Source organism: Balaenoptera musculus, chromosome 15 (assembly GCF_009873245.2).
Source record: "Balaenoptera musculus isolate JJ_BM4_2016_0621 chromosome 15, mBalMus1.pri.v3, whole genome shotgun sequence".
Taxonomy (NCBI): domain Eukaryota; kingdom Metazoa; phylum Chordata; class Mammalia; order Artiodactyla; family Balaenopteridae; genus Balaenoptera; species Balaenoptera musculus.
In genome coordinates, this window is record NC_045799.1 from 50,134,450 (window position 1) to 50,272,961 (window position 138,512).

General features: G+C 60.6%; 3 protein-coding genes across 7 annotated transcripts in view; 1 reads left to right on the forward strand and 2 right to left on the reverse strand.

Moving 5' to 3' along the window:
- Positions 1–2,309, reverse strand: part of TEKT4 (tektin 4) — a 6,077-nt gene extending 3,768 nt beyond the window's left edge. Inside the window, exon 1 of the mRNA XM_036827147.1 lies at positions 1,683–2,309. Coding sequence (XP_036683042.1) covers positions 1,683–2,216 — 534 coding nt within the window. The 5' untranslated portion in view covers positions 2,217–2,309. The remainder of the gene's footprint in view (positions 1–1,682) is intronic.
- A 50,256-nt stretch (positions 2,310–52,565) lies between these two features.
- Positions 52,566–116,250, forward strand: CACNA1H (calcium voltage-gated channel subunit alpha1 H). Of its 5 annotated transcripts, XM_036826869.1 has the most exons (34): positions 52,566–52,988; positions 89,526–89,637; positions 89,743–89,876; positions 90,367–90,464; positions 92,651–92,810; positions 93,137–93,455; positions 93,582–93,674; positions 94,833–95,610; positions 96,821–97,263; positions 99,157–99,308; positions 100,073–100,258; positions 101,004–101,121; positions 101,418–101,573; positions 101,759–101,849; positions 102,007–102,215; positions 103,823–104,233; positions 104,742–104,842; positions 105,005–105,128; positions 105,207–105,275; positions 105,409–105,593; positions 105,871–105,997; positions 106,196–106,321; positions 106,623–106,712; positions 106,945–107,137; positions 107,760–107,777; positions 108,976–109,127; positions 109,950–110,059; positions 110,200–110,333; positions 110,551–110,621; positions 112,124–112,202; positions 113,006–113,127; positions 113,219–113,651; positions 113,766–113,923; positions 114,530–116,250. In XM_036826869.1, exons 1-34 carry the CDS (start codon positions 52,696–52,698, stop codon positions 115,523–115,525), a joined length of 7,041 nt encoding a protein of 2,346 aa, XP_036682764.1. In that variant the 5' UTR covers positions 52,566–52,695; the 3' UTR covers positions 115,526–116,250. The 5 variants fall into 5 exon arrangements, with proteins under 5 accessions (XP_036682764.1, XP_036682762.1, XP_036682765.1 ...); XM_036826867.1 differs by having other exon boundaries at positions 52,567–52,988; positions 113,219–113,923; XM_036826870.1 differs by lacking the exon at positions 107,760–107,777 and having other exon boundaries at positions 52,567–52,988.
- A 1,892-nt stretch (positions 116,251–118,142) lies between these two features.
- LOC118881280 (tryptase-like) lies at positions 118,143–119,652 on the reverse strand. Its single transcript, XM_036826010.1, has 5 exons — positions 119,592–119,652; positions 119,253–119,424; positions 118,876–119,141; positions 118,560–118,723; positions 118,143–118,486 (listed from the first exon to the last, which is right to left on the reverse strand). Exons 1-5 carry the CDS (start codon positions 119,650–119,652, stop codon positions 118,322–118,324), a joined length of 828 nt encoding a protein of 275 aa, XP_036681905.1. The 3' UTR covers positions 118,143–118,321.
- Positions 119,653–138,512: the final 18,860 nt, after the last annotated feature.

Consider the following 138,512-nt stretch of genomic DNA (forward strand, 5'->3'; position numbering starts at 1 on the left):
CACTGAGGGCACCAGCCTACCCACTGGCCCCTGGACAGCCTGGCGACAGCCTTTGAGGACCCCGGCCACTGGGGACCAGGAGCCCCCCTGGGGCTGCCCCTTGGGGCCTTGGGCTCAGAGAGGCCTTACCCAGACAAAGGACACAAGGGGAAACCTTGTGTTTCCTCCTGCTACCCTGACAGTTTCATTTTCCGGGCAGGAAAAACTCTTTCCCCCTGATTTGAATATTCTCCTCCGTTGGGCTCTAAACCCTTGTGTGCCCAGTTCTGACCCGTGGGTCCATCTCCCTGTCCTGGCCCCTTTGTTGTCCATGTACTACTGGGCGGGGGACCTGGCTCAGGGCAGAGGGTTCACCCCCAGAGCCTTGGGAGGTTCTTGAGTGAATGGGTGTGAGGGTGGGGTGTTGGGGGGACAGAGGAAGGGCCTGGGGCCAGGAGGAGGTACTCAAGGTTCTGGCCTGAGCTTGGGGTTTGCAGGGGGTCACCAGGCACCTGGGCTGGCTGGCTGTCTCCCCCATATCTCATGAGTGCCTGTGGCCTGCAGCCTGTTCGCAGGTGAGGCTCTTCCCTGACAGCATCAGGGGCCTGGCCTGGGTGACTCCCTGATCCTTTGGGGACTTCCCCAAGGACAGGTCCTGCCAGGTTCGGAGGGGAAAGGGCTCTTTGTGGGATGCATGTGGCCCCCACCCCACCTTTATCCCGTCCACGCCTGCACACTGGTCTGAGGCTGGATTTCCAACACGGGCATGGGGGGCGGGGCATGGGGTCTCTGCCTCTGGGAACTCAGGGTCAGTCTTAATTTGCATGACCCAGGGTGACCAAAGGGGCTGTTCAGCAGGTGCCAGGACCCAGGGGTGACTGAGGGACCACACAGTGGATGCAGGCACCACCATGCCCCAACCACATCCCAACCTCAGTTAGCCACTCCTGCGGTTCAGCTCAGGCCCTTCCTGGTTTTCGGGGGTGTGTGGAGGGGCATCAGGGCTTATGGGGAACTGGCCAGGCCCCGCCCTGCCTCAGTGGCCTCTGACTGTCTCAGCCTCAGGCAAACGTCCCAATACACGTTCCAGGTATGAATGCTGCCACGGCCAGGGCCCTGCCTCACCCCCACGTGGGAGCCATAATGGGGCAGGGGGCAGAGCAGGAACCCTGGACCCGGGGCTAGGGTGAGTGGATAAGCACCAAAGGCCAGCCCCTGCCCCCAACCATGCTCAACCCCCATGCTGGGACCTGCCCCCAGGCCACAGTGCCCCCAACCCAGCATGTCCTGTCTGGGCCCACCTTGCAGGGAGCAAGGCCTTGCCCAGCACCCACTATAAGGACCAGACTGTGGGAAGGCCAGACCCGGCACCCTCCTGGGGCCAGGGGCGGCACCTCCCCCCTGGGCAGTCTGAGCCCTGCCCCTGCCCCCAGCTGGGGCGGCCCCAGTCGGTTCTGGTCCCCCACCTACAAGCAGAGCCACCTTCTCTGCGCCTGGGCATGTGCTTGTGTGTCCCTGCCTGTGCTGAGGGGAGAAGGCTCCCTGTGCCTGTGTGCAGCCACGTGGTACATGGGCACCAAGGCCTCTGCCAGCCGTGTCGTGAGGGCACACGGGTGCCCACTGTCAGCCCAGGGAAGGTCATGCTCCCTGGGGAGAGGTGGGGCGGCCCCGTCTGCAGTTCTGGGGGCTGGGAGGGGCCGAACCTTCAGCAGCTCCATCTCCACGCAGTCACGCACAAGGTCGGGGTGCTGGCGGCGCTCCCGGCACTGCAGGTTGTCGGTGGCTATGGAGAAGGGCACGGCCGTGGCATCCAGGGTGCGCTCCAGCCTCTGCTTCTGGGCCAGCAGCAGGTCAGTCTCTGCGACCAGCTCTTCCACCTGGCGCTGCAGCTCCGACTTCCAGCAGTGCATGTCCTGCAGGCGCTCGCCCACCTTCTTCGTGGAGTCCTGCTGCGTGCGCTGCGCCAGCGCCTCAGTCTCGGCCGCCAGCTGCTGGCTCTCGTGGTGCTGCTGCTCCGACTGGTCGAGGTCGGCGAAGGCCTGGTGGTAGCGGGCATAGCAGTTCTGGAACCACTCATCCACCAGGTACTTGGCCGTGCGGAAGCCAGCGGTGGCCAGGCCCGAGGACGTGTGGGCGCCCGTGTTTCGGGCCACATCGTACAGCTTGCGGGGCAGCTGGCATGCTGGCACCGTTTGCGGGGCGGGCTCCTTGGTCAGAAGTATATCTGTCTGCGCCATGGTGCGCCCGGGCACGGGGTGGCGGGGGAGAGGGAGGAGGGCCTCTCAGTATGGTCAGCAGGGCAGCTCCGGCCACTCTGTCCCCAAGCAGGACATGGCTTCAGGTCTCGTAGACAGGTACACACCAAGCCCTCCTGTTGCTAGGCAACAGGGATTCCCCCACCCACCCACCGCGGCCCTCTTAAAGGGCCAGGCAGGCCCCAGCCCCACCTGTCCTGGCCACATCTGGCACCTGCCTGGAGGAACTGCACCTGGACCATACCCAAGGCCAGGCTTTTGTCTCCTGTGTCTTACTGTTTCCAGTGGGGCTGTCCCCCTGGGCACGCAGGTGTCTCTGATGGGGAGTTGAATTGAGCCTCCAGTGGGTACCTTGAGTCAGATGCCCAAATCTTCCCCACACTGTAGGTAGGTCCTGTCCTGGGAACAGTGTCCCCAAGGCCACCCAGAGCCTGGTGTGTGTCTCCTGGTCCGCGGGGAAGGGTGAACATCTCTAAGTTCCCCATCCTGGGCTGGGAGCCTAGGTGTCAGGGCGATACCCAACATGGCCAGCAGAGGGAGCCATTGGCCGTGAAATACTGTGCAGCTGGCAGGGCAGCGGCTCCTGGGGTTCTCCTGAGTCAACCCAGCCGGCAACGCTGTGGCCTGGATGACTTCTGGCACCTCGCACTCTGACCCATCCCATGGACCCACCAGTGCTCTAACAGGACATCCACACCCCACCCCCAGCACAGTCCCGTGGTCCCTGTCACTCCACCTCTCCCACTGCTGCCCCATCCCCCACTTGGGCCACACAAGCCCCCGGAGCACCTCAGATGCACCAGCCTGGGCTTGCCCTTGGCCTGGGCCCCCATGCCCTCCTCCCAGGGCCCTGACCCTTGGCACTGGCACCCCTCACTTGACGGATGACATTTGCACCACCTGGCACACAGTAGGTGTTTCAAAAATGGAGGCTTTGGAGACAGCAGCCCAAGACCTCCCCCAACCCAGAGCCCATCATCGGGGCTGATGGCCTGAGGAACCACCTTGAGCCTCTCTGTGCTTAGTTTCCCAGGTGGCAGTGGATACACAGGGCCTGCTGTTTGGGGGGGACCACGGGAGGGACCACTGTCCACCTTTGACTTAGAACCTGCTCTTCACACACCATCTGTGGCCAGAACAGGATGGACCTGCCCGGGGTCCAACCCAGGGAACCGGCCAGAACACGTGGGACTGGAACCGAGCTCCCTGACATTGCACGACCCTGGGGTGTGGCGGGTGGGCCGGCAGGGGGCCCTCTTCGCATGTGGGGGTCCCAGTCTAACTCTCCCTGTGACAGGACATGGTCCCCAAGGTGGGGCTCTGGGCCAAACTGGCCCTGACCCTGGACAGCAGTAGATCCCACAGCCTCCGGCCTTTAGTCCAGAGGCGAGTGGCGCTCATGGGATGAAGACTTCTGGGACAACTCAGGCCCTGTGCTTTACCACGTGGCTGGACAGGAGGCCCGCCCCCGCACCCCGAGCCTCAGTTTCCCCATTCGGGGAGTGAAGTTACACCAGCCTCTGCATGGAGCTGCTGTGGGCATGGCCTGAGTGGAGGCCAGGAAATGGCTGCCCCGGTGCCCGGTGCTGGGAGTGACAAGCGCCCCCCTTGGCCCCTTCCCACCCCCACACAGCACCACCCCCCGACCCAGCCTTGCAGGGTCTCTGGGGGTGAATCCCCCATTGCAGGGGCTGAGGTGAGCAAGGTCTGTGTAGGCAGGTGGGTACAGCCACGTGTCAGGATGCAGAGGCGGGTGCATTGATTTATTAAATTTATTTGTTTTCAAATTGCATTAGCGTCGGGAAAATTGAGTCTCGGGACATGCCAGGACTGCCCAGCACCCTTCTCCCCAGCAGCTTTCAGGCAGTGGTTCAGAGGCTGCGGTGGGGTCAACAAAGCCCTGAGGCCCCAACGCTCCCCTCCAGACTGCTTGCACGCCCCCAGGGATGGGACACTCCCCTCCTCCCAGGGCAGCTCTGGAGGGCGCCCCCCAGCGTGCTCCTCCCTTGGAGTCGGCCCCTTTAACAAACCCTTCCCAGGCCTAGGCCTGATCCTTCTGGATAAATTGAGACAGGAGGAGGCAGATGAGGAGGGAGAGGATGGCGGGGTAATGACACCCCTTCCTGAGAGCTCGCCAGCAGGCCTGCACCAGCATCCTCGGGGGCCTGGCAGCTACTCCCCTTTTGTGCAGAGGGGACACCGAGCCACAGCCCCAGCGGCACAGCTGGGAGGCAGCAGGCAGACTTGGCACACAGGCTGCCGGCATTTGCCCCAGGACCCAGCAGGGGGAGCAGCTCAGAGAGGATGCGGCTCAGCATCTTGGGGGAAGCCCCTCGCAGGGAGGGGGCATGCCCAGGGTCCCCGATTTGGGCCCTCTGCGCCCCGTGGCTGGACCTTCTGACCCCAGTGCCCCCTTTTATGGACTCAGAGTTGGATGGGTCAACTGAGGCCCTAGCAGCTGGGGGTGGGTTTTCAGTCAGCTGGGGGCCATGGAGGGCGCTCTGCCTCAACTGAACCCCCGGGTCGGGACCCGAACATGGGGAGGGCAGGGCCAAGTTCACCTGGGCCACAGATGGGCCTTCCGGCAGGGGATGGGGGGCAGAGCTACAGCTCCATCACGGGCTTCCCTGTGACAAGGACGATTAGGAGGGAGAGGGCCCACCTAGACGACGGTCCAGAGGCTGCCCTGGCCCGCACCCCGAGCTCCCAACAGGCATCCTGCAGCACAGCCCGGAGGTGGCTGCAGAGCACTGACCCCAGCTGTGCAGAAGGATGACCAGGACGCAGGGCAGCCCAGGAGACACACACTCCTGCCCCAGGCCTGGGGTCCCGTCCCCACACAGGGCCTACAGCAGGGTCACTCTGGAACGGCGCTGACCCATTCCATGTCACCGTCCCTGGGGACCCCTGTGGGCACCAGTAGTGGATGAACCTGGTGAGAAGGGCTCCTCCTGCTGGGTCCAGCCCAGCTTGCCTCTGGCCCAAGGCCCCTGCTCACTCGCAGTCCATCCTGGAAGTTGCCAGATGGGGAGACAGGAGCCTGTCACTTCTGCTCAGCTTCACAGCCTGCAGCTCACCCTGACAGGCCCAGGTAGCCGTGATGGGCCCAAGGTCACTCAGATACCAGGGGCAGAGACTCAGCCATCTGACCTCCTCAGACCACACCCCCCACCACGCCCTCCCCACTCTCCCACCTGGAATGACAGCTCAAGGAGCCTCTGGCCACCAGCAGACCACCTGCCAGGCACAGGCGAGAGGTGCCTCCTCACCTGTCTCTCCTGGGACCAGCGGAACATTTTAATAACGGGAGGATTTGGAGCAGTTCAGACAGCCCTGAGCCCGGCCTTGGCCACGGTCACAGTGGATGCTGGGGAAGCCATGGAGCAGGGAGGGGCCCCACATGCAGGAGGGGAGGATGAGCAGGCCCACTCCTCCAGGCGCAGCAGCCCAGAGTGCGGACAGGAGGCCGAGGGGGAGGGGGAGGGGGCTCAGGAGGGCTTCCTGGAGGAAGAGTCCCCTTGGCTGAGGCTTGAAGGGCACACAGTCCAGATGGGGGCAGGCACCCCCAAGGCTGTGGGGGGGCATGAGGGTGGTCTGACCCCCAAGGCGGCTGTGGAGCCCCTTCCCTGGGGGGTGTGAGGTCCGGCAGAGGCACTGGTGCTGCAGGATCGGACAAGCAGACAGGACTTGAGTGTGGGCAGGCAGGCAGGCGGGAGCGAGGCTGCAGCCAGAGGCCTGGCCTCCGGCCGAGGTGGGCTCCGTGCCACATCCCTCAACCAGGCAGCCGGGCGGACGAGAGGGAGTCTGACAAGCTGAGGACTCGCTTGGCTCGGCTCCCCGGCCTGGCCCTGGGTGGTGGGGGGATGGGGGGCTGAGGGCCACAAGCGCTGTCCTGCCCACGCCTCACCAGGGAGGACATCACACGCGGGACGCAGTTCATCCGCCCAGAGGTGGGCGCTGCATGTGGCAGCTGCAGGTGGCCGGGGCCTGGTCACCCAGAGGCTGCGTGGCTGGGAGCCATCATGGGATCATGCCTCTGTTTCCCCATCTGTGAAATGGGGATTCGGGCAGTCTCTCCCTTGTGGTATGTGAGGATGGAGGGAGGCGTGTGTGCAGCTCCTGGCACGGCTGTCCCCTCGTTTGGGTGGCCTCACCCCCTGGCCTTGTTCCCACCCTCAGGTCCTTCCTGGGTGAGGTCTGTGGCCGTCTGTGTGGAGAGGTGGCCACAGGTGGAAGAGAAGGCTGGGAGGGCCCAGAAACAGGTGGTCCTGGGTACCCACCCAGGGGGGGCCGGCAAGGAGCTGATGGTTGTCGAGCAGCACGGGGCTGGGAGGTGGACACCGTGCTCTCAACCTTCACCGCCACTCGGGAACCCTGCTCTCCGGAACTAACTGCACACATGTCTGAGCTAAACAGGTTTTATTTTTATGTATGTGGAAGGTTAGTTATGTCTCTCGACCTTGGAGAACTGGCCCTCCGTAGGGGACATCCTGTGTGCCCCCGCAGTTGCATGCCCCCTCTCATCACACAAGGGCCAGGGACCAGCTGGTCCCAGGGTAGGTCCTGGGCTGTGTTTGTGGATTTAGCTTTCTTGCTTCTGCATTCTGCCCCCAGGTGGGTGAGGCTGGTCTAAAGGCTTATGCCGGCCTCCTGGGGGGAGGGCCCAGTGCCTGCCCACTGGTGGGAGGAGCTGGTGGGTAGGGCAGGTCAAGGGGCGTGTCTAGAGGTGGCTCTGGGCTCAGGAAGTCTTAGGCAGCCAGTCTGCTGATGGGTGGGGTTGTGTTCTCGCCCTGTTGGTGTTTGGCCTGAGGTGTCCTAGCTCCGGGGCCTACAGGCTGTTGGGTGGGGCCAGGTCTTGGTGCTAATGACCCAAGCAAGAGATCTGCCTCCAGAGAGAGTTTAACACTCCCAGACATTTCCGTCACCAGTTTTTATGACCCCAGAGAGAGCCACAGCCTCCCCCCGCTCCCCAGGAGACCCTCCAAGACCAGCAGGTAGGTCCATCCCAGGCTCCTGTGGAGTCACTGCCTGGGTCCTGGTGCAGGAGACCTTGTGTGTGCCCTCCAAGAGTGTGTGCGCCCTCCAGTCCTGTGGAGCTCCTGCGATCAATCCCCGCTGGCCTTCAGAGTCAAATGCTCTGGGGGCTCCTTCTCCAGATGCCAGACCCCCAGGCTGGGGAGCCTGATGGGGAACTTAGAACTCTCACTCCTGTGGGAGAACTTCTGCTATATAATTATTCTCCAGTTTGTGGGTCACCCACCTGGCAGGTATGGCATTTGATTATATGGTGAGTGCCCCCTCCTACTGAAACCATACAACTCACATGGGATTTGAACACAGCCAAGACCCAGACTGGGACTTGAACCCACAAGCAGGGACTCAAACCACTGTCTTTTAATTGACACACACCTGGTCTCAGGACTTAATGAAGCTCAGGTTCTGTATGTCTCAGCACAGAAGGAATTCAGCGAGAGGCAAAGTGATAGGTAAGAAGTGGATTTATTTATAGAGATACACATTCCATAGACAGAATGTGGTCTATCTCAAAAGGCGAGAGCGGCCCCAGAGCATGGGGTCCTCTTGGAAACTGAGAGTGGCCCTGAGAGAAACACACTCCGCAGACAGTGTGGGCCATCTCATAAGGCGAGAGGCCCGGAATTATGGTGTGGTTAGCTTTTATGGGCTGGGTAGTTTCATAGACTAATGACTGGGAGGATTATTCCAACTGGGAAGGGGTGGGGATTTCCAGGAATTGGGCCACCGCCCACTTTTTGGCCTTTGATGGTCAGCCTCAGAATTGTCCTGGCACCTGTGGGCGTGTCATTTAGCTAATGTATTACAATGAGCATATAATGAGGCTCAAGGTCTACTGGAGGTCGAATCTTCCGCCAACTTGGGCCTAATCGGTTCTAACCAGTTTATGGTCATACCCACAATGGCTATGTCATTCATAAAGGGTTGTGCCATGCCCCTTTCCCTCGTGTCTCACTACCATCTCATCTCGTTATGGTTTCTTCTTTGTCTTTGGATGTATAATATCTTTTTTGGTAGGTTCCAGCCTTTTTGATCGATGGTTGTTCAGCAGTTAGTTGTGATTTTGGTGTGCTCATGAGAGGAGCTCAGGTCCTTCTACTCTGCCATCTCGTCTCCTGTTCTCCTAAACAGGTTTTAGAAGAAGCTTTAAAACTCCAGAATGGATGAGATAGCGTGTAGACCCCAACTGCAGGAGGCATGTGGATGTCTGGCTCTTGACGGAAGAGGAGGAATCACTGGGTGCAGGACAGACAGGCGTATACTTATCGAAGTGGCTTTACAGAGAAACTTCTGCCCAAGGAAGTGGAGTGGGACAGAGCTGCAGGGACATAAGGAACGAGGCGCGGATGGGTGCCCGCCAGTGAGGTGACCCAGGAGAGCCTGTCCCCATCTGTAAATTGCAGTAACGAGCCATCGCTGGAGGTAAGAACCGTGCCTGGCACAGAGCAAGCCCTGAAGGAGCGTTTGTTACTACTGTCACTGCTTCTTTATTGTGTATAACACACATAACAGAAAATTTACCATGTTTACCATTTTAAAGTGTACAAGTTGGCAGCATTTAGTACATTCACAAGGCTGTGCAAGCACCACCTTCATCCAGTTCCAGAACTTTTTTGTCACCCCAGATGGAAGCCCTGTCCCCATTAGCACTCACTCCCCGCCCCCTTCCCCCAGCCCCCAGCAACCCCCAGTCTTCGTCTGTCTCTGTGGATTTCCCTGTTCTGGATGTTTCCGGTAAATGGAATCATAGATATTTGTCCTTTGGCATCTGGCTCCTTTTGCTGCACAAGCTGTTTTCAAGGTGCATCCAGGTTTTAGCCTGTGTCAGTGCTTCACTTCTTTTCATGGCTGAGTAATACTCCACCACGTGGCTCTATCTCATTGTGTTTATCATCTTCAGCTGGTGGACCTTTGGGTTGTTTCCACCTTTCAGCTTTTGTTAACAGTGCTGCTGTGAACGTGGGCATCAGGTTTTTATTTGAACACTGCTTTCCATCCTTTGGAGTGTGTTATTGTTTTTATTACCCAGACACCACTTGAAAATAATAGAAACCTGAAGGACTTCCCACCACCAACACACCCCCATCGAACCAGGGGAAACAGCAGCAGTTTGAAACCCAGTGCAGGCTGGGCTGCGGAGAAACCCACACTTGTCTGTCCTGTGGGCCCGGCCAGCTGGGTCAGCTTTTCTGGGAGCAGTTTGGCAGGTGATGTCGAGAGCCACTCCCGCACCCGACACGGCAATTCCAGCCCTGGAAATCCAGTCCTAGGAAAGAATTGCAAATAAGGGGTAATCTTTAAAAAAACGAAAAAAGTCACTTGTACCAAGCTGCACAGCAGTGAAATTTATGATCAGAAACAAAGTGGAAAGAAGCAGTGTATCCAACAATTGGGCCGGTGGAGCCACAAGGAAGATTCAATTCCAAGGACACGAGTGTCTGGGATCTGGACACAGATGAGCAATGCCTGAGATGTGTCCATGAAACAGAGGGCCCTGAGACGTGGGGTGCTTTAATCATAGCATGGTGCTGCAAGGCTGTGCTTCCCACAGAGAGTGAGCTCCCCATCCGTGGAGGAGTTCAAGCAGCCATGTGTCAGGTTGCAAGGGAGAAGCCTGGAACCGGAATGGGTAGGCTGTCTGTGAGGCCTGGGAGAGTTCACACTGCCCACTGCAAGGATGCCAGCACAGAGCAGGCAAGGGAGCGGGACCTGGAGTCAGCCCACAGGAGCTGGACAGAGACCAGGCAGCTGGGAAAGGCCCTGGCCATCCCGAGGAGGAGGTGGCACAAAGGGAGGACTTGCCCTCGTCTCCATGGGCTCCCACGAGAGATGACCTCCTGGGGTCCTCCATCCACTGTCCAGTGGGCCTGGACTCCATCCGCCCACCCCACAGAATGGCAGAGGGATCGGGGACAGCTGGGGGACGCCAAGTGGCTCACAGAGTCACCATCCCCACCAGGTGTCTCCTTCCAACGCCCCCGACACGCGACACTTGGGCAGCTTGCATCCTGTCCTGTGCACGTGTGCCTTGCCCCTGGGGAGAAGGAGACCAGCCTCGGATGCAGCACCTCGCTCCATTGAGGGAGGCCTTGGGGCAGATGCTGCAGGAAGGAGCTGCGCCGGGCCCACTGGCTCCGTGTCTCTCCCGGGGGCTCTGGACAGCCGGTGTCCCCAGTCCTTGGGCTCTGTCCCTATCTGTCCACTCCACCTCGTCCTCTGCAGGAGCGCGCGGCCCACCGAGACCCGGGACTCCCACCCTCGGGCTCTGAGGAACATCCCTCGAGCATGCTGGCCGGTGGAATTTTGGGGGAGCCATGGGGTCCAGAGCCGCACACCCCACTCTCGCTTACGCCCGCCTGTTCCTGCTGACCCCCACTCCTGTGGCCTCCAGTGGCCCCGCCCCAGCATCTGCTGGACAGTCACCCTGAGTGCCACCGGGTCCCGTTTACAGACGAGGAGACCAAGGCCCAGAGAGGAGCAGTCGCTCTGGCAAGGCCGCGCAGCTGGCATCCATCTGGACTGGACAACTCTGGAACCTTCTCCCAGGGCAGGTGCTGGGGCCTCTCTGGACAGCCGGCCCCTGCCCTGCTATTAATTCCTCAGCCTTCTGGGAATGGGGGTCTGCAGCTGCTCAAGAGCAGAGGGTCCAGGGACAGCCCCTGGGCAGCAGACTTGCCGCTGTCCATGCTCGGCTGCCGTGGGTCACTTCACTTCTGTCTCCAGAGGCAGTGTTAGGAGAAAGTTCACGGCAGGAATTTCAAGGCAGATTTTAAATCATGTCTCTTTCCAGAAAGGTTTCTTCCTGGGGCCGCTAGGCTTCTCGCACTCTCTGACTTCAGGGCCAAAGGCTGGGTTCCACCCCAGATGTCTGTTCCTCCAGGGCATGCTCCCCCTGGCACTGCTTCTCAGTGGGGGAACCTGCAGGCTCTGAGGTTAGGGGTGGGCCCAGTGCACCCACCTGGACAGCAGGGGTTTTATTCTCCTGGCTGGAGACAGACCCCGAGTGCCCGGCATCCTCTGTTCAGCAGCAGCCTGTGGCCCCGCATCTGTGCACAGGGGGCCCCCAGCAGCCCCCTGAAGCTAGGTGAAGCCCTGGGCCCCACTGGGGTCAATGACAGGGGAGCAGAAGTGACCCGAGCCACTCATGGGCAGAGCATTAAAGAGCTGGCGCCGATTCTCCACCTGCCCTGCCCCTGCTAGGTGGCTGGTGATGTGTCCCTGAGTGAGGATGGCATGGGGCAGGCCCTGGATGGCCCACCAGGGACCTGAAATACCTTTGCTGTGGGAAGCCACCAAGATGACCAGACCTCTGTCACTACTGCAAAACCTGGCCCAGCCAGGACCTGGGTCATCCCAGGCTTCAGCACACCCACCCTCCCCACATCCACACCCGTCCTGGAATGCTCTCCAACCCCCTTCCTGCTAATTCACCCCTCCCCCAGGAAGTCTGCCCTGATTGCTTCCTGCAGTCTCAGAACTGGCTCGGGCCTCCTCCTTCCTCTGCCTTCAGTAGTCCAGAGACAGGGACACATCCCAGCATTCACAAACCTTTGTTGGAGTAAAAGGAACTCAGACCCAGCTAAGGAAATGCAAGAAACCAGCTTGAGGTGTACGCAAAGGAGAGGTGAGAGGCAAAGGAAGGACAAGGGGGCCAAGTGGGCAGCTCGCAACACAGAGCACTCTTGGGTTCGAGCCATCACCTGCCTGCTGGCTGAACACCACTCCCATTAAAAAGACAAATCCAATAATAATGAGCAAACCAGACAAGAACTGCCCTACCCACCAGGATTTCTGAGGCCGCTGGTGGACATCAGCCAATAGGTTTCAAGGCTGACAAACCAAATGTCATTCAGGGTCACATTAAAAGAGGTATATATCCCCAAATGAGGGAGGTTATCATCCTACTACTCCACTCTACATTGGCCACAACATGTGTGGGAGGTTGGAAGAGACTATTCACGGGGGGCAGTGTTGGCTAAGTGGGGCATGCCCAGGGCAGAGCAGGCAGCAAGGGCAGGGACTGACACCACACCCCCTGGGGGAAGGGTCTTCGGAAGCACAACATTTTTTTTTTTTTTGGCTTACACAATATAAATTTATTTCTCAAAGTTCTCCAAGATCAGATTGCCAGCACAGTGGGCTTCTGGTGGGGTCTCTCTCCCTGGTTGCAGAAAGCAGCCTTTTCACTGGGTATCTCACATGGCAAAGATGGAGAGAAAGCTCTAGTCTCTTCCTCTTCTTCTAAAAAACACTGATCCCATTACAGAGGCTCCATCCTCAAGACCTCATCGATACTTAATCACCTCCCAAAGCCTCCACCTCCAAACACATCACCTTGGAGGTTAGGGCTTCAACATGCAACTATGGAGGCTGACAAGTCCAAGATCTGCAGCTGGCAAGCTGGAGACCCAGGAGAACTAATGTGTAGTTTCAGTCTGAGTCTGGAGGCCTGAGAACCAGGAGAGCTGATGATCTAAGTTCAGCTCTGAAAGTCAGCAGCCTTTTCCCCAGAAGTGAATGCAAGGGCCTTGGGTAATGTTCACTGTTCTTGATATTCAACACTGCGTAAACACTGTCATATGTGTCATCCCATGATATATATTTTCATTCTTAAGGGCATTTTGCCATCATGAATAGCAGTTCTCTCCCAGATAAAGTTGTAAGGAGCTTTACTTGAAACTCTACCCAATAACTTCTTGCATTTCAATGTTGACTCCTGACTATAAGGAATACTGGCAAATGTAATCCTCTAGCTAGGAATTTTGTCACCTTGCAGATTTTGGACCTGCCGACCTCCACAATTACATGGGACATTTCCTCCAAACTGCGGAACTCCACACTCCAGAGGCCCTCCTTTCCAGGTGCTGCCACTCCCCTTCCACACAGGTCCTGGAAGCACAACTTTGAGAAGAGGGCTCAAGGGATGGCTGAATATCAGCAACCCCCCTCCCCCACGTAATTCAGCCCCTCAAGCTCTTGCAGTGCGTGGACCCACCTTCTAACAGCGCCTTGGGAGTGTTCCTTGGGGTCTGACCCCCATGTGTGTCATGCTCACCCTGGTGTCCTTCATGCCCATCACCCTGGGGAGACTGCTGACCCAGCTGTAGCGTCTCTTCAGTCCTAGTGAGGGGGGCCCTGTGGGTGCTCCGAGGAGGGGGACTCCTAAGCCAGGCCCACCTCCCAGTCCAAGAGTTTTTGCAAGAACGCCCAAATCCCTGATTTATCAGCTCAGCTTTATCTCCAAAACCTCCTACAATTTCCCAGAGAACAAAATTAAATACAGGATTTAGGAGAGATTTTGCAGGGCCAGGAATGGGCTGACGTCTCGAGGCCGCTTATGCCTGGGCTGAGGGTGGGAGGGTGGGCAGAGGGTGCCCAGCCCAGCCCCCACCGGCCCTGGAGCTCAGTGGCCACAAGGCACATGCAGGGGTCACAGGCCCCCTGCACCCGCATTCCCCTTCACCACCCCTGCCCCATCATTACTGGTGAGCCTTTCAGAATCCATAGAAGCTCTGTCACCTGGGCCCCAACGCCCAGCTAGAGTGGACACACGTGTGGTCCTGCCATGGGCAGGGCAGGATTTAACCTACCTCCCAACCAGCCCTTTTATGGGCGAGGAAACTGAGGCTTAGTCAGGTCAGGGCATCTCCTGACTCTCAGACCGCAGGCAGCATTGGGGTGCTGGGACGTGGCCTCAGATGCAGCACTCAAGCTGCACAGTTTTGGAGAGACTCCTGCAGGGTTCTCCTGCCTGCCCACCCACGGGGCTCCCCCACCTCGCCGCATCCCCAGTAAAATCCCTGGACACGGCTCGGGGAGCACCCCCGGCTGGCACTGCCTGTGTGCCCTCACGGTCCATGCCAGGGGGCAAGGTGTGCTGGCTCCGTCAGGGGGACAACCAGGGGTCTGGTGTCTGCTGCCTGGACCCTGCCCCACGCGGCCCGCACCCTGGCCCACATCCACCAGTGCTCTGTCCCCAAGGCAAACCGTGCCCGTGAGCATCACGGGGCTGTGCGCCCTTCTGGAGAATCACGGAACATCAGGGTGGTCTTGGGGACCTCTGGGCTTGCAGTGGGGTCAGAAGTGAGGGTCTTAGGATGGTCCCTAACTTCGTAGCTTCCTACAGGCTGAACAGGTGGAAGCCAGTGGGCCAGGCAGGGAGCCTGGGGGGCGGTGCCTGCCCGCCTACCGCCTGCACTGCCTGCCCTGTGTCCAGGCAACTCAGCCCCAGGCTGGTGTCCACCACCGGCGGGCTCTGCTGGCCTCAGAAGGACTGCAGGCTCTGACGCCTTCACCCGGTCACCCCTTAGCCAGGCTGGGCCCAGCAGACCCCCGTGGAAGTGACTGGACTGACCAGCGATGGTCACATCACCGTCCTGGAGGCCCTGGTCCTGGGATGGCAGATGCGGCGTCATGGTGGAGGTAGCGGGGATGTTGGACGTTGGGTCATGAGCAGGTTCAGGGTCTGCTGAGCCCCCCACCAACTGGGGGACTTTGCGGGAGCCTCTTGCTGCCTCCGTAACGGGAATAACGGGACTCGCAGGCCTTTTCCTGGGAGCGAGGATGGACGGGACGATGGGGAGTGGGGCTGGCCCAAGGAGGGGTCCAGGCAGCTTGGGGCTGGGCTGAGGCCTTTCGGGGTATTGGTGAGGTCAAGCCCCATCTGGGGGACAGAGGGGCCATTTTGACACTGTTAGTGTTTGGGCCCGAACCCCATCTGAGCCCTGTGTTTCGGGCCTCGGCGCTGGCTGTCCTGGACGCCCTGACGTTCTGCAGGTCTCAGGGGCTGCTCACACCCCCCTCCCCATCTTATGCCTCTGCAGCCCAGGAAGAAAGATGTACGGGGTCCTGGGGGAAGCCTGGGGCCACACAGCAGTAACACATCCTGGGCCGGCCCTAAGCTGCAAACCCTGAGATCCGGGGGACCGGGGCCTGGAAGGGGCGTCAGGGGGGTCCCCTTTCCCCCACTGCATGGGGGAGCCCGGGCTGCAGCAGGGATGCCTGCCCCCCGACTCTGACCTCGGCTGGCCTGCCCCTGGCCCCACCCCCAGTTCTCCGCACCCCCTCAAGTTGTGGCCCCAGCGACCTTGGGCCGTCCCAGTGGAGTGTCTGCGAGGGAACCGCTTCTGATGTTAAGAGTCTCTAGCAGCATCATCTGCAAATGCCTCTGTCGGCAATCGAGCCGATTAGGGGTGTGCAGGCTCCAGATAAGAGCCCAGGGGTCATTTGGAGGGCAGACACGGAGGACCTGTGCAGAATGCATACTCTCCACCCAACCCCTGCCTCCCGCCCACCCCTCCCTCTCCTCCGGCCCCTCTGGAGGCTCCGGTCAAGGGCACGGAGCTGCCCTGAAGTCAGGCCTCCCGGGTGAGCCCTCATCCCGCCTGAGTGCTGTGTGACTGCTGGCAAACTCCTAAGCTCTCTGTGCCCTGTCTGCAAAATGGAGCCATGGTCTGCTTCTCTGGGTGTGGGGTGACTACAATGAGGTGTCCAGCCCTCTGCCTGGTAGGCTGCACGCCACGGTGGCCAGGGCTTGGTGCTGGGGGATTCTGGTCACCATTAGGGAGGTGGGTGAAGTCTGACACTCCTCCCGTAACCCCCAGGCGCTAGCAGTGGGGTCTGGGTCCGATGCCTATTGGGCTGGGCTGTACTATGCCCCCCGTCAGACAAGAGGAGTCGGGGTCCTACATACAGTGTGACTGGGGGTCCCCAGGCCCCAAACATCCCCACACAGGGGACCCCAAGGGACCCTCACATCACCTTTCTGTGTTCAAGCCCCATGGGACCACCTCATGCTCCCCCTGAAGCAGCAGCTCTCAGCTGGGGGTGACTCTGCCGCGGGGGACCCTTGGCAACGTCTAGAAGCATTTTTGGTTGTCACACGCCAGGGGACGGGGTGCCGCTGGCATCCGGTGGGTAGAAGCCAGTCCTGGGCCCCACTGTGCAGAGGCGGGGAGACCCTACCCTGGAAGGGGCATTGCTTTTCCTGTGGGAGATCCTGAGAGAAAGGGTTCTCTTCTCTCCAAGACAACACCTTTACAGCAAGAAAGAGGAGCCGGCCCCCGCCCCCACCCCCCACCCCAGCCCAGCGTTCTTGGCCAAGGGCATCCCAAGTGCATCTGAAAGGATGTCAGGCCCGAGACGGCACCAGGAGCCCAGCGGCCCCAGAGAGGATGCAAACAGCCCCAGTGTAGCCCCTCCAGGGCCGCGGCAGGAGGCCCGGCTCCACCCAGCACTTAGCCCAAAGAGGCCCTGAAAATAGACAGAGGACGTCGGCTGGACGGCACACCAAGCTCCGAAGGCCCTCGCGGGAGCGGTGGACATGGTGTGGAGCCACTTAGCTGAGAACCAGGGCCACTCAGAGTCTCCAAGAGGGAGCAAGCAGCCGGTTAAGTGCTTGGAGGAGAAGGGCAAGGTCACCACAGGGCCTGGCCAAGGGGTCAGCTGCAACTCTTCCCATCCCGCCGACCTCTCCCTCCCTGGCCTCCCTGCACTGGCACCCCCATCCTTCCCACAAAGCCCCACAGCTGCACCCGCTGCCCTGCTCTGGGCTCATGTGCACCCTCCACTGACGGCCCCCAGCCCTGCCTGATTTTCCAAGCTCGGGGGCCAGGGTGGGAGGCACGGTCCCCAGGTAATTTGCGCCTCCCTGCTTCAGCTCCTCGATTCCTGATCTCTGTGGCTGTGGGAAGCGGCCTCAGGTGTAAATTTAGCTCCTGGGTGTTGTCCCTTCCCAGGCAGGCAGGCCGAGGCAAGCTGGGACACGGATCTCAGGCCTGGGCCGGCCAGCTGGAGCTCCAGAGGTCAGTGCAGACACAGTGTCCCAACAGTGACAGGGACCCCAGGAGGCAGGGGCTCAGTTGCTGCCCTCTGAACTCTAGGTGCTCCCAGAGATGGGGGGGACCGTTCAGGCCTCCATCCTGGAGACCATCCTGGAGGGCCACAGTGCAGGGGCCATGGGGATCACATGGAGGCCCCCGTCCCAGGCCCTGAGCCCGTCGGAGGCCAAGGGGAGGCCCTGAAGTGGGCCTGGCCAAGGCCGGAGCCCTCCGTCTCTGGTCTCCCCACAGGCCCAAGTCTGCTCAGCCTGGGCACCTCTGGGAGGTACGTGGGCAATGGAATCCAGGTAGGGCTCCCCCTGCACTTGGTGACGCTCACCCGCCAATGGCAGTGTGTCATGCTGGTTTTCTAAGACCCTGTGAGCACCCAGGTTGTGCCTAGAGCTCTGGGAGTTAGCGAGGGATTGGAAGGGCCTGACCCCACCAGCCCATCAGAGACCCAATCTCTGCCTGCCTTTCACCTTGGCGCCTGATGACCACGGACCCAGCTAACGTCCACCCTCTGGGTCCCCCAAGAAGGGTAAGGAGGTTCCTGGGACTTGGGGTCTTCTTTGTGGGTAAGGTAAGGTCAGATGTGGTCTCTGGGGAGGGGGGAAGACCTCCCCCCCAACCAGGCAGGCCCACGGAGGGAGGGCGCACTGGCACGGGGTGTGGGGGGCAGTCTCTGCCCGCTCCCAGCCCCCCATTAGCGCCGCCCCTCCCTCACAACCCTGGGCAGCTCTAAAGAGCCGTCAGCCAAGGCATCGACCGACCGCAGCCCCGCTGCCAGCACAAAGGCCAGTGAGGAAGCCCAGCCGCCAGCCGGTGGGACCAGACCCCCTCCCGCCCCCACCGCACTAATGCACTTTGCATTATTGTAAATCTTGCTTTCCTGAGAAGAGCGGGAAGGGTGCTCTGGGGACCCTGCCTCTGTAAGGGAGCTGGCGCCTCGTCCTCACAAACACCGTTTACTCCTGACTTACAGAAAGTTCCTTCCTGGTGGGTTTTGTGTCCCTGTCCCGCACCCCCGCCACAATGGCCCCTGCCAGCCCCAGCCCCAGCCCCTCTGCTAGTCAGGCCGACCTCGTGGGTCCTCAGAGCCCAGGTCATTCTGCCCCCAGGCCTCCCCCAGGCTGCTCTTCCTCCCATCTCTCTCCATCCTCAGGACCGGCCTTGGGACCCCTCCTCCAGGAAGCTCTCAGGCAGCCCCAGCTCCTCCTGGGCCTCCAGCTGGGCCTCCACGTCTGCCCACACCTCTGCCTCCAACAGCGAGTGGCCCCATGAGTATACGGGCTGACTAAGTGGAGGGACCCCACCAGGCTGAGCCGGTGTCCCTCCTCCAGGTGACATCGTGACCACTGCCAGAGGGGCCACCGCTGGCTGGACAGACACTGGCCAGCACGAGCTGCGCCCTGGAGTGGGTTGGACGAGCCACCAGCCCAGCCTGGCGCAGCTGGCCGAGCCCCGGCCACCCCGTGGCCAGCTGACAGGCCAGCACGGCGTCACAGATAGAGGGAGACCCTGGCTGGAGGCACCTGAGCATCACTGCTTCGCCGAGAGCTGTCATTGCAGTCCTGGGGGAACCGGGGTGGGGGGGCTGTCTTGAGTATACAAGGTTTCCTTTGTATATTACAAACCAAGAAGAACACCAAAAGATGTAAAGATGCATTGTTCATATTTTACATGAGACATTAACTGTCCATGTTGTAGAGTACCATGATAACCATTATTTAAGGTAGAATGTTAGCTTCCAAGGGCTCTCCTAACAAAGGACCACAGCCTGGGAGCTTAACCCAGAAATTCATTCTCTCGCAGTCTGGAGGCCAAAAGCTCTAAGTCAAGGTGTCTCGGAGCCGTACTCCCTCCGCAGGCTCCAGGGGAGGATCCTTCCCACCTCTCCCAGCTTCTGGGGCCTCCCGGTGTTCCTTGGCTTGTGGCTAATTCTGGTTCTGAGCCCAGGATGGGCTTGGGCTCAGCGTGTTGCTGGCCAGCTGGGGGCTGGCGCCAGCATGGCGCATCAAGGGGCAGGGGAGATGGGGTCAGGGGGAGGATTGATTCCTGCATAATGGGAAGCTGGCACAGCGGGGCGGTGCGAGCGGGGACCTGACCCTATTTGTCTCATTAACAGATCCAGTGGGGAGAGGCCGCCTGTCCCCACCCACTCCCAGCCCTGGCCAGAGAGGGACACAGATGGCGGTGGTTTACTCTGGGAATGTGGTCTGTTTCTATGGCGACGGGGCCTCCTGGTCTTGGTGGAGAATTGCTCACCAGGCCTTGGGAATGGGGTGAGGGGGTGGGGGCTGAGCCAGGCCTCCCACCTTTGGGCAAGGAGCACACTCTGCTTATTGGGCATCCCAGGCGCCCGGGGCCCATGAGGTGGGGGTTGGGATTGGCTAGAGCAAAGCTTCCTGGGCTCTGAGTGGACTTGAGCTCCCAAGCAGAAGGTCTGCCCCTCCCGACTACCCAGGGAGACAAGTGCCCCTCCCCAGCCGGGGGTGACCAGATTCACAACATCCCCGCCCCCACGTCCAGAGTGGCGCCTTCACCGTTAGGCGCACAGCATCCTGCCCTGAACTTTGCCCTGGGCATCAGTGATAAATTGTTATTTTTAAAGTCTTTAATGGTGCATGAGGACCTAATGGGGTTTGCCATCCGGAAATTGTCCTGGATCAATAAAATAGGGAGAGTCAGGGTTTAGCGGCCCCACCTCGGCCCCGAGCTCTCTGTCCCCCAAGCTCAGCCCGGAACACTCCAGAAGGTTCCAGAGACTCGGTGGCTGGGAAATCGTTTCTGGAAGGGCAGAGTTGTGAAGTTGGGAGCAGGGAGAGCTTGGCTGTGTCCCAAGACCGCCATGGCCCGCAGCCCCGCCCGCCTGTCTGCAAGCCACTCCCGTTCTCCTGGAGGCATCAAAGGCCTCAGAGCCCCTGCGAAAGGCGCCCTCCTCACGAGGTGCCAGTGACAGGCAGGGACTCCGGGGTCTGTGTGGAGCTGAGGAGAGGGGTTCCATGGCCTCTGCCTCGAGATTCCGCACTGCCAGGTCAATGAAACACTAAAACAAACTGCTTCAGAGGGTGGCGTGCAAACACACACAGGCAGGTGGGTACTAGGAAGGCACTGATGGGGCAGAGTGCCCATCTGAGAGAGGAAACAGGGTTCCCAGGCTTGTGGGCAGCTCTTGCTGGACCAACAGGTGTGTGAGGTGGCCTGATGCTAGGGCTGGTTTACCCCGAACGTGGAGGTGTGCATCGCCCCTCCTCCATCAGGTTACAGGCTTGGGCTGCCCTATGTTTTCCAGGGTGGGCTCAGCGGAGTGTCTCAGCCTGGACAGAAACCCTGAATCCTCCGCCCCAGGGGCAAGGGCTGGTCCAGCTCTCAGGAGCAGGGGGTTCTGCAGGGGCTTTCCAGAGGCCCGTGTGAGCAGAGCCACCAAATGGGGAGCAGACCTGGATGCAAGAGGGCTGGGGACATGCAGCTTGGCCCTGTCTCCCTCTGAATGCCCCTCAGAGAGGCCCGGCTATCGGGGTGTCAGTCCCAGGGTTCCCCCCACCAGCTTTTCCAGGGCCCCACAGTGTCTGGTCTCTGGTGTACCCAGTCTGCTCCCAGGGCCTTGGACAAGCCCAGCGTTTGTCCGAGGAATAATAAACCCATGGCAGCCGGGCCTTTCACAGAGGGACAGTAGGGGCTGTGAGCCTCCCCAATCCAGAGGCTGGAGGGAGGGCTGCACTTAGAAATCTCATGTATGCGTTTTTTGCTCAACAAACAGAAGGTCTCGAGTCTGTCTGACTCACGTGTGTAAATCTGCATGTTTATGGCGGCCCCACCTCCTGAGCCCACATCCATCTGCCGGTTTGGGCTGCGACTTCACGGGATGGGGAGGGACCTTCCTCCCAGGAGATGCGAGTCCCTGGGCCTTGGGAAACCCAGGACCCCTCAGAGAGGCTCAGGTGAGGCTGCCAGCCTGTAGACAGACCAAGGCCTGGGGTGTCCAGGTGCCCTAATACCTGGCCACCCTGAGCCAGTGTGAGGAGGGCTGTGCCTCCAGGACCCTTGGAGGGAGAGTTTGTCGACTCAGCTGTCTGACCCCCACTGAGCGACACCCCATAGGTGCCTGGACAATCCTGAAGACCTGAAGGTCCCCATGATGCAGAGACCCCCACATGGACCTCAGAGGCGGCCACCTGTTAATGAGGGCCGGCATGGGGGGGCACAGAGATCCCCTACCCCCCAGGGCCCTGACCTAGAAGCCCCAGGGCAAGGGGGTCATCACGTCACTTCCCCCTTCAAAGCCCCCCACATACACACACTGACATCTGCGCCCTCTGGCACTTCCTGATTCCTGCCTCTCCTTGAAGCTCCCAGACCTACAGGAGGGCCTCGGGCTTGTGTGGCCTGGACCAGACCAAACGTTGGGCGGGATGCTGAATGCAAGCAGGGGAGAGCCTGCAGCCAGGCCCCAATGGCCCTGCTTGCCTCGCTCCTTGGCTGGGGTGCCTGGGCGCTCAGCGCCTGCTGGGGGGACACCCTCAGATCAGGGATGCCCTGGTCTGTGTGAGGATGTGGACATAGAAGGAAGAGGTAATCCAGGTGTGCGACCAAGCACAGACAGCCCAGGACATGGGGAGCTTCCCGGGGGCACATATCAGGGCATCTCCAAACTGCTTAAAGGGGGTGGGGCCTGTATGATGGGTGGGGAGACCAAGGCTCTGTGTTGCCTGCAGGGTGGGGGGTGGTCCTCCTCGGTGGCGTCCACGGATGGATAGGGTCACAGCCAGTGGAACCCTCCTACAAGGCTAGCCTCCTCCCTCATCCGGCCCCCAACGCTTCCCATGTGCCAGCAGGGACCACCCCCACCCTCACTCCCACCCTGGGTTGGCAGGAGGCCCAGGTGCAGGATGGAACAGGACCACAGAAGGTGCTGGAAAACCCAGACACCCAGCAGGGTGGACTGTCCAGTCCACCTGGCCAGGTGCTGGGGTTTAGCCCACAAGGAGTGGACTGGGGTGGACCAGGCTGGAACCTTGGCAGGCAGTGTCCATGTCCTGCTGTCCCCAAGTCTGGATGGAGACCCCCACTGCCCTCAGCCCTCACCCCCCAGGAAGCCTGGCAAGTAGTCAGTGCCCCAGGGCAGTGCTGGGCCTCCAGGGAGGGGCTGTCTCTGGTCACCCCAAATCCTCAGGGAGCAACCAGGCCACAAGGACACCTGTTGCACTTATGGGAAAACCGGGGCTTCGGAAGCCTGGGGACCACTCCCTGGTCCCCCACCGGCTGTGGAGTCAAGCTCAGAGCACCACGCTGGGGAGGCTCTGCTGGTGTGACACTTGCCGCTGAGGACCACCAGGAGCGGCTGGGCCCCAGGTTGGGACTGTCCCTCACTTCGGCCAGGCAGAGGGGACTGTAGCAAGGCCTCAGGCCTGAGTTCCACTGTCACAGCTTCCCAGCTTGCAGCTCTAAGCTGCTTGGAGAACTTCTGGGACCCTCTCCTGAGAGCAGGACTGGGGGCGTGGGGCATTCTCTCCGGGGACCCAGGGCGTCTGGGACATGGTCCCGTCCTGCCACCTTAGCAAGTGGCTAAGCACGGCTACTGGAATCTGGGGCTCCTCCAGCCCACGGAGCCCAGTCACAACCAGATGCATGTGGCAGTTGCGTGGCAACCCCACTGCCAGCACCACGCCCCCACGCCCACACAGGCTGGTCCTGCCTCCTTCAGCACCTCCAGCTAGGCCAGTGTGAGGGAGGGGATGGTGCATGGAGGACATCCCGGTGTCTCAGCCGGGTTGGCCTCTCTGCAGATGAGCCAGACAGCCTCTCCCCTGTCACCTGGCAGGGCTCTGGGCTGCAGGCCCTGGGGGGAGGGGTCCTGGTCAATGGGGGCGTCTGCTGGTCCACCCTCCGTGCTCAACGTCTGATGCCCAATCCCCGGAAAAGGAAGAGAAAATGGGGCCCCAACCACCAGGAGCGCCTGGGACCCCCTTAAGCCTCCAAGTGATTGATCCCTGGCACTCAGGCGTCTGGGGTGGCCTCAGACCAGGAGACGGAGGCCAAGCGGCAGTGCTGGGCCAAGGTCTCAAGCTGCTTGGCCCCAATCAGAGGCCGGACTGGCTTTTTTGAGAAGTGGAAACCCGATTTTAGGCCAGCAGATGATGTGCCCCACCCCTCACATGTGAAGTGTGATCTGAGCTCACCTGGTCGGGTATGATACTCCCAGTTAGGGCCAGTGACATCTTCAGAGGGAGAGGGTGAGGGCCCCCCCACCCCCATCACACCTGGAGACGGAGCCCTCATGCCCTGCGTCACCCGAAGTCACACGCTGGGCCAGAGCGGGGACTGGGACCCAGGCCCACCGTGTCTCACGCATCCCGGGCTCTGGGAACAAAGGAGCCCTCTCCCCACCCCTTTATGCCATTTGCTCTCTGCAGGGCCTCCCCAGCCCCGGGTGCCCAGCCGAGCCCTTGGGCGGCCCTCCAGCCACCCCCACCCCCAGGGCCTGGGGCTCCCCCTCCCTGCAGCCCCCGCTCCGACAGAGGTCTGGGGGTTTTGCTGCTGTCTACCTGGAGGCAGGCTGACCACAGACACCAGCTCTTCCCTCCCGGTCCCAGGGCCTCCCAGCGTCCTGGCCAAGATTGTGTCCCCTGAGCAACGAGGCGCCCAGCCGGCCCTCTCCTCTGGGGCCACACAGGTTGTTCTGGGGGAAGGAGGATAGGGGAGCAGGGCTGGGCCCAGGCTGCTCCCGCCCGAGCCCCACTGACCCACCGTGTCGGAGACACGCACCTCCCCACGTGTCGTTTATCTCTCCTCTGATGTCTGAGCTCTGGACGAGGTTGAGGGGCTCTTTAGGCTTAGCTGTGCAGGACACCTCAGGTCCTGCGGAGATTGTGGAGAGTGCCTGAATGGGCCTGGCGTCCTCCCAGGGGTCCCCCGCCTTTTCCACTGGGCCAGGAGGGAGGCCAGCCTGGGCCCTCCTGCCCCGATCCTCCCTGCGCTGGGCCTTCCTGAGGCACCTGAGAAGGTGCTCCAGGCAGGGGTGGGGCCCATGCAGCCGCCCTGAAGGCTCCTGGTGCTCAGCATGGGGAGGGGGGTGTGTGGAATTTCCAGGAGCCCCCCCCTCCTGACAGCCCAGGGAAGGGCCCTGTGGGTGGGGTCTGTGCCTCTGCCACTGCCCCCATCCATCCGTCAGGGGCTGCCAGCAGGGCTGGAGCTGCCGAACCCAGTAGTTCTGCTTTTCTGAGATGAATCTCTTGGCAGGTCCTGAGTGGGAAGGAAGGAGCTCATCTCACTCGGCAGGCACCCCCGCCCCACCCCGCCCCCGCCCTGGGCCAGGACAACAAAAGTCCACACCTGCTTGCAGATTTTGACACTTAAACTTGCCTCAGACTCCCCTGGTCTCCTCTGGAGAAAACAGCGTGGTTTTCGGTGCGGAACCTCTGTGTCATCCCTGAGTCCTCACTTGCAGAGCCCACATGCCTGAGGGTCTTCGGATTAATCCACACACAGCCCCTCCCTGTGCTGCCCTGACCGTGTGGGGAGGGGCTGGAACGCACAACACACAGCACAGCAGTGTGGGCTCAGGGTGGCTATGCCGGCAGAGATGGGATGTGAGGAGACAGAACGGGGGAGCTGGGGGGCCCCAGCAGGCTCGGGCCTCTGTGCCCCCTGACCCACTGCGCAGGGCTGATCTCTGCCCTCAGCAGGCTTCCGGCCAGCCGTGTTCAGGCAGTGTGCTGGCCTCTGGGTCCTGGAGGGGAAGGGTGGGGTGGGTGCTCATCCCTGCTCACACCCATTCAGGCAGAGGGCCGTGCACAGCCCCACCCCCACCCCGGCAGCCTCTCTCCCTCCTTGTCTTGGCCCTGAAGTCCAGGCGGTGCTGAGCTGCCGGCTGTGGGTCCCCACGCCTGCCCACTTGTGAACAGCCTCTGGCAGGGTCATCTGGCCAAGACAGACCAGTGTGACCAGTGGACTGGGCAGAAGCACCTGGGGACCGGCAGCCCCCTCCTGTGTGGGCCCCTCCTGAGAGCCTGGGGGTCCCAGCGAACCTCAAGGAGCCGAGGCTGGCCCCACCCAGAGCTGGGGGCTCTTCTGGCCCCTGGGGCCTGAGCCTCCATTTCCTTACCCACAAAATAGGTGGTGGGGGTCCTGCACCACTTCCAGGTTGTTGGGGGGTAGAGGGGCCGCCCCTGCCTGGCTCTCGGCAGGGCCAGCGGACACTGGTTATCTCAGCCAGGAGCCAGCTCAGGGCTCCAGGAGCCCAAATGTGACTGTTTGTTGTAAACAGAGAAGCAATATTTGCATTTCAAGGCCATCAACCCTGGAAACCAAATATTTTGTTTGGGGATCGGGCCTCGTGCACCATGACGAGCAGATGCCCAGTGCCAGTTTGGGGCGGAGGTAAGGACAGACTCTGAGGGTCCCTGGCATCTCCAAGTGCCCACCCCAAGGCGAGGGGGCGACACCCACACCCCCATTGGCCGGTGGTGCCCTGTGACCTTTTCCTGGTCCACCCGGTCCCCTCACGGTGATCCTCTAGACATGGGATGGGTGCTACCCACACACTCGAGGGACAGCCCTTAGGAGCCCCTGACTGGGACACTGGGTGTAGCCCCAGCCATCCGCAGGGCTCCTGGGGTCCTCAGAACAGCATGAGTTTAGGGAGGCCCACACCTCACTTCGTGGGATCCCTGTGGCCCGGCCCCGCACTCTGGGGTAACAGCACGAGTGATGAGCGGCACCAGCCCCCTGGACCCCCTGTGTCGCTCCATGCATCTCACCTTGCCTCTCCGAGGCCTTTGCACCCGGCCTGCTCCCCGCACGATTTTCCTGGAAGCCTCCACCTGAACCCTCTTCTCAGGGGCCCAGTGGCTCTAAGCCTCACTGAGTGTCCATTTCCCCCACTCTGCTCCTCCGACTGTTTACAGAGCCCCCCGGGCTCAGCCTGTGCTAATACATTTACTAGGGTGTTATCTTACTTAATCTTCTGGATGAAGTCCTGAGACTGGTTTAAGGAGCCTCCTGGCAGGGATTGCCGGTGGAAGCAGTAACCTCTAATCCTGAGGTCCGCCCAGCCTGCACTTCCTGTTGGGGTCGAGGGGGCGTCCTGCCTTGCTCGATTCTGCTTTTCTGCCTTGTTCCCAGGACCCCGTCTGTCCTCATCACCGTGCTCCCTGGCAGTCGAGCAGTGCCTGGCACACACGGGCGCTCATTGTGTGCTTGTGGAATCAAGGAGTGATTCAGGGCGCCGTAGCCGGGTGTCTCTGTTCAGCCCCTGAGAAGCCCAAGTTCTCCTCTTGCCCCACCTCCTCTTGCCCCACCTCCTCCCCACTGTCCACCAGACTCTAGCTGAGCCAGTCTAGCCCTCTGCCTCAGAGGCCAGCTTTGCCCACTCTCTGGGGCACTGGACAGTCTACCCCCACAGACCAGAGGTACAGTTTGTTTATATGAACTGTGTGGGCAGAGGGTCTTCGGTCCCTGGGGCCTGCAGCAGTCACAACTGGCCATGTACCCTCCTTGGGAGAACCCAGGGTCAGGGCTGGGGTCAGGTCACCAGGAGGCTCCACCTTGGGCTCCGAGATGCCAGACGAGACTTTGGCCTTTGCCAGCCTCAGTTGTCCCTCTGGGAGGAGGGGTGGGGCCCCCACATCTCATGGGGTCCATTTATCCAGGTGAGAGCTCCCCCACCCCAGCACACTTCTGACTTCCAGGAGCCTCTAGAGCCATCTCTGCTCTCTGGACCCCCAACATTGGACGGCCCCGGGGCGAGCACACTCTTTCCCCTCCCACCATGCCTGCCTGGGCCTCCCAACCCCATCAAGCTGTCTGGGGGCAGCTGAGGAGTCAGAGGTGGGGTCTCCACCCCATCACTGGGTGATGGGCACTCAGGTGAGATGCATGGAGCGACACAGGGGGTCCAGGGGGCTGGTGCCGCTCATCACTCGTGCTGTTACCCCAGAGTGCGGGGCCGGGCCACAGGGATCCCATAAAGTGAGGTGTGGGCCTCCCTAAACTCATGCTGTTCTGTACGCAGCTTCAGAGTGCCTCCGCCGCTGGCCCAACCCTGCGCTGTGGAGGGAACTGATCTGGGCGTGGCCTGCTTGCTGCTTGCCAGGTGTTTGAACTCTGTGGTGTCTGGACATGCAGCTAGGTGGAGCACGTGATTGGGACACTCCCCAGGCCCAGCTGGCCGGCAGCGGGCGGGGGTTGGGGGGGGACGGGGGGGCGGAGCAGCCCGTTCCCAGGCTGGCCCCTCCTGCTGGGCTGTCACTTCTGCCCTCTGGAGCCACCTGGGCGGGGAGCACCCGGGCACTGCAGGACCACCAGGCTGATGTGGGGGCCAAGGGGCTGCATTAGGAGGGAGCCAAGCTCTGCCTGCCAGCTTCAGCCCCCAGCCCAGGGCTCCCCCACCTGCCCTGCAGCCTGCCAGCCGATGCCCCCAAACTCTGGCACCAGGTCCCCACGTGGCCTCTTTCTGGCCGACTTTCTGCCTCTGGATGGCGTCAGGAGGCCTTCCGCAGCCACCCACGACTGGTCGTCATGGATGTTTCCGTGGAGACCACCCCACCCGGCCACTTCCAGGATGGCAATGGAGGCAGAGATGGACACAGCGAGGCCTTGAGGGAAGAGGGGGCAGGAGCTGGCACCCAGGCCAGGCCAGAGTCCCCACGGTCCCTCGGGACACAGGCAGAACTCAGGACTCGGCCCAGGACCCCGGGAGCAGCAGTCCAACAGGAAAGCAGGACCCCCTCCAGCTCCTTTTGGTGGGGACGCCTGTGGTGACAACAACGCCTCCCCCGGCCATCTCTCTCAGAGGGAGGAGTGGTGGCTCACGGTCAACCCAACAGGTTTCTTCCAGGGGCCCACACTGTCCACACCTTCCCACTCAACCTCGACTCCCAGAGAGGGAAACAGAAGGCACTTCCTACCTCACTAATTTTTCCGAGGTCTTTACCTCTATTGAGGAATACCTGCATGCAGTGAAAAGCTCAAATTTTAAGAGTACAGATCTCATGGGGTTTTGAAGACTGAATAGGAGTTTGTTCTGGTGGCCAGAATGAGGAAGGACATTCTTGCTAGAAAGACTGACCAGCAGCAGGTCAGTTTATTTTTTTCAATTTTTTTTGGTGGGGGTGAGCCTTGATGTGCGAGGCACGTGAGATTTGAGTTCCTCGACCAAGGATTGAAACTGCTCCCCTTGCAGTGGAAGCGTAGAGTCTTAACCACTGGACCGCCAGGGAAGTCCCAGCAGGTCAGTTTGCCGATGTGAACCATGAGGGAACAGTGATGCTATATGCTGCTTCTACAGTCACCCATTGATCAGAGCTACAAGAGAGATTTGCTGAAACTAAGAAGAGGCTGCTAATTAACCCCCTTGCTTGGCCCCTTCCAGGTCTCAACATCTGTTACACTCCAGTCACCGCCAAGTAGACAAGCAACTTTGGGCGTGAAGCTTGAAGACCTTTTCTGGGAGAGCAAAGAGGCCCTTGTCTCCAACCCCCACCCCCCACCCCTATCCCCACGGCCTTCACGCAGAGCTGGCCCAGGAGCGGCGTCACCGCCTGGTCTCCGCCTCCAGCCTGCTCCCCGCCACGCGGCATCTCATGGGCTCTGGGGCCCCTGGGCATGGGGGGGGCCCCCTTCACCCAGGGTGATGTGAGGCAGGCAATGTCTCTTCTTCCTGTGCCCCCTCCACAACCTTCCCTGCAGCCCCAGTGCCCCCTCCCCACTTGACATCTGTGAGGGGGTGGCTCCGTTCCCAGGTCCTTCTCAATGAAACCTGACCCCTGACCCCTGACTTGCCTGCCACCCCAGCAGTGTTGCCCCCTTTGGACCACAGGGCCCAGGGCCCCACTGCTACCGCGGGCGGGGGGCCTGCAGAGCAGGACAGAGCCCAGAATGAGGGTCCAAAGCACGGGGTCAGGGTGCAGAGTGGCAGAGGGGTGGGAGGTGAGCAAACTGAGTATCCTGCCTGAGAGCAGCAGGGCGGGGGAATCTGGGTCACAGCCTTCTCCCGGCCTGGCCACCACCTCCCAACAGGCCTCCGCTCCTCCCAGGCTCTGTCCTGCTTCCCTCTGTCTGTGTGTCTGTCTCCCGCTGGCAGGAAACCCTGACAGGTAACCAGGGCCCAGCCTTAGTGCTTTGTTTGTTAATTTTACAGCCCTGTGACCACCCTGCGGCAAGCACGATTCTCCAACCCATTTTACAGATGAGGAAATGGAGGCTCAGGGGGCAAGTCGCATAGCCATGAGGCAGAGTGCCCAGACAGCGTCCCTGCCAGGCCTCAGGCCTGAGCCCACACCCGCTCCCAGTGGCCAGAGGAGGGTTGAGCCAGGTTTGCACGTGTCTCCGGACCAGACGTGCAGTGGGACTGCATGCTCATGAGTGCCCCCTACCCCCTGTGAGGATCCAGCCTCCTTCTGGGCTTCCCCCTCCCTGCTCTGTTTCTCCTTCAGCCCTGTTCATGCCCTCGGGTCCAGCCCCAGACCTGCATGGCCTCAGGAAGCTCTGGGTCCACCTGGAACGCAGCCGTCATCCTGGCCTGGGGTGTGGGCTCTGTCTCTCCCGGTTCCCAGGGTCTGCAAGACATCACGAGGGTCTGGCCGCCCTGCTCACTTCCTCTGTGCAGCCTTGACATTCCGCAGACTCCGCTTGGCCTGGCCACGTGGGGTGCTACATGTGGGAAGCTGCCCCCCAGGGCGGGAGCGAGTGGGCGGGGGCGGGGGCTGAGCCAGACACCTGGCGCCCCTCCAACCTTGTTCCTCCTGCACACCGGCCACAACGTCTGCAGCCGCCCACAGGCCCGCAGGTGCAGAGGGTCGCGAGGTCTTGCTGGCCCCCTTGGAGTCGCTGAGGCCTCATGGGGTGAGGGCTTCTCTGAGAGCCCTGTGGGGACCCTGGACCCTGCGACTGGACGGCTGCCTCCTGCCGACCACGCGGAGACACTGGGGCCTGGAGACTGAAGGCCCAGGAGCTCCGCCCCAGCGCCATCCGCTGTCCAGTCCATCCCAGTGCTCAGCTCACTGACACCTTTTGGGGGAGTCAGGGGGTGGGGTTCGGGGAGGACGGTGCCACCTGGAAATTCCAGAACAACCGCTCTGGCTGCACCAGTGCTTTCTTGGAGGGTAAAGACCAAACCTTCCAGTTCAGAAGGAAGATTGAACGGAGGGGGTAGTTCTCAGCCTCTGGGGGCGGGGTGGCCGGCACAGACCAACGTCTCTGGTCACTGAAGGTCCCGGCTCTCCCCAGCACAAGCCCACACCCTCCCCAGTCTCAGCTCCCTCCGTGGACTCCGAGTCAGGAACCTCTGCCCACGTCTTCGGCCACACCTGCCAATCCGCATGGAGGGACTAGGGCCACACACCATTGGGCCCCCACCTCAGTGCAGGTGACCCTGGGTAGTGGGTTGAATTGTGTCCCCCAAAAGATAAGTCCAGGTCCTAACCCCCAGTACCTGCAAATGGGACCTTATTTGGAAATAGGGTCTTTGCAGATGAGGTCATTGGGGGTACCCTAGTCTCACGGCTGGTGTCCTTACAAGAGAGGAGATTTAAAGAGTCAGACACACGGGGAGGCCATGTGGTGACGGGGGCAGAGGCTGGAGTGACGCAGCTCCCAGCCAAGGAAGCTGGGAGGGGCAGGAAGAGCCCCTGGGGCCTCCTTGATCTCAGACTCTGGCCTCCAGACTGTGGGAGGATGAGCTTCCGTTATTTCAGGCCATCCGGCAGCCCCAGGAGGGTCACACGCCCTGTGTCCTCCTCACCCTGCTCCCTGAGACTGTCCCTCCAGCCGCCCACCCCCAGGCAGCCTCCCCGGCTGGACAGCGCCGGACATGAACCAAGTCTGGCCTCACTGCACCCCCCCACCCCCGCCCCCACCCCCTCCCCCCATGTCACAGACTCCGGTGGGTCACTAGGACCCCAGAGGGGAAGCCCTAACTGGCACTGCCCCAAGAGGGCTGGCGGCGGTGGGGAGCTGGGCTGGGTCTCCCTGGCAGCCATGTCCTCCAGCTAGGTCCACCGTGCCGCAGGCTGGGAGCCGCTCAGTCAAGGACGGCACTGAGCACCCACTGCACGCAGGGAGCTAGAGGTACCGCTGACCCTGCAGCGTTTGGGATCCTTACAAATGGCAGGGTGCAGGGGCCCGTGCAGGGGGTGACAGTGTGTGGGAACTGGCCCAGTCCAGGCGGGCTTCCCGGAGGAGGCAGTGCCTCACAGTCACAGGAGCGCTTGCAAGGCAGTCCCAACCCCCAGCCCTGCTTGGCACAGTTGGCACTCAATAAACAGGGCTCCACAGAGGGGGCTGGAGACGTCCTCTGCTCACCCAGCCAGTGGCCAGCACGAGCCTCCTCTGGTCAGCCCTGATAGCTGGGACCAAATCATCCCCTCTGAAGGGAACCTCTTGAGCTCCTGCTGTTTACCTGGAAGGCGGGCCTGGGTGTCTGAGGCCTGCCCCCATCTTCAGGACCTGTCCGTGCCGTCTCCCAGGGCCACCGCGCTCCCTGTCAACTCATTCTGTTTAAATATTTAATCCTGTTAAATATTAAACCTCTTCCAAGCCCCATTTATAATCACATCGATTCTGGGCTATGGCTGTGCTGCCCCCTGGCGCTCTGCCTCCTGGTGCCTGGGTTGGCCTGGGGTGTTGGGGGGCGAGGGCCTCGTGGCGAGGGCGGCCCTTGGCCCCACAGGTGCTGCCCCGGCCCAGCAGTGCCACCCAGCGCCCACCAGGGACAGGAGCTGGTGCTCCTCCCTGGCTCCCTCAGCTCCCAAGGAGCCTGGGACACCAGAGAAGATTTCTCTACAGCCCGAAGCAAGCGTCAGCCCTGAGCTCCAGGAGCAGGGATCTTCAAGCCCGTGTGACTCTCCTGCTTTCCTAGCCACAGCTGGAAGTGGATGGAAACATTCCCAGGAGGTGGGGCGTCGGGGACTCCCATCTGGAGGGGAGACCCTGGGAGCCAAAACCAACCTCTATTTAAAACCAGTTTCAAATTGTGAAATATTGAGACTTCCCTGGCAGTCCAGTGGTTAGGACTCCGTGCGTCCACTGCAGGGGGCAAGGGTTTGATCCCTGGTCAGGGAACTAAGATCCCGCATGCCACGTGGAGTGACCAAAAAAACAAAACAAAAACAAATTGTGAGATATTTCCAAACTGCTAGAAAGTTCAGAAAATAACAGTGCTAACCCCGGACACTCCTTGGAGATTAAACACACACATGCATCACGTGGCTTCAGGTGTTGGGTTATTGATGGAAGTTACCTTGAGTTTATAGGTTAATTTTGGGAGAATTACCATCTCTGCCATATTGAGTGTTCCCACCCACGGACATCATAGTTCTCCAGTTTTTTAGATCTTCTTTTATATCTTTGAATAACATTTCTTATTATTTTCTTTGTAACTGTCATGAGCATCTTCCCTCTCCCTCAGCAGTCCCTCCAGCAGGAGTCAGGGAGTAGAAACCCTTTCGGTCCAGGTTTGTCTGAAGTGTCTTCACGTCTTCACTGACTGGTGGCCACACGCAGAGTCTCACCAGCCCCTCCTCCCTCCAAACCTTGGGGATGTTGTTCCATCGTCTCCAGGGTCTGCTGTCCGTCTTCTGGCCGTTCCATGAATCACCAAACCCCCTTCTCTACTTTCACCAGGACCCTGTCTTCACCTGGGTCCTGCAGCCCCACCTGGCCCAGCCTCAGTGGGAATTTGCTCCTATTTATCATATTTACCCATGTTTGTGTCTCTGGAATCTGAGGCTTCTTAGCTTTCATCAGTTCTGGAGAAGTCTCAGCTGTAACCTTTCAGTGCTTGCGTCTCCTTCCTTTCTTTTCTCTCTCCTCTGGAGCTCCTTCTAGGGCAGGGATCAGAAGTATTTTAGGCTTCGTGGGCCCAAGTGTCTTTGTCAACTATTTGACTCACAACATGTGTACTCCTGGGTGAGGCTGGTTCCAGTAAAAAGACGGCGGGGAGTGGGGGCGAGAAGGCAGACACAGCCCCGGTCACCCACCCCTGGTCTCCTGACCTCTCTTTCATTTATTCTGTCTTTCGGCCCCTCTGTGGGGCACTCAGGGTTGTCCCCAAACCTTTCTCTTCCAATTCACTAATTCTCTCCGCAGCTTCGCCCAGTTTGCCGTCCACCCTGCCGAGCACTTTGTACTCTCAAAGATCGTCTTCACATCTCCGAGTTCCACTCCCCTTTCCCATGATGTCTCATTTTTCCCTTAGGTATTGGCGCCTTCTTTTGCGTTTTTCACACTCTTTGACACCCTCTTGCTGGTGCTTGTCTCTGACGTTGTGTAAGCTCATGTTTTGTTTTGTTTTGTTTTAATTAATTAATTTATTTTTTGGCCGCACTGCAAGGCATGTGGGATTTTAGTTCCCTGACCAGGGATTGAACCCATGTCCCCTGCAGTGGAAGCACGGAGTCCTAACCACTGGACCTCCAGGGAATTCCCCAGCTCATGTTTTTGAGCTCATGGTGCTGGTTTCCTTGTGAGCTGAGCCCCAGCAGGACCTAGTTGGAGGGTTATCCCTTCAGAGGAGTTGACAGCACGTGGTCCAAGGGCCTGGGGTGTCGCTGGCCCGGCTTTTATGTCATGCCTTGGCTGGAGGATTTCTAGACCGGCAGGGCCTGTGTGAAGCCAGCCTGTGGTTTCAAGCTCCGGGACACACCTCTCTCTCCTGCCCAGGGGCCAGGCGGACACAGACAATGCCTGTGCCTGGATCTTTCCAGCCTCCTGGGACCCCAATTCCAATCCTGCCTCGCCTGGACGCAAAGCCTTGTCTCCTCATCGCAGTCAGCACCAAACACCCTGGTTAGGAGACAGGAACTCATGCTGCTCCAGCCCCTAATCCAGACCGTGGATGCAGAGTCCAGGCTCACCACCTGGTTCTTTGTACCCTCAGCTGTGGTCTGAGTGTCTGTGTCCCCTTAGATCCATGTGTGGAAACCTGCCCCCCAGGTGATGGTGTCAGGAGATGGGGCCTTCGGGAGGTGACCAGGTTGAGAGGGTGGAGCCTCACGGTGGGATTAGTGTCCTTACAAACAAGACCCCACAGAGCCCCTCCGCCCCATAAGGACACAGAGAGAGGTCGGCTCTCAGCAATCCGAGCACGTTGGCACATGGTCCTGGACATCCAGGCTCCAGAACTATGACACGTAAATTTCTCCTGTTTATAAGCCTCCCAGTATGGCATTCTGTTACAGCCGCCCAAGCGACCATGACACCCTCTTCGTTTATTATCCCCTTTCTTTCCTGGTGAGCCCAGCTAAGCCCTTAAAGTAGCTCTTAAAGTCTGTTGTGGTTTATGCAGCATTTCTCGGTGTCATTGGTTGGGATTTTCAGGTTACACTTTTCCCCTCACTGCTGCTGCCCGGCACACCCCTGGTCCGTCCTGTATATGCCTGCAGAGCCTGGAGCCCCTTGGCCAGACCCCGGCTCCCCTGAAGACCCACAGGGAGGCAGAGTCCACGGCTTCAAACAGGTACCCAGTGGCCAGTGTGGGCTCTGGGGCACAAAGAAGGCTTTGTCCTCCTCCCAGCGGGGCTCTTAGACACAGACTGTCCACGTTCCAGATGAGGAGAAAGAAAAGAGAGAGAGGAGGCCAGGTCTGGCACCACCGGGAGGTGACTGGCCAGGCGGCTGCAGCGGCTGCTTCATAAAGCTGAAAAAAAGCTGCAACAAAGGAAACCCATGTGACAGTGGAGGGCATTTCCCGGGGATGCCTGGGACAGCCCAGGCCTTCCCCAAGGCCACAACGAGGCTTGTGCACGAGTCAGAATGGGGCCAGGTCTCCAAGGGTGACTGGGCAAAGGAGGGCTGAACGCGGAGGGGAGTCGGTGGTGGACGCTGGGGGTTCTTTCAGTGGTCAGGCGATGGGCTGTCATGCGGGTAGGGACCTCAGAGAGAGTCCCATGAGCTGCCCCCCACCTGGCTGTGTCATGGGACAAATGCTGACCCCCAAAGACACAGCCCCATCCTAATCCCTTAACCTGTGAGCGGGACCTTATTTGGAAGAAGCGTCTTTGCAGATGTAATTAAGGATCTTGAGATGAGATGATCCTGGATTATCCAGGTAAGCCCTAAATCCAGTTCTTTATAAGGTAAGAGAGGGAGAGATAAGACAAAGACACACGTGGGGAGTCGGCTGGGTGACAAAGAGCCGGAGATGGGGGTGATGAAGCCACAAGCCAAGGGACGCCAAGGATGCTGGCACCTCCAGGAGCTGCAGGCAGCAGGACAGGGCCTCCCCCCACACCTTCGAGGGAGCATGGCCCTGCAACACCTCGATGTTGGATCTCCGGCCCAGACCGTGAGAATAGATGCCCGTTGTTTTAAGCCCCCTGGTTTGTGATGGTTTGTTACCATGGCCCGCAGACACTCACACTGGGCTCTTCTAGAACAGAGACCCCTTGGTGAGCACGAATACCGCTGTTTTGGGCACTCACCCAGCACTTCCCGTGTAGAGACCGCGCACAGTCACAGGGCCCTGTGGGGGAGTGACCGGTATTCCCACTTTCAGAGGGAAAACCGAGGCTCCCAGAGGTCAGCCCCTCGGCCCTGGTGATGTGGGCCCCAGGGACAGAGTCGGGTCTTGAACCCGGCCCTGCACGGAGTGGGGCGTCAGGTTCATCTGACCTCAGGTTGTAGGGGTGTCCGCCCCTGAAGGCAAGGTCAGACTGCTGAGATGGACACACGGAACTCTGCTAGAGGGGGCCTTCGGGAGGCCTTCAGGAGGTGGGGGCTGAGAAGGGGGCCTCCCGCCTGCCCCTCACGACAGCCCTTCCCTCGGACCTTCCCCAGCTGCCGTTGGAGGAGGAAACCCACTGCCCAAGGTCCCTGGGCACCTTCACCCACCACCCCTGTCCTCCAGGAGGGCTGCACCCAACCCTCCCCTGGCCACGGAAGGAAGCACATGCTAGAGACTGCAGGGCCCCAGGGCAGAGGATCCCAAGTCCCTGAGCCCTTTGCTGCCTTCCTCAGGGCTGAGATGTTGCTTCCTCTGCCTCAGGTGCAGGATCAGAGGGGAAGGAAAAGATAAGAGCATGAGTGAGAGAGGATGTGTGTGGCCTGAAATCAAAACCTCTCTGGGAACCCTGTGCGGTGGGAACCTCCGCCCCATCAGGACCTGCTGCCTGGTGCTCAGGCCCCTAATGGGGCTGCCTTCCCCCTCTCTCCTCCAGCATGTGTGATTCTCTCTCTGGGAGCCTCTTAATGACTGAGAACAATGAGACCTAGAGGAAATGCACTGATACAAAGTGTTCAATTCACTGAAGGTGGGGGGCCATTATCTCTGAGCACAGATGTTTTCAAGCACTCTTGTGAGGTGTGATTCACGTGCAATAAGCTGCGCACGTTTGAAGTTTGACACACGCGGAAGGCTGTGAAACCATCACCACAATCAAGACAGCAGATATGCCAATCTCCCCATAAGTCGCAAACCCTCCCCCTCCCCCTCCCACGACCTGGCTCTGTCACTGCAGGTGGACTTGCGTGAACAGGATGGTGTGTAGAGTGTGTCCCCTTTCTGTCTGGCTTCTTTCCCTCAGCATCTCTGCTCTGGGCTCCATCTGCATTTACTCACCCCTCCCTGCTGCATCCTCGTGCTCCGGGGTTCCCCTGGTGAGGGCGTTTGGGTAGTTCCCAGTGTGGGACTTGAATTTGGGGTCTGAATATTTGTGTCCCTCCAAAATTCACACGTTTACACCTGACCCCCAGGTGATGGTGTTAGGAGGTGGGGTGTTCAGGAGGTGATCAGATCAGGAGGGTGGGTTAGTGTCCTTATAAACGAGACCTTGGAGAGCTCCCTTGCCTCCTCCACCCTGTGAGGACACAGCAGGAAGATGGACACAGCACAGAACCTGCAGGCGCTGTGATCCTGGACTCCCAGCCTCCAGACAGTGGGAGATAAATGTCTGCTGTTTGTAAACCACCCAGTTCGTGGTATTTTGTTCTGGCAGCCTGAGCCAACTGGGACGGGGAATTACAAGGAAGCTGCCGTGAACCTTCAGACAAGTCTTTGTAAGACTCACGCTTTCGTCTCTCCTGGGTAAATACCCGGCTGCAGAGAGACCAGACTGCATGTGCGAGTCCATTTAACTTTTTAAGAAATGGCCAAATTCTTCCCCAAAGTGGTCACACCACTTTTGAATCCTGCCAGCAGTGTGAGAGCTCCGGCCGACACTTGGTACAGTGGGCCCCCACTGCAGCCCACCTGACAGGTGAGGTGAGGGTCTCTCCTGTGGCTTGCGGGTTGGGTCTGCGTCTACCCAGTGACTAGTGATGCTGGGCTTCTCCTCGTGCGCTTCTCTGCCATCTGCATGTCTTCCTTGGTGATGTGTCTATTGCAGCCTCTTGACCATTTCCAAATTGGGTTATTTATCATTTTAATGTGAATGTTGGTGTTTCTTTATCCTGGATGTGAGCCTTTCCTGTGGACCCGCACTGTGAATGCCCACTCCCAGTCTGTATCTTCCTTTGAGTTTCTTTCAATGGGCAGTTTTTTATTTATTTATTTATTTATTTATTATTTATTTATTGTCACGTGGCATATGGGATCTTACTTAGTTCCCCCACCAGGGATCGAACCCCCTCCCTCTGCATTGGAAGCACAGAGTCTTAACCACTGGACCGCCAGGGAAGTCCCTGATGGGCTGGTTTTAGTTGATGAAGCTCGATGTATCAATTTTTTCTTCTATGGTTATGTTTTTGTGTTTTCTTTGAGAAATATTTGTCCACATCAAAGTTGCAGAGATATTCACCCAGAACTTCTACGGGCAGTCATAGTTTTAGTTTTTATGCGGGGTCTATGCTTTGTTTCAAATTGTCTCGTGTGTCCGGTGATCATTTTCCTGCTGAGTTTGCCAGTTTTCTTGGCACAATGTTTGGAGAAACTTCCTTTCTCCCACTGAGCCCCCCCACCCCCACCCCCCAGCTCCGTCAAGGCCACATCTGCCCTCAGTTCTGCACATCCCTGTCGTGGCGTCCATGTGACATTGATCACCGAAGCTTCCCCGCAGATCACAGTTAGTTGAGTGTGAGTCCTCCAACTCCGCTCGTCTTTCTCAAGGTGATTTTAGCTCTTCTATGCTCTCTGCATTTCCATGTGTATCTTGGATTCAGCTGGTTAATTGTTACAAAATAGCCTTGGGGTTTTGTTTGGGGTTGCCCCAAATCTCACAGGGCAACGTGGGAGGGGTGACTGCTTGGTGACACCAAGGCTCCTGGCCCCTGATTGTGGACGGAAATCTGCGTCTCTGCCTGTTGAGGTCTGGATCCTCTTGCAGCAAGTTTCTGCTACTCAGTTCACTCCAGAGGTCTGCACATCTTTTGTTAAATTGATTTTTACATGTTTTATGTTTTGTGATATTTTATTTATTTATTTACTTATTTGATTATTTATTTTTGTGGCCGCGCTGTGTGGCACGTGGGATCTTAGTTCCCTGACCAGGGATCGAACCCATGCCCCCTGCGGTGGAAGCACGGAGTCTTAACCACTGGACCACTGGGGAAGTCCCTGTTTTGTGATATTTTAAATGGAAGTGCTTCTAATGTTACGTTGCTGTTTGGTGCCGATCCACACTTTTGTATGTGGTTCTGTGCTCTTGCTAAGCTCCATATTGGTTCTGGCTGATTTGGGGCAGATTCTGCAAGATTTCCAGACAGTCCTGATGTCTGTGTAAATGGTTTTACTCTTTCCTTCCCAAACTTTCAGCCTTCTATTTCTTGTTCTTGCCTAATTAAACGGCCTAGGGGGCCTTCCCTGCCGGACCAGTGGTTAAGACTCCGTGCTTCCACTACAGGGTATATGAGTTCGATCCCTGGTAGGGGAACTAAGATCCCACGTGTCACGCAGCACAGCCAAAGAAACAAAAACACAAAAAACCAGGCTAGGCCTCCAGCACTGTGCTGAAGAGCAGTGGGCAGAGCGGGCGTCCTCGTCTCATCCCTGATCTGAGGGGAAAAACTTCCAGCCTTTCACCATTGAGTGTGAGGTCCACTGTGGGGTTTTCACAGATGCCTTGGTCAGGCGGACAAAGTGTCTGTTATTCTGGCCCCAGTGGGAGGATACCTAGCCGGTGACCAGCAGGCCCTGGCCGCTGCCCTGAGGCCCAGGGGCCCTCTTGCCGCCTGTGCAGGTTGCACAGCATCAGTGCTGGTCTGCAGGGCAGCTGCACATCCCGAGTGGAGGCTGACAGTGATGGGCTCCATCCTTATCTCGGTAATGAAGCCACAGAACACGCTATAAATCCAGGGACATTAAAGCATCGGCATCTGCGGGACAGAATCCCCATCTCCTGCAGCTGCTCTCTGGCCAGGCGAGAGGGCAGGAGCTGGACGAGGCTCCTGCCACTTGGGCGGGGTGCTTGGAGAGGCCATGCGGTCATTGCCTCCAGCCCCTACACAAACCCTCCTGGACTAGCCTGGGGACCTCCAGTGTCCAGGGCCCTGTCCCAAGGCCCAGCCTGTGGAGGCGAGGGCTTGCACAGGGGCTTGGGGACCAGAGAGGGACCCCAAGGGGCTGAGCTGCCAGCACGGGTCCAAAGCTCAGTCCCAGACTCGCCCCCACCCCCTGCTACACCCCAGCATGAGTCCAGGTGTGTGGGCGTCCCTCCCCAAGGCCCAGGTGGTGGGCTGCTCTCAGCTCAGGGGAACCTCCACTTCACATGGAGAGGCCCCTGGAGCCCCCTCCCCTGGGAGCACTTGGCTCAAGTCCCCAGCTGGACCCCTGTGTGTCCCAGCCCACCCCTGCTGCCCCCAAGCCCTCATCCCCTAAAAGCATCCCCGGGAGGCCTGATCCCACCTGGCTCTGCAGACCCACCCTGTGACCCTGAAACAGGCCCTGCCTCTGCGCTAAGGTGGGTCTCCTCTGGGGCTGGGGCTGCCCAATCCCCAGACTGCTTGGCCCCAACTGTCTCTCACCCCAGCAGCACCTCTATGCCCTTCCCCACCCTCATCACCCCTCTCATCACTGTTGGTGTGATGGGGAAAGGATTTGAGAGACTAATTCACACTAAAATGTCAATGGTTGCTACAGCTCATGACACAGCCCCTCCCAGAAGGATGTGGTCTTTGAAAAGAAGAGCCCAAGGGGGGCAATGCTTAACCCAACACTGGAACTTCAGGGGAAAGGCTTTCCAATGCTCCACACACTCACCGTGAGTCCCTCCCTCCAGGAGAGGATGAGGCATCCGTGAGTCCTGCAGGCTGGTGGCCGGTGGGGGTTGGGTTGGATTAACTTAGCAGGGCCCACCCTGCATACCCCGCAGGCTGCTTGTCGGCCGGCAGAGGTGTGGACGAGATCAGCGAGGCACGTGTGTACCCCAGGCCATGGCGGCCAGCCAAGCGAGGGCCCATGCCAGCTCAATGACATCCGCCTTATCACAGCCGCTGCCAGAACACACTTGTTACAACGGCAAATGATGCTGTTTTCTTTTACCTTCACCTGCTCTGACAACAGTTAGAAGATGATTTACTAATAAACACGGGAAGGTAAAAAGCCTCGGTTCTCTCCTTGCTGTCTGAAGCCTGAGGGTGATTGAAAGGCCAGCTGGAGTCATCGTTCAGACCTACATCAGGGCCCACAGGAGGGAGCCCCTGACGCCCGCAGCAGCCTTTCCATCCCTCCCCCTCCCCTGGGCTCATGGAGCTGCCAGATGAGCACCTACTACTCTGTGCTGGGGAGGAGGGCAGGGGTCTGACACCCACCTCCCGAAGGCCCGGGTGTGGAGGGGGCACAGTGTAGGGTCTAACAGCGTTGAGGTCTGCACTCAGAGGCGCCCAGTGCTGGGGCAGTCACACCTGGAGCACAGTAGGTGCTCAAGAAACAGGCAGGCAAAAGAACCCAGGAAGGCTTGGCTGAGCAAGGGCGACACCCAGCAATTCAGGGAGGGGCCAGAAGACCCGGGCACCCAACGGTGGTGACAGGAGCAGGTGGACAAACACCGCCCTCTCTCGCCCCTCAGTGGATGACTCCGGGGTTCGATCTACCCGATCCCGTGGGGGCCCAGCAGGACTGAGGCCCGGATGCCCATGGAAAGTCCAGCTGCCCAGGAGCAAACCCATCTCTCAGGCAGAACCTGTCATTTTATATGATTTATTCTCAGGCCCTTTAAACTCTGAGGATGCCTCATCCACTCAGCACGCCCCTTCTGCTCCAGTGCTGCCCACCCCAGCCAGAGACCTGGAGCCGTCCTCACCCCACCCCCTGCTCAGTCCTTCACCAAAGGCCCTGGGTACATGGAGAAGGAGCACACGCTTGCTTGGACCTTAGTCTTGGGCTGACCTCACACCTTGACAGCCTCCTCCTCACCCTGTGCCCTCAACCAGGCCAGCTTCTCCAGCACCTCTTCCTCATCCCTAGCCTCTGAGCCAGCACTTCACGGCCTGACACACTAATTCATACTAAAGTGTCGATGACTGACCATCAATGCTGGCTTCGCTAGGGTGTGAGGACAGCTCCTTGCAGTGCCCATTTCCACTGGGAATATGACATTGCAGCTGGCAACAGACCCCGGTGGGTGAGACACTCAGAATGACTAGCAGGCTGGGAACAGGTTCTGGGTGGGGGTCTTTCCTGGTTACCCTCCGAGGCTGGCACAGCTATTGGCAGGTGCTGAGGGGCAGCTCATATCTGGAGGGGTGAAGGAGGCAAGCCCAAGGGCTGGTGCTGTGAGAATGCCCCTCGCCCTCGTGGACAGGCCCCTCCTCCCTGGGTGCCAATCTCTCTGACTGGTTGGGATGCACGTGCCTTCGAGGCTGCTGGAGGCTGGTAACTCTGAGGGACCTTATCTCCCGGCCATCCTGTGCCCCAGCCCTACAGTGGCTCCCACAGGGTTGCTGCTCCCCCAGCCACACACCCCCCAGAAGCCTGGCACCGCCTGGCACTCTCTGAGCCTTGACAAGCCGGGGCTGCCCTCTCACCCTTCATGCTGTACCCTGAGCATGCTGGTGACAAGATGGCTTTTGGGGGCCACAGTGGGGCCTGGCATGGGTCTGCTAGTGTGGCCGTGGCCTCAGAGACTGCAGGGTTGGTCCAGGAGCCAGGAACACCGAGCCACTGGTCCTACCCTTCCCCAGCTTCCGGCCGTGCCTGGAACCTGGCCTGGGAAACGCCTCTCGGAGAACTGGCTGTGAGGGTCACCCCTCCAGTGATGGGGAGACAGGACCCACCCCAGCAGGGGCTGGAGGCCTGGGGGCTCAGAGCCTCAAAGGCCTCAGGAGAAAGGCTGTGTCTCTTCATGCTTCAACACCGTGCAATAGGGAACTGGAGGCAGGGAAGAAGGACCAGTGCTGCAGTGGGCAGCCCTCAGACTCACCAGCCAGGACTCCATGTCGCAGGGGGTTGGTCCCGGGGCCCAGAGGCTCAGTCAGGCCTGGCCCTGCTGCTGCTTGTGAGGGAGACCCCAAATGCCCCAGGGTGGGTCTCTGCGGGCTGGGTGCCTTCCTGGGCCCTTCAGGAGAAACCCTGTCCCCATCGGGGTCCTGGTATATCCTGGGGCTGCACCAAGCCCCTCGGATGGCCACCCCGGGCCCTGCCCCCATGCAGGTCGTGTCCTCCCTCTGCCTCCCAGCACTGTCTGCCCTTCACCTGCGGCCCTGCAGCCTCCCCCGCTGTTCCCGCCTGGCCCACCCACCTGCACAAATGCACTTCTGGGCAGACAGGCCCTAACCCCGCACGGTCTGAGTGGCCCCGTTTCTTTGGGGTAGAACAAGACTAATTTGGGGGTTGCAGGCCACCTCCAGGGACCCAGGCGAGCTGGATGGCCACCAGAGTGCATCTGCTCAGGAGACCCCCAGGGAATTCTGGGGACCCGCCATCCCAAGCACAGGCTCTGGAGTTGGGCACCTCCTCCCCTTCCACGGTCACAGGTGCTCATCCAGTGCTGGACATTCCCCCTTCCTGTTGAGCTGGGGAGGGGAGAGGGGCCAACGCTACCATGGACAGATAGGGACACAGAGAGGAGGACGCTGCCCGCTGGGCCCAGAGGGCCACTCTGGACCTCCTCTGTCCTCTCGCCCTGAGGTCTGTGGCCACCCTGCCTCCAGGTGTCCTCCCCCAGCCTCCAGGATGTGGCCAAGAGGCCCTGCCTGGCTGGGCCTCCATCTCCACCCACAGTCTCTAAGGCCCCACGGCTAGACCCATGACGGCAGGGTCCCCAGATCAGCGGCAAAGTGGGGAGGGCTGTAGACATGACCGGGAATTAGCCGGGAGTTGGCGCTGGCCTGGCCAGGCCTGTGGCCCACAGTCTGGAAGCCAGAAGGTTCCAAAGTCTCCACTTGGGGTTGAATCCTTCTGGGTGCCAGCCCGCCCACTTCTGCTTCAAGGACTCAGATTTTCAGAACGAGATGGTGGGGAATTCGAGGTGCCCCTGGGGCCCACAGAGGCAGTTCCCGGCCCTGGCCGGTCAGACTGCTCCTGGGAGGTGGTGGCCTGGGCGGTGGTGCCTCCTGCCTCCACTTCTGGGCAGGAATGGACCCAACGGGCCTTTTTCACACCTTCTGCTCATGTTTTCTCAGCTCCATGAGCCGTGACTGCCCGTCTGAGGGCTGGCCCAGGCCAGCTTAGCCTAGGCGGCCACGCTGTGTGCCTCCATGTATCCCAGGCCATCTCCTCGAAGCCCTGGGGTCCCGACGTGTGCGGCCAGACTGAGGCTTGTCAGGAGTTAGTGCTCCACCACCGGACAATCTGAAACGCCTTCCGGGGGAGGCAGGGGTCCCCCGTCCAGGGAGGGACGCCGGGCGTGCTGAGTGGTCGAGGCACAGATGACCATGGCTCCTGGTGGGCTGGCAGCCCGTTGTCACGGCGTCTTGCGTTGGGAGTGTCTCCTCTGCTCAGAAAACGTGAACTTCCTGCAATGTCCAGCAGCAGGCACTGGAGAAGGTAGTATTAAGTGGAATCAAAGGAACATTAAACAAAGCAGGAACGATTTACAATAAATTATGTTAATGCTGTTGGAGCCTCCGCCTCTGCCAGGCCCTGGTGGTGGCTGGGGTGCGGGCGCCACATCTGCCACCGCAGTTCCCTGACGCTGCAGCTGGGGAGGCTGCCCCACCATCCTCACACCTGGAGGGGCGTCCCTTGGGAGGGGCTGCTCGAATAGGGGCAGTTGACAACTTAACCCATTTAACCAGAAAGATAAACAATGTACTGGTACCCGGTGTGAAGAGGGGGCAGGAATCAGAGGACCTCCCTCCTAGCTGGGTCCCCTGCATCCTGCTGACTGCTGACCACTGACCACCTTGGTTGACACCTCCATTTGGTTCTATCCAACAGAGGACAGGTGCAAAGTCAGGGCCACCGCAGTGCACAGGGCAGCCCTGGCTCCCAGGAGCCCTTCACAGGTTGTCCCCCGTGTCACCTGCCCAGACCAGGGCTGGGCTCACCCATCCTTCAGACGTCACGCTCCCCCCCTCAATTCTGTCCCCCCGGGTCACCTGTCAGTTCGAGGGTCTCCGTCCTGCTGGGTCTGAGCTCCGGTGACAGCACATGGGGTGGGAGGGGTGAGGGTCAGGGAAGAGGCAGGCGTGCAGACCGCCCAGTGGAAGGCCTTGTCTGCCTCTCAGGGACAGCCGGACCCTCCCGGGTAGTCACCGATGGCTAGGGCCAGGTAGACAGGGAGGCCAGCTGAGGAGGAGCTTGGGGTCTGTTGGGCCAGCAGATTTGACCTTCCAGGGGCCTTCCTCTGCTAAAGTCCCAAACCTCGGAAGGGACCCCGTGAGTGAATCTGCCTGCAGGCAGTGGGCGGGTGGAGCTGGGGGGCTGTGGAGAAAACAGGGTTTGGGGGGAGAAGATGGGCTGACATCTGCATCCGGCCTCCCGCTTTCCCACGGCCCCTTCAAGGTCCTCTGGAAGCACCCAGGCCGGCTCAACCCCCCCCCATTTCCTCCCCCTAGGTCAGCCCTCGTCCCTCCCCCCTCAGGAGCGGTCTTGTTGGGGGGCACTCAGCAGCTCAGGCTGGAGGGGCTGTACCCACTCCACCGCACCCTGAGGGGGCTGCACCCCCAGATTCAAGGCTGAGACACCCCCCTCGGAGGAGTTCCTGGAGGCTGCCCTGACTTACTGGGGCGGAGGCTGAATTCCCATGTGTGCACCCCTGCCTGACCAGCCGTGAGGCCTCGGCCCTGGCCCCATGATGTTGCAAGGTGGCCCTCCAGGGTCCTCGATGCCTGAGGACCCTGGGGAACAGGCGGGCACCCCAAAGGGTGCCAGCTCTGGTCCCCTCGGGCCCATCTCCATCCCGGGGCAGCCCCGCGAGGACTGCCCATCTCCCCCCGCTACCCCCGTCTCAGGGTCAATAAAAACGGCCATGAAAACAAACAAACAAACAAACAAAAAAAAAAAACGGCCATGGCCACGGTCACAGGTGTTCATCCAGTGCTGCGCCTTCCCTGTCCCACTCCCAGCTCGTCGGGATGTTGTTCCCACGCCACACGGTTACCAGATTGGGTGGGGTTCTCAGGATATTCTGAGTGGGGCGGCCACCACCCCAGTCAACTTTGGGAACGTTTTCATCACCCCAAAAGGACACTCTGCTACATTCCCCTCCCTCCACCCCATAGCAATCTGTGGATTTCCCAGGTCTGGACATTCCACGTTTGTGGAATCCCACACCGCGTGACCTTGTGTCTGGCTGCTGACACTCGGTATCATGGTTTCAAGACTCGTCTGTGTCTGTGCTTCACTCCTCTTCATCGCTGAGTCGGACTCCACTACACGCACCGACCACGTGCAGTTCATCCGAGGGTCTGTCAACATTGGGTAGCTTCACCTTTTGGCTGCAGTGAATCCTGCTGCTGTGAACTCTCGTATGAAGTGTCTGGATGTAGTTCTTCACTTTTCTTGGTCACATACCTGGGAGTGGAATTGCTGGTGGCTTGGTAACTCTGTGTTTAACCATTGACAGGAACTACCAGTTCAGTAACACTTTTCACCTGATGCATGTCTTTTTTCCCAGAGGAGGCAACTTAAGGCTCAGAGAAGTCAAGACACTTGCCCAAGGCCACACAGCCAGTTTGTGGCAGAGCTGGGATTCGAACCCAGGCCCTGTGGTTGCAGAGCCCGAGAAAGGCCCTGAGCCTCCCTGTAATAAGACTGAAGGATTCTGCACTCAGTACTGTTAAGGCTTAGGCATTTCATATTGAAACTTTCAAAAATTGTTGCTGTGGTACTTCCCTGGTGGCGCAGTGGTTAAGAATCCACCTGACAATGCAGGGGACACGGGTTCAATCCCTGGTCTGGGAAGATCCAATGTGCTGCGGAGCAACAAAGCCCGTGCGCCACAACTACTGAGCCTGCGCTCTAGAGCCCACGAGCCACAACTACTGAGCCCACATGCCCCAACTACTGAAGCCTGCACGCCACAACGAAGAGTAGCCCCCATTCGCCACAACTAGAGAAAGCCCGTGCACAGCAACGAAGACACAACGCAGCCAAAAACAAATAAATAAATAAATAATTTTTTTAAAAAGTTGTTTCCAAAAAAAAATTGTTGCTGAGTTAAGATTTCAGGCAATATCTGAGGTCCTCGGAGAAAGGGCAGCCCCCTTTGTGAGCTGGGGGCTGGGTGCCTACCGCCTGGCAGTCTCCAGGCCCCTGCCCACCATGGAGGGGGAGGGTCACCCCTCCCAGCACAACTTGGGTGGGGGGGCTGTAGTTCAAGGCAAGCACAAGCCCCTGCAGCTGTCCAGTCAGCACACATTCATTTAGCACCTACTGTATGTCAGGCACTGAGCAAAGGAGACTCACTGCTCCCACCCTCGAGGGTCTTGTGTCCAAAGCCCCATGGAGTCGTGCAGCTGGAGAATGAAGGTCTAGAAGCTTCCATGCTCCAGGGTGACCTACCACGCTTTCTCCTGCTTTTGGAGTCTGGGAGCTCAAAGGCCACACTCCGCAGTCCCCCTTCCCTCCCACGCTGATGCTAGGGAACCTGAACTGGCTGGCGGGGGGGTGGTGGGGGGTGGGGGGTTGGGGACCGAGCCCTCTGAGCCTCTCTAGGGAGAGGCAGGCGAGCAAGGGCCAGCCTGCAGGGTGCTGGCCACGCAGGCACACATACTCGGGGTGCCCCCGGCCCCAGTTTAACACCCCCTCCCCGGGCACCTGCTATTTCACCCCAGAGCCCTGCAGCGGGCACCTGGCTCAGGTGGGACCCAGCCCCCTCCCTCCCTCCCTCCCTCCTAGCCCTTCATAGACCTGTCGTGCTATCCCAAGTAGGGGCACTAGATAAGATATAAAGCACCCAGTTAAATTTGAATTTCAGATATAAACAAATGTTTTAAGTATAAATATATCCCAACTATTGCATGGGATATACCTATACTAAACGTTATTCATGTTTGTCTGAAATTCAAAGTTAACTGGGCAAACTGTATTTTTATCTGCTAACTGGAGGCTTCTGTGAGTAGAGTGGACTGTGCCAATTCTGCAGCCAGAGACCAGAGGGAGGCCTGAGGGCTGGGACACCTTCTCCTTGTCCCTGGTCCAGTACTGCCCTGTGGGGACCCAGGAGGCAGAGGAGCCAGGGCCACGGGGAGGTGGGGTGGGGGCAGTGCAGTGGCTTGTCTGGGAGACTGGCAGGGGCAGAGCGGGCTGATTCTGCAGGAACAGCTTGAAAAATGGACAGGACACTAAAATGCAAAGGAAACCACTGTGCATTACAACAAATGGCATCATCTGAACACCTGTGTCAACTGGTGCTGTGAGTTTCAAGTAAGAATTTAGAAAAGCCTCACCTCTAGCGCCTGCTTCATCTTGGGGGCAGGGGTACCATGTAGAGCATGTCACCCCTTGAGCTGGGGTGACAGCCGAGGATGCTCGGGCCCAGGCAGGCATGGATCTGGAGTAAGGCGCTTGTCACTGGAGGCGTCCCAGCTGGGCAGGGGTCCAGGCTTGTGCTGGCCCTGCTGCCTGCCCTGATGGCCACTCCCTGCAGAGCCTGGCCTCTAGCCCCACGCACGCCGAGGGAAGCACCTCTGGGCCCAGTTTCCAGGCAGCGGGGAGCTGGGCCCTGCTCCTTGGTGACGGTGGCAGGTCCAAGAGGTGTAAGGTGGGCTCAGAAGGGCCGGGGTGGGGGGGTGACTGAGGTGGATTGGCCACCTGCAGAAGCCCCAGGCCCCCGCCTTTGAGGTGTGAACCCCCAGCAGTGGCTGGGGGGGATCTGGGCTCAGCCTCCACTCCTCTGGACACGCTCACCTGCTGGGTAACCGGCACTTCACCTCTGTCAGCCTTCGCTCAGGTCACAGCTCCTGCCACTCATGCACCCGCTGTTTCCTGGCCACCCCCCAACCTCCGGGACGGGCACTTGCCAGGCATCGCAGGCACATTAAACATGGCACCGTGGTCGCCCTCGGGAGCCCCAGTCTGGCCTGAACACCGCAAGGTGAGTGCTGTGGGGGAGGTATGTGGGGTCGGAGAGGCCCTGGAGCGGGCACCGCTGGCAGGAGGGCACTGGCTAAGCATGGGCCAGGCAGGAGCATCCCAGCAGTGGGCACTGCAGGGCCAGGGCTGGGGCCTGGAGGGGACTTTGGCTGGTGGGTCTGTGGTCCAAAGGCACAGTGGGGCAGGACAGGCTGGAAGTGGGACGGAAGTGGGTCATGCCAACTTGAGGAGGCTTGACCCAGTGGGGGCTTCTGGATGGAAGGGGGTGTGTGGAGGGGAGGGGGACGGTTGGAGAGGGTAGGAGGAGGCCACCTGAAAGGCAGGAGAAGGGACCAATGTGATGTGAGGGGTCTTGTGGGCTCCAGCCAGCCTGAGGGTGGATGGGGTGCCTGGACACAGAGCAGAGTGGCTGGGTGGGGGTGGTGAGCTTGGGCAGGCACCCATAGGTCCTGATGGAGGTGACCATGCTACCCACTGCCCCATGGCCCAGCCTGCCAAGGTGGAGGGCCCCCAAGGTAGCCTGAACCCCCCCCCCATTGCAGCCATGTGCCCCCAGGGTACGAGTGCTCTCCTGGGGAGGTGTCTAGTTTCTACCTCCCGCTGACTGAACCAATGGGCCATTTGCCCTCCGCCCCCATCTTTGTCAAGAAAAAGCTTTGCCCTTAAAAAAAAAAAAAAGAAAAAAGAGGAAATAGCAAAAAGCAGAACCAAATCTTCCAGAGGCCAGGAGGATTAAAAAAAAAAATCTGAACACTCTGTTCAGTTTAATTAAATACTTTTAATGCCAATTTCCAAATTGTCCTGTGCTTGATCTCTCCAACATTCCTTTCTAGCGATGTGAATGTATTACTGCTTCATTGTTTCTAATGCTATTTTCTCATCTCATACCAATCCATGAGCTGTTCCTCATTTCCCGTCTGCAGGGTGAGGCTGTCCCCCGCGCGGTGCAGTTTCCCTCTGGCTGAAGAACTCAGGCCTGAGACGCATCGCCCTCAGCCTCATGGCTGAGCCTGCCACGCGGGCTGGGTGCCATCAGATGCCACACACACAGAGTCAGTGAGTATCAGTCCAGGGGACTCAACGCCTTCAAGAACAAGGTTCTCAGATGTGCTGGATGGAGCCGGAGGTGGTAGCAGGTGGTCTCCTTCCAAGACCTTCAGGTGGACAATGCCCTTCCAGTGTCTGTGCAGCCTCACCGGTCTATAAATGGGCCATGGGACACCTGAAGGCTACAGGCTTTGTCAGCTTAGAGACGCTGTCTTTAAAAAGTAACACCTATTTGGGGCTTCCCTAGTGGCGCAGTGGTTGAGAATCTGCCTGCCAATGCAGGGTACATGGGTTCGAGCCCTGGTCTGGGAGGATCCCACATGTCGCGGAGCAACTAGGCCCGTGAGCCACAATTACTGAGCCTGCGCGTCTGGAGCCTGTGCTCCGCAACAAGAGAGGCCGTGATAATGAGAGGCCCGTGCACCGCGATGAAGAGTGGCCCCCACTTGCCACAACTAGAGAAAGCCCTCGCACAGAAACGAAGACCCAACACAGCCATATATTAAAAAAAAAAAAAAAAAAAAAGCTAAAACTTAAAAAAAAAAAAAAGCAACACCTATTTAAAAAATCCATGCCCTGTCCCTTCCGCAGATGTCCAAAGGACAGAGTGCGCAGAGCAGGGTGACAGTCTGTCACATTTAGAATTCCCTGCACCATGAGGCCCCGTGGGAACCCCTGCCCTGCCCTCCCCGCCCTCACCACCCCCCTTCATAGCGGGGCCCCTGCAGGGCACCTCAGGCTATCTCTGGTTCTTCCTGTTCCTCAGCTCTCTCTTGCCTGCCACAGGGCCTTTGCACAGTCTGCTCTTGCTGCTGGGAAGAACCCCCTGCTTCTCTTCCAGCTGCTTTCTTGTCCTCAAATAGTCTTGTCCTCAAATAGATCCTCTGCCCCCCATCTCAGCTCTGAATGGCACTTAACACAGCTTTTAACTATTTTCTTCCTCTATCCACAAATTTGTTTGTGGCTGCCTCCCAGCTGGAATGAAGCCCCAAGGGACAAGGACAGGGCCTGTACTGGCCACCGCCACTGCCTCCCCAGTTCCACGCAGGGTCTGGCACACTGTCGACCTCCCACTAATTTTTGTCCAGCAAATCACTAACAGTTCCCCAGCTAGAACCAATCTTGAGCTTCACCCTAACGTTTAATGAGATGGGCATTGTGAAAAGGATCAGGAGGTCCAGGTGACCCCTGCCCAGGATCCTGCTGAGGATTTCATGTCTACCCACCCTTGCAAGCTTCCCTGCAGGGCTCCATCCTAGGCCCAGGGCTCTCCCAGTCCCTCTCTTAGGTGGCTGGAGCACTAATTGCTCTTTGAGGGCCTTAATTACTGGTCATGGCCCTCCATCGCTAAGTAGTAGCATTAAGATAGAGTAAATGTTTTCCTTTTCTTGAAAAGTTCACATATACAAGAGGAGGTGCTGCTGAGCAGTGATGGGCCAGTGCAGGACACCGCCTGGGTCTTGCATGGGAGCTGCCATGGTCCTGCCTTCCTGTCTTCCTCACCCCAGGGCCCAGCGGTGGAGGAGGGCACAGGGCCTCCTGGGGTCTTCCCTTCTCCCCGAACAGCATGTCCACCCCATTCTGGATGCACTCTTTGCAGCGCCACCGCGCAGGTGGTGAAGCCCGGGCTGGCAGTGACCTTGCCAGAGCCTCTCCAGGTCTGGGGGGTCCCCACGTGGGCCCTCCCACCCACCCATCCACCCGAGCAACTGGTGAGGCCTGAGGCCCCAGGAGCCGGCCTGTGTGGACCAGCCGCCCCGCTCTTTATCCAGCGCTGAGAGTAGGCTTGGAAGGAGTGAGGTCACACCCGGAGACAGCAGACTTGTGGTCGTGGGGAAGTGGAAAGCCCGGCAGATCCTCAGGGGCCAAGGGGCCGGGAGGGACCCCAGAGCACAGGAGGAGGTGCTCTGTCCCTCGTCTCAGTGTGAGAGTGGGGGGCTGCGGGAGGGTCTGGCCCCTTCCCCAGGGTCCCACAGGTCTCGGTCGGTCCAGGAGGGGGCTGGGCGAGGGACAAGTTCAAAGAAGCTGCCGTAGGTGCGCTTGTGTGCGCGCGCGCGTGTTGGGGGGATGCGGATGCACGAGCACCCAGAATCCCACCCACGGATACAGCAGCACATCACACGCGCGGTCACACCCAGGACACCCATGCGGAGGGGGAGGGCCACGCCGCCCGCGGTCAAGGCCTCAGCGCGCCGCCCAAGCCCGCCAGCCTCGCCCCCTCGCCGACCCCCGCCCGCGGCGCGGAGGGGCAGGGGGTGAGCCCTGCGGCGGGGAGGGGGAGGGCCGGCCTCCGCGACTCCGGCCGCCCCCGCAGTTGGGGGCGGGGAAGACGCTGGCGCCACTCCCCCGCCCCCGCCAAGCTTCTCCGCCAGCGCCCCCTGGCGCCCCGCGGGCTAGGAGTGGGAGGGTGGGGGCGCGGTTGGGGGCTCGGGCGGGCCCAGCTCCGCCCTCCCGGGTGGGGGGCGGGGCGCTTTCCGCGACGGGGGAGGGGCGGCTCGCGCGCGCGCCTCTGGGCGGAGCGGCCCCTCCCCGAGCCCCCAGCCCGGCCCCGCCCCCCGCGCCGGCCCGGCCCCGCCCCGCCCCCGCCCAGCCCGCAGCTCACTCTGAAGTTTCCTGCGCCGAGTGCGGACAGGCGTTGGGATCGTTCACCGCCCCGCCGCCCGGTTCGCGCCCCCCGCGCCCCGCGCCGGTCCGCCCCGCGGACCCCTCTGCGCCGGGCCGCCGCCGCCGTCGCTGCCGGGCCAGCCGGAGCGGGAGCCGGAGCGGGAGCCGGCGGGCCGGGGGCGCGGGCCGGGGGCGCGGGCTGGGGGCTGCGGCGCTCCAGCCGGGGCCGAGCGCCGTGCCGGGTCCGCGGTGACCGCGCCGCCCGGGCGATGCCCGCGGGGACGCCGCCGGCCGCCGGAGCGAGGTGAGACGCGGCGAGGACGCGCGCCCCACTGCGCGCCGGGATCCTCTTCAACTTGAGGCAGCCGGCGAGGGAGCCCCTGGGGCGCCTGCCCCCGCCCCGGCGGTGGGGGAGGGGCCGCCCAGCCCTCGCCGGAGGGAGGGGACGGGCGGGGGCGGGGGGCGCATTTGTCTCTAATGAGAAAAGACAAAGACATCCCGGCGGCCGTGGCTGTTTCCGCGGACCCGCTCCACCCGAGGCGGGCGAGGGTGTTGTTCTCGGGACCCGGTTACCGGCTGTCCCCCGCAGGTGCTACCCGCCGCTACCATGACAGAGAGCGTGCAGGCGGCCGACGAGGTCCGAGTGCCCCTGGGCGCGCCAGCCCCGGGCCCTGCGGCGGGGGCGTCCCCGGCGAGCCCTGGGGCCCCGGGGCCAGAGGCGGAGCGGGGGTCGAGGCCCGGTGCGTCGCCCCCCCAGAGCCCGGCGGCCGAGCGCGGCGCGGAGCTGGGCGCCGACGAGGAGCAGCCCGTCCCGTACCCGGCACTGGCGGCCACCGTCTTTTTCTGCCTCGGGCAGACCACGCGGCCGCGCAGCTGGTGTCTCCGGCTGGTCTGTAACCCATATCCTTCCCGGGCCGCCGGGGGTGCGGGGATCCGGGACATGGAGGTCCGGGGCACGGGACCTGCTCCGCGTGTGCCTCCCACGCTCGGGCTCTTTGGTCTCAGCGCGGGCTGGGCGCGCGGGGGACGCAAGGCAGGGGCGCGAGAGCAGCGCTCCTCCGAGAGAGGCGGCCCCGGGCCGCGCTTTGCGGGGCGGCGGGGGTGACTCTCTTGATACGAATGGGGTGTTGCCGCTTCACAGCCAGCTCGGGACGGAGAGGGTGGAAGAGAAGAGGCGAGGCCACCGCGGGCTTGGAGTGGAGCGGGGTCGGCAGGGAGGGGTGGGCGGAACTCCGTGCGCCCCCATGGGTGCCCGTCAGGAAGGGAATTCTCCCGTCTGGGTTTGCACAACGCTGGCCTGAGGCAGGATCCTAGCGAGGAGGAGGAGGCCGGCGGGACCTCAGTAAGAGAGCAAAGTTTTCACCCTGTTCCTTGCGCTTTGAAGAGTCTGGGAGACCCTAGGGGGCCGGGAAGCGGTGCGCTCTCGCTGGTCCTTTTTCGTGGAGAGAGGCAGTGACGTTGGTTGTGAACTCTCCTTTTCAGGCTGAACTCGATGTTGGGGTTGATTTAAGTCATGCGCAGCTGGGGGGTGGGGGGCAGGGAGGCAGTTGGCACCGCACTCGGGCACACTGGTGTCGCTTCTCCCAGTGCTTCCCTAGCCGGAGAGGAAGGGGCTCCCCCTTTTTGCTCTTGGTGAGATGGACACAGACTTTCACAGAAGGTTCCAGATCAGAGCTTGGTCGGGTAGGGGGCATTTCTGGGACGCAGGTAGCAGTCTGGTGGTCCCCAGCAGGTGGCCTTTGGGGACTGTCAGCAGGCCCTGTGTCCCAGCTGGTTCTCCCACTGGCCTGTGGAGCTTGTTGCCAGGTGGCTGGGCTGTGGGCGCCAGGCATTCCCTACCCCTGGCCTGTAGGAATTGGGTGACAGCACGGTGGGGGTGCTGAGGAGAGGAGGCTGACAGGGACGAGACCTTGCACGTGAACTTCCCTTGTCTGGTGTGGAGGAGACAGGCAGAATGAGCGATGCGTGTATATATTTTTCCTATTGTGTGTGTCTAACTGTACAAACATCACACCGAAGAGGAATTTGTATCAGGAAAGTAATAAACCGCGTTTTTTTTTCTTTTCTGAAATTCAAACGTGGGCTGAGTCAGGTTAGCCCCCTGGTTGTGAAGGGGGTCGTTGTGGCCTGGGTAGAGGGTGATGGCCCGGGCGCCGCCACAGTGTGGCAGCAGGCTCCGCTGCCTGCCTTTGTCCCGCAGCCCCTCGGTGGGCTTGGCAGCCCCCCCTCCTCCGGAGCAGTTGCCAGGCTGAGCTTGCAGGGTGGCTGTAGGCCAGTCTTCCCTCTAGAACCCTGGCCATTTCCAGGCCACCTCATTTTGGCGGGAAGGTGGCCTGGCTGGGTGAGGTGGTAGGGGATGGGGTGGGTGACCTAAGGCCCTGGGACTGGAGGCTGCCCTCCGTGCGTGTCTGTCTTTTCCAAGCACACGCAGAGAACAGATAAGGAAGGATCCCAGCGGGCCTGCACTTTCTCTTTCCTGACAGCCCCTGGTCTAGCTGCTCTGTCCCCTCTCGGCCCAGGGAGTCTTCCAGCCTGACCCTGTGTTCTGGATGTTCCTGGCGGACTACGTCCTGAAGGACGTCTAACAAGGCTGTTTGTGTTACTTAGTGCAGGGGAGGTGGGGGGATGCCACACGCATGTGGGGTGAGGCCCAGGGGGGTGGGGGATGGGACTGGCTGGGCCACCTGCCAGTGTCCCTGTCCCTGGGCTCCTCATGACTCCAGGAACAAGAAGGTGCTTCGAGCAGCAGGAGGAGAGCTCTCAGCCAGGGGAGAGCATCCCTTCTGACTGGCAGGGGTGTGGAGGAGCTCAGGTCCCAGGATCATTTTACTCTGGCCTGGCCGTGGAAATGCTGCATCTGTTGAGTGGGGTAGGCTTGTCAGGCCCCCAGCGTGTGGGGACGGCTGCTGACCTGCAGCAGATGCCAGGCCCTGGTGCTGGGGTGCCTTGGCCGCAGGGAGAGCCTAAAATAAGCCAGCCCGCCTGGACAGGTGGGGACTGGCCCCCTTGGGGAAGCCCGTGGGCCTCAGCAAGGCTTTCCAGAGTGCTTCAGATTCCTGGGAGTCGGGAGTGGCGGCCTTGTGAGAGGCAGGAGCTTGGAGGGCGGCCTGTGGTTTTCTAGGGACTGCGTGTTGTCTGTCCTGGGGCCGAGGGTGCGCCTTGGCCTTGGTCTCCCGCCCTGCAGGTGGATGTCATGTTGACGGCGCCCACCATCCTTCCCTGGAGCCTTTCCTGCTGCGGAGGGTAAACTCGGAGAGGGAAATGGGATAATTGGGTTTGCTCTGGGAACCCACACTCCGTAAAGCAGCTCCTCGCTCCCTGGACGCTGGCAGAGTCCCAGCTGGTCCGCCGAGCCCAGCCCTGAACAGGGATGAGATAGGCAGTTGGAACACAGGAAGAGGCCTTACTTAAGTCTCGGACTTTACGGAACCCCAGCGTGGACGCCCCCCACGCAAATAAACACGTGTTCTGTCATTGCCTTAAGGGATACCCGATCCACAGCAAAGGAGCTTCCAAGGACAGCACCTATCAATAATAATTTAGTTTGCTTTTTGAAAACATAATTGTGCTAGAACTTTTGGGGCGAGTGCTGTTTCTCCTACACAGGTTTATTTATAGAGGAAGGTGGGTGGGATCTATGTGTTGTAGCCCAAGAGGCTGGGTTGTGTTCTGCCCGGGCTCCCCCGGGGTTCCTGACTTGGCGCTGCCTGTGATGCAGCTGCCACGTCCCAGCACCCAGGCCAGGAGGGGCCTCCCAGTGGTGCTGGCTGGGAAGGGGGCCCTGCCGCAGTTACCACATGAGCCACAGAGGCTGGCTGTGGCCCCGTTGGGGTGCGTAGGGACTAAGAGGTGGCCAAGTAGGCACTTTGGGGCTTGGGGATGGTGGACGCCTCCAGGAGGTGTGTCCCAGGGAATGGGCACCGAATGCCCTGAGCATAGGGTTCAGAGAAGACAAAGGACATGACAAGGTCACACGGCTGCTGGAGGACAGAGCTGGGTGAGCCCGGCCCGGCAGGGAGGTGAGGCTGATGCATCCAGGTCCTTGAAGGCATTTTGTAAAAATCAATGCCCCAAACTGTCATGCCGCTCGCTCTGTGGTTGCTGCCTGCACCTGGGCTCCTGGCGGGCATGGGCGCCTCAGCGAGGACACACAGGGCATTGATGCGGAAAAGGGTGGGCCACCATCTGCCCTCACCTGCCCCCCACAGCCCCCTCTGGCCCCACAGACTGGACATGAGCAGACAGTCTTGTGTCCTTCTCAGCCTCCTGACCCTGTGACCGTGACCCCTGAGCACTGTGTGGGCACAGGCCCGGGGGCACTCCCTCCTCTGAGCCCACACCCCCTGCCCCCCAGTACCTGTTCCTGGGCCCCTCATCTTGACGCTAGTGTGTGTTTGTTTCTCTGGACCTGGAGTTCCTGGGCCGCGGTGCCTAGACTGGGAGCCTCGCGGCCCTAGGCTGGCCAGGCTCATGTGTCTGAAGGGGCTCTGGGCTCCCCGGGGCTCTGGGGCGGATGAGGCCGCCCCGACTTCCTCTGACTGGAAAGGAAAGGAGTTGCAGTACGTGTGTCTGTGTGTCCGTGTGTCTCTGGATCTGCCCCGCACCCCACGCTCCGAGGGCCTATGTCATGCCCTGGGGTGAGGAGGGGAGTGGAAGTAAAGACACCCCCAGCAGTGGAGATAGGAGTCTATGGTAGGGAAGCTTCCCGGGGAGGGGCATTTTCCTGACAACTGGGGAGGGCAACAGTGGAGTGGCGGATCTCTGAGCACCTGCAGGAGGTGGGGTGGGGGGAGCCCCATCCCTGGGGTGGCTGCTTCTGTGGTCCCTGGACATAGGCCTGAGCTCCCATTGGACCCTGAGTTTAGAGCAGGGCTGTGATGTGTCATCCTCTTGGCTTATGTGTTCAGGAGGGCTTCCTGGAGGAGGTGAGGCTGGGTTGGGCTGTTTGGGTGGATATGAGAAGGAACAGGAAGGCCTTGGGGCAGCGGGGTGTAGAAGGGGGAATTCGTGTGAGCTGGGAATTGTCTGCCCAGGAGGGCGCTGGCTGTGTCCGTGTCACGTTCAGTGTCATTAGACTGCCCAGGAAGCGTCCTGGCTGAGCCCCCTGCACCTCCTCCCCAGCAGCCTGGACTTCTAGCCATTCCCCACCCAGGCACCCACAGAGCCCTGATCTGGGCAGACAGTTGGTGTCCCTCCAGCTTACTGGTGGCCTGATTAGTAGGCAGAGGCCAGTAAGTGCTGATTAAGTGCCCTGTGTGTGTGGCATGGTGAGGCTGAGTGTGGCCCCCGCCCCCACATCTGCTGCCCAGCTGGACCCTGGGAATGTTGTGGGGGTGGGGAGAGCGGTGCAGAGCGGGGTGGGGGCTCCTGCAAACACTTGCTATGGGGTGGCCTCGCTATACAAGCCTCTCCTGTCCTGAGATCTATGCTGGGCCCACCAGGTTCTCCCAGCAGGCCCACGCTGGGACTCGGCCAGCTTCCACCGTGTGCCTGGCGAGGCTATCCTGATTGTGGTGGGGGTACTTGGGTGGGTGGGTTGGGTGGGCCAGATGGAGGCTGTTGGGGGCTGGGAGTCAGGGAGACGCTGCTTGATGGACACAGGGATCTGTGGAGAGAGGAGAGCTGGAGGCGGGTGGACGTGGAACAGGGGTGTCCCAGGCAGAGGAATGGCATGTGCAAAGGCCCTGAGGCGGGTAGAATGTGTCCCTGCAGCTGGAGCAGGTGGGGGGTGTGTGTGAGGTGAGGGGGAGGAGGGGTAGGGTGGGTCGTGGGGAGGGAGACCCAGGAAAGGCCTGTGAGCATGGTGGGCGGGTGATGGGCTGGCCTGGAGGCTCAGGGAGTGGGTCTGCCTCCACCTGGGGTTGGGGCTTGTGACGGAGGGTCTGTGTTGGAACCAGGTTTGGGGAGAAGTCAGGAGAGGGCAGGTGGAGGGCACCTCAGGGGCAGAGGCCTGAGGTGAGGACATGGCCAGCGCCACCCCTTCAAAGGAAGCTCATGGAAGCAGTGGGTGTCACATTCTGACCACCCAAACTCTGTCCTGACTGCGGGAGGCTGCGGGCGCCCTCCCTGGCACAGTGGAGCGCTCACAGGTGGTCTGGGTGCTCCCCGCGCCTTCCTGGGGCGGCAGAAGAGGCAGCGACTCCCGGTTCCAGGGTCAGGATGTGAAGGAATGTGGGGGATGGGCCAGCCTGTCAAACATTCGAGGGATGAGTCCAAGCAGCCCGTCTCTGGCTCCAGAGTCTAGACCTTGGCCCCAGGCGTCAAGGTCGGGCGGGAAACACGTTACCTTCTTTTATACGAGTGTTGCACATGCGTCCCCGCCTCCGCCCGCACAGAGACCGCCTGGGAAGGGGTGGCAGCTGTTGCGGCTGAGTTAGGAATATTTTCTTTTCTCTCCTTCTTGCAAGTGGGTATTTAACTCAGTGACACAAAAGACCAGTTGCTCTCTCCTCCCCTCAACGGTTAGCTTTGACAGAACTGGGAACACCTCTGAGTCACGTGGGCCTCAGGCGCCCATCCTGGCAGCCGCAGGAGTGATTTAGGGCCCGGCTCCCTGGGCGGAGATGGGGGAGCGCCTGGGGAGGACAGGTCTTGGAGAGAAGCAGCCCAGCCCTTGCGAGTTGGCAGCGAGTTCGGGCACCGTCCCCAGAGCCAGAGCTCTGCGCCCGCCGCGGATGACAGATGGGGGCTGCTTGGCTGCGTTGTCTTCACATAGTGAGTAGCGGCTCGTTGTCATTTTGTTAAGGAGGGCCCCAGCGAACACCCAACACACACACACACACACACACACACACACACACACACACACACACACTCCTCCAGGGCAGGCAAGGCTGTGTGGCCCCGTGTGGCCCAGCAGACAGGTGGGAGGACCCCGGTGTCCTCTGCTTCTGGGATGCTTGCTCCTCTGCTGCTGGGAGGAGCAGGGTGTCGGTGGTGCTGGCAGAGCCCTGAGCCCTGATTAGTGGGGACAGTTGATGAATGTGCTCAATTAGAGCATGCGGTGGGGACGTTGCCATCTCTGTGCTCCCCGGGACCCGTGGGGAACAGGCGGCATCGTGGTGTGAGCAACCTGCCTCTCCATGACCCTGAGCAGCTCTTGGATGCGTGCAGACTTCAGAGGTTCCGGGAGTACCCCTCTTCCTAAGTGGGATGCTGACAAGGACCAAGGCCGTGTCCCAGAGCAGCCCCCACCTCAATCTCACCCATAGCTTCTCTCTTTGCCAAAGTTGGGCGCAGATCTGGCAGAGAGAGGACCCAGAACCCCCTCCACAGAGGCTGTCTGGGTGAGACTGGCCCCCTACCCCCGCTGTGTCTCGACCGATGCAGGTGTGCCCCCAGCCCTCTCTGGGGTCAGCTCTCCCTCCTGCATGGGGCCCCGGCCAGGCCTCAGCCTCGGCGTCCAGCACAGTTGCCTGAACCTCTCAGGCACGTAGGGAGCTGATGTTAGTGAGATGCTTGGGGCTGGGTGAGGTGGGCCGGGTGGGCGGTGATGCTCAGGGCTGGCGTGCAGGGTGGCAGGTGCAGGAAGGAGGCCAGCAGCCCCTGACCTGCTTGAACCTGGGGGACAGGCCAGTCTTCTTAGGTGGGCACGGGCCGTGTCCACTGCCTGGAACTGGGCAAAGCCCGACTTGGCACCGTTGCCAAGAGACCTGGCAGGCGGCGGCCGGCCCGCTTGGTCACACTGTCCTCTCCCTGTTCTGGGCTCTGCCAGTGCCCCTGTGCGGCTGGCCTCCAGGTGAGGTCAGGGCACTGGTGCAGCAGGGACAGCGCCCCTTTTCTGGGCTGCAGTGGCCTCTCTCTGCTCCCCACCTGCACCCGGTGGAGCCCCCGGCTGGGGGTGGTCGTGTTTCGGGCCCTCGCTGGCCTGAGGACTGTGGTGGGGGCACCCTGATGCCTCTTCAGGGGGCAAGGCCCCTGACGTCAGTGACCACCCTCCCCCCGCCGGGAGGTTAGGCTGGGACCTCTGGGATTTCTGGGGTCTCCTGGTCACAGGAAGAGGGTCTCGTGGCCCCTCCCTCAGCCTGGGTGGTGGCCCCTCACGTGCCTTGGTTTCTCCCTCGTGTCACCTCTTCCTTTTCCATCACTGACAGAGCAGGGTTCACTGGGCACCCTGGTTTGAGGGGTGAAGGGCCTAGTCCAGTTTAGCCGGGCTGGTGAGAGGGTCTCGCAGCAGAGGCTCCAGAGGCCTGACAGGGACACAGCCCCCTCCCCAGGTCTGGCAGTGGTCCGGGGTCCCCCAGCCCCAGCCCACACAGAGGGTGTGCAGAGTTGGATGCGTTAATGGAGGGAGGGAGAGGCTGGGGGATTTTCCAGAAGGTGGTAGAGCTTCTGAGGTGGGCCGAATTTGTGTCCCTGAAGCCTGATGCAGCAAAGCAGCGGTGGGCTCTGGGCGCTGTCAGGGTGTCAGAGGCTGGGGCCCCATTGTACCTAAGTGCTGGGGCCACTAGGGTCACCACCCCAAAGCTGAGGGGCCTTGGTGGATGGAGTTGCCTCCTGGACCTCGGTTTTCTGATTTGAGGGGCAGGCCTGTGCCCCTTGACACCTCTAATTGTGGTTGTTTGTGGGCAGTCAGTGCCAGCTGGGCACCCCCATCCACACCTGCCCAGGGGGAGGTCAGGCAGCTGGGGACCATCTGCTGGACTGTGGCCTGAGTGCCTCTGTCTCCTGTGGGAGGAGGATGCCCAAGGAGCTGGGCTGGTGGGCCTGGGCTCCTTGGGGGAGGGGCTTTCGTGGACTCCTCTGGGCCTCCTCTGGCCACCGATGGTTTTTGGGCAGTACCTATGGATGGAGCTTCCCCCTCAGGTTCTCAGGTGCCAGGCCCAGGTCTCCCACTTGGCGCCTGTAGGGTGACCTCTGAGCCCCACCTGGGCACCCCTGGAGGTCTGGGGCCAGACGCTGCCTGTCTTGGCCTTGATCTTGGTGGTTCCTGTGACTATAAGGAGGTTCCCACCTGTCAGTGGGTCAAGACACCCACGTCCCCTGAGCCCTGAGTGGAGCAGGCCAGGCCTCTGGAGCTGTGTGCACACCCTGGGCTCTGCCCTCAGTGCTGGCCCGGGGGTGGGGTGGGGTCAGGTCCTTTCTGGCTGTGGGGAGCCCCTGAAGGGGACGGAGAAAAACAGACGTGAGGGCGGCAGCATTGGGGCCCCCTGCTCTATACTTGGGGCATCGTTGCAGGCCCCGGCAGAGCAGCCAGGCCAGTGGCGGGGCGGGGGGGGCAGGAGCAGCCGGAGCAGGCAGGGTGGGCACTTAGGGTGGACAGAGTGTCAGGGATGGGGGTGCAGTATCCAGGGTGTGGCTGTGGGTGTGCCCATCGTCCTCACAAACTGACACGTGTAGGCTAGTGCACTGGCTGGAGTGTGCCCCCCAATTCATGTCCACCCAGACCTCAGAATGTGACCTCACGTGGAAGTGGGGTCTTTGCAGTTGCGGTCAAGTGAGGATGAGGTCAGATTGGGCTGGGGTGGGCTCTCAAGCTGATGATGGTTTCCTCCTAAGAGGAGCTGACACGGGTGCAGGGAGAAGCCGCGTGAAGGTAGAGGTAGGCACGGGGTGAGGTAGCCACACGCCCAGGAAGCCCAGGGCTCCTGAAGCCACCAGAGGCCGGGAGAGGCCTGGATGGATCCGCCCTCTCAGCCCCCAGAAGGATCAGCCTGCTGATACCCTCATCTCGGACTCCTGGCCTCTGGACCATGACAGGAAGAATGCCTGTAGTGTAAGCTCCCCCGGTCTGTGGTGCTTTGTTTCGGGGGCACGTCCCTAGCTCACACACCTGGACTCGCACACCCGGGCTTGCCCCCTGCTGTCCCCCCAGAGGGAGAGGCAGGAGGTGGGGACAGGCTGGTGGGAGGCGGCCCTGCTGGGATAAACCACGTCAGCCACCCGGGGTCTGCCTCTCCACGAGGAAAAGGGCCTCCTGGGGAGAGGGAAAACCAACCATGAAATTGGTCATTTGGAGGCCTCGTCGCCAGGGCGGCCTGGTCAGACCTTGATCGGTTGTGTCTCTGGGGTTGCTGGGGGCTTTCCCTGAGGAGGTGTCCATCCACGATGTGGGCCTTCAGGCGCTTTTTTGCCGGATGGAGGCTGACGTGGTCCTGTCCCTGCGGGAGTCTGGGACCCTCACTCAGCCAATAACCCTATGCTGTTGGGGGCTTTTGGGGGCTTTCCTGCTGCTCCTGGGGGTAGTTTGAGTGCAGCGGCTGTAGAGGGAGCCCCTGGTGTCCAGCCTCACCTGACTCTGATCTGAGACCCTTGGCTGGGCCCAGGGCGTCCTGCAGGGCGCAGCAGGGATGGCCAGCGGGCGATGGGCCAGATTCCCAGCTGGGGACCCGCTCTGGCCTGTTCAGGGCTCTGGGGCTGTGCTTGGCCGCGGAGGTGGCGGGTTGCGGGGGGGAGGCAGTGGACACGCAGACAGATGAGACCCAGGACTTGCTAGGGCTGAGGCTGACTACGGCCGGGCTTGGGGGATGGTCTGCCAGGACTGGGGCATGCAGGCCGAGGCGGGTGGGCGTGAGCAGTGGGGGTGGGCCCCGAGGTGCCTGTCTGAAGGGTGGTGGGGGTCAGGGACGTGGTGTAGAGGCAAGGAGACAGGTGTGGGGGGCAGCTAATGTGGACATAGTCTCGGGGCCTAGGAGCGCCTTGGGTGCTCTCCTGAGAAGGGGGAAGCCAGGAGGGTCCACGGAGCCGCTGACATGTGCCCACTGCTTTCTGAAGCCATGGCCCCGCCTGCCACAGGGTCGGGAGCGAGCCTGGGAGCCTGCGGGAAGGTGCAAGGGTGGCGATGGCCTCTCCCAGCCAGGTGCGTGCCATGTAGCTCTCACCCCATGCGTCCCTTTGTCTTTCAAGCAGCCGCCAGGCGGCCGCAGTCTGATGAGTCAGCCTGCATTAGCGCCTCGTCGAGATGGACGAGGACATGTCCCGGGTCCTGCTGGCAGGGCAGCCGCCCGGCTCTGGCCGCGGAATGGGCCTGCTGCGTCCCCGTGACCAGCCGCGTCCCCGTGACCAGCTGCATTGGCCAGCGTGTGCTGTGCCTCGGGCGTGGCGGGCCCGGTGCTCCGGGTCTGTGGGAGCGCCCTCCAGGCGCTGGTCTCAGGGTCATGTGGTTCAGTGGGGGTTCCAGGACTTGAAGGACGCCCCACACAGGGGTGCAGACCGTGGAGGGGGCAGGGGGTGCAGGGTGGGCCCCCTGTGGGGGCGGGAGACACGAGAGCTAGCAGCAGGTGGGCGGGCCATCTGGGGTGGGACTGAGGGGGAAGGAGGCTGGCCAAGTGTGGAGACACAGGGTTCCTGGGAAGGACCCCGCCTAGCCCCCCATTCGCAGAGCGCAGTACTGCTAGTGCTTGGAGGCAGGGGCAGGGGGTGGGCACTATTGTCCTGAGGAATGTTCTAGAAGCTAGAAGCAGTGTCAGGATCGGCCATCCAGTGGACCTGGGCAAAGCTTCACGAAGCACATCCCTGGGCTGCAGGTTTACGTTTTAGAAGCTGGGCTTCCTGGCATTCTTTCCTTGCTGTTCCAGAGCCATTAAAAAACCTACCATCGAAATCTGGGTCGCTGGAACAGGAGGGGAGGGCAGAACCAGCTCAGGGACCTGCAGGCAGAAGCAGGTGCCCTCAGGGAAGGGGGTCTGGCCTCAACCTCCCCTCCCCCGCTCCGTTCAGCGAGGGTCACAGTCCAGCAGACTCCTGGGCATCGGTGTTGGGGAGGGGGGCGCCTGGGCACCGGGGCAGAGAGAAGGGGGGTGTCTGGGGAGCCGTGCTCCTCCTGAGAGTATGCTCACCACCCCCAACCTGGCTCCAGGGCCCGGGGCCGTCTGCACCGCACCCTGCCTCCTGGGGTTTCTCTTCCTTCCTGAGGTTCGGGGCTTGACCTGCCCCTTCCTCGGTGTGGCTCCCAAGTGGGTGACTGGCCACGTTTTTGCTTCCCTCACCCTCGTGGGGCGTGAGGGGCTCAGAACAGGCCTTGGGGCCCCTCGTCACCCATTGTCACTTTCCTATGCTGCGACCACTCCTTGGCCGTCCCGCAGATGCCACCAGGCCATGTGTCCCATCCCCCGATTCAAACCGAGCAACCTGGACTGAGTGATAGGGATTCCCCGCGTTTGTGTGTTTTCTCACTCAGGTGTCACCAGGTCTCGGGGCAGGCAGGCCACTCAGTGTGGCCAGGATGGGGTGGCCAGGTCCTTCCCAGGATGTCCCTCGCCCTGGAAGGCCATGCTGGGCTCTGGGTCACGTTTCTGCACGCAGCAGATGGAAGGGGCCTTTGGGTCAGGCACCTGCTCACCTCTGACCTTGGGGCAGAGGAACAGTGGTGAAGAGGCTCACCACATTTGCCGTGGGGAGCCCTTCACTCTGTCTCAGCCCTTGTGGGGGGAACTTCAGCACCCGAGTTCTGTCTACGGATGAGGAAACTGAGGGTCAGAGTGGATCCCTGCATGGCCCCCAGGATTTGGAGCTCAAGGCAGGCTGACCTAGGCGCCCACTTTCTTTTAGTTTTGTTGAGATGTACACTCACGTAAAGCGCACCATTCAGTGGTCTTTGTTATAGTCAGAGTTGTGCAACTATTACTACAGTCAATTTTGGAACTTTTTCATCACCCCAAAAGGAGACCCCGTCCCCATCAGCAGTCAACTCCCTCCCCCAGCCCCTGGCGCCCACTGGCCTGCATTCTGTCTCTGGGTGTGCCTGCTCTGGATGTTTCACAGAAATGGAATCTCACATAAGTGACCTTGTGTGTCTGGCGTCCTTCACTGAGTGTGTGTCCTCAGGACTCATCCAGGCTGTAGTGTGATGGTGCGTCACTCCTTTCAGGGCTGATGCGGTGGGACGTTGTGCTCCTTGTTCACCCGTCGGTGGACGTGGCTGTTTGCACCTTTCAGCTGCTGTGAGTGGGGCTGCTGTGAACAGTCGTGTCCAAGTTCTGTTGGGCATGTACCCAGGAGCGGAATTGCCTGGTTATGCGGAACCGCATCAGATTGCTTGAGATGCCAAAGCGTTTTCCGAAACATTGCCTACTTCCTACTCCTTTGCGCCCTGGACTTGGGTCTCTGAGCCAGTGGGTCTGCAGTGGCCTTCACGGTAGTCCCCAAGAAAGCAGCCTTTGGGCTCCAGACACCACACCCAGCCCGTGCCTGAGCCCACCAAGTGAGCAGGACTTGCCCGCCTGACCTCCCAAAGATGCTCCCAGGGCATCCCCCTGGGAGGCGGGCAGAAGAGGGGTCTTGGTGGCCTCCTGGGTTGAGCAGCCCTTCTGATCTGGATCTCCCTTCGATGGACCTTCCAGGCAGGGCCGTCGGAACCACGTGGCCTGCCAGTCACTGCGCATCCTGGCGCACAGGCGGGCACACGGGTGGGGTGGCGCCGAGCCCTGGGCCGGGTAGTGCCAGGCTGTGGGTGGGAGTAGCTGGTGTGTGTTTGCCCGGCATCTGTCCCTCCATCAGCCCTCTGGAGAATTTCAACACCCACACCAGGAATAAAAAAAAATTATTAATGAGTTTGGCGCGGTTGCCATGGGAACCTGTTGCTAATGAATCTCTGGGGTTTCCTTTTACCTCTGCGCGAGGCTCAAGCCCTGCTCCCAAACACGACATGTTTCCGACTAATCAGGTTGCCGTGGCAACGCCTGTCACTAATCCCCAGCCGGGCTCCTGGTTTACCGGCTTGGCCTGAGTTACATAAAGCGATTTAGCACATTGAGGGCTGCTCCAGGATTAGAGACCCCTTGGCCCCCCACCCAGCGCCTCGGACGCCTGTCTGCAGGGTGTCCCTACTGCCCGCCGTCCTACCTCCTAACAAGGGCCATCCCTAGGGTTCCCCAGACTCAGAATTCTAACGGAGGCGCCAGAGCCCGTGGCGTTTGGCGTTTTGTTAGAAGCCATGGAGGGTCGGATCTTTGCTTGGTCCAGTGTGTGTGCGGTGCCCGGGGGGCTGGCACCAGTAGGTGCTCATTGAATACCAGGGAGACCAGCAAGTGGAGCGCTCATGGCCGGGAGCTGCCTCATTCCCAGGCAGCCTGGGGCCCCAGGGCCAGTACCTATGCCTCTGTCTGCCCCAGGCCTGGTGAAGAGAGGACGTTCTAGCAGGAGCATGGGCTCCTGTACCCGAGCGATGGACCAGAAGCCCGGGGTGTGCGGTGGGAGGTGAAGGTGGAGTCCACCCTGTCACGTGATGGGAAGGATCCCTCGGTGACCGTCCACACCCTCAGCCCACTCCCAGGAATCCATGTGGTCTGGTCTGCTCGGATGCCAGCCTGATGCCCGGGGCTGCATGCGGTGGGCGTCTGCAGTGGGCATCAAAGACCCTCCTGTTTTGTTCCTCCTGCTCGAGTATTTGAGGCATTACTGTGTGACAGGTGCTGGCGCGGGGATGGGAAGTGCATGTATCCCACTCTCAGTGGTCCTGCTGTCTCCCTGGGGGCCCGGATCTAGGACAGGGTCAGCCATGCTGGGATGCATTGTGGACCCCCCCCACCAGCCTGGGTGGGGAGGCTATTGGACTTGGGGTTTGGGGTCTCTCTCCCGTGGCTGTTGGGCACCTTGCAACTGCCCAAGTAGGTGCTGGCTAGGAGGCAGGTGGCCCTTCCCCTGGTCGCCCCCCATAGCTGTAGGTGGGGAGGGCTTCCCGGAGGAGGTGGTCTCCACAGAGCCCTGATAGCAGTGGGGTGAGAACAGGGTCCCTGTCAGGGTGATGCCCAGCATGTCTGTGGACCCCGATTACCCTGAGAGCCCTTCCAACACTAGCTCAGGGGTCTGCTGGGGGCACCAAACCCCTCGAACTGAGCACACCCTCCCTCACCCCCTTAGTCTGGAGCTGCCTTGTTCCAGGGCGTTTGGGACACCCTGAGCCGTGCCTTCTGAATTAGCCTGCTCAGGTGGCCATGACAAAACATCACAGACGGGGCAGTTTAAACCACACAAGCATGTTTCTGGACGTCGAGAGCAGGGCGTGGGCAGGGCTGGTTTCTCCTGAGGCCTGTCGCTGTCTTCTCCCTGTGTTCTCACGTGGTGACCTTCTGTGCGTGTTGGTCCTGATCTTTTCTTACAAGGACATGGTCTGGATTAGGGTCCAACCCAGTGACCTCTTTTTTTTCTTTCTTTTTTTTTAAGAAATTTATTTTATTTTTGGCTGCGTTGGGTCTTCGTTGCTGCGCACGGGCTTTCTCTAGTTGCGGCGAGCGGGCTTCTCATTGCGGTAGCTTCTCTTGTGGAGCATGAGCTCTAAGCACACGGGCGTCAGTAGCTGTGGCATGCAGGCTCAGTAGCTGTGGCTCACGAGCTCTAGAGTGCAGGCTCAGTAGTTGCGGTACACAGGCTTAGTTGCTCCGCAGCATGTGGGATCTTCCCGGACCAGGGCTCAAACCCGTGTCCCCTGCATTGGCAGGCGGATTCCTAACCACTGTGCCACCAGGGAAGTCCCCAGTGACCTCGTTTTACTTTATCTCTCTAAAGATCCCAGCTCCAAATACAGCCACATTCTGAGGTCCTGCGGGCTAGGCTTCAACATAGGAATTTCTAGGGGAGGCCACTCTGCCCATAGCACCTCCCCAGAGGCCCCCAGGCACTGGCTGGGCCCTGCCTTCATCTCTGGGGTTCTCTGGTCTTTCTGAGACCCAGGCAGCCCCCCTGGGGCATGAGACAGAGCTCTTTCAGAGGGGAGCTTCCCCCGCACCCTCCCGACAAGTGGTCCCCGACCCACGTGGGTGCCTCCAGCCACAACCCCTTGGTTAGCCCTCTGCTGCTAGCCTTGGGGTCCCTGGCAGCACCCCACTCTGAAGCACCTGGCCGGTGAGGGTCTGAACCACAGACCTGAAACAAGGCCCACGGAGCTATGCTTGTCCTGTGCCACAGCCCCATGGGGCCCTGGTGGAGGGGAGGCAGGGGCCACGGGACATTTGTTCTGAGAGGAGAGGAGGCTGGGGTCCCTCCCTGAGAACAGGGCTACAGCCTCATGGGGTCCTGGGTGGTGGGGTGGGGTCTGGAAATTGTTCCAGTTCCTCCGGTGAGCGGCGGCAGGTGGACGGAGGGACAGGCGGAGGGTGAGACCCCGAAGCTTGAGTGATGTCTTGTGCTCACTGCCAGGCCATCTCACACACAGGGTGTCCCCTCCCTGGGCTGACACCACAGGCCGAGGGTCAGCTGTTGGATTGGAGGGTTGTCCCCTGGAGTTTGTAGCCACCCTGGGCTCGTCACACAGCAGTCCCCTCCTGACCATGTGCTCCTGCTCTGCTCCCCGGAGTCCCCGAGCCAGACAGGTTAATGCCTGGAGTGACCGCGGCCCCGCACGGAGCCATCCACACCCCATTCGTTACCCAGCAGTGCCCAGGGTGTGCGGGGCCCCCATTCCTCTGTGTGGCCGCTGAGGTCTTAGTTCAACTGCTCCGGCAATGTCAGGTTTCCTTCTGGAAGGAATGTCATCTCACCGGTTGGTGGAGGTGCTGACCAGAGGCAGGAGGGCTGGGCGGCCATGTCTCCCAAGTAGAGACATTGGGTGAACAGCCTGTGGAGGGGTGTCTCCAGGGGGCTCTGCGGGCCCTCCCAGCCCAAGGCGGGACAGGGCAGAGGCCGGCTGGATGGTGTTTGGGTCAGATGCCCAGTGTCCACTCTGGCCATCTGGGTTCTGCGGGTCGGCCCCCCAGGCCCTCTGTCACTCTCACAGTAGCTGTGGCCTGAGGTGTGGCCGAGCTCATGTCTGCTGGCTGGGTGGAGGGGGGGCGACGGGCCCGAGGTGCCCCCGTGACTGGCCAGTGACTTCCTCTGCGTGCTGCTAGAGTAGGCAGATCTCTCAGCCACTGTTCCCCAGACACGTGGCCCGTGTGGGGGTGTCAGTTCAGAGACTGGAACAGCCCCCGTGGCAGCGGACACCCCAGGGAAACATCTCCTCCCTGGCCTGGGGCAGACCCAGATGGTGGCTGTGCAGAGGGCACTGTGCAGGGGGAGGGGCTCTCAGGGGACCCCCCCACGCTTCATTGCTATTCGGCCCTCCCAGCTCCCGACATGCCACCTCCTCCCACCTGGGCCTTGGTCCTACGTCATCTCCCCGGACCCCCTCAGGAAGGTGGCGTCCTCTGGACCAGCCTCTTGGCCCACAGGCTGACCCACAGTGGAGCGGGCAGCCTCTGGCCCCATGCCTGGCGGCTGGAATTCAGGAATGAGCCCCTAAGTTCTGATGAATGTCTGATGCCTGGAATTCCACCGCGGAGCGCGCTCTGTCCCAGGGCTGCACCCAGTTCCAGGCAGGCCCACCCCCCGCAGTCCCCCTGGGAGCGGGTGGGCAGGAAGCTGGGGGAGGCGAGCCCTGGAGTTCGGGGCGGGGGTGCAACCCTGCCCTCCACGGGGCCCCAGGCAGTGCTTGAGGGTGGACGTCCTTGCCCAGCACACACCAAGGCCTCTCCCGGGGCCAGGGTCGGGGCGGTGGGGAGGGTGTTCAACGTTCCCAGAGCTGCACACACTCCCACCCCACCCCCATCGACAGCTGCAGGGTCCCCATGCCTGCCGTGTGCCCAGCTTCCTTCTCAGGGGCTCGCAGGATGGCATGACTCTGCTGTGGGCTGGGGTCCCAGCCCCCGCTCTGTGCCAGTTCAGCCTGGCCCTGGCCTGGGGTGAGCGGGTTGTGCGGTGTTTGACCTGCTCCCCTCTGCGTGGCCCAATCCTGCAGAACCACTTTGGGAAGTTTGGGGCTCCAGGAGGAGGCCGGGGTGTTTTCTGCACGTTTGAAATACGGCCGGGCTGGTGGGAGCAAGCAGTGTTTTAATTCCTAATTTAGACTGTTTATCTGCAGAGCTCTGGAGGCCGGGCCGAAGAGACAGTGCCCCCCCCCCACCTCACCCCTCCCAGGCGCCTCCCACCTCCAACGTGCTCCAGCTGCCTGGTGGGCACGGGTGGGGGGCTGGCCTCTGGACCCCCCCGCCAGCCCCCTGGTGGCTTCCTGGACGGCCGTCCCTGCACCGTCAGCTGGGCACCACCCGCCCTCCACGAAGGGCGGCCCCCTCCCCACGCCTTCTGGGCCTTTCTCTAGGAGTTGTGAGGAATCTGAGGCCAGGCAGACTCAGCTGTGGCCTCGTCTGAGTTTTACTGTAAAAGAGAGTAAATGGAGAAACGGGGGGAGGCACAGGAGGGGAACCTGGTTGGGAAAAGCAAGCCTGCATCAACCCCGACCCAGGTCCCCCACCTTGTTAACGACGGCGCCAGGATCAATGTCATTTCTCCCACTTTAATTAGAAAATACATTTCTTTCACCAGCCTTAACAATCTGGTTAAGGCCAGGCTGGCTTCCTGGTTGCCGTGCCGACCGGGTTTGGACCCCTTCTGACGTCCCTCCCGCACATCCTCTGTGGAGGGGGCTGGGCAGGGGGTTGGCAGGCTCCGGGCCAGGACCCCTCTGCTGGCGGGGGACCCCAGTAAGCGCCTGCTCTTGTCTCCTGTGTGAGCCTGTGTATTTCGTCTTTGTCGCCGTGGTGTCCCCTTCCTTGGGGTGCCTGTGACATGCTTGCTACTCGTGGGAACTTACGGCTGGGAGGGCACTGGGCCCAGCGTACCCATCATGCTGCAGAAGGCAGCATGTGGTCACCCTGGGGTCTGGGGGCCTGAGGGGCTGCGTGGGCCAGTGTGGGGCATCAGGTGTCCACGAGGTCATAGAGGGGTATGAGGGTGAGGTCCAAACTGGGGGGCTGGTGACAGCTTTTCTTGGAAAGGCCATCTGGGCTGGGGGAGCCAGTCCTGGCCTTCTGGAGGCTTTGCAGACCCCACAGCTGCCCCTCCAGGCAGCGAGCCCCCCCTCAGCCCACCTGCTGGCCGCAGGCCCCAGGTCCACCCCATCCAGAGCCAGCTGCCAAATTCCAAACCCTCACACCCCTGATCCTTGGCCTCATGGAAGCTTCCAGAAATGGGAGAGGGGCTCCAAAACGTACCTTCAGTGTCGGAGTACGAAGGACACCCCCCGGGGCTGCTTCTGCAACCCCAGGCTCTGCCAGGCCCCCCAGGCCACCCTCCAAGCCCCCGTCCCTGCGTTGGGGCCTGGTCCACCTCCCCCCGGCAGCACGTGGCGCCGGCTCATGGCAGGAACCCGAGACATGGGAGCAGCAGGTGACCCGCGTGCTGGGAGCTCGGGGATTTCCTAATTAAAGGATTTATTATGAAAGCGCCCGGCGTCCTCCGCTGGGGCTTCCTGTAGCCACGGAGACAGACGTAGCCTTGTGGGGACAGGGCGGGCTGTGGGGGTCCCTGCCCCGAGAGGGTCCACCTGTGGGAAGGGTGGGCTTTGTTCCCCGAAGAGAGGCCTGCTGAGCCCTGGGTGGCCGGGCGGGGGTACATCTGGGATACTCTGGGCCCCAGCCAGCCCTGTGGTGACCTGCTCAGGCCTTGGGCAGGTGCAGGAAGGGGGGACCTGGGGGCGCACAGGGTGGGGCCACTGACCCACACTGGGTGTGGGAATGGGCCTTTGTGTGGCCGGAAATGCTTCTGTCCCCTGTGGGTGTTGGGGCGGGTAGGAACCCAGGGGTAGCCTGTGGAGGGGCAGGGCGCCATAGGGAATTCATGAGAGGCAGCGGGTCCAGGACCTGGGGGTGGCGAGCCCAGTGGGCCCAGAATGAAGCCCCCTGTTGGGGGGGGTGCTGGGGGGACCTTGCAGGTGGCAGGGGTGGGGAGGGGACATCCTTCAGAGGGTGGGAGCCACTGGCATGGTGGGGCACCCAGACCCTGGGGTGTGCCGGCTGCCCTGTTCTTCAGACCCTGAAACAGAGGTTCCCGAACTCCAGGGCCTTGTGATTAATTGAGGCCCCCAGGGAGTTTCTGCGATGGGGTTCTGTCTTGCTGTTTATCTTCTTGTAATTTAGAGTTGAAGAGATTTAGAAATTGCTGTTTAGTCATTCATTTAAAACAATAATAAACTCATTAGTTATTAACATAGCATTTCCTTTTATGAAAAATGTCTGTATTTTCTTTTTTTTTTTTTGAATTATTTATTTATTTATTTTTGGCTGTGTTGGGTCTTCGTTTCTGTGCGAGGGCTTTCTCTAGTTGTGGCAAGCGGGAGCCACTCTTCATCGCGGTGCGCGGGCCTGTCACTATCGCGGCCTCTCTTGTTGCGGAGCACAGGCTCCAGACACGCAGGCTCAGTAGTTGTGGCTCACGGGCCTAGTTGCTCCGCGGCATGTGGGATCTTCCCAGACCATGGCTCGAACCCGTGTCCCCTGCATTGGCAGGCAGATTCTCAACCACTGCGCCACCAGGGAAGCCCTGTCTGTATTTTCTGAAATGTAAAAATTCATCCAGAAAAGGGCCATTTTAGGGTTTTGCAGGTCTCTTGACCGCCTGGCCTGATGGAAGAACCAGGGACAGCCGATCCTCTGCTCCGCGTGCCCGGGAGCGCCAGCGAGGGAGGGGTGGGCCCCTGCCCCACCAGGGACAGCCAGCCTAGGGCAGCAGTGCTTACCTGAGGGAGAATTCTCCAGGCTCCTTCTGAAGGTCCTCTTCTTGGTGGGGGTGCCATTGGGGTCCCCGCGTTGCAGATGAGGCAACATCAGGCCCCTCCCCCACTGCATCTGCAGCCCCTGCCCCACTGTACCCACGGCCCCTCCCCACCCACACCTGTGGCCCCCTCTCCCTGCAGGGGCACCAGCCCCTTCCTGGATGTGTGGCGGCAGTGGCAGCAGTGAGAGTGGACAGCCCGCTGTGCGGGGGAGGGGAGAGGCACCCCATTGTTGGTTTAAAAAAAAATGACTCAGGCGATTGACAGAAGCCTTCCTTTTCCTGCCAGTTTCCAAGAATTCTGCTCCAACATAATGGATCGAGTCATTAAGGGATCGATGCAGATGCGGGTGGCTGGAGGGGAGCCAGGATGGGCGAATCAGCGCGCTGCACGGCTGTGAGCTCCCCAGGCCCAGGTCTGCGGTCAGGGGGCTGCTGGGCAGGTGGCAGCTGGTGGAAGTTGGTCACCCCCACCAGTCCGGCCACCAGCTTGTTGTGGAAGGTGGGGCACGGGACCAGGGCCTCCTGTGCGCATGGTCCATGCATGTATGTCTGCACACATGCCTGTCCTAATGAGGCTCCCCTTCGTTCGTGACTCAGAGGACAAGGGCCCTACTGTGTGCATAGTTTCTGTCCACAGCCCCACCTGATGTGAGACCCTACTGTGTGCATAATCCATTGAGCGTGAATTCCTACTGTGCGCACAGGCCTAAATCCAAGCCCCGCATATTATAATTTGAGGTCCTGCTGAGTGTGTGATCCCACTGGGAGTAAGGCCCTACCCCTGCTGTGTGCACAAGTGTACCTACCACTTGAAGTCTGTTGTGTGCAGGGGTCTCCCGAGGGGTCTGCTGTGTGCAGGGGTCTCCCGAGGGACCGCCCTTAACTGGGGGGGTGAGCAGGGTGTGCTCTGAGGAGGCCCAGGAGGGCCCCTCATCCCCCAGAAGGTGTGTGTGCACCCCATGAAGCCCCAGTTGTGGGGTGGGGAGGGGGTGTCCCACAGGACCCTTGCTCTTCATTGTCCGATGCTGTGGGGGCGGGTGAGGAGTGTGGTCAGGAGGGGTTGCCTCAATGACTTGGTGTCATTGGCCCCCATTCTGCCTGCCTGGGCCCTCCTGTCCCTGCTGCTCTGGCATCCCCCACCCACTCCCACCACAGGCCTGGGCTGGGGCTGGAGTGCCCCCAGATGGATCGTCTTGCTGGCACATGTAGCTGCTCGATGCATCACCTGTTCACTGTCCTCTGCCTGGCTCCAGGCAGGCTGCCCCTGTCTGTTCACTTGGTCCAAGGAGCTGGAGTAGTCCCTGCACACAGTAGGTGCTCAGTAGAAGATTGAGTGAGGCAGAGGAGCTCTTCGGCTAGTTCAGGAAACTTCCTGGAGGAAGAGCCCTTGGCATGGGTTTTGAGGGATGGATAGGAGTCTTCCCAAGGTAGGAAGGTAGATGGGTATTGCAGGCAACAGACTTACTGGGACTGGACCCAGGAGGTCACATCACGCAGGTGTGTCCCACTTCCTGTGTCACAAAGGGTCTGGGTCCTCCCCATTGCCCCATCATCCCCGCCCCGCACAGCCTGGGCTGTGCTCCTGGGTCCTCTGTCTACACCTGGCCTGGGGCTGCCATGCTTCAGGGACATCCTGTTGGCTGTCCAGGGGATGATGCCCCTGTGGCTGGGCCGCTGCCCCTCTGGTCAAGTGGCATGCCCCATTCGTGGGCTCCCATTTGGTGCTTTCCACTTCCCTGCAAATTGGCCAACATAATGGCTCAGTTGGGTTCTTAGCTTAAAGAATTTCAGCCCATTAAATGCAAATACCGTGCCATTTGAAATGTTTGTGCTGGGGCCCGCCCCTCTGATGGTGTTGAGCGTGCGAGACACACACACACACACACACACACACACACACACACACACACACACACACACACACACCTCTAATTAGCGTCTGATGGAGCTTGCAGTGCCATCCCGTCCCCCATCCGAATGTCTCCCTCCCTAGTCTCGGGGTGTGGGGGTGCTGGGGGTCCCGGGCTGAGCACGTGCTGATGTTTTGGAAACGCCACGGCCCCAGACCCCACCTGCCTGTGCTGGTGGCTTTTCTGGAAGCTCTGAGGGCCCAGCTGTGTGCGGCCTGCCTGGGTTGGGTCTCTGTTGGGTCTGGGGGCCCATACCTGCAGAGTCGGCGGTCGGCCACCTCTGCCTCCGGCAGCACAGGGAGCCCTCTCTGTGTGTGTGAGCCAAGCTGCTGGGACTTCCTGTGGGATGAGGGGAAGGCAGCCTTGGCACTGAGGGTGGGGAGGGGATGGGTGGGGGCCACACCAGAGACTGCTGGCCCAGCTGCTCTGGGAGGCCAAGGGTGGGGTTTTCAGTGGGGCAGGTGGCCCCCAGTCATAGGCAGCGGGAAGCAGGGACCAAGTCTGTGTGTCTGGGGATGATTCCAGACACAAGAGCTTGGGATGAGGGACACAGGGTTGAGTGTCCACTGGGCCTGGGTTCTCTGTGACCTGGTAGGTGACGTGCCCTGAGCCTTGGTTTATCCACTGGGAAAACTTCGGTGTTGGGAGGGGACATGGGAGGGCCCCCCACAGCAGGGGAGTCCCTAAGGTCCAGCTGTCTATCTGGGCAACCAGAAACCCCCTCCCCCCCAAGCCACTACGCCAAGTCTCTTCACCCAACTAATGGATCTCATGGGACAGGGCATCATGGCCATGCCCCCCCCCCCCCCGCCCAGGAGCTCCCAGCCAGGGGTTGAGGCAGGACCAACCAGGGGACACGAAGGGTCTCCCAAGTATGTGGTGGCACTTGGTGTATTTGTCTGCATGGGGTGACTGTGACAAAGCACCACAGATAGGGCAGCTCAAACAACAGATGTTTATTTCCTCCCAGTCCTGGAGGCTGGACGTCCAAGATAGGGCTGGTTTCTCCCGAGGCGCCTCTCTCTAGGCTAGTAAAGGGCAGTCTCCTCTGTCCTCACGTGGCCTTCCTTCTGTAGGTATCTGTGTCCCAATTTCCTCTTTTTATAAGGCACAGTCAGATGGCATTAAAACCCACCCTAATGATCTCATTTTACCTTCATCACTTCTTTACAGGTTCATCTACAAATACAATCACACTCTGAGGTCCTGGGGGTAGTGTATGAATTAGGAGGGGACACAATTCAGCTCACTCCAGGGAGGGCTGGGGGCCGGGGCCAGGAGGGGTCTCGAGTGAGAGGGAACGGCCCATGGGGGTATCCAGGCGGGGAAGGTGACCGCGACCTGGGCCAGAACATGACCCTCACACTTGAGGTAAACGTGACTCTGACCCATGGTCAGGACTGTGCTCTGTTCTGTCCAACCCCCACCCCCCAGCCCTGCACAGCAGGGGACCACCGGCCCTGAACTTTGGGCAGGATCTCCAAGGATGCCAGTGGTGGCGGTAGTGTGTAAATGTCAGGGTCAGGTGCTGGGGGGAGGGGGAGCAGCGGGGCACCCGGTGGCCCTGGAGGGGCAGCGGCCTTGGGAAGTGCGGGGAGACAGCAGTACTGGGACAATGAGCCCAGGTCCAGTTACTTTCATTTTGAAATTGACTTTCTTAGGGTTTGGGTCTTCTTTTTAAAATGTCACTGCTGTTAATAACAGAGGCAGGGCCGAGGCCGGACACCTGGCATCCCAGCTCTATCCATTTTTACCCAAGATCCTGGGGGAATCTTGACCACCAGAAAGTTTGGAAAGGTGCCCTGGGGGCTGGTGGCGAAGGTGTCTGGTCCCATCTGTGGTGGGGCGGGAGGGACTCCAGGGTACCTGACCTCAGCCTTGAGGGGCCGTTCTCCTGTTCCATACCCCACCCCCACCCCAGAACAGGCCCTGGCTGACCCAGCCCTCGGCGCAGGGAGCCTGGGTGAACCCGGCATGTACCAGGTGCTGTGGGAGAGCAGGCAGGCCCCTGGCAGGCCAGGCCTGGCCTTCCTCCTCCTTAGTAAGTGCCCGGTTGCCGGGCAACACTCATGGGGAAGCCAGGTTTGCAGAGAGCCGCCAGCGTGGGGTGTGGGCACGGGGTTGGTGCCTGCTGCAGAGCTGCCCGGGTGCCTGCTGTTGGGGTGACCAGGTACCGCGTGTGCAGAGATATATGTCCACACTTGAGTGTGTTCCCACCACGGTCACCAGGCTTCCTGGGTGTGAGCTGGGTCTTAACACAAAGAGTCAGACTGTGGCGTCACCGTCCAAGTGTGCAGAAGCATGAGGGACTCAGCTGCCGGGGGTCCCGCGCTTGGGGGGCAGAGCAGGGGGAGGCCAGGATGAGGAGGGCTGTGGGGGCCCAGCAGGGGGGGCCCCAGGTGCACTCACCCCAGTTCCCCCATGGGAAGGAGCCTCCTGTAGCCAGCTTTCTGCAGACCCTGGGCCCCCTCTCTGGGGACGGCCTGCCGGCTGCGGGGGCAGGGCACTCCAGACCACGTTCCCATGGAAGGAGCGAGCAGTCCCCCGGGGTCGCTAATTCAGGCCGCGGGCAGCTGTGCAGTGGTGCTGAGGCAGTTATTTCTGGCCTGGAGAATTCCTGCCCAGAGCAGGCCCCACAAGCCTGTCCCTACAGCCGGGCGGTCATCTTCCCGAGGGGCCCCTCCTGGCCCCTCCTGGCCCTGTGCCCCCCGCCCACGCCTTTCCCTTCCAAGGTCCATGGGCTGTGCAGAGGTCCCCACAGAGGGACCAAGATGGGCAGAGGTGTGGCTGGAAGGAGGCCTCACCTGGTAAGGCTGGTCCTTCCAGCCTTCGATCCCAGGACAAAGGCAGCCTGGGGGGGACAGTTCCCGAGCCTTCAGCTGCTCCCAGCAGGAACCACGTCAGAGCCATGACCTGGAGCTCTGTCAGGAAAGCTGGAAATGAGGGAGAGAATCGGGGCTGGGGGTTGGCTTCACTTTCAGGCAGGAACATTCCTGGGGGGGGCGGGGGCTCTGGGCCCCCAGGGCACTTGTGCATGCTGCCACCAAGTGGCTGACGGGGTCTTCACAAGGTTCCATGGCCTACACGGGGGCTTCTTGCCGGCATGGTGATTGGAGGTGGAGACAGGGCACTTTTCCACTTAATTATGCCTTGAAAAAATCCTGAATCCAGCTCTTTATTAAGAGCTGAATAGAGACGTTAGCACTCTTCCTAATTAGCATGGTCTTTAGAATCGGGGGCAATTAGGGAGCTGTGGGCATGTGCTCGGGCTCCGAGGTGTCCTGTAGTCCTGGGGGTGGGGATCTTCCTCCCTGAGAAATATGACCGCTAGGCCTTCGGGACTACCACCTGGAAGATGCGCACGTGTGTGTGTGTGTGCGCAAGAGCATGTGTATGTGTGATGGTGTGTGTGCGTGATTATGCGTTTGGTGTACAGATGTGTGAGCGTGTACATGCACAGTCCTGCTCGGATGCACGCCTGGACCGTGTATGGCTCACAGGAACAGGCAGAGCACAGACATGCACACACCCAGCACATGCGTGCCAGGGGCACAGGCTCACTCTTGCTGGGGCCTGGCTTTTGTGGGCTGCACCCACCCCCTGGCCCTACCTGACTGGAGTCGAGGGGCTGCCCACCGTCACGTCGCCCTCCTTCCCCCTCCCGTGGCACATGGGTGCGGACCATCAGGGTGAGAACAGTGCTTTGCCCAGATTAGCTCAGAAATCTCACAGGTGGTGGGGGTGGGGGTGGGGGCTCTGTGCCCAAGCTGCTCAGGATGACGTGGCAATTTAGACCCAGTGTCCCGGTGCTGGAGACCTGGGTCACGTCCTGCAGGCCCGAGTGCCCAGGGGGCTGGGGGAGGGGTTGCGTGCAGACCTGGGTCAGAGCTGGCTTCCAGAGGAGCCTCTGGGCACAGCTACGGAAGCCTCTAGGGCTGCTGGCACAGGGAGAAGCTCTCAGGACACACACTTGGGTCCAGGAGGAGGAAGAACGTTCCAGCAGCCTTGGCCAGCCACTCGTGGGGCGGTGAGCTCCCATCACTGGGGTGGGTGGCGGGCTCCCGTGGGGAGTGGGCTTGCAGCCCCCCAGCTTCCCAGGGGTGGTTGCTCTCCCAGGGACAGCCCAGCCCCGAGTCCCCCCCGCGTGACCTCGAGCTTCAGCTGAGAACAAACAGCTCCATGTTTGGCTGGCTCTCCTCGCTCCCCACCCGGCTGAGCAGAACTAGTGAGTCACGCAGGCCCAGACCATGGTGGGGGGGACCAGGGTGGGGGGAGGCCGGATCCCTGCAGCAGGGGTCAGAACAGAGGGACAGTCGGGGGAGGCCAGCGGATGCTGCCTGGACACAGGGGCCAGGAAAGCCCACAGGTGGGACCCTCGCCCGCTTTGGTCCTCACGGTCTGCTCCTGACCCAGACCCCTGCCTCGCGTGACCACGGCAGGCCCCTGGCCCCCCGGGATGGAGCAGGAGGAGAGTGCGGTACTGTGCCCCACAGTGGCCTGGACAGATCCTGCTGTTGCGATGCTGGGTGAGCTGCTTCCAGGGAGTTCTAGGACAGGCAGGCAGACCTGTGGTTCCGAGGGGCATGAGTGGCCTGTGGGGACTGGCGGTCATCTGTCCCCACAGGTGTGGATGAGGGGGCAACTTGGAGCTGCCCATGGAAGACTGGGGCCCTTCCATGTGCAGAGCTGCTGTGGGCAGGGAGGGGGCCGATGGGCCCCTTTTATTTCTAACTTCAAATTACCCTGCCTGCAACTGCCATGAGGCCACACACCCTGCTCCTCACTGGTCCCTTGGGTCCCCTTTCTGCCCTCCCCCCTTCTCAGACACTAACAGGATCCTCTGGACCCCACCCCCTCCCCCAATTAAAACCCTGTGGTGGCTTCCTGTGGGCAGGTGGGGGAGACTGGGAGCTGAACTGAGGGGGGTCCCTGGGCTGGGGGAGCCCCTGCCAGCCCTAAGCTGGCTCAGGTCCCCCTCACCTGTTAGCAGCTTGTCGTCATGGCAACGGCATCAAGGGAAAGGGAAACTTCCTTCACCATGGTCCTGAGCGGCCCCCTCCTTCTCCACCTCAGAGGCCCCTTGGGAGACCCACCTTGCTCTTTCCTGGCCTTGGGATGGCCATGCTCAGGCCCTGCTCTGGAAGTCCCTCGGGCACCAGTCGCTCCCACACCCTGTTGGGTTTGTCACCTCACCCTTGAGACAGGTCCTAGATGGCACAGTGGGCTTGAGTCCCTGGCAGCCGGCTTTGTCCTGAGCCCTTGGGGGCAGACACCTGCTCCCCCCCAGGCCCTGGAGTCAGGACCCCTCCACGTTAGGAGGATAAGCACACCCTCAGGGGCAGGGGCCCTGCTCCTATGTCCCTGCAGGTAGTGGCCTGGGCACCCCCCAGGGAATGAAGGCAGCTGGCCTGGCTCACCCGCCAGGCTGCAGCTGAGGGGTGTAGCTGCAGAGATGTCTGTGTCCACGTGGGGGGGCTCCTGGTGGACGCAGCACAGCTGTGTTGAGGCCCCTTTGCCACCCAGATCCCCTTGTTTCAACCTGCCGGTCTTGGCCATGCTGGCCTGTCTCCCCTGTCTGCAGTCCAGCGTGCGTGAACATGTGCACATGTGTACACATGTGTACACACGTGTGCCGGGTGACCCAGATGCTTGTTCTGTCCCACCGTCTGGAGACCCCCAAATCTGCAGGAGAACATCCTGCCCCTGGCAGGGCCCCATCACTGCAGTAGGAGCCTTAATTAATGAATTACTTTGCTAACTAATTAATTAGTCAAGAGTGCTTGTGGAAGAACCGTCTCCAGCCTCTGGGGAAAGTGCATGTGCCCTGGGGTGCTGCACTGGTGCTACAAGTGAGACCAGACCCCCAGGCCAGGGCAGAAGTGTTCAGGTTTCAGGGGTCTGTCTCTGCCTAGACCCTCTGGCTGCACGTGGAGGCTGGCAGTGGGGAAATGGGCCAAAGCCCACCCCGGGGCGGGGGAAGGCAGGTATACACAGGCCTCCATCCACACCCTCTGCCCTCTCAATGCTGAGGGGGGTCAGCCCCAGGCTCCCAGGAAGCCCCCAGGCTGCCACACGGGAAGGTTACCTGCCAGGGCCCTGAGACCAGGGAGCAGATCCCTGTCTGAGGGTCCAGCCTGAGTCCCTGGAGGTTTGGGCATCACTTGCAGAGGGAGGGGTGGAGACCCCCAGAGGTGGGGATCTGCTGAGGCCCTGGAGTGCAGGCCTGGAGCCCTGGGCCCTGCTGGGACCTGGGGGTGCATGAGGGGCCAGACCCAGCCTTGGGGATACCCATGCTGACAGCCAGGGTGGATGCCAAACGGCATGGCCTCAGCACCGCGTGTGCAGCTGCTGCCCTGCCTTTGAAGGCGGCAGAGGGCCCCCCATGGTCAAGGAGCCCTGCTCTCGCTTGGTCAGGCTCAGCCCCTGCCTGTTGGGCGTCAACTGCAGCCCCAGCCCCGTCTCATCCACACCCTCGAGCTGCTGACCCTGGGCAACCCTGAGCTCTGGATGCGTCCATCACTGGATGCCCCGCCCTGCCCCACCCCTCCCACTCCCACAGGCTGCACTGCCCTTGGGCCTGCCCATGGGAGGCACGTTTCAAACAGCATCACCCAAGATGAAGTTCACATATCATAAAATTAACCATTATAAAGTGAACAGTTCAGGCATTTAGTACATTCACAATGTGGCCGATCACCACGTCTCCCTAATTCTGGAATATTTTCTCACCTCAAAGGGACCCCCGCCCACCTTTTGCCAGCCCCTGGCACCTACTGATTCACTGCCTCAGTATTTGCTAGTTCTGGGTGTTTCATACAAATGGAATCATACAAAACATGGCCTTTGTGTCTGGTCTCTCGCTCACCACATTTTTAAGGCTCATCTGTGTTGCCACAGGTGTTGGTACTTCACTCCTCTTCATGGCTGAGTAACGCTCCAGTGCACAGATGGACCACACTCTGTCCATTTGCCTCTTGGACCTTGGGGTTGTCCCCACCTTTTGACTGCTGTGAATGCGTGTGTATGTGTGTTAATCACTGGTTTTCAGGTCTTTTGGGTGTGAACTTGGACTGTGTGGGGACTTAGGGTTTTAGCCGTCTGAGGAACTTCCAGACGGTGACTCCTCATCTCCCAGCCTCCCGGGTGTCCAGAGTGGGAGCTGCACTTGGACGGTGGCCATAAGTCCTGCCAGGAGCCTTCTGAGGTCCATGTGACTGGTGGTCCACAGAGGGTCCTGCTGGCCAGCTCAGCCCGTCACCATCCTGCTTGCTCCTCTGGGGGGTGCTCAGAACAGCCTGGGTGGAGGCCATCACTGGGCCACGGTCGTGGGTCTGGGGTCTGTGCCACCGGTCCTTCAGTGGGGTTCCTGCCAGTGTGAGGCTGATTAGGGGATCCCCTCTCGTTAGTGGTGTGTGTATCGGATAAAAAAAAAAAACAAAACGCAGCTCCCTGTTCAGATACTGGCAAGGGGAGGCTGTTGTGAGTCTCCTTCTGTGGCAGCCTTGGGAGATGTGGGTCACTGCCTGAGGGGCAGAGCAGGAGGCCCGTGGACTCCCGCTGCCCTGGTGAGCATGGGGCTAAGTGTGTCTGCTCTGGGTGGGTGGGCAGCCCCAAAGCCAGGAAGCTGTGGTCTGCCAACAGCCCACACGGACCACAGCGCCTGGACTTCCTGACACCTCACCTTCGTCATTGCACCAACAACGCATGACTACAGTGTCCCCCTTCCTCTCCCCTGCCCCGGCCCCATCTTGCCTCGCCCACAGCGGGCCACGTTCTCCCTGGAGTTAGTCTTCTGGACCTTTGCAGAGCTTGGCATGCACGTTGCAAAGCAGCCTCCTGTGTTGCGCGTTCTCCATAACTGGGGTCCCCTGTTCCCCACCGCGGGCTTTTCCTGCTCCGTCGCAGGACGTGTTTGTGCTGATAGGACAGCACTGCCACCTCCCTCACATTGAGACATGCGACGTGTTGGTCTTGGGATCGCAGACGCTGCTGCCTGGTGTGTGGTGGGCCCCCTGCACCTGGGCTGTGGACCTCAGGGTATCTGGGCCCACAGCCTCGGTGGGTCCGGGAATTGCCCGGTTCTCGGTGAACGTGTGGACAGAGGGGTCAGTTCTGGGGGCCGTGCTGTGCCGAGAGGGGACCGGTCCTGGGGTCTCCCATGCCTCCCACTGAGCCCGTTGCAGCTGGCTTGGCCCCGTGAGGTATCGGGGTCCCAGGGCTGTCGTTCTGCCTCAGCCAAGGCCTTAGGGCGTGGGGCGCACTCATGCCCCCTCCTCAGTGGTCCAGGTGGTTCTTCCGCAAGACGCAGGAAGACAGTGCTTCCTCCCCCATGAATAAACGTGCTTTTTTCCTCCAGCAGATTGGAAGAGCAAGGTTGAGTGCTTCCAGAGATGAAGCCTGGGGCCACGTGGGCATGCCGGCTGAGGGTGCCGCAGGCCCGGGCGCAGAGCAGCAGGGAAGGGGTGGCCCCAGGGCCCCCTCCCCCAGGGCAGGGAGGGTTTTGCCCACCAGGGTCCCCCCCCCCGGGCTGTGTGTCTACAGGCAGGTCTGTTGTAGGTCCGGTCGGGAGCCCCAGGCCCAGCCTGGTGTCCACCCTTCAAGCTGGTCCTCACATCTCCCTGTCCGTTGGGGCAGCTCATCCACACCACACAGGAGGTCACGACGCTGGATGTCGGGGTGGGTTTGAAAGCCCAGCCATCTTCGGCTCCCCACCCCCACACAGCAGCCCCGAGGGCCTCCCATGTGGCGTGTCCAGCTTGGTCCTGCCTGTCTGCTAGGGGTCGAAATCACCTAGAGCCACCTCTTTCGTATGTGTGTCCTGGGCCCTGGCAGTGGGGGGAGGATGGGGCTTGGGCGGCTGCTGTGGGAATAGGGCAGACAGCAGGGAGAGAGAGGGGGTTGCCACGGTGGTCCCAGCTCAAGCCCCCGTGGCCTGCCTGGGTGGTGGCCGTGGCCATGGTGAGGAGGGCACAGGTGCTGACCCAGACGTCCGGAGTCGGGGGCTCTGGGCCACCCTACCCTGGGCTCCCATTTTCCTGCTGCCAGGATCCCTCCGCTGCATCACTGGCCTGGGCACGTGGACGCTCACATGGACTGTCGCGGGTTGGGTGGGCCTAAGGGAGCTGAGCTGGCCCAGCAGATTGCTATGGGGAGCAGCCAGCTCAGGCCTTCTCATCCTGAGAGCTTTGCCTCTCTGCGTGATCTCACAATGGCCATGGGGGGAGCATGGCCTGTGGGGTCAGGGCCTCGTCCCTACACAGCCCTGCGTGGGGGCCACTGTGACTGTGGGGGGCCTGACTTCAGCCACATCTGGAGACCCCTGCCCCGCGGCCCTCGAGCCATCGTATTCCACTTTGGTTTGTGGCTCTGGGGCCTGGAACCGTGTCTCCTGGTGAGGGACACCCAGCTCCGCTGTCTGTCTCCTGGTGACAGCATCCTGACCTTCGTCCCACAGATCCTGCTTGCATTCTCAGCATCCATAGCATGGGGAAAACATAACGTCCCCTCCCTCCACGTGTCTGGGGCCAGCAGGGGGAGGGGCCGAGGTGGCATTCATCAGGATGAGGGATGGGATGGGGGATACTTTATAGAAGGGGGTCTGGGTGAATCTCAGCATCTGAGAAGTAACTGTTGTCACCCCCGTTTTACAGGTGGGGAAACAGGCTAAGAAAGGGTGAAGGGGTGGCTGGTGGTAGAATTGGGGGTCGGGTTCTCATCCCCGGACTCATGGAGTGAGAGATGGCCCATCTGTGGGCCCCAGAGACCCTGAGCCAACAGGTCTGGGTGGGCTGTGGGCAGCTGCGTAATAATGAGAATTTGGTTTGGGGGGTCCAGGACCACCCTTTGGGCCACACCACCTTAAACCACACAGGCCTCGGGGACCCCCACCCTGTTCCAGGACCCTGGAGGCCACCGTCATTGGTGAGAGACAGTGGTGTGGCTGCCAGTGGGGTGCTGGCAGCCCCTGACGTGTGCTGATTGGCCTCGAGCCCCTTCTGGCCTCCACGCACACTCCCCGCACGCCAGCTCCCCACCTCGTGGCATCATAGTGCAGAGATGACCATGTCTGCCCTGCTGCCCTCTGGGGTGGCCCCACTTCCGAGCTGTCTTCCAAGTGGGCCAGCGCCCTTGGTGTGCTTTTAACCATCTGGGAGTCTGGGAATAAGAAAGAAAGTGGAACTAGAAACTCTGGAGTGGTGTGCAGCAAAACTTAGGCTCTGGGTGAGCAGGCCCCCGGGCTGCCGGGCAGCCCTGAGCTTGCTGGGACGTGGTCACTTCAGCACCACGGACAGCGGCCACCATCCCTCTTGGCCTCCTGGCCCTCGGGCCCTGGCATTGGATTTGTTTGGGGTGCGTTGCTGTCATGGTCTGGGAGACCATGGAGCCAGCACCTGCTCTGCACTGACTGGGGGAGGCTGGCCCACGGGCATTGCTGCTGGGGTGGGAAGGTGGGCCAGTCCTTGCTGAGCCCCACCGAGGCCGCAGAAACAAGAAGGGAGGGAGGAGACGGGAAGGAGGCTGATGCTGGGACAGGTCGGCCGAACGCTGGGAGGGCTTTGTGGGTGGAGTGTGGGACCCAGAGGGGGGGTACGGCATTTGAGGGGTCCCTGGACGGACCACACCTCTGCTCCCACCGCTGATCGGGTCTCCAGCCCTGGCTCTGGGCTCATTTCCACGCCTCTCTGGGGACCAGTTTCTCACAAGTCCCCAGCCTGAATGTGGGACAGGCTGCCCCAGGGAGAGTCACTCCACGCCCCACCCTGCCCAGGCTGGACACCAGGGGCCTGTTAGGCCGGGGGACATCCCTGGGTCTTGATGGGTCAAAGCCTAGAATGGTCTAGGAACATGGGTCAGGGGGCTCTCTGCCCTTCTTTCAGCCTCTGGACCTGGGCAGAGCCTTCCTGGCTATGGGGTCCTGTGGAGAGACCCATGCCCCCAGCCCCTCTGTGTGTGGCCAGGCCTCGGGCAGCACCACAGCCCCCCTGCCGGGCTGGTGCGGCCGCCTCTTCCCAGCCACACGTCAGCCTGGCTTCTTTGGACCCGCAGTGGAAATTGACTCTAATTTGTAGAATTTGGTTCAAAACCTAAAGGATTTTGAATTAAAACCCAGAAAATCCATCTGTGTAATTAAGCCTCCGGAAGTCAGTGGCCTTGTGATGAGAGTCCGGTTGGCACCGTCTGTCCTCAGCTGCCCACTAAGGCGTGACCAGGGAACGGCTGTGACGTGTGGGGCTGATGGAGCCCTCCCCCCACCGCTGGCGGATCCCCTCTCTGGGCAGGGCCAGTGGGACCCTGTGCGTGGGGAGCCCCTCCCTGGGCAGGGTGGCTGTAAGTGCTTCTCCTGTGTGCACTTTGCACAGAAAGATGAGCAGGACCCCAGGAGCTCGTCCCTCCCAGGGTGTTTGTGGTGGTGGGGGAGGGGGGCTGGGGTGTATCATAGAATAATTATCCCAAAGGGGGCGTGCTCATGAGGATGGATAGAGGACTTTCTGGGCCGTGCTGACCAGGTTGGTCACCCCAGCCACATGGACAGTGTCCCCACCTCACACACGAGCCTGTGCTCATCCTGCTGCACGGGGTCACTGTGGCCATGGAGGTTGTCCTGAGCCCCTAGGGCTTGCCTCCAGGGCAGGGGATGCAGGTGGGGCCCTGGGGCCAGCCGGGTCAGGAGAAAGCCAAGGTTGGTGGGTGGTTTTTGCTTGTCAGTGGTTTGGGAAAGTATCGAGGTAGGACCCCAGCCCAGGACCTCAAGCTGGGCTATCTTTGCAAGTTGCTGGGGGCCTAGTTTGTGGCTGTTGCTGGAGACTGGGCCCCCCTAGCCCCTGATCAAGTAACGTCTCATGGGTCCTGGCCCAGACCAGCCCAGGGCTCCAGACATGCACTGCACCGTTGAGGACCAAGGTCCTTAGCTCTGCTCAACGCCAGCTCCGGGGTCTAGGGTGATCTCAGAGTGAGCATGGTCACGGACCTGGGAGAAATCGGGCAGCAGGCTCGTGACATCAGTCTGAGATGAGGGGCATGATGCTGGTGGAAGAAGGGAAGAGCTGAGGGCTCAGAGGCAGGCTGGGCTGGGCTGGGCTGGGCTGGGCTGGGCTGGAAACCCTGCTGCTCCTGGAGCAAGATGTTCGCCATGTGGGAGGTGGGAGCTGGCCCGGCCGAAGCGCTCGGGGTCAGGGGAGAACTCGGAGAAGTGGGGCAAGGAAGGAGGGTCCCAGGACCCAGGAACAGACAGTCCCCACACCCCCACTGCCTGGATGGGCAAACTGAGGGCCCAGGCTGCTCTGTGCTGCCTCCCTGCAGGGGTGGGTGGGGGGCCACGTGCCTGCAAGACCAAGGGTCCAGCCAGGTCTGGGAAGCATCTGACCATCGCACGCCCAGACCCAGAGCTGCCTGCTCCCTGCTGTGTGGCAGCGTCCTCGCTGGTGGGACTGGGGGTGCTTGTCCTTCAGGAATGTCATCCACAGCTTTAGTGTTGAGAACCCACCCCCACTCCTGGGAGACACACAATGACACCCTTGCAGCCCCTACTCCAGAGGTGCTGTTTGCAGCAGTGAAGGACAGAGGAGCCATACACAGCTCCCAGGGGCTGCAGCCGGCGGGTCAGGACACCGGGAGAGCTGCGGTGCCCTAGGACTGGCTTCCGTGTGTGGCCTCAGCGTCCCATGACACAGCCTGGGACCCACGCCCGGTCCCCTCGGGCGAGCCACCGGAGCTCCCAGTCTGTGCAGGGGGTGCTGGACTGTGGCTGTCCCGTGGGCTGGTACACAATAGGTGCACTATGGGTGTTTGGTGCAGCTTTCAGCTGCAGCTCTCTCCTCCCCCCACCCCACCCACGGGGACCTTGCAGCACCCACAGGCCCTGACTGTGCGCCGAGCCACCCTGCCAGCCCCTCTCGGCCAGCTTCCATTGAGCGCATCCCTGGCCCGCCTGTCACAGGCCTGGGGGGTTGGGCCCTCAGCGCTGTCTTAGCAGGACGCTGATTTCTGTTTTTCTGCAGCCAAATCACAGCAAAGGCACTTGTTACTGCTGAACCCATTAAGTGTAATTATGGTGCTCTCGGTGGGAACGGGTAATTATATTGGTGGCCCAGTGCCACACTGTGCAGTGTGCCAAGGGCCAGGGGCTTCATAGCGGCAACTGTTGGCCCTGCCCCTGCAGGGAGGCAGGGGGAGAGGGGTCTGGGCGGGGCAGGCTGCCGGGCCCCGCGAACGAAGGACACACATGGCCTGGCCTTCCTCCTGCCCTGATCCTGGGGCCTGTACACCTGAGTAAGCATGCAGGCCCTGAACCTCCCCAGGCCTTGTCCTTCCCTGACTTCAGTCACAGCACAGCCTCTGCCAGTTTGTCAGGTGCCCTTGGCATCAGAGCCCCTCACAGGTGGGGCCGCATGGACCCCTGGCCCAGTGCCCACATGTGGTGGAGCATGGAGTGGGCACTCATGGCCCTGGGACTGGGGGAGCAGGGCCCTGCTGCTTTGGTCGCCTCGTTGATCCATGAGATTCGCATCCCCCTACCCAGCTGGAGGAACACAGGGGAAACGGAGGGGCATCAGGGCTCAAGGTCACACAGCCAGTATGTGCTGCAGCCGAGGAATCTGAGGGTGGATGCCCTGTCCCTGTCATCCTGCCTCAGTCCCCTCAGCGCTGGGTGGGCCGGGGGCTGCAGGGCAGGGTGGGGACTGCAGGACAGGGTGGGCCCCAAGTGGGTAGGTGCAGGGTCTCAACACCAGGTTTCTCAGGCTGTCTACTGACACGCGGTGTTTTCCAAGTGCCGACTTCTCTCTTTAAAGGAAAGTCCCCCGTCCACCCCGCACCAGCCCGGGGAAGGCCTCTGGGGGCCTCCTGCTCGCGCCCTCGCTCTCTCCAGCCCAGGGCAGGACAGGCAGGCAGCCCCACAGAAAGCCCGCCCTGGGGGGTGGGGGTGGGTCCCGGTGGGAGGGGGTTCTTGACATGGGGGTGGTGTGTGGGGTACAGGGAATGCCCCTGGGGCCCTCCCATCTGACGGGCACTTACCTGCACCCAGGGGTTTGGGTGAAGCCCCAGTCCCCCAGCCGGGGAACCCCCCACACGCAGCCTATCCCCCATCGGGCAGCCCCTGGGTCACCTGCCTGGGGTGTTGGCCCCTTCCTCATACATGACACGCTGGCCCACCACAGGGCTCCCCGATCTGATGGGCCAACCGACGTGAACATGGGGGTGCACCCCTGCCTGGAGACAGCCACTGAGGGGGTCACAGCCAGAGTAATGCCATGGCCTCTGTAGAGCCACGGTGCCACCTGGTGGCCACTCCCAGAATGGCTGAGCGTTCTGGGATCCTGGGTGACTTTTCATCCTGAGGGCCAGCGACCCCACAGGGTGGCCAGGTTCACACAGCACAACGGGATACAGCACTGGCTGCTGGCCCGGTGCCCTAAGGTCCTGGCTGGATGCCTTCCTGCCAAAGGGAAGACTCTCCTGGACAGGACCCTTCACTGGCAGGCGGCTTCCACTCCCAGGACTAACTTGGGGTTGGGGGGAGTGTCCTCACTCACCTGTCCGTCCATGTTCCGGCCCCCTTCATTTGGGCACACAGTAGAGCTGCGGGTCCTCCAGGCCCAGGCACTGAGCTGGGCTCAAGTCCACATCCCTCATCGCCCATTGCTGTGGTCAGGGCATTCTCCATCTGCTGGGGTCACAGAAGGTTTCATGCAGGGCCACGGGGAGGGGTCTTCAGGGCTGCCCTCATGAGGTGTCTACGGTACTTGGGGTCCCAGCTGGGCAGTGCTGGTGAGACTGCTAATTCAAGAGGCTGACCTCAGTTTAGGGCATCAGAGTTGTGGGAGCCTGGCAGAGGGGCAGTGGCTGACCTCTCGCCTCCATCCAGGGTCCTGCTGTACACGAGGGGTTGGCAGCAGTGTCCAGAGGCCGGTGTTGGGGGTCTGTCCCTCACTGCCCAGCTGATGGCCTGGCCACGGGGGAGCGGATTTTGAGGGACTGACCCTGTGGCAGCTGTAGGGGGTGCTGGGGGCGTGTTCTGGGGCTCCCCCACCTGCCACATGGACCCTTAACTCAGCACCTGCCCCACGTGGTTCGAGCACGTCAGCATGCTGGTCATTATGCTCAACTGCGTGACCCTGGGCATGTTCCGGCCCTGCGAGGACGTCGAGTGCCGCTCGGAGCGCTGCAGCATCCTGGAGGTGGGCGGGGCCGGTGGGGCGGGGCCGGCGGGGCGGGACTGGCCACAGGTGACCTGGACTGGGTGTGAGGGGCGCAGGCCCAGCTCTCAGGCCCCTCTCCTGCAGGCGTTTGACGATTTCATCTTCGCCTTCTTCGCGGTGGAGATGGTCATCAAGATGATCGCCCTCGGGCTGTTTGGGCAGAAGTGCTACCTGGGCGACACGTGGAACAGGCTGGACTTCTTCATCGTTATGGCGGGGTATGGCCCCGCCCCACCGCAGACCAGCCCAGAGTGGCCCCCGTACCTGGCCAGGCCTGGCTGGGAGCCCTGCCCCCCTCAGACCCCACGGCAGCCCCTGGGCCCCCAAGGAAGAAGGATGGGGAGGTGTACTCAGGCGGTGCTGGGTCTGGGGGGTAGCTGGGTCTGGGGTACCGGGGGCAGGACACTTGTCCAGGGCTCCCTGTGCCAGCACCAGGGACAGCAGGACAGACACAGGGTGCATGGAGTGGCCTGTGAGTGGTGAGGAGCCCCCAGTGGTAACCTAAGGTTATGCTTCCCCTGCCCTGGAGCCCAGCCAGGCTGGGTGCATGGTGTGAGGATCAGGCCTCTGGCATGTGCTCACCTGCCCTGGCCTCCTGGCCTCAGCTGGCAGGGTGCCCTGGAGAGAGCCGTGTGCCCGCTGGCCTGGCTCTGTCCCCAGAGCACCTGTCAGCCGCCTGAGCCCCCGTTCTCTCTGCCCCGCTCCTAGCATGATGGAGTACTCTCTGGACGGACACAACGTGAGCCTCTCGGCCATCCGGACCGTGCGCGTGCTGCGGCCCCTTCGTGCCATCAACCGTGTGCCCAGTAAGTAACCCCCACACCCGGGCCTGGGACAGGTGTGTCCTGCTAGCCCTGATGAGAGCTTTTGAGGACCCACTGGGGCACAAGACCAGGAGGCCACACTGCCTGTATGGCGTCTGGATGCTCTGGCCCCAGCCCAGACCCCAGTGCCAGGGTAGGAGAGGCTGGCCTCCTGCCACTCGCCATAGGAACCTGAGGATGTGCCACTCCTTTTCTGGGGAGGACAGAGCAACACTGGACCGAGTTGGGGTGTGATGGGCAGGCAGGCTGTGTGGGGTCCCGACTCCCCACGGTGCTGCTGGGTGACAGGGGCCATTCTGAACCTCAGACTCCTCATCTGCACAACATTTGGGGTCGTGCCCGGGAGCTGTGCAAGACTTGGTTGCTCTCTTGTCTGGCCCACCCTGATTCTCAGGTCTGAGTTCTGCCAAAGGGTCTGGTGCTCAGGGAAGGGTGGAGAAGCTTCCAGGGGGTCATGTGGCTGCTCGTTTGGAATGTGGTCTGTCCGGACCCAGGTCATCTGCCCACATGGGGCTGTTTGGGAGTTTCTGTGTCTTCAAAGTCTTCAGGGATGTGACCGACTTCAGCCGTTAATTTTCCTGGGGTTGTGTGTGGGTGGTGCCCATGTGACTGTAAAGTTTGTATACACACATGTGCATGTGGGTCTGTGTGTGCCGTGTAGGTGCGCACAGCCTTTCTGGCTGCCTGACCTGGGTCCTGGTGGCCTCAGCACCGAAGTCCAGGTGGTCAGGGTGTGTCCTGCGGCCCCTCCAAGAAGTCACACACCCCCAGGGTGGGTCACTCCCTCCCCCTGGGGCTGTCAGCTCCACCAAAGGGCAGATGGGTGAGGTTTATGCTGTGAGATCCCTGGGCCTTCCTTCTGCGTGCCACCTGGCTATACCCTCAGGGATCAGACAGGGCTCAGATGCTATGTGATCCTGGGCAAGTACTGTACCTCTCTGAGCCTTGGTTTACCCGACTGTGAATGTGGTACTCCTCAAGGATGGCTGTGGGTTGAGGTGAGGTGTCATACGTGGTTCTTGGCTCTGTGCCCAGCACCATCAGGCACTCAGTCCGCTCACCTGGACCCTCTTTCAGTGTGTGAAGTGATAATACAGCCCCTTTCACAACACAGATCTTCACTCTTCAGACCAAATGCCTGCAGTGGCCAGAATTGCTGCCGGCAGCTTGGCCTCGCTCTGGGGACACGTCCTGGTCCTAAACAGGGTGCCTCCCCAGGCAGGACCATGTGCCCCTCGCAGTGAGCCCCCAGTGGTCATGTTCAAGGCTGTGTCTCACTCTGGCTGCCTGGGGTCCACTCTGACCCTGGATCATATGTGGCCTTTTGAGCCAGTTGCTGTCTGGCCAGGGTGGTGCTCACTTTGTCCCTGATGAATCTTCCTCTTGTCCATTTCTGAAACTTCAGTGCTTCTCCCAGCTGTGATTCCCCCCTGTGACCCCAGGGGTCCCACCTCTGCCATCCAGCAGCTCCAGGTTGCTCTCCACGAGGCCCCCTGGCTCAGCCCCCTGGCCCAGGGCTCTGCCTGCACCCTTAGGTCAGCTCTTGCTTGTTTCCGGAAACAAGTCTTATCCTCGCTGAGGTCTGGGATGGGGGCAGGCCCGGGACCAAGGGGCGCATGGGGCTTGGCTGACCCACTCCCTCAAATAATCAGCATACACGCAGCCCATCGCACCCAGGAACAAGAGCTTCAAAAGCCGCTTCCTGCCCTGGGGTGCACATAGCCCCTGCTTCCCCTCCAGTGCAGGGCTCTGCTCAATGTGATTCTCACAGAGGATGGAAAGAAACGCTGGTTCCCGAACCCAGTATCTGCTGCAAGACCCCCAGGCTGCTGCTCCCATGCAGGAGCCTGGGGCCGCGGGACTCCTGGTCTGGTCACCCTGGGGGCCTGCCTGGATGCAGTGTGGTCCCATACGGCATTCGCAAGGATCAGGGACCTCCCGCCCTGAGCCCCTCCAGGCCATGGCCTTGCTCCCCTCTGTGGGGTCTTACCGCAGATGTTTGTCCTTTGGGGCATGCTGGACTTGGGGGGGCCCAGCTCATGTCCCCCACAGAGGTGCTGATGTCCATCTGTGAATGGCAGAGGGCTCAGGGCTCCCAGGAGGGCCTGGGGCCTCAGGGATTCCCAGGAGGGCTCCGCTGCACTGACCGGCTGCCCTGCCACCTGCAGGCATGAGGATCCTGGTCACGCTGCTGCTGGACACGCTGCCCATGCTCGGGAACGTCCTCCTGCTCTGCTTCTTTGTCTTCTTCATCTTCGGCATCGTGGGTGTCCAGCTTTGGGCTGGCCTGCTGCGCAACCGCTGCTTCCTGGACAGCACCTTCGCCAGGTGCAGGGGCCCTGCCCACCCTGCAGGACATGCCCCTAACCTGCTCTTCCCAGGGCCTGCCCCCAGAGGCTCCTCCTCTAGCAGGCTCCTCCCCCTCCAGGCCCCTCCCCTCCCCACCCAGAGGCTCCTCCCCTAACAGGCTCTTTCCCCAACAGGCTCCTCCCCTCCAGGCCCTGTTTCCAGGGACACACCCTTCCTGGAGCAGCACTAGCACTGGTGGGCCTGGGTCTGTCTCTGTCACTTTTGGTTTTAATGTCTGTTTCTATCTATGCCTGACTGTGTCTGTCTGTCTGCTTCTCTCTGTCTCTCCATCTCTGTGCCTTCAGGAACAGCAACCTCAGCTTCCTGCGGCCATACTACCAGCCGGAGGAGGGTGAGGAAAACCCCTTCATCTGCTCCTCTCGCCGGGACAACGGCATGCAGAAGTGCTCGCACATCCCCAGCCGCCGCGAGCTGCGCGTGGAGTGCACGCTGGGCTGGGAGGCCTACGGGCAGCCGCAGGCTGAGGGCGCAGGTGGCACAGGCCACCACACCTGCATCAACTGGAACCAGTACTACAATGTGTGCCGCTCGGGCGACTCCAACCCACACAACGGGGCCATCAGCTTCGACAACATCGGCTATGCCTGGATCGCCATCTTCCAGGTGGGCTCTGGGTCTCCCCTGCACTGGGCGCCCAGCATGCGGGGCCTGGGGGCTGGTGCCAGGCAGGCGAGGAGGGCCCGCCGCCCTCTCAGGGCCGTCCGTGTGACCAGCCGCCTGTCCCCCCAGGTGATCACGCTGGAGGGCTGGGTGGACATCATGTACTACGTCATGGATGCCCACTCCTTCTATAACTTCATCTACTTCATCCTGCTCATCATTGTAAGTGCAGGGGCGGAGTGGGACGCACGGGGCGAGGGGGGTGGGGGGCGCCCCCGCTTTGCGACAGCCCTGTCTCAGATCCCAAGCTCCTCCTCTGTTAGCGGCCATCATCCTGTCCCCGGGGTCCAGTGAGATTCTGCTTGTGCCCCTGGCGCAGCGCCATCTTTGCTGGCCCTCTTGGGTCCCTGCACTTGACTGAGCTATAGGGCAGGGCGGGGGCAGCAGAGACCCAGGGCCATCATGTCCAGGGCAGGTGGGTGGGTGCCCTTGGTGGAGTCGGGGGGAGACTCTGTCCAGCCCCAGGAGGAGGTGGGCAGGGTTGGGAGGACAGAGAAGCCTGTGTGTGTGGGGAGGAGAGAGAGACCTCAGACAGCCCCTCAGGCCCTCCCATGGCCAGGTCCTATCAGGAGGCTGCAGGAGAGTCAGGATCACCTGTTGGGGTCACAGTCCCCCCCACAGTGTACATGGGTTCTCAGCACAGTTCTCCACAGTATAGGTGTTTCCCCCAGGCACAGCCCTCCACAGGGATTGTGGCCCCCAGGGGTGGCCCTCACTTGGTTCTCTCAATGGCCCCTGGTGCCTGGGGCAGGGTTTGCAAAGACCAGCAGTGAATTAAACCAGGCACCCGTCCCACCTTATCTCAGACCATAAACACAAACAGAGCAGAGTGTCACCCGGTGACCCTGCCACAGAGGACAGTGAAGCCGTGGGGGCTGAGGAAGGCCTGACCCGGGTGGGAGGGTGTGGCTGGGGACAGAGCTGAAGGACGAGGGGACAAACCACACAGATGACGGGAAGGCGTTTCTCCCCACATGTCCTGCAACTGTCTACAAATAGGCAAGGAGCACCTACCCTGCACCACCCATCCCAAATGCTGGGGCTCAACATCGGATCAGCAAGGACCCTGCCCATCACAGGGTGCCCTGCCACCGCCGGCTACCCTGGGGCCGTATCCTGGGCCCCTAGAACGGGCAGCGCACAGTGGGGCTCAGTATTTTTCTCATCAGGGGCTTGATAGTTGTGTAGAAACCACAGCTGCTGTCCTGGTCTCCTGCCCTGCCCAATCCTAATGCCCAGGGCGGTGAGTCCCAGTGTCCCCGCTTCCCTGCCTCCCTGGGACACTTGTCCGGTGAGCTCACTGCCTCCCGCCCGCCACAGGTGGGTTCCTTCTTCATGATCAACCTGTGCCTAGTGGTGATCGCCACGCAGTTCTCGGAGACGAAGCAGCGGGAGAACCAGCTGATGCGGGAGCAGCGGGCCCGCTACCTGTCCAACGACAGCACGCTGGCCAGCTTCTCAGAGCCTGGCAGCTGCTATGAGGAGCTCCTCCGGTACGTGGGCCATGTGTGCCGCAAGCTGAAGCGCCGTGGCCTCCGCCTCTATGCCCGCTGGCAGAGCCGCTGGCGCAAGAAGGTGGACCCCAGCGGCGTGCCGCACGGCCAGGGTGCTGGGTGGCGGCCACGGCGGGCGGGAGGGCACGCCACCTCCATCCATCACCTCGTGTACCATCACCACCACCACCACCACCACCACTACCACTTCAGCCATGGCAGCCCACGCCGGCCAGGCCCCGAGCCAGGCGGCGGTGACACCAGGCTGGTGCGGGCCGGAGCACCTCCCTCGCCCGGGCGTGGGCCCCCCGACGCTGAGTCAGTGCACAGCGTGTACCATGCAGACTGCCACGTGGAGGGGCCACAGGAGAGGGCCCGGGTGGCACATGCTGTGGCCACTGCCGCCGCCGGCCTCAAGCTGGCCACTGGGCTGGGCGCCATGAACTACCCCACCATCCTGCCCTCGGCCGCAGGCAGTGGCAAAGGTGGCCCCGGGCCCAAGGGGAAGCGTCCTGGTGGACCCCTGGGAGCCGGGGGGCACAGCCCCCTGAGCCTGAGCAGCCCCGACCCCTGCGAGAAGATCCAGCATCTGGTCGGGGAGCACGGTAAGGACCTCACCCTGTGGGGAGCAGTGGGGAGTGGGGGACGGGCTCCTGGGACATCCCCGCCTGTGTGCGAACCCTCGTGAGCCCAGCCTTCCTCCCTTGGAGCCCTGGATGAAAGGAAGAAGGGGGTGTTCTGGGCACCTCAGATGGGAGAAGTGCCCCCCGCACCTCCGTCCATCCTGTAGCCCTGAGCAGCTGACGGCTCAGTGGGGTACGAGCATTTGCCACGTGGAAATGAGAATTCTGAAGCTAGCAAAAAAAAAAACCTGGGGCTGTGCCCCATTGCCCATGCCTGGCCCTGAGACGGACCACCTGTCCATGGCCTGGTCATTTCTCAGGAGTGGCCGGCCCCCTTTCTAGGTGGGGAGACTGAGGCTGGGGCAGAGGGAAGGGAAAGCCGAGGTCACAGAGCTCCCAAAGGCCGAGGAGAGAGGGGCCGGGGTGCCCCCCAGTATACTCGGTCCTCCCACCTGAGGTGCCGGCCTCACCCACCTGGGACGGGCAGGACACTGCCACCCCAGACACTGGGGTCCCATGCAGACTGAGGCCCTCCCAGGTGGCGTGCGCGGGCAGTAGCCCTTGGGGTGCCTGGAGTGGGTAGAGGTGTGAGTGTCCTCACACAGTGACCGGGGTGTGTCAAAATGCACATGCCTATAGTCCTGCACTGCCCACTGGGGCAGGTTGGCCCCGCAGGGTTCCTGGCTGTGGGGAGTCTAAGCCGCCGCCGGTGCAGTCACCTGGGCCCCAGAGACTCAGCCGGGCAGGCAGCACCGAGCAACGATGGCTCCTGCGCATCGTGACCTGGGATGTTCACAGTCACGTCATCCGTTTAACGTGACTGCTGGAAAGTGGCTCACGTCATATTTCTGTGGATGGCGTGGCCCCCTGGCGGATGAGCCTCTCTGCCTCTTTTTATCCTTGAGTGAACAGAGAGTACTTGTGCAGGGCATGCATGTGCTCAGGTGTGAGTGCCCAGGCGTGGGCATGTGTGTCTGTGCATGTGCTCAGGTGTGTGCCTAAGTGTGTATGAATGTTCCCAGATGTGCACATATGCCCAGGTGTGAGTGCCCAGGCGTGTGCCTTTGTACGATGTGCATGTCTGCACAGACACCGTTCACCCCATGGCAGTCTGCACAAGCAGCACGTGGGTCCCGGGCGCCTGGTGTTGCGGCTGAGCGTCCTGAGGCTGCCCACATCCTTCTCCCTGCAGGACTGGGCCAGACCCCCAGCCGTCTGTCAGGCCTGAGCGTGCCCTGCCCCCTGCCCAGCCCCCAGGCGGGCACGCTGACCTGTGAGCTGAGTAGCTGCCCGTACTGCACCAGCGCCCTGGAGGACCCTGAGCTGGAGTTCAGTGACTCAGACAGCGGAGACTCGGACAGCAACGGGGTCTACGAATTCACACGGGATGTGCGGCACGGGGACCGCCGTGACCCCATGCAGCCACCCCCAGCGGCGGACACGCCAGGCTCAGGAGGAACGCGACGGAGGGCACAGCGGCGGGCGGTGGCAGGCGAGCAGGGAGGGCTGGGCCGCGTCTGGGCCTCCTTTAGCGGCAAGCTGCGCCGCATCGTGGACAGCAAGTACTTCAACCGCGGCATCATGGTAGCCATCCTCACCAACACGCTGAGCATGGGCATCGAGTACCATGAGCAGGTAGGCAGCCCGGTGCACCCTCCAGAGGTGAAGTGGGCCTGAATGGACAGCTCTCGGAGCGACCCCCAGGGAACACGTTCCTCGTGTGTCTCCTTGAGACTTCAGTCTCTTACAGGGCCCCACAGAGGGGTTTCTGGGGTTGGGGAACAGGGATGGCGTTAGAGCTGAATGTCAGCTGTTGTGACAGTTTTTATCAGCCACTCAGCAAACGCTCATGCTTCTCCTTGGCTGGGCATCTGCTGAGTGGTGAACGGAGAAACCGTGGCTTCTGCCTAGAGGTCTTCCTGTCTGGGGTGGGGGTTTGAAGTCACAATCCCAGAGGCAGCAGGGGGCCGAGGGCGCTCACCAGGCCACCCAGTGCTCTTCTCAGGATGGGATTCCCACAGCCCAGTTCTCACAGAGAGAGGCCCCCCCTTACATGAGCCAGACCTTCTGGCTGTGCCCACTGGAATACCCCTGGGTGGCCAGGAGAGGGCAGTGGTATGGAATGGCCCCCAGAGGAGGAATTGTAGGGGTGGTGCCTGGCCCCCCAGTAGCCCCTGCCCGGGACTGGGGCCTCACCAGGAAGGAGCAGCGACTGGGTCCAGCAGGGAGAGGGCATCCACTCTGGGGACCGAAGCCAGTTCACTTTTTTTTTTTTGGCTGCATTGGGTCTTCATTGCTGCATGTGGGCTTTTTTCTCTGGTTGCGGCAAGCAGGGGCTACTCTTCGTTGTGGTGCACGGTCTTCTCATTGCAGTGGCTTCTCTTGTTGTGGAGCACAGGCTCTAGGGACACGGGCTCCAGTAGTTGTGGCTCGTGGGCTCTAGAGCTCAGGCCCAGTAGTTGTGGTGCTCGGGCTTGGTTGCTCCGCGGCATGTGGGATCTTCCCGGACCAGGGCTTGAACCCGTGTCCCCTGCATTGGCAGGCGGATTCTTAACCACAGCACCACGAGGGAAGCCCCGAGGCCAGTTCACTTTTAATGACCAAGTTGCCTTCCTCGTTTTCCATCCTCTGGGCTTTTCAAGTCACTTAAGCTATGTTCTTTCATCCTGGAGCAATTCAGGGAAAATGCCAGCAGTGTTAGCCTCCAGCAGCCCCGGCAGGGAGGTTCTCTTTGTGAGGGTGAGACCTAGGCAGGGACAGCAGCAGGCTGGAGGGAATCCCCAGTAAGGAAGAGCCTCTGCACACACACGTGTATACACACACGCACGTGCACACACGCATATATGCAAGGTTTACCTGTGCAGATGTGGACGTGTACAGACGTGTACACGTGGGAGGCCCTGTGCACATGCATGGCACATGCAGGTACATGCAAACTCACATGTGCACACAAACAGGCTACACACTGGCACACACACATACCAGCATTTACACTGGTGCAGGTGTGCACACACACAGGCGGGCCAGCACATCCCCAGTAAGACAGGGACCTCTGGGGCCTTCTGCTGACAAGGAAGGGTGTGCAAGGCCACCAGGGATCAGGGCAGCTCTTGGGAGGCACCAACTGTGTGCTCTGCACCCCGTGCACCCACATGCCCACCCTGGAACCCTGAGGCAGTTGCTCCAGCCCCTTTTCCCATGGCCTGTGCTTGTGGGGTCTGGGGAAGTCTCTGGAGCCCTGTTTCTCAGACATGCTGGTGGGAAGGTCAGGCAGGGCCTGGGGAGGGCCAGGGACAGTCAGGGTAGGAGGGCCAGGCAGGTTGGGGTCCAGCTGGAGGGGACATGGCTGGAGTCCTTGTTTTCTCCTGCAGACAGCAGCCAGTTAGGCTCCTTCTGAGATGCTGCCACAGCCCCTTGACCCCTTGATGCAGACTTACCTGCTCCTAGTTCAGTGGAGCGGTCCCCCACCCCTGCTGAGGGGCCCTGGGAGCTGTGGGTGGGCCCTGATGATGTCTCCGCTGCCCTCAGCCTGACGAGCTGACCAACGCCCTGGAGATCAGCAACATCGTGTTCACGAGCATGTTTGCCCTGGAGATGCTGCTGAAGCTGCTGGCCTGCGGTCCGCTGGGCTACATCCGGAATCCCTACAACATCTTCGATGGCATCATCGTGGTCATCAGGTGGGTCCCCACCTCCTGGGAGCCCACAGGGGCCGGGGAGGCTCCAGTGTCAGGCGACAGCCCCCCACACATAGCAGAGCCCCAGCCAGCAGGAGAGGCCCTGCCAGCAGCATTTCATGGGATGGGATGTCTTGGGGCAGGATCCCTGCCCCTCCCCACAAGCACTGTCGGGTACACACAGGTAGGTCAGCTACATCTCAGGTGAAAGTTTGTAGAATCTAGTAGAGCTGTTCCCTGCAGGAACAGAGTGGGCACTCAGTGGCCCTTCGGCCTCTCAGCCGGACTCCACTTAGGGTTCAGAACCTTTGAGGAAGGCCAGCTTGCCTGAGGGGTGTCTGCTACAGCAAAATCAGCACAGAAATGAATTGGAGAATCTGGGGGAATTCCCTTCCCCAGGAGGAAGCAGGACCCTCAGGAGTCAATGGATCCCCCACCCTAACAAGAATAGACAAGCCAGGCACAGCTTGAAAGGCGTAGGACCAGGAAAGGCCCTCAACTGAGAAGCTTCTGATTGGGCAGCTTCTGGGGGTCGGGCAGCCAGCAGGACAGCAGCTGATTAGGAGCCTTCAGAGATGTCACCACCATCCCTCAGCCCTGTCGATGCCTTGATGCAGCTGAACCTGCTCCCAGAATGGGGTTGAGCGGAGGCCACGGTGGCTCCCGGGCTGGTGTTCCTGCTTCTGGGAAGAGGGTATCCCAAGGTCAGGGTGGGCACAGGGATGCGTGGCCAGAGAAGGCCCTCCTGAGCCTCGGCCTGCCCACAGCGTGTGGGAGATCATCGGGCAGGCAGACGGCGGGCTGTCGGTGCTGCGGACCTTCCGGCTGCTGCGGGTGCTCAAGCTGGTGCGCTTCATGCCCGCACTGCGGCGCCAGCTGGTGGTGCTCATGAAGACCATGGACAACGTGGCCACCTTCTGCATGCTGCTCATGCTCTTCATCTTCATCTTCAGGTGGGCACGCGCAGTGGGGGTCATCCTGCCCCCTGTGGCTGCGAGGGAAAGGCCTGGGGCACTGAGCACATGCCTGCCCCAGAGGGGAGGCCCCTCCCACCACGCTGGCCCTGTTCTCTGGCTTTGGGGCCCGGGGTGCCAGGAGCCTCAAAGCAGCAGCAGAAACTCAGTCATTGGTTCCTTTCGACAGGACTGACTGGGCACCTTCTGAGCCAGGCACCGGCATACTGGGCTCTGCTCCCACGGCTCATAGTTGAGTGGGGTGATGGGACTGGCCCCCAGATGGGTGGATCGGGGATTGTACCCCCCCAAAAAAGCCAAGAATGAGGGAGGCAGAGAAGGGGCGGGGCAGCCAGGCTGGAGTTTCTTGCTTCAGCTGCTGTTTGCTGAGCCCTTGCCGTGGGCCAGCTTGGCCCGGGGCCTCAGGCCTTGGGGAGGAGGCTAGGGCAGAGGGCAGCCCCAGGTAGGCTGGGTGAGACAGGCACCTCAGGTCCTGGCTGCTGCCTGAAGCCAGAGTGGCCTCTGGTTGTCCCTCCTATTCCTGGCCTTGGTCTTCCCACCTATACAGTGGAAACAGTTCGGCCATGGGCACTTGGGAGGGCCCTGCAAATCAGAAAGCTGGGGGTCCGGGGGGAGGTGTAGAGGGACAGCTGCTGGGTGTGGAGGTGACCAGGCAGCACCCCCCATACCCCCCCACCTGTGCCCCATCCCCTGCACTCACCGCACCCCTGTCTGCCGCCCTTAGCATCCTCGGAATGCACCTCTTTGGCTGCAAATTCAGCCTGAAAACAGACACTGGAGACACGGTCCCTGACAGGAAGAACTTTGACTCCCTGCTGTGGGCCATCGTCACCGTGTTCCAGGTAAAGCCAGGCGGGGCCATCCCCTCATGTACGTGGTAGTCCCTGGAGAGCCACAGCCCTGCTCAGAACAGCCCCAGAGCTGGCTGAGGCCTGTCCAAGGCCACAGTGAGTGACGAGCTGTGAACAGCAGCAGGGACATTGATCCTGGCCCCTGGGGCGGTGGACCTGGTCTCACTTGTCCAGAGCTCCTTCTGGTCCTAAGGGCCTGTCAGCATTTCTACAGCCAGGCCCACCGTCCTGGCACCCCCTCGGCCCCCATGTTGGGCCCACTCTGCCCTGCCACCCCTTTCCCCCAGATCCTCACCCAGGAGGACTGGAACGTTGTCCTCTACAACGGCATGGCCTCCACCTCCTCCTGGGCTGCCCTCTACTTCGTGGCCCTCATGACCTTTGGCAACTACGTGCTCTTCAACCTGCTGGTGGCCATCCTTGTGGAGGGCTTCCAGGCGGAGGTGAGGGGGGCTTCCAGGGGAGGCAGTGGGAGCCAGGCACATTGGGCAGACCAACATGGAGAGAACTCCGTCCTCCATCCACTGGGCCCTTCTGTCCACACCCACCCCCGTGCTGGCCTGGCCTTCCTGTAGGGGGTTTCCACCTGAGGGGAGCCTCACGTGTACTGTGTGCTCCTCGGGCACAGGGCGATGCCACCAGGTCCGACACAGATGAAGACAAGACCTCCACCCACTTGGAGGAGGACTTGGACAAGTTCAGAGACCTCAGGGCCACAGGTGCACATGCGGGTGAGGGGGCGGGACAGGGACAGGATGGAGGGGTCGCTGCCTGCCTGTCTGGGCACAGCTGGGACTCCTGTGGGCGGGTCCTGGGTGGGCAGATTATCCTTCCTGGGAGCCCTGCAGGCTCAAGCGGCCTCCTCCCCCCGCCCAGAGATGAAGATGTACTCGCTGGCGGTGACCCCCAATGGGCACCTGGAGGGCCAGGGCAGCTTGCCCCCTCCCCTCATCATGCGCACAGCAGCCACACCCATGCCCACCCCCAAGAGCTCCCCACACCTGGACGCGGCCCCTGGCCTCCTGGACTCACGACGTGGCAGCAGCAGCTCCGTGGACCCCCAGCTGGGGGACCAGAAGTCTCTGGTAGGGATGGTCCCCTGCCCTGGCTTCAGGGCACCTTCAGGCTCCACCCACCCAGTTCCTTAGGCCTTCCCCAGAGATGAGTGAGGGTTGCGCACTCCCCCCCCCAGTCATACCCCAGGAATCCCTTGGCCCTGAGTGCTTTGTTTTCTATAAATGGAGCCAGAAGCTGCCGTTTTTGTGGGAGGAGTATGAACAGGCGAGTAGACTGTCAGGCCGGAAGTTTATCTTCCAATATGCAATCATAGATAAAAGCTGGCAAAGCACACAGCGTACAAGAAGGGGAAAACAGAGAAGGATGGCAAAAAGGTGTAAGAAACTGAATATGTGGGACTTCCCTGGTGGCGCAGTGGTTAAGAATCCTCCTGCCGATGTAGGGGACACGGGTTCAAGCCTTGGTCCGGGAAGATCCCACATGCCACGGAGCAACTAAGCCCGTGTGCCCCAACTACTGAGCCTGCGCTCTAGAGCCTGCGAGCCACAACTACTGAGCCTGTACTCTGCAACAAGAGAAGCCACTGCAATGAGAAGCCCGCGCACCGCAAGGAAGAGTAGTCCCCGCTCACCGCAACTAGAGAAAGACTGCACGCAGCAATGAAGACCCAACGCAGCCAAAGATAAAAAAAGAAACAAAAATACAAAAAAACCTGAGTATGTGAAGCAGGTGACAGAAGCCGGGCAGAGGCTTCCGTGCATCACGACCAACAGCACCCTGCGGAGCTGGAGCCCACAGGGTCTTTCCAGACAAACCCAGAAAACACCGCCCCCAGCAGACACAGCCAGAGCCGGCTTCTGGGCTTCTCAGAAGGGCCCGGGAGAGGTGGGCAGAGCAGGACAAGCTAACCGTGGAGAGAAAGCACGGGGATATGAACCTGGAGGAAAGTCCAGGCAAACCATCAAGGCAGGACGATTGTGTGTTGGTAACAGAAAAGGTGCAGGGCTGAGCCTTGGGTGGGCCGAGTGATCTAGCAACAAGATGCATCACAGCCAAGCTGCTAGGAGTCCCTGGGAGGAGGACAGGAGCTGTTGAGCAAGGATTCCAGCTCAGCTCCTGCTGGACCCCTGAGGTGAAAACGATGAAGGGCAAAGAGGGTAGGCACAGCAAAGGTGAAGTCCCCGGACCACAGTCCAGTTTATCTCCTGGATAAGCAGCGCCTGGCTTCTCTTTGCAAGTCCAGAGTCTGCCAACTAGAAACTGATGCGGGTCCCCTCCCCAGAGATCCAGTTCAGCTGCTCGAAGGTATCTGAGGATGCCTGGTCCGTGGCTGGTCCCAGGCCCGCTGATAACCTTCACCCACCCTCTGGTCCTCGAGCAGGCCCGGGAGGCCCACTCAGTGCTCTTGACGCTTGCTGGCTGTCTCTCCAGCTAGCTGTCAACCCACTGTGCGCCACAGGTGCCCCACTGAAGGTTCAGTGCCGCTAGTGTCTCTCCTTAGCAGGGCTGTCCGCTCGCTAAAGGAGATGATCTACGTACAGATGTCACCCACGGGTGTCAATGGTGATGCCACTGGATGCGAAAGGTCCCTGTGCCAGGTGCCCCTGAGGCCAGGATGTTTGGGGGTAAATTGGGGGGGGCGTCCGACCTGCTCACTCCTGCCCCCTCCCCGCAGTCCAGCCTCCGCAGCTCGCCCTGCACCCACTGGGGCCCCAACAGCGCCTGGAGCAGCCGGCGCTCCAGCTGGAACAGCCTGGGCCGCGCACCTAGCCTCAAGCGCCGGAGCCAGTGCGGGGAGCGTGAGTCGCTGCTGTCCGGCGAGGGCAAGGGCAGCGGCAGCACGGACGAGGAGGCCGAGGACAGCAGGCCTGGTGCGGGAGCCTCGCCAGGCACACGTGCCACACCGCTGCGGCGCGCCGAGTCCCTGGACCACCGCAGCACGCTCGACCTGCGGCCCCCGCGGCCAGCCGCCCTGCTGCCCACCAAGCTCCACGACTGCAACGGGCTGGCCCTGCCCAGCGAGTTCTTCCTGCGCATCGACAGCCACAAGGAGGACACGGCCGAGTTTGACGATGATGTGGAGGATGTGAGTGGGGGTGGGCCTCACGTCAGCCCCTCGCCTCCCCCTGTCGTGGGCTGGTTCCCCAGGTGGGGACTCGGGAGCAGCGTTCATGGGAGGCCCTTGGGATGGGGGAGGGAAGCAGGACAAGCTGGGCAGGAGCTGATCTGGCTGGTGTGGCCTCAGCTGATCCACAGGGAGCTCTGGAGTGGGATTCGCCCCAGGGTCAGCCTCACCTCCAGCTGAGGGCTTGTTCTGAGCTGGAGTCGGTCAGCCAATGAGAGCCCCATGGGAGGAGAGGGGAAGAGAGCAGAACCACCTTCTCAGCTAGGCACTTCTGCTGCCTTGGACAGTTCTGCTGGGAGGCCCACCTGCGCAGGGATCTGAGGATGGCCACTTACCGGCACCCCCCTGGACTCTCAGCGTAGATCCCTCACCCAGTGCCCGGGTGGGTGGACAGGGCTGAGCCTGAAGGCAGGAGAGGCTGGGGGCTGGCCAGGCTGGGAGGGGCCCTGAGGACCCCCCCCCTCCCCAGAGCTGCTGCTCCCGGCTGCAGAAAGTGCTGGAACCCTACAAGCCCGAGTGCTGTCGGAGCCGCGAGCCCTGGGCCCTGTACCTCTTCTCCCCACAGAACAGGTATGGGGCACACCTGGGAGAAACTTGGGAAAGCTGACCCCTCCCTCTGGGCCCCTGCGTCCCTACCACGTGGTGAGCGCTGTGCTCCTCCTCTGGGACCTTGGGGACGGGAAGCAAGGGCTTGGCCGGGGCTGTCCCTGAACCCCCACCCCCGGCCCCCAGGTTCCGCATCTCCTGCCAGAAGATCATCGCTCACAAGATGTTCGATCACGTCGTCCTGGTCTTCATCTTCCTCAACTGCATCACAATCGCCCTGGAGAGGCCCGACATTGACCCTGGCAGCACCGTGAGGCGCCCTCCTTGCCTGGGAGGGGTGGGGTCCCGCCGTTGTGGCCGGCCCCTCCCATCGTCCTGTCCCCTGCAGGAGCGCGTCTTCCTCAGCATCTCCAACTACATCTTCACGGCGATCTTCGTGGCCGAGATGATGGTGAAGGTACAGGGTGTCCAGGGGAGCCCAGGCGTCTGTCCGTCTGGCCTCGCAGCCCTGCCCAGTGGCCCCACCCTGGCCCCGCCCTGGCCCCATGTGCAGCACATATGTCCACCAGCCCCTCCTCTGCACCCACCAGGTGGTGGCCCTGGGCCTGGTCTCTGGTGAACATGCCTACCTGCAGAGCAGCTGGAACATACTGGATGGGCTGCTGGTCCTGGTGTCCCTGGTTGACATCATCGTGGCCATGGCGTCGGCCGGCGGTGCCAAGATCCTGGGCATCCTGCGTGTGCTGCGCCTGCTGCGGACACTGCGGCCCCTGAGGTAGACTGGGCCGTGGGGCAGGGCCTGAATCGGGGATCGGGGCAGGGCTATGGAAGGATGGGGTGGAGTTTGGGGAAGGGAAGGGTACGAATGGGCGGGGCTGTGGCTGGATGGGGCAGGGCCAGAGGGTGGGGTGGAGCCAGAGGGTGGGGCAGAGCTGGGGAGGGAAAAGGCCTGGGGCCAGCAGGGGGTGGGGTCTTTGCAGCGCTGGGCCTTCTGTCTGGTGGCAGCTCCCTTGGGTGGGCTCAACAGCGCGTTTCTTCTGCTCCTCGTCCAGGGTCATCAGCCGTGCCCCAGGCCTCAAGCTGGTGGTGGAGACTCTGATATCGTCACTCAGGCCCATCGGAAACATTGTCCTCATCTGCTGTGCCTTCTTCATCATCTTCGGCATCCTAGGGGTGCAGGTGCATAGCCCTGCTTGTCTGTGGGACGGTGGTCTGTGGTCAGCAGCAGCATAGCAGCCCTGGGAGGGCCAAGGCCCAAGGAGGCAGCGAGAGAGACGTTGCTCTCTATCCGGCTGCTCTGGGAGGCCCCGTGGGGGTGGGTCTGGAGCGTGGGGGTGCAAGGCCTGGCCCTCTGGGTGACTGCCCCGCCCTGGTCAGCTCTTCAAGGGGAAGTTTTACTACTGCGAGGGCGCCGACACCAGGAACATCTCCACTAAGGCCGAGTGCTGGGCTGCGCACTACCGCTGGGTGCGACGCAAGTACAACTTCGACAACCTGGGCCAGGTGGGCAAGGCTGGGGGGTGGGGTGGGGGTCGGGATGGTGGGCAAGGCTGGGGTGTGGGGTGGGGGTCGGGATGGTGGGCAAGGCTGGGGTGTGGGGTGGGGGTCGGGATGGGGGGCAAGCCTGGCGGGGGTGACCTCACCTAACCTCGTCCTTATCTCTAAGGTGGGAGCGGCATGGCGGGTTTGCGAGTCGTGGGTGGGTCTGCTGTGCGTGGGGCCGTGGTAGGGGGTGTGGTCATTTGGGGTGTCTCCCCGGCAGGAGGCCACGTCCAGAAGTAACCACCTTGCTCTGGCCTCGCAGGCGCTGATGTCCCTGTTCGTGCTCTCGTCCAAGGACGGCTGGGTGAACATCATGTACGACGGGCTGGACGCCGTGGGCATAGACCAGCAGGTGCGGTGGGTGGTGGGCAGCCCTGCTCCTCCAAGCAGACCTTTCTTCCCGTGTCCTCTGGTCATCTCAGGGAATGTTCCCCGAGAGGCCGCCTTTGGCCTCTGAGAACTTCTGGAGAGTTCCACGTCGGGGGCCAGAGCTACCCTGCAGGCAGGGGCCGTGCCCGGGAGGGGCACCCTCGTGGGCAGGCACCCTCGTGGGCAGGCACCCACGTGCCACTCCTGTGCCGCAGCCGGTGCCCAACCACAACCCCTGGATGCTGCTCTACTTCATCTCCTTCCTGCTCATCGTCAGCTTCTTTGTGCTCAACATGTTCGTGGGCGTCGTGGTGGAGAACTTCCACAAGTGCCGGCAGCACCAGGAGGCCGAGGAGGCGCGGCGGCGGGAAGAGAAGAGGCAGCGGCGCCTGGAGAGGAAACGCAGGAGTAAGGCGCTCCCGGTGGCGGTGGCGGGTCGGTACCTGCGCGTCACCCCAGCCTTTCCACCTGCCTGAGCACCCCCTTTCACCTGTGGGAGGGTGGCTGGGGACCGGGGGACCGGGGGACCAGCCAAAGGGCGGCTCTGAGACCTGGCTGCTGCTGGCCTAAGCCCGGGTCTCCCTCGTGCTCGGCGCAGGGCTGTGCAGGCAGCACCCAGGCAGCAGCTCAGCAGCCTGGCCCCGGAGCCCCCTACCTGGCCCCAGTCCCCTTGCCCCACCCGCAACTCCGGCCTCACCGAGTGGCTCTGCACGCTTGCCCTTCTTGCCCTCAGAGAAGGATGGCTGCAGCAGGAGGTGGGGTCCCTTCCCAAAAGGCACAGGGCATGGATGAGACCCCAGTCCCCACCCCCCACCACCTCAGGGGCAGGTTCACCCCATGAGTTTTCACGCCACGGTGGGGGGAGCAAGCAGAGCCATCCAAGACAGAGAGAGGGTCTTAGAAAACCCCACCCAGCTGGGGAGCAAAGAGGGCCTCTTCCAGGAGGGGCTGCTGAGCTGTCCGCCCACCGCGTGGTGTCTCCTGGCCCCGCCCACCGCGGCCAGCTCAGACCATCTCCTTGTCTTTCCAGGCACTTTCCCCAACCCAGGTACCTGCCCCCGCCCTGCATGCCTTAACCCCCACTTCTGCCGGCCACTGCACAGGGCTGCGGACTGGCCTGACCTCCATCCCTCTGCCACTGCCACAGGGAAGGGTGGACATCGCAGGCGGGTGCCAAGCCCACTGGGGTCCACCGCAGGGTGGGCACGGGACGGCTGGGGTGGGCGCCGGGCGCCAGTGGGAGGAAGGGTTGCTGGCTTGGGCGCCAGTGGGAGGAAGGGTTGCTGGCTTGCCTGCCTGGTGCCCACGCTGCTGCCTTCAAGCTCGTGTGTGTTCCTCCACCCGACCTACATGCCTGACTGCTTCTCTGCTGCACTCTGGGACGCCTGCCGGCTGGTGGCTACTCCCTGTCCTCAGTGCTGGCCTGGCCCAACTGGTCACTGGCCCCTTTGGCTGCAAGAGCTGAGCCAAGATTTCTAGTGACCGCATGCCAGACCAAGGAGCATGCGGGCCCCAGGGAGGGGTCGGTTCCCGTCGGCCCCCGCTCTCCCTGGTCCCTGCCCACGGGGTTCTGTGGCCGAGGTGGGTCCCCTATGCAGTGGTGGCAGCTATGCCCTCACCCAGTGGGAGCTCAGTGGGCACTGATCTGCCCTAAAGAGTTACAGCAGGTGGAGCATTTAGTGCAGACAGACCTGCTGGGAGATACACAACCTCCCCCCACCACCCAGGTCATGCCCATCAACCTCAGATGGACCGGAGAGCAGGCAGACTCCAGACAGCAGGCAGATGCCCACTGGCCTCCTGGAGCACAGGGAGTGGAGGGACTCCGGGCCTGGGGGCCAGAAGGCAGCACATGCCCAGCCTGGAAGATGGGGGTGTGGTAGGCCACCCTGCCCTGCCCCCCAAGAAAGCTCCCATCTGCCCACCCTTCATCACTGAGGTGTCTCTGAACCCTGATGCCAGCTCAGGAGAGAGATCACACAGGCCCTGGCTTGGGAGCTCCCGGCAGGGCGGGGTTTCGGCAGGGCCCCAAGGCAGGGCCCAGGTGGGGTCTCAGCTTCCAGGCCCACTCCTGGGGTCTGCCCTGGGGCTGGGACCCTCTTGGTGGAGTAGGTCGGTGGGTGACCTGCCCCTGAGGCCCACGTCTGAGCCTGGGCCCTCCCCCAGCACCTCTACCCTCCAGCCCCTGGGAGGCAGCCCTCCCACCCCACCCCACCCACCCCCTCACCACGGCCCTCTCCCCACAGAGGCCCAGCGCCGGCCCTACTATGCGGACTACTCACCCACGCGTCGCTCCATCCACTCTCTGTGCACCAGTCACTATCTGGACCTCTTCATCACCTTCATCATCGGCGTCAACGTCATCACCATGTCCATGGAGCACTACAACCAGCCCAAGGTGGGGTTCGCTGCCTGGACACCCCACCCACCCTGCCTCCAGGCCTGCAGCGGGGAGGGCCGCGGGTGGGGTCCGTTGCTCAGCGAGGTGGGGCTACCCTAAGAACTGGGGGCCCCAGGTCTGCAGCAGTGCCTGAGTCCTCACCGGGGTTTATGGGGTACATGGATGTGTGGCTGGAACAAAGGGTCCTCCTTCCTTTAAAACCAGTGGAAACTCCCGGGGCATACCTGCCCCAAGGGCCTCCCCAACCCCATGAGAAGTTCCATCCAAAATGCTGGCTAAGGGAGTGTCCCCGAGTCCAGCTTCCCAGACTGTGGATTTCACAGTCCAGGAAAGGCCAGACTGAGAGAGGGAGATGTCCTCCGATCGCATCGCCACCACTTCATTAAAGACAGGGACGCCCCCTCCTCCTAGAACAGCAGAGAGCCTCTGACTCTTTGGCTGAAGCTGAGCCCATCCGGTGGGCTGGCCCCTGCCCTGGGCTGCGGGTGGCTCTGGTCCAGGCAGGGCCAGCAGTCTGGGCTCCGAGGGACAGGTTCCCCCACCTGAGAGTTGTCCCCAGAAGGCTGCGAGGGTAAATTCAGGCAGCCCTCCCCAGCCCAGCACAGACCTGCATCCAGTAATAGCTGCGACCTGTCCCGTATCTGAGGAGGTACCCAGGTCAGCAGCGGAGAGAGATGGAGCAGGGTGGGCAGGGCATGGGTGCGGTGTGGTGGGGTGGGGGGGGGCGGCGTCCAGTGCTGCAAGGGGCCAGGAGGACGGGGGGGAAGGGGCAGCCAGGCAGGGAGTCTGACACTCAGGAGCCTGACACTCCGTCCCCAGTCTCTGGACGAGGCCCTCAAGTACTGCAATTATGTGTTCACCATCGTCTTCGTCTTTGAGGCCGTGCTGAAGCTGGTGGCGTTTGGGTTCCGGAGGTTTTTCAAGGACAGGTGTGTGGAGCAGGATGCCCTGTGGTGACACCAGGACACTCCCAGGGGACAGGGAGGGGACTCCTGGTGCTCTGAAGGGCTGGGGTGGCTGGGGAAGAGGCAGTGGCCAGCACTGAGTCATACCTGCCCGCCCGGCCCAGGTGGAACCAGCTGGACCTGGCCATCGTCCTGCTGTCCATCATGGGCATCACACTGGAGGAGATAGAGATGAACGCGGCGCTGCCCATCAACCCCACCATCATCCGCATCATGCGTGTGCTCCGCATCGCCCGCGGTAGGCCACCCACCTGTCCCACCAGGGTCTCCGGGCTGTCAGGAGGGCCGGTAGACAGGGCTCAGGTGTCCACCCACCCCATGTCGTTCCTCACCCCACCCTGGTGGACTATGCTGGTGACGGGAAGTGGGGGGACGGGTGGTCCGGGTCTGGCCAGCCAGGAGAGGGTCAGACCGGCCCCACCCCCTCCCCGCTAACGCTTGGCTCCCGGCCCTAGTGCTGAAGCTGCTCAAGATGGCCACGGGTATGCGGGCCCTGCTGGACACAGTGGTTCAGGCGCTGCCCCAGGTAGGTCGGCAGCTCAGGGGCTGGGCCTGGGTCTGGCTTCCCTGCTCCCGGGGTGGGCATCACAGACGCCCCCAAGAGGGCAAAGCTTCAGGGGGGGGCCTCACTCACTGTCAATCAGCACTCGTTCACGTGGTCGTCCCATCTCGCGGCAACTGTAGTTACCAACCCCCCTCCCTGCCGGGTACAGGGAGTAACTGAGCTGCTGGACTGTGCTGTGAGAGGGGCATGCTGCCTGCCTTCCGGGCCTCAGTCTAGTCTCTCTGGGGAAGACCAATGACCAGTGCCTATATCCCCCAGTGTAATTCTGGACGCAGTGGGATTTGGGCAGAGGGCAGAGCCTGTGGCAAAGGTGTGCTTGGCGAGTTTGGAGGACCACACCCAGGGCTCAGGTGTTGGCCAAAGGCCTCTCTCCTCTGGAGCCAGTTCAGGCCCTGCGTCCTCGCGTCCTGTGCCCAACAGCCACCACACTGATCCTTTGTGGTCTCTTGAGCTGAAAGTCTTATCGCCCCATCTGTGCAGTATTCAGTCCGTCTGCCAGTCCGCCTGACCAGCCATCCATCCACATGTCCATCTGGCCGTGGATCTAGCCCTTTCAACTAGCTTTCCAGCTACCCAGCCACCCACACATCTGTCTGTCCATTCAGACAGCTGTCTGTCCACCCATCTACCAGGTGTCCAGCTGTCCAGCATCCAGCCCTCCTGGCCAGCTGTCTGTCCACCAGCCCAGCATGTTTCTATCCACCCAGCTGCCTCCCCAGCTGCCCACTAACCCCCCAGCCCTCCACGCCCTCCACCTTCAGCCGGCCCCCACTGGCCCCCTTAGCAGGATTCCTCAGCCCTGAGTTATACTCAGCGCTCCTTGGAGCCTGCCCAGTGTCTGTGGGAGTGACGGGAAGGGGTGGGGGTGGAGGATGGGAAACCCGGGCCTGGCCACGCCCCAGTGCCATGCCTCTGGGGGCTGGAGCAGGTGCTGGAGAAGAGGGGGAGCAGCCACATCAGGGTCAGGGAGGCGTGTGAGGGTGCCCCTGCGCAGCCCCCCACCCCATAGCCCAGAGTGAGCGTGAGCAGGCGCTGGGAGGGTGGGCAGCAAGTTCACAGAAGAGCCTCGGGCAGGGGTCAGGCCAGACCTCACTGTCTGCAGACCTTCAGCCTTCACCTTGCGGTGCGGACCCTGAGGCTGAAGGCAGGCCCTGCACAGAGTCCACCAGAGCCCTCGGGACGCCTCCCAGGTTCTGAGGAGCAGAGGAGCTGGAGGCAGCACCCTGGGTGCAGGGTGGGCATGAGGAGCCAAGCAGGGGCAGAGGCCAGCAGAGGGGCCTTGGGCACCAGGCAGGACAGGGAGCCCTGGGGGCCACAGGAGCTCCGAGGCCAAGAGGGATGGATTAAGAACAGGGCTCGAGGCAGTCCCCAGGAACTTGATCCCCTGCTGGGCGGGTCTTGGGTAAAGGGGGTGGGGTGGGACTGAGGCCCCACTGACCTCATTCTGCTTCTCTCCTATGTAGGTAGGGAACCTCGGCCTGCTTTTCATGCTCCTGTTTTTTATCTATGCTGCCCTGGGAGTGGAGCTGTTTGGGAGGCTCGGTGAGTGCAGCCACGCCGTGGCCCACACTCTAGACACGGGGTCCCGAAGGCACAGCATCACGCATGAGCACACAGTCCGCAGACGGCTCCGGGTGCTGGCCAGGCTGAGGCCCTGGCCCCTGCTCCCGTCAGCCCTTCACCGTGAGGTGACCATGTACTTGGCACATGGAGAAGTGCTGTGGCAGACCCATGACGTGCACACAGATACGCACATGTGTTCATACAGGCCAGGAGGACAGAGCTGCACATGAGTGTGGGTGCACGTGCCCACATGCAGGTGTGACCTGAACTCTACCTGGTCCCCAGGGGACATGTTGCAGCAAGTCCTTAATTGTCACCAAGGATTTCCTCAGATCCCCAGGCGTGAGGCTCTGGCTAGTCCGGGCAGGGACCCGTGGGAACCTTTCGTGGCAGCCCAGACCCTGTGGGAGCCCCCTCCCCTTTGGGTGTCACTGAAGGCTCAGTGGGTTCCAGGAGCCACCAGTGGGCCTGCCTGTGAGGTGAGTGAGGCGGCTGTCACCGTTCAGGGTCTGCCCAGAGGGGACTCCTCAGACCCAGCAGCTAGTGCCCCACAACCTGGATCTGGGCCGCCTCTTGCCCAGGGCAGCCCTGTTACTCCTCAGAACAGAAGGGGGGCATGCTGATGCAGAGCTGGGCCTGTGTTGAAGGCACCCACCTGCCAGGGCCCCTGAGCTGTGCCACCACCCTGCATCCCAGAGGAGCGTGACTTTCTCCCTGGGAGAGGGCAGGGCCTGTGTGCGGACTGGCCCCGACAGGCGGTCTGACCAGATCCCTCCCGGCAGAGTGCAGTGAGGACAACCCCTGCGAGGGCCTGAGCAGACACGCCACCTTCTCCAACTTTGGCATGGCCTTCCTCACACTGTTCCGCGTGTCCACGGGGGACAACTGGAACGGGATCATGAAGGTACCGGCCCACGCGGTGGGCGGGGCGGTGGGAGCCCACGAAAGGCCCCGCAGACAGAGGTGGGAGCCTGCCCGCCGCCCTCCGCCTGCAGGACACGCTGCGGGAGTGCGCCCGTGAGGACAAGCACTGCCTCAGCTACCTGCCGGCCATCTCGCCCATCTACTTCGTCACCTTCGTGCTGGTGGCCCAGTTCGTGCTGGTCAATGTGGTGGTGGCCGTGCTCATGAAGCACCTGGAGGAGAGCAACAAGGAGGCCCGCGAGGATGCCGAGCTGGACGCGGAGGTCGAGCTGGAGATGGCGCAGGGGCCCCCCGCCCGCCCCAGGCCCACGGCCTCGCCAAGCCCGGGTGCCTCGCCGGACGCCCCCAACCTGCTGGTCGTGCGCAAGGTGTCTGTGTCCAGGATGCTCTCGCTGCCCAACGACAGCTACATGTTCCGGCCCGTGGTGCCCGCTGCGGCCGCTCATCCCCACCCTCTGCAGGAGGTGGAGATGGAGACCTACGCGGGCGCCTCGGGCACCTCGGGTACAGCCCCACGCGGAGACAGCCAGGACCTGGGCGGGCGGGGCCGGCCAGGGCCGGCAGGGGCAGGGGTGGGGCCAGCAGCGGATGCACATTTCAGGCACCTTCTTGCCCCAGGCCCGGTCACCGCCCACTTGCCGCCCGAGGAGTCCTGCCCATCCCTCCAGGTCCCGTCGGCCATGTCCTCCCCGGCCAGGGGCGGCGACACCCAACGTGCCCTGACCCCTCTGGGTGCAGCCTGCTCCCCTCGTCTCAGCCGGCTGCTCTGCACACAGGTAGGAGGAGACTTCCGGTCCTCAGCTGAGGCCTGGGGGATCCGTGGGGGTTCCCTCCCCATTTGAAGGATGAGCGACAGGGACATTGGGGAAGTAGGTGCTGTGTCCCTGGAACCTGTGATGATGGCACCTGGCCATGGGGACCCGTGTCCCCTCAGGCGGCAGCCTCGCCCTCCCCCAGGCCCCCCCAGCAACCTTTCCTGTGGGCCTGGATGTACCCACAGACCACTCTCACCTGAGACTTCGGCCCCTCTCCCTTCCTCCCTCCTTGAGGTGTCAAGCTGGGCTGGTGGTGCCGGAGTCAGGCAGTGGTTGCAGCCTGGCTCTGTGCCCCATCAGGTCTCCAGGGGCCCATGGCAGATTCTGCCCATGGAAGCTTGGGCTCCAGCCCTCTGCTCCTCACAGCCCCTCCCCATCATGACCAGCGTTGGTGGGGTCCTCCTACACTAGGGCTGGGGGACAGTGCTTCCACACCAGTGTCTCGCAGCCCTATCTCACCCCGGCCCATAGCCTTGGGGGTCACGAGGTCATCCTGGCCTGGGGTGGGGGGAGGGGTCCCTGTTGCCTGGTCTCTGGCTGGTCTCATATGACTCCATGTCTTTGCAGGAGGTAGTCTGCACAGAGTCCCTAGAAGGGCAGGTCGATGGTCCCAGGGACAGCAGCCCGGGCTGGGGAGAGCCTGGTGGGAAGACCCCTGTGAGGCAGGCGCCCCTGGGGCCCTCCTTGAGGTCCCCGCCCCGTTCTCCGCGGCCCACCAGCATCCGCATCCGCAAGCACACTTTTGGACAGAACTACATCTCCAGCCGGCCACCGGCCCTGGGCGCAGAGGAGGCTGAGGCCCCAGACCCGGCTGATGAGGAGGTCAGCCACATCACCAGCTCTGCCCACAGCCCCTCGGCCTCACCTGCTGCCCGCGGGGTGGTGGGCGGTGAGCCAGACCTGCACAGGCTCTACAGTGTCAACGCCCAGGGCTTCCTGGACCAGCCGGGCCGGGCGGACGAGCAGAGGCGGCCCTCTGTGGAGCAGGGCTGTGGGGACAGCCGCCCAGAGGCCGGGGAGGCGAAGACCCGGGCCCTGGAGGCCGAGCTGGCCCTGGGAGCACGCAGGAAGAAGAAGATGAGCCCCCCCTGCATCTCCATAGAGCCCCCCGCGGAGGACGAGGGTGCGGCCCGGGCCCCTGCGGCGGAGGGCGGTAGCACCACCCTGCGGCGGAGAACCCCGTCCTGCGAGGCTGTGCCCCACAGGGACCCCCTGGAGCCCACAGACAGTGCAGGGTTGGACACTGCTGCCAAGGGGGAACGGCGGGTCCAGGTCCCCTGCCGCACGGAACACCTGACCATCCCGAACTTTGCCTTTGAGCCGCTGGACGTGGGGGGCCCCAGGGGGGACCTGTTCTTGGATGGTGGCCATGGTGTCGCCCCAGAGCCCAGACCTTCCTCCTCAGGCATCACGGCACCTTCCGAACCCCAGCAGACGGAGCTTCCAGTGGCCTCGGGAGAACCCCCAGAGGAGGGGCGGGGGCTGCACCTCACAGTCCCTGAGAGCCCACCGAAGAAAGGGTCCACCCCAGTCCTGGGTGACAGTGTGGACAAGCCCGTGTAGCTCGGGGTGCAGTGCCCACAGGCTTTGGCACTGGGGTTGGGGTGCACCCGGCAGGGTGGTGGCCCAGGCAGGGCTACACGTGGACCCTGGGTCCGGCCCCACTGAGGGCAAAGGTGCCAGAAGGATGTCAGCCCAGGGAGAAGGAGGCAGATGCTATTCTGGGCAAAGTGGAGCAGGGGGAGCCCACAGCCCGAAGCCTCAATTCAAGTTTGGGATTTCCGAGTTTGCTGCCATGGTCCCAGGCCGTGCCAGCGGCCTGGTCAGCAGTCCTGTAACAAGAGCTATGTCCAAGGGACAAGGACCAGAAAACACCAAAAGGAGAAAAGCAGAGGCCACCTAGCAGAGCCCCATTCTCACATCCGCTTATTTTTATACATGCTTAGGGCCATTTGTGCCCTCCAGCTTCATCCCCAAGGCCACCGTGGTCACGCTTCATGTTGCTCACAGTCTGAGTTCTCATCCATTTGTCTCCACCACTCATTGCTGTCTCATCCCCCCTCCATACCCACTGCCCACCGTTCTGTCCCCCTCAGGATTCCGGAGAATGCCCTTGACTCCGGTCTCTGGGAAACAGCTGGTCACCAGGGAGTGGGGACCATGCAATAAGACCCTCACTGCCCGTGGGGCTTGGGCCGAGTTTCAGCTGATGCCCCCTTGTTTCATTTTGTTTCTTTTATAAATTCAGGTTAAACATTTGCAATAATCCGATGCAGAAAACTCGGCTTCTCAAGCCAAGGGGAGGGGAGGGGGGCAAAGCAGAGCAAAATAAATATTAACTTATTTAAGAAATGCGTTGGATTTCCACAGTCAGAATCGGTCCCTCACGTGGGTAGGTGGCAAGCCCGTGGCCTTGGTGAGGGCCAACCTGGGTGATGCCTCCACCACCAGCAGCGGCATGGAGCTCCACAAAGGCCTCCTGCAGGCTACCCCCCCCACCCCTTGGGCAGATCGCAGATAGAAAGCCCTCCTTCCCTGGAAAAGTAGAGCTCATCTTGGCAGCCAGAACCATGTGATATCATTCACACACTGGAGAAACAGGGTCTGATCCAACTAGGAACAAGTTTCTGCCAGGGCTCATAGCAGGAACGGGTGCTGTGGGAGCAGGGGGCGGACCCCGTGGGAGCGCTTCCCAGCTGGGCAGTCACCTGGGGTTGCAGGGGCCACCCCCCTCTCTGCTGTCTCCCTAACTGAAGGCTCTGACCCTAGACCTGCCCCACGCCTTGCTGGCCTCTCGCCCGCAGCCCCAGTGCACAGACCCCCCCTCACCCCTTCCCTGTGAGAGCAGGTACAGAAGGGGGCTGGGTCAGGATAGGACTTGTGATCCTCCACAAGTTCACAGACCGTGGCTGTGAACACAATGGCAGGCTGTGTCCAATGCAGAGCTGGCTTCAGGATAGGGTCCAAGCCCTTCTCTCCACACAGCAAAGCAGGAGCCCAGCAACACTGGGATGGCAGGCCTCCTGACCCACTTAGCTGCCTCTGGGCTGGTCTAGGTGGTAGGAGGTGCCATCCAGGGCTCTACCTGGCTGAGGCTGGGGCCTGTTTGCACTGACCCGGGTGGGCAGCGAGTTCCCAGCATAGGGCCCAGGGCTGCAGCCAGCCCCTCCCCCACTGCCCACCTGCCCAGCCCCTCCCCCACTCCCCACCTGCCCAGCCCCTCCCCCACTCCCCACCTGCCCAGCCCCTCCCAGGAGGTGCCAGGGCTCCCTCTGGTGGAGACTCTGGGAACTGCAGGGCTTCCCAGAGTGGGCGGCCCTGGTGTGGGCTTGGGGGCAGGGCACAGCTGGACCTGGAGTGATGGGGTCTGCAGACTCTCCTGCGTGTGACCTTGGCCTCAGTTCCCACAGGGAGAATATGCTGACCTGGCCCAGACCCAGGGCTGCTGCAGTGGTTCTTCCCCCAGGCCCAGCCTCTGGCCTGCAATCTCCCTGCTAGAGAGGGGTCATAGGTCAAGGGTTAGAGGGCAGGAGGATGGGACAGTTGACGAGTTTCTGTGTAGAAACAAGGACGTGGAGCACAGCCCTCATCCAGTTCACCACACCACCTGCAGTCAAGTCCTGGCCCCTGGCCAAATAGAGGCCCTCCAGGTCATCCCGGAGGCAGAGTGGGTGACGACCAGGACGCCAGGGAGTCGGGGAGTCTCCATCCTCAGTCTCGCATGCCTGGGCTTGCCTGGCAGCCCTCCCCGGGGGCCATCCCCTGGGCTGGGTAGTCCTGGTTGTTGGTCTTGGGATGGGTGGGGTGGCGCTGGGGGAGGGGACAGGCTGCAAAAGCGAAATGGAGGGACCTGGCTGAGGGGGACGATGCTCCGGCTCTTGAACCCATTGCTGGGTACCTGGTGCTCCGAGAATCATCTAAATGGCCCGTGTTTCTTTATCTGTCCCGAAAGCATGATGCCACTCACCAAAAAGAGATACAAGCCAGTGTGCAGAGAAGTCAGCCCCGGGTACAAGGGGCAGGGTGAGGGCCATCCCCACAACAAGGCATTTGCTCAGGAGCCGGGGGCCCACAGAGAGGGTGGCTGCGCCTGGCTGGGCCCTGGACCCTTCCCTCTCCCTCAGCGACACCCACAGCCAGAAACACAGCGACGACCACGTCTGCTTTCCATGATCTTTAATGAGCATTAGTGCCCACTGCCCGCTCCCTGGGCTTGGGGCAGGGGCGTCAGCAGGGGGTGCTCAGGGCAGGGGGCCAGGGAAGGTGGGGAAGGACACCGCCTCAGCAGGAAGCAGCGGTGTGGGGACAGGAGGGGGCTGGCTTCTCTGCTGACCCAGGTGGCAACCCTGGGGACCAGGCTCAGGGCTCCTCGGGGACGTACTGGTGGATCCAGTCCAAGTAGTGGGTGATGCGGGAATAGATGCCTGGCCGGTTGGGCTGAGCACAGCCGTCGCCCCAGCTGACTACACCCGCCTGCAGCCAGGTGCCATTCACCTTGCAGACCAGGGGCCCTCCGGAGTCGCCCTGGGGAGGGGAGGGGTCAGCGGTGGCTGTGAGGCCTGAGCGTCTAGGGGCTGCAGGGGGATGTGAGACCCACCTGGCAGGAGTCCCTCTTGCTATTCCCGGCACACAGCATGTCGTCCCAGACGATCGGGATGTTGTCCCCTGTGTACAGGCCAGTGTGGTATTTCATGTCACAGATGCTGTTTTCTACAATGGGGACCTTCACCTGCCTCAGGGGAAATGGCGGTGGCAGGGGTTCTGGGGGTGAGAGGAGAGGAAGGATGCTGCATCAGGAGAGTGTGGGGTCACCGCCCTGTGCTGGCCGGTTGGGACCCTGTTCCCCAGAGGAAACCCCAGGTGGTGGAGCCGTGATGTGCCCAAGTCCCCCTCCAGCGATCCCTGACACTCACCTCCACTGTTCAAGTTGCCCCAGCCTGTCACCCAGCACCGAGTCCCCGGGCGAAAGGTCTCCGAGGCAGGGGGCAGGGTGACCGGATGGACGCGGCTGGAGATGTTCACGGGGTCCCCAAGCTCCAGCAGGGCGATGTCCGCCCCGTTCTTAGCTATGTAGTAGTTGGGGTGGGGGATGACCCTGCTGATGGGCAACAGCTCGTCCTGGTAATAGAGGTGCTGCTCCCGCAGCTGCACCCTGAGGACTGTGGGGTCTTGGACTTTCCTGGGGAGAGAGAGGGGCACCTACTCAGGGGCTGAGCCACCTCCGGGACACCCAGGAGCGTGAGTGGAGCCCCAGGCCCACCCTTACCCGCCAGGCCCTGTGGAGACTCACGGTCCGACGCAGTGGGCCGCAGTCAGCACCCACCAGGGGTGGATCAGGGAGCCCCTGCAGATGTGTTTCCAGTACTGGGTGCTGAATCTCAGGCTCACCTGCCAGGGCCACTTGCTCCCAGGGGCCTCCCGTCCCCCTACGATGCCTGCTCGCTGCAGGGCCTGGTCTGGGGCTGGGGCAGGAAGTGCCTTCAGGACACGACACAGCCCGGCCGCAGGGCTCAGCCCTTCCCTGTGCCAGCACCACCCTGGGCTTCTCTGAACCCACCCACCCATCCCTGGGCTTGTGGGGGGTGGGGTGAGGGGACAGAGACAGCACGGGCCCAGGGTCAGGACTCACCAGTGGCCGCATGGACCAGGCTCACCAAGAGGGGCAGCGCCAGCACCAGCAGATGGAGCATCTGGAAGGAGCATGGAAGGGCAGCAGGAGCTTGGCTGGGGGTCTGTGGGGTGTGGGTTCTGTGGGATGGGGGGTCTGGGGGTGCAGGTTCTGCAGGGTATGGGGTGCAGGTGGAGTCGGGGCCCCCGGTGATCGGGGGGTCAGTCCAGGCCAGGGTTCTGGGGCCTCAGTGCTCCGGATCTGAGTCTTGGCCACCCTGTTCCACGGTGACACCCAGATGTTGGGGTCCTGCTGGGGGTTCTCACCTTGGCCGGTCGAGCTACTTTTGCCCAGCCCACTCTCCCTGCCCCTTTATCCTCACAGAGCAGGACAGGGTCAGGGCAAGGGTGCTGGTCATCCAATCCAGAGGGGAGGAAGTGGATGACTCAGACCCAGTGCCCGAGTCCCTCTGGCCAGGAAGGGGCCCTGCAGCCCCCGCCCCAGATGGCAGACCCGATTCCTCTGTGAAGTCGGACAACGTTCATCTCTGGGTGTTATCTGAGCAGTTAACTCTGCCATCAGTGGAACCTTGTTATCTGGTGATCTGAGTGCCATCAGCAGAGGGGCAGGCAGAGGGAAGTGAAGGGGAGATGACAGGAGAGGCCAGCACCAGCCTTCCCTGGACACTCCCCCACCAGACCCAGCACCACTGTCCCTGTCCATCCATCGACCCCACTTCCTTACTCTCCCCTGGGCCTGCTCGTCACCCGGGGCCTCCAGCCCACCTCCCCACCTGACAGCCTCCTGGACCCCTGCTTCCCCCGACACCGCCACCCAAGTGGTTCCTCCTGTGCCCTAAGGGAGCCTTGCTCTGTCCCCACCCTGCCCAGACACCAACCTGGCTCTGGGGCCCGCCTGTCCCTGGCTATAGCAGAATCCGTCCCAAGTGACCAAGTGCTCAGCCCTGCCCCCTCCAGATTTTGGGTCAGCTGTTTGCCCTGTGACCTCGGGTCTCTAATGGGATCAAGAAAATGTGTTGATTTGCAGTTTGTCTCGGGTGTGAGCAATGCTCTGTCTGGCTGTGGACATCTCTGAGTCTCTGAGTTGTGTATGATATTAGGTCAGACCCAGGCTCTGATTTTCCCATCGAGGTATCTAGCTGTTTTAACACATTTTTGAAAAAACCATCCTTTACCCACTGAATTACCTTGTCATCTTTCTCACAAATCACCTGGCCTTGTGTACGTCTATTTCAGGCTTTCTCCAGTTCCGCGCATTTTAACTAGAGCGCACTGTTGTGATTAGTTTGCTGAGCATTTCTGTTCGCCACAAATGGGTGTTGAATTTTGTAAAATTCTTTCTCTGCATCTAAGGAAGTGATAATACTTTTGCTGTTTTAGTTTGTTAATATGGTGAGTTACCTTGATTGATTTTCACATGTTAAACTAACCTTATATTCCTGCAATGAATTGTACTTGGCCATGATCTGCCATTTTTTTTATATTCTTAAGAACTCAATTTGCTAAAATTGTATTAAGTATTTTGGTGTCTCTTTTTTTTTTTTTTTTAATTAATTTATTTATTTATTTATTTATTTATTTATGGCTGTGTTGGGTCTTCGTTTCTGTGCGAGGGCTTTCTCTAGTTGCGGCAAGTGGGGGCCACTCTTCATCGTGGTGCGCGGGGCCTCTCACTATCGTGGCCTCTCTTGTTGTGGAGCACAGGCTCCAGATGCGCAGGCTCAGTAGTTGTGGCTCACGGGCCTAGTTGCTCCGCGGCATGTGGGATCTTCCCAGACCAGGGCTCGAACCCGTGTCCCCTGCATTGGCAGGCAGATTCTCAACCACTGCGCCACCAGGGAAGCCTTTGGTGTCTCTTTATAGGACAGATGCTGGTCTGTGGTTTTCTTTTCTTATAATGTCTCTGTTTGGTTTTCTTATCAAAACTCCTCTTGGTCATGATGTATTATCCTCCTTGTATATCTCTGCATTCAGTTTGCTAATATTTTGTTTAATTCTTGCATCTATGTTGATAAGGGATATTGGTCTGTAGTTTCCTTTCTCTAACGTCTTTGTCTAATTTTGGTAGACAGAGTAGTCCTGACCTTATCAAATCATTTGGGAAGTGTTTCTTCCTCTTCTATTTTCTGGAATAAATTATGTAGGTTTGATGTTATTTCTGCCTTAAATGTGTGGTAGATTTACCAGTGAAATCATCTGGGTTTGAAGTTTTGTTTGGGAAATTGGGGGTGGGGCTAGAAATTCAATTTAAAAGATAGACATAGGACTACTGAGTGTATCTATTTCTTCTTAAGCGTTTTTGTGGTAGTTTGTATCTCTCAAGGACTTAGTTCAATTCAAATTTCTGGGTACGGATTACTGACAATGTTTATTATCGGTTGGACACGTCGCAGGTCTGCAATGACACCCCTCTTGGCTTCTGGGCGTTGGGGTTTGTGTCTTCTCTCTGTTTTTCTAGTATAGTCTGGATGACGTTTAATCCACTTTGCTTCTTTTCAAAGAGCCAGCTCTTGGGCCCGTGGGTTCTTCTCTGTCACTTCCCAGAGAGCGAGCCCCGTGCTGTCTCTCTCTTGCCTTGGATTTCAGGTTGGTTGCCTGCCCTGCAGCCCCAGTTCCTGAGGCTTCAAGAAAAGCTGTGAGCTTGCAGTTTGTCTGACTTTTTGTTTTCTTTTAATGGTGAGAGTGATGCTCTTTTGAGTGTCTGAGGTCCCCAGGCAGAAGCCAGCACATGAATTCATTCTCTGCGTGCTCAGCCCCCGTCTAGTCTTTTTTTTTAATAAATTTATTTATTGTTGGCTGCGTTGGGTCTTCATTGCTGCGCGTGGGCTTTCTCTAGTTGCGACGAGCGGGGGCTACTCTTTGTTGCGGTGCGCAGGCTTCTCATTGCAGTGGCTTCTCTTGTTGCGGAGCACAGGCTCTAGGTGTGCAGGCTTCAGTAGTTGTGGCACATGGGCTCAGCAGTTGTGGCTCACGGGCTCAGTAGTTGTGGCTCACAGCCTCTAGAGCGCAGGCTCAGTATTTGTGGCGCACGGGCTTAGTTGTTCCACGGCATGTGGGATCTTCCCGGACCAGGGCTCGAACCCGTGTTCCCTGCATTGGCAGGCAGATTCTTAACCACTGCGCCACCAGGGAAGTCCCCCCTGTCTAGTCTTGAAGGCGAGCTCCTGCCACACCAGGAGCCCAGGCCTAGGCTCTAAATCCACCCCCTGCCCCCCCTCCACACGGGCTGTGTCTCCTGCAGCGTCCACTCGTCTAGGTCGGAACGCGCCCACTGACGGCCATGGCCGCACAGTTTGGTGGGAGAACGTGAGGGCCTCAGAGTGACCAGGCGAGCACGCTGATGCTCCCGCTGCTGGCAGGCCTTCGAGGGTGACCACAGGGCAGGGGGAGGGGCGCCTGGCCCTCTCCAGCCCCCTCCTGCCCTCCTGCTTGGCCCTGTGCCCTCACAGACCCCAGCCAAACTTGGGCCCCAGGGCTCTGCTGTCTCAGGATCTGCCTCTGTGCAGATGGCCCTCGATGGATCTGACCACTAGGACCCCGCCCAGCCAGATGGAGGGGGATCAGTCCCTGGCGGGGTGGGGGGGGCAGGAGAAAGAGCCTGTGGTGCTGAGGGCTGGAGACAAAGGTCTCTGCAGATGGGCTCCCGGAACGTTGGGACAAAGAGCGGGGAGGGCCAGGGTCCATCAGGCCAGGTGGGTGCTGAGGGCCCCCGGGTTCCCCATCCTGAGTGAGCCCTTGCAGCTGTTCTATGGCTGGAAGAGGCTACTGCTGTTGCCCTGGCGGATCCCAGGGTCACTTAGTAGAGACCGAGTCACAGCAGGATGCAGCCTGAGGGAGGGAGAAGGGGAGGGTCGTGGCACAGCCCCAGCCCCAGCCCCCCTCCCGGCGTCCCGGCGTCCAGCTGCTCCCCCCGAGGATGGGCAGATGGTGGCCTCCCGGAGGAAGCTCCTAACTGGAGCAAGATCTGAGGCAAGCAACGCCCCCGCTCTGTGGGTTCTCTACGTCAGGGGCGCCCTGGGCCTTGGAAAGGGGCGGCAGGGCTGGGGGGGGGGCTTCTACCCCAGGGAGAGGCCAGGCTGAACCAGCATCCTCCCTAGGGGATGGCACCTGGGTGCTCAGGGTCCTGCACGCCGGGCCCCCGGGCTTATGGGCTGCAGGAGACCCCCCAGGCCAGGAGGGCATCGCCTGGGCCAGGATGCCCCTCCCTGTGCCTCCGCCTGCTTGCCTTCAAATGGGGACAGAAATAGCACCATGTCACAGAGACCACGTCCAGGGGACCACACAACAGTGCCAGGATGGCTTCAGTGGCCCGTGGGCTGTGCCACCACCTGGAGCCCCACACTCAGAAGGCCTCGTGCCCACTCACTGCTGTGCTGTCACCGTTTTGGGATCTGTAGTAATTTTTTAACAAGGGGCCCTGCATTTTCAGTTTGTGCTGCCACCCGCCCCCACCCAGATTACACAGCGGATCATGGGTGCCTGTGGCGTTTCTTCCAGGCAGCAGGCCTGAGCCCCTGCAGGTAGGAAGCCCTGCGGGGAGTGTGGTGTGTTCCTTTCCCATGGCCTCTGGAAGGAGTTACCAAACTTTGTCATGTACCGACACGTTTATTACCCTATGGTTCTGGAGGTCACGTGTCTGACATGGGTCTCCTGGGCTAAAGTCAAGTGTCGGCAGGCTGTTTTCTTCCTGGCGGCTCCAGGGGAGAATGTGTTTCCTCACTTTTGCAGCCTCTGGAGGCACTGAGTTCCTGGGCTCTCCTGGCTCCTCTGCCATCTTCAAAGCCACGTGGTGCAGCTCTCTGACCCTGCGGCCTTCTTCCCGGCTCCTCTGACCACAGCTGGGGAAGAGTCTGTGATTTTTAAGGATTCATATGATGACATTGGGCCCATCGGGTAACCCAGGGTAACCTCCCATCTCGTCACCAGAAGCACATCTGCGAAGCCCTGTAAACTGGCAGGATCACAGGTTCTGGGCATTAGGATGAGGACATCTTGGAGGGGCCATCCTTTTGCCCCCCACATATGTGATGGGGTGCAGGTGGGGAGCGAGGTCCCCAGTGCTGGAGTGAATTGAGCCGGGACAGGTGAGGGCCCTGAAGTGAGACCCAGGGATGGCACTGGGGGTCCCAGAGTCAGAGGACCTGGGTTTTTCCAGACCTGCCCCCGCCCTCCATACAGGGTGATCCCAGGCCTCCTGGGCCCTAGGAGGGGCAGCCTGGGCTCCGATTCCTCCCTCCCCCACCCTGTGCTTGGCTGATAGGGACAGGTCCCCTCCCCCAAGGCCACCCTCCCAGGTGTGCAGTCCTCACGGGCTCAGCGCAGGCCCCGTACACAGAAGTGTTGTCACTGTCATCCTTATGTGTATTTGTCACCGGGTCAAACATGGAGCATGCACTTTTGAGCCGCGGCTCCGGGCCTGGTGCTGGTGGGAAGGAGACAAGTCTGTGCCCCGCTCCCCAACCCCGTGGATCATCAGGCAGCTCCCCACCCGCCCCCGTGATTCAGTTTCCCCCCACCTAAGAGGGGGTGGCTGACCTAGAGTGTCTCAGAGGGACCCACAAGCGTGTGCTTAGGAGCCAGGCTGGGAGCTGGGGCAGGAAGGAGGGAGGGGCAGGAAAGTCCCAGCCCCTCCCAGAGGTCCTAATCAGTTCTGTCATCAGGCCCTGGCCGGACAGAGGACGGTTAGGAAGGGCAGCTAGGCAGCTGGTGCTGTGCCTGACTGATCTGTGACGGAGACCACGGGACCTGGAGACAGGTGGGGGGACAGGGACACTGGGCAGGGGGGCGAGCTGGCACAGAGACTGCAGTCACAGGGCCTGAGCTGTCTCCACTGGGCTCAGTCTGGGCCTCAAACTGTATTCTGTATTTCTTTTTTTTTTAATGTAATTTTTTAGAATAAGTTTAGATTTATAGAAAAATTTCAAAGTCAGTGTAGATGCACCCATATACTCCTCATCCAAGCTCCTCTCTTGTTTCGTTTTGTTTTATTTGGTTGTGCTGGGTCTTAGTTGCAGCAGGCAGGCTCTTTAGTTGAAGCTCAAGGGCTCCTTAGTTGTGGCATGTGAACTCTTAGTTGTGGCATGCATGTGGGATCTAGTTGCCTGACAAAGGATCGAACCCAGGCCCCCTGGGAACGTGGAGTCTTAACCTCTCGACCACCAGGGAAGTCCCTTCCTCTCTTGTTAACATCTTCCTTTGGTATGAGTCACTTGTTATAATTATGAACCAATATGATGCATTATATTAACTAAAGTCCATAGTTTATTCACATTTACTTACTTTTCCCCTAGTGTCCTCTGTCTGTCCCAGGCCCCCAACCGGGCCCCACGTGACATTTAATTGTCTCGTCTCCCTGGTCCCCTCTGGGCTGGGACAGAGTCTCCAGGCTCATTTGGTGTATTTCCTGCCTCAGTCCCAGAATCGGTCCCAGCATCATTTCTCCGAGGAGACCAGTTCCCTTTACTGCAGGAGGACTTAGAGACCCAGATCCAGGCACAGAGTGTGCTCGTTACTCTTGGGGTGTCATTGCCCTCGGGCCCCCACGGCTGACAGAGCCAGGCTGTGTGTGTACTGACTGGTGTGTATCCTTGTAGCCGTGGTATCTTTATACGCATCCACCTGCACCTACGTGAAGCTACACTCAGCTTCAGACTCACGTCTCCACCTCGGATGCATCAGTGCAGGGGTCACTCCAGCCTCCACCCCTGCTGACTTGGAACCTCCCACCCAGGTGAGAAGTCGGCTCCCTCGGGTCCCCATCCTGTCCCTCAGCTGCTCACGTCCAGCCTGGACGGCAGTGTGGAGACTACTCCCTACACCCCATGGGAACTGACTTCATCAACAGCGTGCATGCCGTGTGCGGCCCCTTAGCCCTTAGTCTCACGGTCCCACTCAGTCCCAGGGTGACCCAGGCGGCACCTGGTGCCCAGGGAGGTGGTTCCAAACACTCGTGAACAGTGGGTTGTCCTGCCTTGTTTGCACTTGGGTCACAGGACTGCACCTCAGGATGTTCATCTCGCACCTGCGGGGGGACTTCTGGCTGTTTCCTGTTGGGGGCATGAACAGGGAGCTGCTGTGAACGGCGCTGTTCAAGTCTTTTTGTGGAGGTCTCAGCTCTCTTTGAATGTTTCCCTGAACAAGAGGATTCCAGGCCCCTCCCGTCACTTCTCCAGGGAGCCCAGTCCCTCGGGGGCAAATAGTGTTTAGAAACCGAACCTTGTGATGGGTGACGCTGAGGCTCTTGGGGTTTCCCGGGATATAGCTAGGGAATGCACACACGGGCTGACACGTGAGCACACACGGGCTCCCACACCTCACATCTACAGTTCAATATCTATATTGAAACCACCAGCTCTTCCCAGTCCCAGTTCCACACTGCAGGGTTTACTGCAATCCCCTCTCTGGCGGGTGAAACCCGGTTCCAGTCCCTAATCCCTCAATTTGTTTGGGTAGTGCCCACGTGTCACCATCTCCCATCTGTTACCCTCTCCCAAGCACAAGCCCTTTCGCTCAGCAGCACCCTCTCCTCTTCTCTGCAGCTTGACCCCCTCTCAGGCGAGTGCACTCCCACCTGGACCTGCCCGGCCCAGGCTTTGGACTGCACAGCTCAGAGGAAGGTGGGGCAGACTGTGGGCAGAGCCCGTGACGTTCCAGCATTTCAGAGGGTGTGTGGCAGCGTCTCCTTCCATCTGCACTTTCTCGATGAGTGAGCAGGTGTTTCTTGGTCGTGGTTCATCTTTAAGGAAGTGTCTACACAAGCTGTTGCCCATTTAAATCACGTTGGGCGTTGTCTCAGGGGGTTGTAGGAGTTCTCTCCTCTCCCTCCTTTCTTTCTAAATCTGGATACAAGTCCTTTATCAGATACATGCATTACAGATATTTTTCTCCAGTTAGGGGATTGTACTTTCTTTTCTTAACAGTGTCACTCTAAGTTTAAGTTTTAAATTTTGGCAAAGTCCCATTTACCAATTTTTTGTTTCTTTTAGTCGTTTTTGAGTCCCCTCTGCCTTCCTCCAGGTCATGAGGATTTTCTGCTATGGTTTCTTCTGGGTGTTTTACAGTTTTAACGTCTACATTTAAGTGTAAGATCCATTTTGAATGAATTACAAGTCGAGCATCAAGACTCTTGTCTTTTCCCACACAGATGACACAGTTGTTCCAGAAACATTTGTTAAGAAGGCCACCCTTACTCTCTCTTGAAAACAAGTGACCATGTACGTGTGGGTCTTTTTCTGGGCTACTGTTCTATCCATCTGTACATTACCCTCCATTAATACCACACTCTCATGGTTACTGCAGCTTTATTGTAAGTCACCAAGAGCTCAGTGTGCGATCCACACTGTGAGTCAGTGCCTGGGGTCCCATGTGTGGACTCGTATCTGGGTGACCCCACAGCACAGGGCTGCTGCCCCCCTTTCCCTACAGCCTGTCCCCTCCCCAAGAGCCTCCCCCGCTGTCCTGCAGAGACCACCAGCCAGGACTACCAGGCCCAGGGGGCAGCCCCAATTGGCCAGACATGCTGTGTCCCCACGGCCTGGGGAGGCCTGCCAGGCGAGCCCAGGCGTATGAGGCAGAGGATGGGGACTCCCTGACTCCCTGGCATCCTGGTCCTAACCCCACCCTGCCCCCAGGACAACCTGAAGGACCTCTGGTCGGCCAGTACCTGACTGCAGGTGGCGTGGTGAGCTGAGTGAGGGCTTTGGCCACCCTAACTGACCCACATCCCAGGCTCTCCTGCCCTCTCGCCCTATGACTCTTTTTTTTTTTTTTTTTTATAGGTATTTTTTATAGTGGGTAATGTGAAGACTTCAGATGAAATAGATTGAGAAACTGATTGGAAATTGAATGCAAACTAAGACCACTTGACTGTTACTGAAATGAATAGCCCAGTTTGCTTTTTTTTTTTTTTTAAAGAAATTCACGTTCTTTTATTTATTTATTTATTTATTTATTTATGACTGTGTTGAGTCTTCGTTTCTGTGCGAGGGCTTTCTCTAGTTGCGGCAAGTTGGGACCACTCTTCATCGCAGTGCGCGGGCCTCTCACCATCGCGGCCTCTCTTGTTGCGGAGCACAGGCTCCAGACGCGCAGGCTCAGTAATTGTGGCTCACGGGCCCAGTTGCTCCGTGGCATGTGGGATCTTCCCAGACCAGGGCTCGAACCCGTGTCCCCTGCATTGGCAGGCAGATTCTCAACCACTGCGCCACCAGGGAAGCCCCCGCCCTCTGACTCTTGACCCATGACCCTCCCCAGCAGGGAGGGCAAAGACCACAGGCTGGGCCTGGAGGAAGAACCACTGCAGCAGCCCTGGGTCCGGCGCAGCTCAGCATCCTCTCCGCGTGGGAACTGAGGCCAAAGTCACACGTAGGAGAGTCTGCAGACACCAGAGCTCCAGGTCCAGCTGTCCACCCCCCACGCCCACGCACAGGGCTGCCTGCTCCTCCGAGGTCCCAGGCCAGGGCCGCAGCTGCAGTCAGGCCTCCACTCTGCGACCGCGACCCGGTGGGCAGGTAAGGGGTGGCCGGGCGGCGAGTACCTCCCGTCCCAGCATCTGTCCAGCCCCGCCCGGCAGGTGCTACGGGGCCTCTGCTTTTCAAGCCAGGCGCCCCCTCTGGTGGACACGCGGGGAACTGCAGGACTCCGGACGGAGCTGAGCTCGCGGCAGAAATAAACCCACTTTACTTGTGGGTGACACGATCACATACATAGAAAAACAAAAATCTTCTGCAAACACCAGAATAAGTGAATTCAGCGAGGCTGTGAGGCACAAAATCAATATGCAGAAAATACTGTATTTCTAAATATCATCCACCAGTAATTGGAAAATAAAAAACGCAAAACTATTTCCTATAGAATTAAAAAAACAAAACCCACTAATGATACATTTAAAGAAAGGTGTGCAAAGCCTCTACAACAAAAAGTACAAAACATCGCTGAGAGACATTTTAAGAGCCCTAAAGAGAGATGTGTCATGTTTCTGGATTGTTAAGATATCAATTCTATCCATTTTGATTTATAGCCTCATGCAATCCAAATCAATATGCCAGCGGCCTTACATCTTGCAGAGATTGACAGTCTGATTCTAAAGTTAATATGAAAATGGAAAGGACCTGGGATAGCCAAGAAAATTTAGAGGAAAAAGACAAAGATGGCTCACTCATCCTCTCCAACATCAAGACATACTCTAGAGCTGTAGTAACCAAGACCATGCATTAGGGAAGGATGCACACAAAGATAAAAGGAACAGAACAGAGTAGATATAGATCCCAGAACTGCAGGACCACTTGATTCACGACCACGATGTCACTGATATTGAATGGGGAACGGGTGGCCTTTTCGATCAATGGTGCTGGGCTGATAAGATAAGCGTGTGGGGAGAAGTGAAACTGGGGCCCCATTTACATCAGACACAAAACTTAATTCACGATGGGTTTATGTGAAACGTGGGTGTTGACACAATGAAGCTTCTATACAAAACAGGAGAGTATCTTCAGTACCATGGAGTTCTTCTCACCCACAGAAGGGAGTCAGTTCCATATGCACACAACCACCTGGGTGGAACTCAGCATCATTCCACTGAGCAGAGGACATCCACACGGCACGTGTGACCCTTCCATGTGCAGCGTTAGAACCAGCAAAACTAACCTACAGTGACAAAAATCATGACGGCGGCTGCCTCTGAGGGTGGAGGAGGGTCTTGACTAGAAGGAGATGTGAGGAAACCTTCCAGGTGATATGTCTTGTTTTGGGTGGTGGTCACACAGGTGTTAACAATCGTCACACTTCATTGAACTGGAGTCTCACAGTCTGTGAATTCTGTTGTATATTAGTGTTATCTCAGAAAAATATGCATCTATAGACTTTCGGTTTCTGCTCTGACACATAAAGAGCTTGGAAGTCATGATTTCCATCCTCACAACAAGAAAGTGAAGAACAAACTGAAGGCCAAGTGAAGTCCCATGGGAGAATCCAGGTCACAGAGCAAACCTCTGTCCCCAAACTGGACAGGCAGATGATTACAGAGACGCTCCCACTGAGCAGAAGCTGCAGAGCCTGAGAACACGTGCAAAGTGGCTGCTGGACACTGAGCCTGGGAGCTTGGGCGTTAAAACCTCCTGGGGCACCAGTCCTGGGCGTGCTTACACTTTGATGAGAGTTTCCTCCAGGAGCTGAACCAGGCTCTCAGGGAGAGGATCCAAGAAAAAAGCCTTCAAAAATAAACTAATTAATTAATTAATTTAAAAAAGAAAGTGGAAGGGTGGTCGCCAGGGGCTGGGGGAGGGGGATGGGCAGTTAGTATTTAATGGGACAGAGTTGCAGTTTTACAAGATGAAAAGAGTGCTGGAGAGGATGGTGGGGATGGTTGTCCAACAACATGAATGTATTTATTACCACTGAACCGGACACTTAGAAATGGCTGAGGTGGTAAATTTTATGTTATATGTATTGAACCACAATTTTAAAAATAGGAAAAAAGTGCCTACTTCCAAGTATTGTCAAATAATTAAAGTATGTTTTCTTTCACAGTTTGAAGAAAATGCCAGTGTCTGAGGCAAATTGCTGAAGGAGAGCCGGATGCTGGAGTGACCCCAGCCTGTGGGCATCTGAGTCACCTGTGGGGGGCTGCGAAGGGCAGTGAGTCCTGGGGGTGGTCGGGGGCCGGCACCGTCTTCCCCTCTAGCTGCCTGGGGCCTCCCAGCGAGTGGGAAGCAGGACTCACCTGGAGAAGCAGTGGGCGGCGGTCAGCACCCACCGGTGGCTGACGAGGCTGCCTCCGCAGACATGCTGTCCCTGCTCTCTCAGGCTGACCTGCCAGGGCCACTGCCAGGGGGACGCCACCATGCCCCCAATGATGTGGACCTCCGGGACAAAGCCGATCACTGGTGGAAAGATGGGTGGAAATGGCCCGAGGGTCACGGGTTAGCCCAGCAAGCCCCCCAGGTGGCCCCCCTGTGAGAACAGGGCCCAGGGGTGGGGCCCAAGGGTTGGCTCCCCTCCCACCTTCACCTCTAGATTCTGTCTAGATTCTGAACCCCAAACAGCTGCCCCGTGGAACTTTCCACGGTGATGGACGTGCTCGGTACCTGAAATGTGCTTGTGTGACTAAATTTTTAATTTAATGTTAATTAATTTAGATGCAAATGGTCCCCGTGGGTGGTGGATGGCTCCCAGGTTGGAGACTGGGGAGGCCTCCGTCCCCCTGCTGGGACGAGAGGCAGGGTCCCCTGGCTGTTGTTCTTAGGTTTAGGTGAGAGAAGTCCCGGGAAAGCTCGAGCACGTGGGGGGTTAGAAAGTCTTGGTCCCCGTTCTGGGTCTCAGTTTGCTCCTGAGCTGTGCACAGATGAGCTGCCTTGGGGAAGGACTTTGAAAGTTATAAAAGGCACAGGACTGTGAGGATTCTCACACAGACCCACAGGGCGCAGGGAGCAGGTCACAGTGCTTCAAGACCTGGTTGGTTTGGATGCAATCCTACCCCTGTCTCTTGGGGGACAGAGCTGGGCAGAAAACGCCAGGACAATTTGAGGGCCCAGGATGGACCTCAGAGCGAGGGGGACACAGGTGACTGGCCCCTGCCTCCCGGCCAGAGAATACCCAACACGGAGGGACCACAGACTGTCCAGGGGGCCGGGGCCTGGGTTCTAGGGCAGCCGGACGCCCTGCCTCGGGACTCACCCCTTTCTCCCAGGAAGGGAAACACAAGGAGCGCCAGAGGCAGCCACATCTGCAGGCGGAGGAAGGTGGAGGATGCTGAGCTCCAGCACGGCGGGGGGCGGGGGGGGGCGGCAAGAGCGGCCTCCCGAGCTTTCCCCACGGCCAGGGTGATCAGCTGATCCCGGACGAGCCCAGGGCACTCTTCACTCCTTCCCTGCCCAGCCCGGCATCGCCTCCCCCACCCCTACCCCCTGGGCCCTGCGCAGGCTGAGAGCACTGTCTGGTGGACCCCACCGGCCCCACCCAGCAGGGGGGTAAATCTCTCCTGGTCTGGGCTTACCTCCCATCAGGCCTGAGCCCTGTCCCCTCTGCCAGGAGTGACCACAGGGTCCCCTGAGCATGAGTCACTGCCTGGGCCCTCTGGGCTTCCTCCTCTGGAAACTCTGGCCTCCAGTCTGTGGCCGGGAGCCCCAGGGTGATGGCCCTGTGCTCACCCCTGCCCCTCACATCCAAACCCCTCCGGAGTAGCACTTCCTGAGGCCTGGGCTACGGCTGGAGAGGCTCCCAGCCCAGTTGTGTCCCCTCGTCCTGCCCTCCCCGGGGAAGAGGGCCTGGTCCATCGCTGGCCACCCCGACCCCGGCTCTAGGCCCAGGGACACAGCTGCCTGAGGGAGGGACCTTACCTGGGGATCAGGCTTCAGGGAACCAGGTGGGAATTCAGGGGAGAATCCCAGGCCTTAGGTGACCTTAACTGTCTGCCCGGTCCAGGTGCTGAGCAAACCGGAGGAGGGACAGGAGTTCCGGGAGTGCCTGGCCCAGGAACTGTGTCCCTGTTGTCTCTGGCAAGTGCCCACGACACTGCAGCCTCCCTTATCTCTGGGCCCCTCGGCCAGTCACTCCCCTGCCTGCACCTGTCCTTGTGGCCCTTCAGCCTCGCTGGTGGAGGAGTGGTCGGAGGTGCTTAGAGCAGAGGCCTCAGCCCCAGGCTGAGCGGGAGGAGGATCACCTGCTGCCTACGCTGTGAGGCGCTGCTCCTTCCCAGAGCAGCCGGGCGGGCATCACTCCGTCCAGGCTTAGGCTGTGCCAGGAGCACGGGCCTTGCTGGGCCGTCTGGCTGGGCCTTGCCAAGCTGCCCTTTAAATGCAGCGGACATGTGCCAGGGACTTTTGTTTTTGCCGGTGTGTTTCTACAGGGCCTGCTCACCTATGAGGGAGGACTCGGCCATTCCCACTCCTACCTAGAAACTCACTCATTCATTAATTCACTCATTCATTCACTTATGTAAAAATCTTTCTAGGTCTGCTGGATTCCTGGACAATTACAGAAACATAGGCCAAAAACAGAGCCCTCACGAGGCCCAGGCCAGCATTACTTTGGACAGTGGGCAAGGCTGGGAAGGGGAGTGACCTGTGCCTCGGGCCGGCTGCCCCCACCCCTGCCAAGGGGGTGAGAAGAGGTGAAGGCTGAGGACCACATCTGCTAGTACTGGCGGCTCCTCCAGGGCAGCCGTGGGGCCTGCTCTGGGACATCCCAAGAAAGCACACCCACCTTTGGCCTCTTCTTCCCACTCCTTGGATCCTATTCCCACCCCACCCCCACTCCCACTCCCAGGGTCCAAGCGTCACCTCTATTGAGACAACTCCCTGATTCTTTGCTCACCTCCAGCCCCACAGGCAGCTGCCCAGACATCTAGAACTCATTCCCACCCAGAGAAGCACCCTGGGAGAGTCAGTGTCTCTTACCTGAATGGTATCCAGGGGAGCAAACATCTGCCCAGAGGAGAAGAGACATTCACATCACATCAGGGTTACAGTCACGTGACAACTGGTTAATCCAGAGAACAGACCCTGCATCACAAGAGAAGTGAGTGGACGGATGGATGGATGGATGGGTAGATAGGTGGATGGGTGGGTGTCTGGGTGGGTGGATTTAATCCTCTGACTTGGATAAATTCCCTTTGGAACCACCCACAGTATCACGTGGTGAACTCCGGGGCAGGAGGACAGAGCTGGGGGCTGTGGCCCCAAAGTGGAGCTGACAGAGAGATCCTTACTGTTCCCTTCTAAGGCTGGAAGGACATTGGTCCCAGCTCAGCCCTCTGCACATCAGGGCTTGGGGACACCCTTCCCCCGGAAAGCCAAGTCAGTCCCACCCCACAAAGACTCTGGCTGTACTCTGGTCACTCCTCGTGGCCTTTAATCAGGTGGAGGCCTGGGGCCCCTCTCCCCTGCCCGCCCCCAGCATCTTCCCCACTGCATCCTCCAGGGGTCAGGGGAGCCCTGGACACTGAAAGGCCAGAAGAGAAGGTCAAGAGTGGGGGCAAGGACTTCCCTGGTAACGTAGTGGTTAAGAATCCGCCTGCCAATGCAGGGGACACCGGTTCGATCCCTGGTCTGGGAAGATCCCACATGCCATGGAGCGACTAAGCCCGTGTGCCACAACTACTGAGCCCATGTGCCACAACTACTGACCCCACGTGCCACAACTACTGAAACCCATATGCCTAGAGCCCGTGATCCACAATACGAGAAGCCACCACAATGAGGAGCACGCACACCACAACAAAGAGTAGCCCCCGCTCACCACAACTAGAGAAAGCCCGCGTGCAGCAACGAAGACCCAAAGCAGCCAAAAATAAAATAAATTAAATTAAATAAATAAATTTAAAAAAAAAAGAGTGGGGCCAAAACAGTGGGCTCTGGGAGGAGGAAGATGCCAGCTCCTCCAGGCTGACCCAGCAGGGCTGGGTCAGGGACACCTCTGGATTTGCAGCCTGATCCAGGGCACTAGGTCCGATGCAAGCGTGGCCTCCAGAATGTCACGCAGGGCATAGCCAGAGCCCCAGCTGAGCACCCCACCAAGTGCCAGGAACCTCTCACCCTGCAGACCAGAGACCTCGGGGTCACCCTGAGGCAGGAAGGCAGGCTGGGCGGGGACCGGATGGGACTCGTGCAGCAGGAGTCCCAGCCTCACTCCCAGCACAGAGTGCATCGCCCTGGATGATCTCCCTGTGGCCATAGTGGTGCCCAGAGATGCTGTGTGATCGCTGGTCGCAGCCGGCTTCTCCGCCACCCGCTACAGGTGGCAGGGGAGAAGAGACCAGAGGCTGTCAGCAGCGCGTACACGCCGCCTGTCCGTTACCTAACAGGCCCGGTCCCGGGGCGTAGCCAGCAGGCCCCGGGAGGGAGGACAGGCTGCTACACTCCCTGCCTGGACGGCGGCCGAGGGGACCCCAGGATGCAGGAGGGCCCCCGTCTACCTCTAAATTCCTAAAACTCTACCAAGGGGTTCTGTCTTTAGTTGGAAGAACCAGAAAGAAAATGGAGCAGTGAATGTTGTTTGGTTTCATGTGCTCAGTGCTGGTCTACATTTCACAGTGGGGACAGGGAGGCTGCTTAGGAAGTTTGGCTGCAGGAGAGGGGATGGCGGCCCGAGGCAGCCTGCTCCGGGTCACTGCCAGCGTCCTCAGCTGTGCCTCCCGTGGGACAAGCTGAGAGGAGGGCATGGGTCACAGTCATGGGGGGTAGGGAGGATTTTTCCAAGTGTGTGAGCCTCTCCTCACCCAGCCCGGCCTACCTGAATCCCCCAGGGGCACTGCGGACGGAGCTTCAACCTTGAAGATTCGGACAAGCCCCTCCTCGCCGACAGAAAGAGTCCAATGTTATTAATATTCTTTCCTTACAGCGAAAATACCTTTTTCTCCATTCTCGGTGCACAATACAAGTTTATCATAAAAGTCTAGTAATACAGCAAATTCTAAGGACTTTTTCAACTTCTCACTCAGGGTACCTCTCCCATCAGGCACCCGCCCACAGGGTTCCTTTGGGGACTTTGTACATCCCTCTACAACACGGCCTTCCATACTGCATTCCAAATCCTTGGTGCACGTCCACCTCCCCTCCCCTGAGATCAAGGAAGGCAAAATTTATTCCCCTGTAGCCAGGACATGGCACCCACTGACATTGGTGGAATGAATGAATATATGTATGAATGAGATCCTGGGGATGACTATGAGCTGTCTGTGCAACCACCAACACCCTCACTTGGTGACGGCATGCACTGCACACAGAACAAGTTAGGGGATGGTGGCCCAGGGTTGAGGAAGGGTCTCCAACCACCTCATCCACCCATACTCCTCCTGGCCGAGCCCAAGTCCCCAGCACTCCAGGATTCCAAATGGGAGAGCTGAGCTCACCGGCTCTGCAGCCACACCCACCTCAAAGACCAAACTGTTTACCCAGACTGTTTAATGAGACAAACGCAGCCTCTCAGCACCCCAACCCCCCAGGACCTGCACCCTGCCTCTCCCCACCATTAGGGAAGCATGGGGCCCCACAGAGCAGGAGAGGGAAGGGCTGAGCACAGGGAAGGGAGGAAGGAGGTGTGGGATGAGGAGCTTGGCATCGGGGACATGATGTGGCAGAAAACCTGGATCCTGCGCTGACCGGCAGCCCGGCCCAGGCCTGGGGCTCCCCAGTGCCTACGGACTTGCTGCCAGATCCAGGCCACAGGGCTCTGGACATTGTTGAAGACAGAGACATCTCAATCATGGAGCCATTGATGCCCCAGGTGACCACACCCATCTGGACCAGGTGCCTCTCTTCCTGCAGGGGCCCCCCTTCGGGGACAGGGGACAGTCACATGACACTCAGGCCTGACAAACACTTCCAAAGAGGGCCCCTCAGAACCACAGACCACTCAGGAAGTGGAGACCAGCCCACCCAAAAGGGTTTCAGCGGCAAGGAACTTTAAAAGGTAAATGTTCATTGCAAGCGTCATGCTCAGTGAAGGAAGCCAGACACAAAAGGCCACACAGTGTGTGACTCTTTGGGGATTCACGAAACCTTGAGATGGAATATTACAACCTCTGTAGTTAGAATTTACTTCTCACAGACTCCCCTTACTCTCAATTCAGTGACATTTGACAAGACTTACAAGCAACCGGGCATGTCTAAACTTGGTAAAGAATTTTGTTCTCTTTGCTCATGACCAAGACCTCTCTGTCCAGAAGGCAACTTGGTCTTTTTCATCTTAAAATCAGATGCAAAACAGAAGATGCTGGCGGGAAATGAGTACTGAACGGAGCTAGTCTAGCACTTTGAATCTCAAGGTTTCTGTATGTCGACAGAAATAATCAATAAATGATCTATAATAGGAATAGAGGAGAGTTTTATTTGAGTCAAACTGAGAACTATAACCCAGGAGACCGCTGTCAGTAGCTCTTAGGAACTGCTCCGGAGAAGCAGGGTTTTCAGCACAGTTTTGTCTTGACAGAACAAAGAACATCAAACAAATCAGGGGGGCTTCCCTGGTGGCGCAGTGGTTGAGAATCTGCCTGCCAATGTAGGGGACACGGGTTCGAGCCCTGGTCTGGGAAGATCCCACATGCCGCGGAGCAACAAGGCCCGTGAGCCACAACTACTGAGCCTGCGCGTCTGGAGCCTGTGCTCCGCAACTAGAGAGGCCGCGATAGTGAGAGGCCCGCGCACCGCGATGAAGAGTGGCCCCCGCTTGCCGCAACTGGAGAAAGCCCTCGCACAGAAACGAAGACCCAACACAGCCAAAAATAAATAAAATAAAATAAATTAATTAAAAAAAAAAAAAAAAAAACAAATCAGGGATACATTCCTTCAAGTTTCAAAAAAAAAAAACCAACAGACCAGCAGGTATGCAGCGAGTCAGCAGGGCCTTGGCACCTGGGAAGGGAGACTTATCATGGAAGGAGGACCAGCACTGGTGTCCCACGAAGAGAGGTATTTAATCTTTATTTTTATCATGGACATTCTTTACTTCTGGTCAATGGGCATTTTTCTTTAATAATTAAAGCAGATGTATAACGTATGTTTGATGGGCACAAACAGGCTGTTTTAGGTTAGCATAAAATTTGAGTTCAATCACATATGAGGGGACAAGGGGGGCCCCTCGCCTGCCTTGTTCTTTTCTGCTCACACACGTTTTCAACAAGTAGGGTCAGGTTTGGGCACTGTGGTTTTAGGGAGCTCCCCAATATCGGTCATCCTCAGGCCCTGGCTCTGCACCCCTTGTGCCCAGCAGGCTGGCCCCACAGCCGGATGCCCTTCACAGGCCCCCAGAACAAGGCAGGAGGCACCGGAACAGGCCATGAGCCCAGTGCCCGCAGGTGCCTGGTGGGACCTGTCACAGGTACAGCTGGACAAAGCCTGGAAATGCAAACAGGGTCCTACCCATCATGGAGGCATTTGGGGAGGAGACCCGGCAGCTGGGGGAGACCACCCCACTGGATGTTTCCTGT

Bases quoted from the DNA above. Each gene is read 5' to 3' on its own strand.
- LOC118881280 (XM_036826010.1), bottom strand. From the start codon at position 119,652: ATGCTCCATCTGCTGGTGCTGGCGCTGCCCCTCTTGGTGAGCCTGGTC. The intron at 119,425-119,591 runs GTGAGTCCTGAC...TTCCTGCCCCAG, and splicing joins CCTGGTCCATGCGGCCACTG to CCCCAGACCAGGCCCTGCAG. The intron at 118,487-118,559 runs GTGGGTCTCACA...TCCCCTCCCCAG, and splicing joins GCAAGAGGGACTCCTGCCAG to GGCGACTCCGGAGGGCCCCT.
- CACNA1H (XM_036826867.1), top strand. From the start codon at position 52,696: ATGACAGAGAGCGTGCAGGCGGCCGACGAGGTCCGAGTGCCCCTGGGC. The intron at 92,811-93,136 runs GTGCAGGGGCCC...CTGTGCCTTCAG, and splicing joins CTGGACAGCACCTTCGCCAG to GAACAGCAACCTCAGCTTCC. The intron at 101,850-102,006 runs GTGCACATGCGG...CCCCCCGCCCAG, and splicing joins CAGAGACCTCAGGGCCACAG to AGATGAAGATGTACTCGCTG.